The following is a 144179-nucleotide window of genomic DNA, read 5'->3' on the forward strand; positions in this document are numbered from 1 at the left end:
CTTCATCCATATCTTACACTCTATTCAATCATAGGAGTTCGTCCTTGGTCTTCCACTCTTATTACCTGGTCTTCGCTCTTTTACATGTTGTATATTTCGCGTCCCACCTCTCTTCTCCTCACAATTTTTAACGTCTTGTATCAATTGACTTGGTCGAACACTTCTTCCAGGTCGAAAAATCCTATGAATGTGTCTTGATTTTTCTTTAGTTTCGCTTCCATTATCAACCTCAACATCAGAATTATCTCTCTGACGCCTTTACTTTTCCTAATGAAAAACTTATCGTCATCTAACACATCCTCTTTTTTTTTCATTTCATTCTTCTATATATCATTCTTCTCAGCAACTTTTGATGCATCAGCTGTTACGCTTATTGTGCGATAGTTCTCGCATTTGTCAGCTTCAGCAATCTTCGGAATTAGATGGATGATATTATTCCGAAAGTCAGGTGGTACATCGCCAGACGCATACAATCTACACAGCAACGTCAGCTGTCGTTTTGTAGCCATTTCCTGCAATAATTTTAGAAATTCTGATGGACTGTGATCTGTCCCTTGTCTTAAATGACCTGAAGTCTTCCAAAGTTCTTTTAAATTCTGATTCTAGTATTGGATCACCAGTATCTTCTATATCGACTCTTGTTTCTTCTTCTATTACATCAGACATGTCTTCCTCCTCACACAGTCCTTTAAAATGTACTCTGTCGCGCCGGGTAGCTGCGTGATCTTAGGGGCCTTGTCACGGTCCACGCGGCTCCCCCCCCCCTCCCAACCCCTGTAACATGGCATGGGTGTGTGTTGTTCTTATCGTTAAGTTAGATTAAGTAGTGAGTAAGCTTAGGGACCGATGACCTCAGCAGTTTGGTCCCATAAGACCCTACCATAGATATCCAAAATTTCAATGTACTCTTTCCACCTATCCGCTCTCCCCTCTGCATTTAATGATGGAATGCCCATTGAAACCTTAATGTTAACACCCTTGCTTTTCATTTCATCGAAGGCAGTTTTCCCTTTTCTATATGATGAGCCATTCCGACGTCCAATCCTTTTTTGGTTTCTGCAAAATTTTCCTGTCCGCCGTTCCTGGTCTCGCGGGAGCGTTCTCACTTCCCGAGCACGGGGCCCCGGATTCGATTCCCTGTGGGGTCAAGGATATTTACCTGCCCCAAAGATTGGGTGTTGCTGTGTCATCATTCATTCCCATTACGGTCGGAGGAAGGCAACGGCAAACCACCTCCATTAGGATCTTGCCTAGTATATCGGTGCAGGTCTCCCGCATCGTTCACCTACGCTCTGTAAAGAAACATCGGACTTGATTATTATTATTATAATTTTCCTTCAGCCATTTCGCCTTAGCTTCACTACATTTTGTCTTTGTTTCTTTGTGTTCCTGAATTTCCTTGAAAATTGTTCTACTTCCTTCTTTCATCGATCGACTGAAGAATTTCTTCTGTTATTCATGGTTTCTTCGCAGTTATCCTCTTTGCACCTCTGTTTTACTTTCCGACTTCTATGATCGTCCTTTCCAGAGATGTCCATTCTTCTTCAACAACTGCCTACTGAGCTGTTCCTTATCGCAATATCTATAGCCTTAGATATCTCCATCCTTCTCTCTCCAAGCTGTAGTACTTATTGTGCATCGATTCTTGCTAACTCTTAGACAGCCTACGCTTCGTCATTACAAAATTGTGATCTGACTTCCTATCTGCCACTGAGTACACCTCACAATCCAGAACCTGATTTCAGAATATCTGCCTGACCATGATGTAATCTAACTGGAATTTTTCTGTACCTCCCACCCTTTTCCAAGTATACCTCAGTCTCTTCTGATTTTGAACAGAGCATTCGCTATTACTGGCTGAAATTTATTATTGAACCCATCTAGTCTTTGCCCAAAGTCCATGTTCTCCCACCATTTCTTCTACTCCTTCCTCTAAAATTGCACTCCTGTCCCCCGTGACTATCAGAGTTTCCTCTTGCTTTACGTACAGAATTACTTGTTCAATTTCCTAATATTCTTTCTCTATCTCTTCATCGTCAGTCAGTGACGTCGGCATGTATACCTGAACTAGCGTTGTCGGTGTTAGTTTGCTTTCGATTCCGACGAGAACAATCCTATCACTGAACTGTTGTTCACCGTGATGCACTCTCTGCCCCACCTTCCCATACATAACGAATCGTAGGCCGTTATACCATTTTTGCTTCTGGTGATATTACCCTACACTTAACTGTCTTTATTTCATTTTTCTGTTTCATTTCACTGACCCCACTGTATCTAATTGAGCCTCTCTGTTTTCCTTTTCAGATTTTCTAGCCTCCCTACCTTGAAACTTCTGACATCCAATCCCAACTCCTTTGGCAGTCCCCTAGGGGACTATTCCGGAATCTCTTGCCAGTGAAGAGATCATCATCACACCATTTCTATTGCAGGCCACAACCCCTGTGGATACACATTATGTGTTTTTGATGCATTGGTTTCCATTTCCTCCTGCATTCTCATGCCGTTGATCATTCCTCGTCCTCTGTCCATTCCTCCACCCTTACGGCACAATATGGGCTTGGTGCTATGAATAAGAGGGAGTTTTGCTATAAATTTCAGACAGTAACAGCGAATACTCTCTGTTCATGAAACATGTGAGCAGGGGGTATAATTGCAAACGCCGGGAGATACAGGAAGACTCCGAAATCGGTTACTAGATTGGAAGGCGTGCCCAGGAGCAGGTGCAGACCGAGATCGCAGTTTAGAAGTGATGAAGAGTAGGTGGAAGTTTAGGAGACAAGACAGGAAAAATCAGTCGGAACGAAGTGGGATACGGAAATTCTAAGGCATGAAGAGACACGCGTGAAGTTCTCTGAGGCTATAGATACGGTTTCAAGGAATAGCGCAGTAGGCATATCAGGTGAAGAGGAATGGACATCTCTGATAAGGGCCGTCACAAAAGTTGGAAAGAAAGACGTAGATAGAAAGAAGGTAACTCCGAATAAACCATGGGTAAGATAAGAAATATTTCAGTTGATCGATGAAACAAGGACCTAGAACACAAATCGGCGAATTTCAGGAATACAGACATACAAGTCACTTAGGAATAAAATAAATAGGAAGTGCCTAAATAGAAAAAGAAATGACCGCCGCAAGGACTGACTCAGTGTATAGAAAATACAAAACAGCCTTCGGTGAAATTAAAATCAAGCATAGTAACATTAAGAGTGGAATATAAATTCCACTGTTAAATGCAGAGGAGAGAGCGGATAGGTGGAAAGAGTACGTTAAAGGCCTCTGTGTGGGCGAGCACTTTCTGATGACGTGATGAAGAAGAAACAGAAGTCGATACAGAAGAGACCGGAAATCCCGTTTTAGAACCAGAATTTAAAAGAGGTTTTGAAGACTTAAGATCGAATACGGAAGAAGGTATAGATAAGATTCCATCAGAACTTTCAAAATCATCGATGGAAACGGCAACAAAACGAATATTCACGTTGGTGTATAGAATGTATGAGTCTAGCGGTATACCATTCATCCATTTAATGCCGTGGATTTCGAGAGCTGACAAATGCGATAAATATCACGCAATCAGCTTTACAGATAATTCAAGCAAGTTGTTGACAACAATAATAATACAAAGAAGTATGGAAATGAAAATTAAGGATGTGTTATACGACGATCAATTTAGCTTTAGATAAGGTAAGGCACCAGAGAGGCATTTCTGACGTTGCAGTTGATAATGGAAGCAAGACATGTTTATAGGATTTGCTGACCTGGAAGAAGTGTTCGAAAACGTAAAGTTGTGCATGATGTTTTAAGAGAAGAATTTTTGTAACTTCGCACATCGCTAATTTATATTTTTATGGTTCGTGCAGGTATGATTATGTTTCAAGTATGTCAATTGCTTCTTTCCTGAAAACTGATGTTTGAAATTTTACGACATATTACGTGAGTGAAGTACTTTCGGTACTGGAGCTTTGCTGTTGCTCTCTCCCACCTGTCAGACAAGCATGCGTCGGTTTGCAGTGCTCTGCACTTGTTGTACGTACACCACGATGCCTGGGACTTCAAATTCACATTGATTGAACTCACCATAATTATAGCTGAAGTTTCTTTAGTAATGTTCACGGCCAATATCGTGTTCTAGTTCCGTTTCTTCATTGTTTATTTTCCCGTGTCTGATTATCTTCTCACGTTATGGACACCTCCAACACTAATAATATCCTAACTACTCCGAGCATTTTTATTTACATTTCGTTTGTTAAACACGCGTCTTGTATCTAAAACGGGAACCTGAAAATCGTTACGTATTCCAGCGCGAGACACTATTTCTCCCAGATATTTGTACGATATGAATAAACCCCGAAGTTACGCATATTTAAGTGTATGGTTAAAATGTGATCGTCACTACAGTCATTTTTAAACAATTGCAACGTCCTAATGCAGTGTATGTTGTTGTCTTAACCTCCAGTCTGATATGATACAGTGCTCCGTGTTAATGTATCTCAATCAAGTCTTCTCATCTCTGGATGAACTACTGGAAACAACATCCATGCTAAGCTGCTTACGGTATAAGTGCGGCAAAGCAGTACTGACAGATTAATTATGTTCTGGGGGGAGGGAGGGGCGGGAGGTAAACAGTGTGGAGGGAGTGGGCCTGAAGGGTAGAAGCACGAGGGGAAAGGTATCAGCGGATTCTTGTATTTCACTTCCCTCATTCGTAGGTCTACAAATTGCAGAGCGATCAGCTGAGTCCCCACCCTCCCTATTCCACTACAATAAGCTACTACGGGTTGTTTCACAAAGTTATACCAATCCTCTGCAGCGATCTTTGTGAATTACTGGTGACTCAGTATGTAGATGTACCCAGTGGTCTTCATTTTCAACAAAGTGCATTAACACTACATGGACTACACATATGGGTTACTAACGAAACGAAGGCAAGAATTGCATATGGATACTATCACACAAATCTCTGCACGCTGATGTACTCAGCTTCAGGGAAAATTGATTCTTAATCGTCCTGATCGGCAGCTGAAGCTTTTCCCACCATGATCTTCTCTCCTTTCATTCTGCACTGAGACTATACCTTTCCTGTATTTCCTCATTTCCTGTCAAGTTCCTTTATGTGAGTACGCATATAGTTCACTGAGCTCGTGTTTATATAATCCAGTTGTCTCCAGTTTACTAACTGAATACTTATTCGCTTGTTAAGTGAGCTTTCGTGTAGAATACCTTCCCATAAACTGTGGATATTGCGGGTGTTAGTGGAGGCGAGATAGGAGCCCAGTAGGATAACAAAGAAAGGCAACTGCAAATGTAACAAATTCTTTATTTACGCGTCTGCGCTGCTTGATACACAAGGTCAGTGATCAGTAGGCGGCTGAATTCTGATTGAATGGCTGTCAGCACACCCCACAATGCTAGCATGCTTACTCCAGTGCTGCTGTACTCGTTATGTAATATGGCCCACACCAGCGGCGTGTATTCGACGATGGCGTACCATCTACGACATCTACTGCCCTGGGCAATGAGCGGCTGCTTCACAGCAGTGGATGCACACTGTGCTGTGAGGCCCACCCGGCGCTAGTGAACGATGGCTGGTGTGTGCAAGGTGCAACCCTGTGCGCCCTGGGAAATAGTCGACCAAGCTGCTGTAGATGACCTGAGATGGCCAGTTGCACATGGCTCTAAACTCAGGGAGGGACTTAGAGAGAGGCCTTCAACTGATAACTTCTACTAACAGGTCCACTTCTACTAACAGGTCTGACTGTGGCCCCATCACTCTGAGAGGACTGTGAGAATAAGGGTAATTTCGTTAAGGAATGTCCAGTAGTAATAGTCTTGTCATTCATATGTGGAACTACCAGTCATGTATCCTAAAACGCCACTGCCACTGTCAGTGTGGAAATCTCCCTTGCCCTTTGCTGCACGAGTCTTTTCACTTGTGTTGAGGTCACTGTTTCAACAAGCTAAACTGCCTCACAATATTATGTTGGCATTTTTGAATCAATACACTAACAATGTCCTGCTCTAGCCTGCTCTCAGCGCTGCTGCAGTGTATCGTTTAAGCTCAAACTAATATACCCATATACATGGTGTTACAAAAAGGTACGGCCAAACTTTCAGGAAACATTCCTCACACACAAAGAAAGAAAATATGTTATGTGGACATGTGTCCGGAAACGCTTACTTTCCATGTTAGAGCTCATTTTATTACTTCTCTTCAAATCACATTAATCATGGAATGGAAACCAACAGCAACAGAACGTACCAGCGTGACTTCAAACACTTTGTTACACGAAATGTTCAAAATGTCCTCCGTTAGTGAGGATACATGCATCCACCCTCCGTCGCATGGAATCCCTGATGCGCTGATGCAGCCCTGCAGAATGGCGTATTGTATTACAGCCGTCCACAATACGAGCACGAAGAGTCTCTACATTTGGTACCGGGATTGCGTAGACAAGAGCTTTCAAATGCCCCCATAAATGAAAGTCAAAAGGGTTGAGGTCAGGAGAGCGTGGAGGCCATGGAATTGGTCCGCCTCTACCAATCCATCGGTCACCGAATCTGTTGCTGAGAAGCGTACGAACACTTCGACTGAAATGTGCAGGAGCTCCATCGTGCATGAACCACATGTTGTGTCGTACTTGTAAAGGCACATGTTCTAGCAGCACAGGTAGAGTATCCCGTATGAAATCATGATAACGTGCTCCGTTGAGCGTAGGTGGAAGAAACTAAAATGAGCTCTAGCATGAAAATTAAGCGTTTCCGGGCACATGTCCACATTACATCTTTTCTTTATTTGTGTGTGAGGAATGTTTCCTGAAAGTTTGGCCGTACCTTTTTGTAACACCCTGTATAGTCGGTATACTACAAAACAGTAGCTAAGAAGTGTATACATTGAAAATATGATGTTATCAGCGATAGTAACAGTGAGACAAGTAATAGGAACTGTAAATTTAGTATCTTGCAGTTTTCTATCATTGATAGCATGCTGTAAAGCCATGCGATTGTGGTTGATTTTTGTTGGTGCAGTATTGAATGGCCAGAAAGTTACTGCACTCCTTGCCCCATTAACTGTGTTGATACTAGACATCATGAGTCTCTTCCATTCAGGAATTTCAGGTACTTGTAGAGTGGGCTGTTTCGAGCGGATCCACATTCCACACATCTAGATAACATCCGAACGAATAGGACCTTCTTTATAGAAAACTGAAAGCAGTTTCATTGTGTGCTGGGAAACATTTCTTTTAGACACCGGGGTTTTAGTGTTATTTAAGAGACACATAAGCATGTGGCCTTTAGATGTCCACAACCCCGCATACATAAGCTACCTGTGGAGGTTTATAGTATGTTGTTCATCACACTTCCTCCTACCATTGAACAAAAGTTTGTTTTTTTGCACTAAAGTTTGTTTTTTTACACTATTCGAACTGTTTTGATCTTCGTTGACACAGCTATTAGTCTCCCTCTGCTACTTTAACCTCATTCGGCTACCACCCCATAACCCCATACACTCACCTCTTTCCAACTTGATTGCAAGATGCTTTAGGATATCTCCTATCAGAAGTAACTTTCATTTAGTCAAGTTCTAAACATGCATATTAAACGGTTCTTTCAGTGTCTCAACAGTCTCAATAGTGTCACTTTTAATAAGTCATGAGTGGGTCGTTGCAAACATTTTGAAAAAGAAGGTAGTTTGACTAGTATTGACATGCAATGTAGGTTTTTTGATTTGTGTCTCTTTGAGGCAGTGCTCCGGCAGAGCTGGAGTGCACACTCAGCCAACAAGAGCAATAGCAGTTACCTATGTCATGCTTGTGCGTAATTCGGAAGACTTTTGGTACTTGCTTTCTGTAGTTGCATGCTAGATAGATACGGATCTGCGGTGACAGCAGCGGTTAGCAGTTTTCTTAAGAACGTTCAATTTATTCTATGTGATTACTAATAGACAAAGTCATCAGTTTTGTTGAAAAATTTACGCGTGTACCACTCGTATTGCATGGTTATGTCTCACTGATTTCGCGTGGGACACATGAGATGATTTGTGAGAGCAGACCTTCGTTACGGGCGAGGCGTTAACAAAAGTTCAGAACGTTTGTGTTACTCGTAAGCTTGAAGCTGGTTACAGGATAGTGTCTGGATTATTCAGTCTGAAGCTTTAACCATTAAATTATCTCCTGCAATTTAGGTTGTTCTATAATTTGGCAGCTGCCTAGGACTTATATTTCTATTCTTATGATTGCTGATTTTCGTGACATTTCCATTCATATATCGAGGGCAAGTGGCTCATATCCTGTGCCTGCTTACTTTAAGACAATGCAGATCGTTGAACAATATGTGGTGTTACTTATGTCAGTGCTCCTAAATTATTAATTGTGCGTACAAATAAACATTTGTCTGACGCCATCTTGCGGACACGTGTCACTGAACATTCACCCGTTTTTCTCTATTAAAAACGTGGAAGCATATCAGATGATGGAATAATGTCAATGTCACATTGCTGTAACCCCATTCATAGTGACAAATATACTGTTCTTAGTAAGTAGGATCTTTAGTTGTAAAGACAAGCTCCTTCTCGCCAGGAGATAAGTGCAGAATTACTATGGCAGTCATTCTACAGTTTGTCTGTGTTTATGTGTGTGTGTGTGTGTGTGTGTGTGTGTGTGTGTGTGCGCACATGTGTGTGTGTGTGTGTGTGTGTGTGTGTGTGTGAGAGAGAGAGAGAGAGAGAGAGAGAGAGAGAGAGAGAGAAGAGAGAGAGAGAGAGAGAGAGAGAGAGAGAGAGTATTCGTTTGTGTATGTGCGCGCGCTGGTGTTCAACTTCGGATGGACCGCTTTTACACTTTGTAATTTTGGACAGGATCTTACGGTCGTAGTCACAGTTTTGAATGTTCAATTCAAACAGAGTTATATTCGTTCCTGGTGAGTCAATTAATAAGATGATAATGCATAGTTGCTTGAGATTTGCACGATTTAATCAAAAGTTTTCTCAAATCTCATAAGTCATGCCACTTGTTAAGCAACGTGAAGTCAATCCAAAAAGCCTTGACTTGATGAAAACCTTGTCAGAACGTCAAATAGCTGATGGCTTCTCATCTGCATCGTTGTACACTATTATTCCTTCAAGATTGAAAGAACTTGCTGCTATAGATTTGTTCAGTACTGTACTGAGAACTACTCGAAGTTTATCTTACATTTTTGTCGCTGTAGAATTTATGTACAATTTATCTGGCTCATGCCTTTGAGAAGAACTACTAGTACGTATGTTGAGGGTGCATTACGTAACAGTTTCCTGTCTCCAATAGTTCTTACTGAAAAGGTCATTTTGGGCATTTCCTGTCTCCAATAGTTCTTACTGAAAACGTCATTTTGGGCATTGGTGAATAACTCAGATCAGTAGTTTGGAAAAGTGTAATGAATCCAAGGGTAATTAATACAATTAATGTTTCGTCGTACCATAAGCAAAAGATATTAAGGCGTTTGTAAAATAATGCAGACTTAATTGCTACTTCTGTTGTAGTATATCAGACTCCTATTTTCATGGGTTTGACGAAATTGTTAACAACATTCTAAGCGTTTCAGTCCCTTTACCACTATATCTGGTTCTAAAAAAATCATCTCTGAGCAGATAAAATTCGAGAAAATGTACCTGTTCCAGCTTAATCTATGTTGACACATGGTGACACAGGTGACATAGTTTAGCTCTGAATGGTGAAAAGAAGGCTATCAAGAACCACCTAAGAAGTTGTAATGGAATACATAGCATTTAGCGGAAACAGAACACTCACCCAAATACCAACATCTGGCACTCCAAATTCAATGTACTTCCCTCACCATTGACAATAAGCAAACATTTAGGAAAATGACACTTTCTGGAAGTACTATCCTCCACATTTCGAAAGAGAATCCAACATATTTGTTACAACTGACAAAACTAATAACACTAGATTCAAATTCCCCAAGTTTAAAAGCAATAAAATATAGGTATACTAAAGTTACACTAAATTTTCTGAAATTCCTGCTCCACAAGTACTTTGCAGAATGTATTCTTCAGACTGTGCATTTCATTAATATAAAGCTTATATGAAGCTAAAAAATTATTCCACTACTGGCAGACAGTATTGAATAGGGTCGTTCATTATGTTTTTACTAACGATTCCATATCGATAACACTGGAGATTTATCAAGCTATTCAGATATAATTATCAATAAATGCTTTGCTGTCTCTGTTGCAAAGGCAATTTTCATTTATTTAATTTGTGACGTGTTTCCCTCTCAGAGGTGCATCATCAGACGTTGGGTAAAAACACTCAAGGACCCCTGGCAAGTGTGCAGAAAGTCCTGCAGTCACCAAAAGCGGCGTGTCATACAACAAAATTTACAGGACAAACCCACCCTTTAAAACACTCGAGGACTACTGGCAAGAGTACAGAACTTTTGCCATTAGTTCTGTAGTTCTGCTATAACAAATGTATACAAAATTATCATACTTGATGTACAGTTATGCAAAGTAGCATGTAAAACTCATTACTCATGCTATCTTCCACTTTTATTGAATTTCACTTCAACTAACCATTCCACTCGTCTTCCAACTTTCCGTTTCTCGAATCCGCTGTTGCTTCATTTTGTTTCGATAGACTGGTCCTTCATGGATCGTTCAGTATCTCCTAACTAACTCTCTCACGTGTCACCTCATGCCACAAACGGCGAAAACGACTCACCTTGGAGCGTCTTACGAACTTATTCCTGAATTCCACATCCCAGTTTATTTTCACAGGGTCTCTTGGTCTTGACTACTTGTGTAAATACCATACTGAACTGGCTCCTCTCTGTACAGTCAGCAAGACATCACCTCCAAGCAAATTTTACGCATCAATTAAGTCACTTGAAAAGATAAATTTCATAAATTAGTTTTATAACTTCATGAAACAAACAAAGTTTCCAGTTCTATGCGAAGTAAATACTGACAAAAAGTAGACATGATGAAAATTACATTTATCTTTGCTTGGAGAATGTTTTAATTTTCAACTTTCTAGACTCATTACGGTAAATGCAAACATTAACTGTGTGAAGAAATTAACTTACCGACGATTGACATGAAAAGTAAATTCTATAATTTGCACAAAGTAGTAGTAACAGTAATACACACATTCAGACAGTTATACCCATAGTTACTTTGTCTCAAGAAGATGTATCCTAACCAAACATACTTCAATAATCTTCAAAATCTTTAGTCCATGGCTTACAACCGCTAGCAAAGACAGATTAATTGTTCAGCACTTAAAGTCTACAAGAGCATCCTGAATATATTTTAACATTCATCAAATTGTTGTCATACATAATGTAATGCAGAAAAATTACAGAATATTAAAATCTGAAATAAATTTATAAATTACTTTCCGACACCTTTTCTGCTATTAAATAATGTACGGTACACTCAAAAATTCAAGATTTTTTATAGTCAGGAAATCTAATCTTTTAGTGGCTGTCTTTTATAGTTAAACATTTGTGTTAATTTTCACTGTCTCAGCAACACGTTTTACTTTACATAATTATTATTTGGAACTCACATATACTTGCTTTAATGATCAGACCCACTGTCTAAAAAAACACAAATATATTTCACTCCTTGCTGTAAATACATACCACATGACATAAATATCAGTGACAAGAAATCTGAAACAAGAACCTGTAATATTATTGGTATTTCCGTCCTATGAAAGCTTTGAATACCCTTTGAAAGACATTTGTTTTGTATAATTTACATAACTGTTAAGATGCGCATCTAGCGCGGACGCTAATACATCGATTGCGCAGTCAAAGAAACATTTTAACAGAAGCTGAACTGTCGTTCCGCTTCGATCTAAATAAAAGATGACAGTAAAAAACGTTTGTAGATCTTCAGATTTTAATGTGCTTCTGCTTGTTATGTGAAAACGTAAAGGAGGTCGACTTTAAGTTAAAAAAAGAGGTGTTGAACAGTGCAAGAATTGTCTTCAACGAAAGGAGAAAAGTAGTGACTATAATTTGTGACAAAAAAAAAAAACGTGAACCAAGGAGACAGCACAGGACAGGCTGAAATCTGATCGCACCATACTGTTAGAAAAGTAATTATGTAAGTTGTATTGTTTATAAATAAGCCCTAACTTTGCTAGTGAGAATTGTTTGAATATATTTAGTGTTTACCAGACTTCTTATTCTGTTCTTTTCCTTTATACTTTTTTATCCTCCATGCCATATTATTTTTATAAATGTCAAACAGCCTTTACTGCAGCAGAGAATATTGCGGCATCCTGGTCGTAGACAGAAGGCCGCTCCTTGTCTTCTATACAATTCATAGCTGCCCCATTTATTAATGATTTCATTTGCAAATGCATTTTTTTTACTGTTCATTGTGAAAGGTCCCTTAGGTAATTATAAAATTCATACTAATTACGTAAAGAAATCCGGGTTGTTCTTTTCCAAATAATAGAAGTCTTTGCGTAATCAAAACCTAGCCTCCTTCTGACAACGATCAGGAGCCGACCAGAAGACGGACGTCTTCGACCGCTTTCGTGTCTCCTGTGGCAAAGCTGTGCCAGACTGGAAACACGACATTCTAGTATGAAATACAGATTTAAATTGATAGAATTGAAATATATTTAACGTAAGAAAAATAATATTTTTTTTATCATACTAGATATGGCGCCCGAACAGGGACCTGATAAAAAATTCTAATCTGTTCTGTTATTGTTTCATGACATCATCCGGTGGACATCGGGAAGCCGTAAAGGAAGTACTGAACGAAACCGGGGAAGTATTAAATAAAAAAAAAATTCGAGAAATAACAGCAGTGCGCAAAACGACTGATGTAAGTACGGTTTTCATTACGCATAGAATCTCGCGTCTTGTATAAAAAAAACTGATTTTCGGAATTTCTTTCCTTACTGCTTCATTTTATCCTATCGCTGTTATTTCCTTGCAGAGTTGCTTATTTACGTAGTTAGAATTCGTTTCTGATCATCTCTTCATGCAAAGTTTATTTGTTAGCATTATTAGCATCTTCATTGTTGCTACGGTTAAGAACACAAGATGGATGCCATAATAGTTGGATTAAGTGTCTAGTAGGTGTTTGTCACTTATTTTCAAAGTTAGGTGCCATCTTGTCTTCCACCCGGTATAGCTCTGCAATTGTCAACTACCGCGGTGTGACGTTTGACTATCAGCGCGCGCATCTGAGAGTTGACGATCGGCGTACCGCGAAATATTTCTTTGAGCAGTTACGTCACAAACTTGAAAATAAACATGGCAGATGACAAAGGAAAGCCGACAAACAGTCTGGATGACGGTGATGACACAGTTGTCAAGTCATATCCACTACGTTCGCGAACGGGAACAGGCAGACCCGATTCGCGAATGGAGAGAACCGTAGACGATGATGGTGTGCGTGACGTATCGTCACAGCAATCATCGTCACAGCAGGCGGGAGAAAATTTGATGGTTGAAATGATGAGAATTTTTTTTTCAAGAAAGAGAACAGGAGAAACTGGAAAAGGAAGCTTATAAATTACAAAAACAACGTGATACAGAACAGGAGAAACGGGAAAGGGAAGCTTATAAATTACAAAAACAACGAGATAGACAAGAACGGGAACAAAAAGAAAGGGAAAAGGAACGGGAGACAGAGCGAAAATGGTTTGACCTGAATACCATGATTGGTACAATGAAAAATAGGTTAGATAATATTGATGCCAACTTAGAGGCAAGAATAAGGTCAGTCACGGTGGAATATATCTCGGAATTAAGTACTAAAGTTAATGAAAGGATAGAAGGTATTCTGCAGAAGGTAGATGCATGTAAGAGCACAGTAGGTAACGTGCACAAAGACATCAAAGTACAAATCGAAAGTTGCCAGGCAGTTACAACAGAAGTTTCAAAAAAGTCCGCTGAGGTCGGAGCTAAAGTAAACAAGCTTGCAGACAATGTCGTCACTCTGCAAGGCCAGGTCAATGACCTGACACAGGCGCTATCCGAAATAAACATTGAAAAGAGGGTGAATGATGCTGCAGCCAACGTACGTTCCACGATAGGAAAAAAATTTGTAGAATGGGTCGAGACTAAGGAACAGTACATAGAAAACAAGGTTCAACACTACTTAAAAGAAGCCGTTAAGTCAGCCACAGTTGAAGTTTTAGCTGCTCCAGGTACATCAGGAGATACGATTCTCACTGAATTAGGAGAGATTCGTAGAGTTTTTCACCGAGATCTTCCCGAGTGGAAACGACACCTCACTGAGGAAATAGAGCAGTTGAAACGACAAGTCAATGATTTTCCTAATGACAATAGAAGTGAGCATTCACACTTGCTTTCTTCAGAATATGAATACAATAATACTCCCGTGTCTCGTGTAGAATTCTCTCCACTTGTACATGGACACAGCAGTAAGAATCCGTTAGTACGCAACCAGAATGATCAAGTAACTCTTGTCGAGCTCATGAAAGAAGAAAGCGTTCTCAAGCATCGCGTATTCCAGCTTTTTCTGCCAGAGAAACGCAACATCCACCCAACGGTTTTTCTGAAGTCATTTAATGGTGTTTTTCCTGAGAGCTGGGATGACAAGCAACGTATGCGCTTTATAGTAGGTTACATTCAAGGAGAGGGTTCTGTCTGGGGAACAGAAGTAATTGACAGATGTAATAATTACGCTGACTTCGAAAAGCAATTTCTGAACAAATTCTGGAGTTCAGGCATACAACAACGCCTTAGAAAGGAGGTATATAATGCTGAACCGTTTAATACGAGAAGTGCTGGTCTCCGTAATTACTTCGAGAAATACCTGCGAAAAATACAATATTGGGACACGCCCATTTCCCCGAAGTACGTAATTATGATCCTTAAGTGAAAGCTACCGGTATCAATCAGGGAGAAGTTAGTAAATGTCAGTGACGACGACACGGAGGCTTTTCTGTCAGTACTTGACAACCTTGACATGATTCAAGAAGACGTGCGTGCTAGTGCGCGGAGTAATTGTGATCTTGGCCCGCACACTACACAGCCGCACGGTGTAAGCGCAGACTCAGGTATGTCATACCAACCCAACAACAGTAAAGGGCACGACGTTCCGTGTGATAATAACAACTACTATCGCCGTAACGGGAAGCAGAAACATAAATTCCAGGATCAAAACAGGTACCACCCCATATACCAGACAACACCACAGCAATACGGTAATTCACCAGTTAATTACAATGATCGCTATCACTACAATAACGATCGCCAAAATAATAATAATTTCAATGGAAAAGGACGTTGGATTAACACCAACAGTCAACAGCAGTATGGTAACCAGCCTAGATTCCAGCACTGTTCTCAAGGGAGAAATCCTCCTGATCCTTCCAAGCAATACAAACAATAGTATGCTCCAAACTTTAGGAATAGTCCTCCACCTTTTACCAACTATCAAAGTCAAAATCATGACCCTCAAAATTCTCGCATCTATTATGCCCGAGCAAACCCGCCAACACACACCATCTCGACTGATATTCCGGCAAATAGCTCGCAACTTAGGTGGAATACGGAAGCAAACTTCGTACCGAGCGTACCGCCCGGTACTTCAAAAGTAATTGTGAGCGAAATTCAATCCAATGAACATGCGGAAAACTAAAAGCAGCTTCTTTTTCTTGCCTCCTTGGGGAAGCTGCGGAACATGTTGGGGGCGATTTCATTAGAGGGCAAATCAACCTTATACGATATGACAATGACTGTGACTTACGAGATGACTTGCTGAAGGAGAATGGCGTTTTGAATGGTGAGGATTTATGGGAAAACCAGGTTCAGGCATCCACTATGATTCATATTCACGATGTACCACTTGTCGCTATAATAGATACTGGTGCCAATATCAATGTTTTGTCTTTATGTGTATATAAGAAAGGTGTTCTGTAGCAAAAGTTCTGTCATTGCCAGTACAAGGGTGTACCGTCTCCGGAGCTGTAGGCTCTCTAGTTCAAAAGGTGACGCTACAAATTCATGTACCAGTGAGATTTGCATCAGACACCGTACCATGTATTTTTCTAGTTGTTAAAAATCTGTCAGTACCTTGCCTCCTAGGAATGGAGTTTCTACGTAAGAATCGTGTCATCATACACTCCTGGAAATGGAAAAAAGAACACATTGACACCGGTGTGTCAGACCCACCATACTTGCTCCAGACACTGCGAGAGGGCTGTACAAGCAATGATCACACCCACGGCACAGCGGACACACCAGGAACCGCGGTGTTGGCCGTCGAATGGCGCTAGCTGCGCAGCATTTGTGCACCGCCGCCGTCAGTGTCAGCCAGTTTGCCGTGGCATACGGAGCTCCATCGCAGTCTTTAACACTGGTAGCATGCCACGACAGCGTGGACGTGAACCGTATGTGCAGTTAACGGACTTTGAGCGAGGGCGTATAGTGGGCATGCGGGAGGCCGGGTGGACATACCGCCGAATTGCTCAACACGTGGGGCGTGAGGTCTCCACAGTACATCGATGTTGTCGCCAGTGGTCGGTGGAAGGTGCACGTGCCCGTCGACCTGGGACCGGACCGCAGCGACGCACGGATGCACGCCAAGACCGTAGGATCCTACGCAGTGCCGTAGGGGACCGCACCGCCACTTCCCAGCAAATTAGGGACACTGTTGCTCCTGGGGTATCGGCGAGGACCATTCGCAACCGTCTCTATGAAGCTGGGCTACGGTCCCGCACACCGTTAGGCCGTCTTCCGCTCACGCCCCAGCATCGTGCAGCCCTCCTCCAGTGGTGTCGCGACAGGCGTGAATGGAGGGACGAATGGAGACGTGTCGTCTTCAGCGATGAGAGTCGCTTCTGCCTTGGTGCCAATGATGTTCGTATGCGTGTTTGGCGCCGTGCAGGTGAGCGCCACAATCAGGAGTGCATACGACCGAGGCACACAGGGCCAACACCCGGCATCATGGTGTGGGGAGCGATCTCCTACACTGGCCGTACACCACTGGTGATCGTCGAGGGGACACTGAATAGTGCACGGTACATCCAAACCGTCATCGAACCCATCGTTCTACCATTCCTAGACCGGCAAGGGAACTTGCTGTTCCAACAGGACAATGCACGTCCGCATGTATCCCGTGCCACCCAACGTGCTCTAGAAGGTGTAAGTCAACTACCCTGGCCAGCAAGATCCCCGGATCTCTACCCCATTGAGCATGTTTGGGACTGGATGAAGCGTCGTCTCACGCGGTCTGCACGTCCAGCACGAGCGCTGGTCCAACTGAGACGCCAGGTGGAAATGGCATGGCAAGCCGTTCCACAGGACTACATCCAGCATCTCTACGATCGTCTCCATGGGAGAATAGCAGCCTGCATTGCTGCGAAAGGTGGATATACACTGTACTAGTGCCGACATTGTGCATGCTCTGTTGCCTGTGTCTATGTGCCTGTGGTTCTGTCAGTGTGATCATGTGATGTATCTGACCCCAGGAATGTGTCAATAAAGTTTCCCCTTCCTGGGACAATGAATTCACGGTGTTCTTATTTCAATTTCCAGGAGTGTATATTTGTATGAAGGTACATGTACTCTCAGATGCAGTGATAAGAGTATAGTGATTCGACTTATGAGGACCAAAGTTAAGTTGTCCAGCCAAGAACATAAAGTAAAGCTCCACAAGCTCACATCTCGGCAACAATATTTCAATTATTTAGACGAGTCAATAGATTCAGACGAAGACTTTGACTTATTACCGACACATGAAGTATTACTGACGAAGGCAAATGAATCTGACGGTTTAGGTGACCGACAAAGAAAGGAACTATACGACCTGTTGACACAATTTACCAATGTGTTTTCTAAGAAACCGGGAATCATAGCCAACTATGTATTCGACATGAAGGTTAAGCCCCACAGCACCTACTGTAAAACCACCTATGCAGTTCCGCATTCCCGCAAGGAAGCAGTACGACAGGAAATCCGCAGAATGTTAAACTGGAAAATAATTGAGCCCTCTGACTCTCCATATTCGAGCCCATTATTGTCTATATTTAAACAGGACGGAAGTGTTAGGCTTGTTCTAGACGCTAGGAACATCAACAAAATTATCGTTCCTGTGTGTACCCGACCGGAAGCATTGGAGGAGCAACTGCAAAGGTTTTATGGTATCAAATTTCTAACCTCCATCGACCTTCGAAGTAGCTATTGGCAGGTGAAGTTGTCGCCTTCTTCAAGGAAGTACACGGCCTTTATCTTTGCGGGTCGGTCATATCAATTTCGTGTCGTACCCTTTTGCTTGAATATTAGTTCAGGTGTCTTTATTGCCGCACTTGACCATGTCTTAGGTCACGAGTTACTGGACAAATTAACTGTCTATGTCGATGATATCTTAGTAGCTTCGACTTCATGGGAGGAACATCTTGACTTGATTCGGAAAATCTTCGTGAGGTTTGCTAACTTTGGCGTTACTGCCAATTTACAGAAATCAAAGTTTGTAAAAAAGGAAGTAAAATTCCTTGGTCATGTTATCTCTTCTGAGGGAATCTCTCCCGATCCTAACAAACTGTCTGCAATAAGGAACTTCCCTGTGCCCTGCACCAAAAGACAATTAAAAGGGTTTCTAGGGTTAACGTCTTTCTTTCGTCGCTTTATACCAAATCAATCCATGAACAGTCCAGTGTTGCACAATCTATTAAAGAAAAACGTTCATTGGGTATGGACCTCTGAATGTCAGCAAGCCTTTGACAAAAGCAAACAAGCTCTTCTGAATAGCAATATCCTCAGTCATCCTGATATGAACTCCGAATTCTGCATTTCTTGTGACGCCTCATATCAAGGCTTGGGCACTTGTTTTTTCCAGCTAAAGAAAACTAGAGATAAGGAAGAGATTAGGATAGTTAGTTTCGCCAGTCGTGTGCTGACGGAGTGCGAGAGATCGTACTCTGTTACAGAGTTAGAAGGATTGGCAGTTGTATGGGCGTTCCGCCGTTTGAATTATTACATTTATGGTCATCCGATCAAAGTGTATTCCGACCATCAAGCTCTTAGCTTTCTCCTTTCGTGTAAGCTCTATCATCCGAGGCTTACTCGCTGGTGCCTATTTCTACAGGAGTACAATTTCGAAATTGTTTACGTGAAAGGCAAGAACAACATCGTTGCAGATGCACTGTCACGCATGCCGGAAGGTATGCCGGAGCCTACGGAACTTGTAGAACAGATTTCCAATCACAAGATACTCCTTATGAAAGATCCCTTGAATCGTAGTTATTTTCTACGTCTTTGCCGACAGATGGGTACTCTGCAAGAAAGTGACCGAAAATGGAAAAGGGTCAAACAGCTTCTACAAGACAACCCCAATCATCGTTTGTCGAAATTTTATAAATCACACAATGGTGTTTTATTTCATCGTACATCTATGTTGACGGAGCAATGGTGTGTTTGTATTCCTGAGGAGTACGTTGAATATCTCATATGGTACACTCACCTATCTTGGGGACATTATGGCCCCGAGAAGTGTAAAAGAAAGATTTCTGCCTATTGCTACGTACCCAATCTGCATAAGAGAATTCATAAACTGCTAAGCACTTGTTTAATCTGTCAGAAGGCAAAGCCCTTCAATCTTTCGAATGTCATACCTTTGAATCCTATCTACACTGAGCGTCCTAACCAAATAGTCAGTCTCGACTATGCAGGTCCACTTCCTAGAGGAAGAGGAGGTGCTAAGTACCTTGCTGTTTTGCTAGACCTCTTCACTAAGCACGTGCGTTTATCCGCGATGAAGTCTTCCAGTGCAAAATCTTTAATAAGACGAATAGAAAAGGATTATTTTCCTCGTTTTGGTAAGCCGGAAACCATGTTGTCTGATAATGCTTCAAACTTCATTGGAAAAGAGTGGAGACAGTTTCTTGCCAATAATGGTATTAGACAGATTCTAATCTCAAGATTTAGACCGCAAAGTAACCCGACAGAACGAGTCTTCAAAGAATTTAATCGTTTTATTCGCACCTATGTACCGAACCAGCAAACACGGTGGGTCGATTTCGTTACTCCATTTGAAGAGATTGTAAATAATCTTCCGCACACTTCGACCGGTTTCACACCTTCAGAACTAATCTCCAGGCAAAGGGAAAGCAATGAATGGACTGATCCTATCCCCAAGATAGAAGTTCCAGAAGTCAACCTAGACAATAAGTTAAGACACGCCCTGATCTCTCTCACAACTCATGCCAATTTAAGAAAAAAGGCATTTGACAAGCATGTCAATAAAGTTCTGTCGTATCGCCTGAACGAGCGTGTTCTTCTGAGAACACACTTCAAACCATCTCTCATCTTACGTAAAAATCGTAAGTGGCAACACCTATACGAAGGACCGATTGTTATAGTCAGGAAGCCACATATTGGTTGTTACGTGTTGGCAGATCCAGTTAGTGGACGAATAAAAGGACTTTACCACCATGTAGACCTAAAGAAGTACCATGAAAAACATTAAAAAAAATATCATTTATTGTGATCTGTTTAGAAAGTATGTGAATCAACAGCATGTACATGTATTCTGCAGGTGACGTAATCATTTGAGTGAGGTGAACACAAAGTAATTATGGAGCTTGAAAGATATGAAGTGATTGAAGAAGGTACTCTACGGATTTGGAAAATAAGATTTGCTTTAGTTTTAAGTTTCTTGAGCACGAGAAGACTGCAGTCGTTGAATTAAGGGATGTGCCAAAGTGCCACCTGCTGCTTTAGTTTTAAGTTATGGCAAATCTCCTTTTTACCAAGTAGTAAAGGTTTTCTTTAAATCCCTCATTCAGACCAGAATGTCCGTATATGTGAAGGATTAATCTAAGTTAAGCTTTCAAAGGATTGATATTTTAAGTCGCTAGAATCATGTATGATGCAAAACTGATACATTGTAATCTGTAGATTACACCGAGTATAAGCAGCAACATATAGTTAATGTACAAAGAAATTAATAATGGTAACCGCAACTGGAGAGCAACTTTAATTTATTTATTACTATGAGTCAACCAGTTAATAAATTTGCATTTATAATAAGAATTAGGTCCTATATTGGAGAAACTTAGAGAGACTATTCCTATGTCACGAGTATTATACAGAAACCTTCGATATTAAGACACCTAGTTGAGGACTGAGATAGTCTGCTTATATTCTTCTGCTATGTCCGCATGCCGTGATTTTGAGATATATTTGAAGATGCTTTGGAAGCGGATTTGTGCTACATTTTAATACTGAAGTCAAGTTATGCCGCGTGGATGACACTAAGAACGGTAGACCAGAAGAATGAATTTGCTCAACTGATTATTTCACCTATTATTTATCTTCGTATCTTTCATTTCCTTGCACTATCCTATTGCAGTTTTCTTCTTTAGCATTCTTACCTTTCTACCCTACCCGGTAGGGGAAGAAATTTGGAAATTGGTTCAAAGGACTTGACGTGTATATTGTGTGTATCGACGATCGTGGCTCGTTGGTTAATGCGTATCTGCAGTTACTTATCTAAACGTGATGTAAATCTGATTTGCTGTGAGCAAAAGCACCCTAGTAAATAGGAATAATTTTCCTGATTTCTGTTAGATGAAGTTTTGAACGTGAACTGTTCGGCACGCCAAAGTGGGTATATTTTACTGATTATTGATGTAACCGAATAAATGAACAAGGAAAAAAAAGGCTGTTATAGAAAAATAAGAAAAGGAAAAGAATCAGATTTAAAATACATGTAAAATCTAACGTGCATCAGAAGCACCATTCAGAATAGCAAACACGTTTTTCGTTAGGTCTTGGACAGTAATAAAAAAAAAACTATGTATATTTTGTAAATGATCCTTTCATGATAAATAATTTTAGCATTACCTGTGCTACTCTGTGGTATAGAGACACCTATATGGACACGTATGGATTGCTGCGTGTGACTCAGTGTCAAAATAATGGACACGTGTGTAAAATCGTAATTTGACACATGTATGGACACGAAAAACTAGTTATCTCTAGTGTGAATCAAAACTGTAATAAACTTATGGACACGTGTGATGTTCCGCGTGTGAAGTAGCATTACAAGTATTCTCACGTTGTAACGACGATACAGTGACTATCAGTCAAAGGATAGACAAGCTATTGTACTTACTGCAATAGGTGACAGTAGTCAGTTTCATCGATGACTGTTCTTCGTTGCTGGTGCAGTCAATTTACCGTCCAGGTTGACCATGTCGCCTTGACGAGCTGCTCCAGTACCCACGATTCAACAGAATGCACAAGTTAAAAAAAAAAAAAGGGGTTGGTAGCCACTGAACTACCTGCCTCGTGCAGGACGCGGACTGCCAACGCTGTCAAACCGCCAGTTCGTTACCACGTGTCTGTGAAGCACTCTGGCAACATTCAATGACTGCTCGCCGGCCCGCACTCAACAATAAGCATTCCTCTCCGTAACGGGCGCGAGCGTGCTCCAGATTTGAGATGAAAATGAACATAAAAATAATAAAACGTTGATAAACTACGCACGATTTTACTATATTTACATTAAAAGGACACTAATGATGACTTTCCCTTAACTATGAAAATTGCTACGGCAATATTGCTAAATATATTTCTTAAGAAAGACCTGTACAAGACGAAACGTGTTTTGCTAATATTTGCTAACGAAAGAATATAAAACCTAGACACAAAATATGAATAATATACAATGTATATGTACATAGTCTATGTAGTAATTTTTATTGTCTTAAATTCTTACTCTATATTCCCTTAGATTAAGATGTAGTTAACGAGCAAGTCCTAATACATATTTTTTTTCTATATTTTCATGTGCTGAAACATGAATTGGAATGAGATTAAGACAGCCACCAAACTGACTCATTCGTCATTGAACCAGTCATCAACTTTCCTGATTCCCGACATGACCCGATGAATCGTCGAGTCAAGAAATATCACTTCCCCCCTTCACATAGTGAAGTTCCCAGTGTTTTTCCATCAGAATGTGAAAAGGTGATCCCCAGTTTTAGTGCAGTGAAAAGTGACAGGTAATGAAAGAATTCCCCTCTGAAAATCACCCGAGTTCATGGGAAATACTTCCAACTACAAAGTGAAGAGTGACGTCGCTACGAGAAAGACTGATAAATTTTTATGTTCTGTTCAAAATTGGTGGAAATGCACCAATAATGTAATCGAATTTTTTCTTGTTGTCAATATTTATGTATATATGTATCTGTATGTGTATTTAATTTGTACTTGTATCTATGTTAGTATTTCAATGTTTCAATTGACTGAATGAGAGTAATTCTTGAGAACCTATGTTAAATCCTTGAACACTTATGATGGCATCATGCCACAACCAAGTTTGTTAATGATCAAGCAACTGTGAGTAGCTTTGACGACTTAGTATGAAACGTATATAATTCTATGTGCCTTATGTTATGTTTGTTTTGCTCCCTACAAGGAGAGATCCTTAAATACTTCATTCACTAAGTACGTGAATCCAATAATTTTACGACTGAGCGTGAGTCGTAACGATCTTTCAGACTCATTACTCCTCACGCTGGAAGCGATGTAATATTATTGGTATTTTCGTCCTATGAAAGCTTTGAGTACCCTTTGAAAGACATTTGTTTTGTATAATTTACATAACTGCAAAGATGCGCATCTAGCGCGGACTCTAATACATCGATTGCGCAGTCAAAGAAACATTTTAACAGAAGCTGAACTGTCGTTCCGCTTCGATCTAAATAAAAGATGACAGTAAAAAACGTTTGTAGATCTTCAGATTTTAATGTGCTTCTGCTTGTTATGTGAAAACGTAAAGGAGGTCGACTTTAAGTTAAAAAAAGAGGTGTTGAACAGTGCAAGAATTGTCTTCAACGAAAGGAGAAAAGTAGTGACTATAATTTGTGACAAAAAAAAAAAAAAACGTGAACCAAGGAGACAGCACAGGACAGGCTGAAATCTGATCGCACCATACTGTTAGAAAAGTAATTATGTAAGTTGTATTGTTTATAAATAAGCCCTAATTTTGCTAGTGAGAATTGTTTGAATATATTTAGTGTTTACCAGACTTCTTATTCTGTTCTTTTCCTTTATACTTTTTTATCCTCCATGCCATATTATTTTTATAAATGTCAAACAGCCTTTACTGCAGCAGAGAATATTGCGGCATCCTGGTCGTAGACAGAAGGCCGCTCCTTGTCTTCTATACAATTCATAGCTGCCCCATTTATTAATGATTTCATTTGCAAATGCATTTTTTTTACTGTTCATTGTGAAAGGTCCCTTAGGTAATTATAAAATTCATACTAATTACGTAAAGAAATCCGGGTTGTTCTTTTCCAAATAATAGAAGTCTTTGCGTAATCAAAACCTAGCCTCCTTCTGACAACGATCAGGAGCCGACCAGAAGACGGACGTCTTCGACCGCTTTCGTGTCTCCTGTGGCAAAGCTGTGCCAGACTGGAAACACGACATTCTAGTATGAAATACAGATTTAAATTGATAGAATTGAAATATATTTAACGTAAGACAAATAATATTTTTTTTATCATACTAGAAACCCAAACAGTGACATCATTATCAAAAATATAATTTTCACCGTTATTAATGTGACTTATACACAAACTTAAATTTTACTTTTAAAAAGGCAGTGGAACATAATAAAGTCTCAGTTACACTGAAAATTTATTGTTTCCGCTACGTACAGGCCGTGTTAGACACGACCATTCATCAAGATGATATTGGTTATTTCACATCGATAAAACAAGAAATTTATCACAATATTAAAAGAAAAATATTATATGGAAAATTCTAATTGATACAGGACACTTTCTATGGCTTGTGTAATCACACTACATTCAGAACATTCAGAAGACTCAAACTTAGTATAGCTGTTTATTAACGGAATACCCTCTTATTACGTTTATGTGCAGACAGTTCGTTGTTGCTGTGGTCTGAAGCCAGGTTTCGTGCAGCTCTCCGTGTTAAGCAGTCCTGTCGCAGCCACTTCATCTCTGAATAACTACTGCAACCTACATCTTTTTCGAGCTGCTAACAGTATTATTCTCTGGCTCTCACACTACAATTTTGCCCCCTCCCCTCTCAGACTTCACTCTAATACTAAACTGGTGATCCCTTGATAGCTCGAGACGTGTCCTACCAAACTAAACCTTCCTTTAATCAAGTTGTGCCGTAAGTTTCTTTTCTCGCCTATCCTGTTTAGCACGACGTCATTGCGTATGTGAGATATCCTCTAATCTCCAGTACTGTTCTATGGTACCACCTTTCAAAAGCTTCTGTTCTGTTCTTTTCTAAATTGTTTATAGTTGAAGTTCTATTTTAGTACAAGGCTACACTCCAGGCCATACCTTCAGGAAGTTTTCCTAATACTTAAATATATATCCGATGTTAACACGTGTCTGTTCGTCATAAACTCTTTGGCCATCATTGTTTATTTTACGGACCAGATCGCAAAACTCGTCTACCGCTTGTAGTGTTTCGGTTCCTGATCCACGTCTCTTAGCATCATATGATTTCATTCGACTTCATTCCATTACAGTTGTTTTACTTTTTTTTATATTCATCTTATATCGTTTCAATATACTCTCCATTTCATTCAGCAGCTCTTACAAATCCCTTACTGTCTCTGATTCAATTAAAATGTCACCATCAAACCTCATAATTTTTATTTCTTCCCGCAAAACTTTAATTTTTCTTTGGTTTTATTTACCAGTTGATTACTGTAGAGGTCAGATAACCCTCTCTCACGCAATGCTCAAACCGCTAGTTCCTTTTCATACTCCAAGACACTTTTAACTGCAGCCTGATATCTGCACATATAGTAAATAATCTTTCACTCCCTGTAATTACCCCTGTTGCCTTCAGAATTTCAAAGAGTGTATGCAACACAACAACGTCTACAGATTTCTTTAAGTTTACAAATGCCATAATCGTAAGTTTGGCTTTCCTTAATCTATCTTCCAAGAGAAGTCGTAGGGTTAGTATTGCCCCGCGCGCTCCTGTGCTGCACTGGAATCCAAACTGATCTTAACTGAGGTTGGCTTCTACAAATTGTCCAACCTTTTATAAAGTATTCATGTTAGTATTTTGCAACCATGAGTTATTAAACATTTAGTTCGATAGTATTAACACCTGTCGGCACCTGCTTTCTCAGGAATCCGAATAATTACCTTCTTCTTGAAGTGTGAGAGTATTTCGCCAGTCTTATACATGTTGCCCAGCAGTTAGAATAGTATTGTCATGGCTGGCTCTTCCAGATGTATTAATAGTTCTGACAGGAATGTCATCTAGTCCAAGGGCTTTACTTAACTTTGTGTCTTTCACTACTCTGACAAATTCTTCTCTCAGTATCATTTCTCCTAATCTCACAAACATCTATGTCTTCTTCCATTTCTACAATATAGCTTCCAAGTACATTTCCTTTATATAATCCATTGATTACTCCTTCCACCTTTCAGCTTTGCCTTATTTGTTTAGTACTGGTTTTCGCCTGAGCTCTTGGTATTCATACAGCTGCCACTCTATTCTCAAAAAGCATAAACATCTACATCCTTCCATTATTCCTCTAGCCATTCCTCCTCAGTCATTCCACACTTCCTACGAATTTCATTTTTTAGACATTTGTAACCTCTTTTGCCTGCTTCATTTTCTGTAGTTCTATATTTTCTCCTTTAATCAATCAAATTCAGTACCTCTTGCGTTCTCCAAGGATTTCTGCAAGGGCTTTCCTTTTCACCTTTTTCTTCATATGCTACGTTCACGATTTCGTCTCTCAAACCTATCCATTCGTCTTTTGCTATAGTCCATTTCCTTTTTGCAATCAACAGTTGCCTAATGCTTGCTCTCCTACTGCCAACAACCTCTTGTGCTTTCAAATAAACAATGTTATATCTCTTTGTCAAGTTATAGCACAGATATCTCCAAAGTTAAATTGATTTCCGATCGACAGACTTGAAGAAACGTAAATAAAAATATCAGACTTTATGCGCAGTCATGTAACGTCAGACACATTATTCATACCGTTGCTGATTTTCATTTCCATTACGTTTCTCCACTCCATTCGACTCCCGACTGCACACTCCCGGACTTCAGTGTAGCTTCTTCTACAGTCTTCTCCGTCCCTGATCACTTGAAACCTCCTGGCTAGTAAAACTGTTCGTCACCCGGTGCTAGCCTCTAGTCAGAAAACTGATTTGATGCTACTCGCCTCGAATCTCTCTCCTGTGACAGCTTCGTCATCTCTGGGTAGCGGTTGCATCCTACCTCCTCGGTTATTTGTATTATAATCTCTGTATTCAGTTTTTATTCTCTGCAGCTCCCCCTATACCATGGAGGCTATTCCTTACTGTCTTAACAAATGTCTTAATATCCAGTCCCATACACTTGTCAGCGTTTTCCAAATGACTGTTTCTTCGCCGATTCTGCGGACAACCTCATCAATCTTTATCTTGTCAGTCTACCCAATTTTCAACAATCTTCAGTAGCACCCAGTCTCAGACACTTCGAATCTCTTTTGTTCCACTGTTACCACTGTCCGTGGTTGACTACCATACAATGTTAGGTTCCAAACGCACACTCACAGCAATTTTTCCCTGAAATAGAGTCCTATGATTGATACCAAGAGACTTCTCTTGAACAGAAATTCCCTCTTGCCTGTTCTGGTTTACTTTGATGTCCACTTTTCTGTATCCGTCGTCGGTTATTACATTATTTTTTCTAATTTGTGATTACCAACTTGTCGTTAAGTTTCTCGCCATTCTCATTACTGCTACAATACATTACTTTTGTCTTTCTGGGACTTGCTCTTATCGCCCGCATCTCGTGGTCGTGCGGTAGCGTTCTCGCTTCCCACGCCCGGGTTCCCGGGTTCGATTCCCGGCGGGGTCAGGGATTTTCTCTGCCTCGTGATGGCTGGGTGTTGTGTGCTGTCCTCAGGCTAGTTAGGTTTAAGTAGTTCTAAGTTCTAGGGGACTGATGACCGTAGCAGTTAAGTCCCATAGTGCTCAGAGCCATTTGAACTTGCTCTTATCCACATTCTGTACTTACTAGAACGTTTCTTGCAGTCTGCAGATCCTGTAATACTTCATAGATTTCACTAAGGATAACAAAATCAATAGCGAATCTTATAATCGACAGCCTTCCGCTTCGTTTTTTAATCTTTAATTCTTGAACTTTCTTTTGTTTCCGTCATTGCATATTGGGCGCACAGACTGAAGAGTATTCTCATTTTAGATCCATTTTAATGCGAGCACCTCGTTCTTGGTTGTCCATTCATATTGTTCAATATTTTTCCAAGCACGTCCCATCTCTCCCTGAGGCTTACTCTTTTCTTTAACATCGGACACCATCGAACACCGTGTGTAGGTCGACAAAGCCTATGAGTGTGCCTTTTCTCTTCAGTCTTCCTTCGAAACACAATGAAGCCAAACTGATCGTCATTTAACAGAGCATCGGCTTAATATTCTTGTCAGCAGCTTTGGATGGATGAGATGATAAGCTAATTGTAAGATTTTTTTAGCACTGCGTTCCCCCTGCTGTCTTTTGAATTGTGGGGACGATAATTTTCCAAATGTCTTATAGTACGTAGCCAGTCTCATAGATTCCATTCACGAACCTGAAGAGCAGTCTGGTTGACATTTCTGCCACTGATACCAGTACTTACCATGGAATGTTGTTAATCTGCTACCTTATTTGATCTCAAGTCTTCCATAACTCTTTTGACTTCAGACGATAATACTCGGTCCTCTATGTCTACCAAAGCTACTTCTGCTATGACGTTATCAGACAAGTCCTCCCCCTATAATGGGATTGAATGTGCTCTTTCTACCAACCCACTCTCTCCTCTGTGTTTATTAGTGGAATTACTACTTCATCTAATATTGCCACCCGTGCTTTTATATCCACAGAAGGCTATGTTGACTTTCTTGTATGCTGAGTCGCTCCTTCCGACTGTCATTCCTTCTTTGATTTCTTCACATCATTCCTGGAGCTGTTTCGCGTTGCCTGCCCTGTTCATACTATTTATTTCATTCTAAGATATCCGTGTTGCTGTTTTCCTGCCTTTCACTAACATTTTTGTACTTCCTTCTTTCGACAATCATCTTAAGAATTTCTTCTGTTACCGTAGGTTACTTTCCTGGTACCTATGTCAGTTTATACAGTTAGTTCATGTTATGTCAACATGTCCTGCACATGCCGAAAAGGGCCATTTCTTAGATTCCCTGACAACAGCACGTGTTGTGGCAAAATACACTAACGATATTGATATCCATATACAGCTGTTGTCATTTGTGTTATTTTATCCAGGAGCGCAGTGTTTAAATGCTGATGTATGGTATTTTTGTAATCTTTGTATATGTGTTGCCTTAAGATAAATAATAATAATTGTCTCTCCAATATCTGTTACTGCCCTTTTAGGGATGGCCACTCATCTTCAATTGAATTCCCTACTCTGGTATTCCTTATCGCTGTACCCCATGTGTGGGGAACTTTAAATGCGTCTCATCATTTCCCAGTCCTCCAGTATCCCACTTCCTCGAGCACTGATTTTCTGGACAATTCTCTTATGCAGTCTACTCTTCGTCATTACTAAACTGTGGTCTATTTATGTACTTTGGTACGCCATTCAATCCACTACATGTTTTCGGAATCTCTGTCTAACTATGATGTAATCCAGCTGGAATCTTCCTGTGTCTCTGGGACTCTCCAAGAAGAAACTCTCGTCTTTTATTTCAACAGAATATTCCCTATTTCCATCCTAAATTATAACTTTTCATTCATTATTTTTATTATTTATTATCCATAATCTCCATCCCATAACACTTTTTCTTATTCCTTCCCCTATGAACGCATTCCAGTCCCAATTACTTAGATTTTCATCTCTCTTTCCATTCTGATTTACCAGTTCAGTTTTCTCATAAACCTGCAGTACCTCGTCATCTTCTCCTTGAGCCTTTGACCTGTATAAATGAACTATCGTGGTCGTTACTTTGCTGTCGTATCTGATAAGAAGAATCCTGTCACTGAACGGTTCGTAATAGTCCACTCTCCGTCATACTGTCCTATGCATAAGGAATCCAACTCCCATTATTCCATTTTCTGCTACTGTTGACATTGTCATATATTCATCTGACCAGATTTGCTTATCCTTTGTCCATTCTAGCTCACTGAGCTCCCCCGCATTTAGACTGAGCCTTCCCTTTTTCGTTTTTACAGCTTTATTACTACATTCAAACTTCTGACAGTCTAAGTTAAGACGTACAGAGCGGTTTCCAGTTCTTGATTATTCTATTTTTGCCTTAAGTTCACCTCTTCCTTAGTTATCCAGCCATTGATTATTCTATCTATTTCTCAAGGTCACCTCTTCTTTAATACCCTTTACAAATTTTTCGCTCCTTCAAAGTCACAAACGTAAGAGATGAGTAAACTAATTCACGGCAGGACAGAAAGTGCTAATATAGTAGCACAAGCTATTAAGTTAATGGCATTTGTTGGTACCTAGATTCTTTCCCATCTGTGTGGGACCATATATAGTTAGGCCAACTGTTCTTCAAAACGCAACTGAAGCCAACACTCGAAAGTAAGAGATATAATTTACTTCGTCCCGTGAGTAACATAAAAATGATCTAGGGCTGACAAACGTAAATTGGATTCCATTTAAATGCCAGCCGCAGTGGACGTGCGTTTCTAGCCCTTCAGTTTGGAACCGGGCGACCGCTATGGTTGCAGGTTCGAATCCTGTCTCGGGAATGGATGCGTGTGATGCCCTTAGGTTAGTTAGGTTTAAGTAGTTCTAAGTTCTATGGGACAGATGACCTCAGACGTTAAGTCCCATAGTGCTCAGAGCCATTTGAACCATTTTCCATTTAAGTAAGACACATTCGCTATTATACTGACTTTGTTGGTAAGCAGTTTTGTAATGCGATTTATGCTTCGAGGTGGATCTATTTGTTGTGAATATTGTGCCACTCTGTGTCTTGTATGAGCGATGAGTGCATTGTGGAACGCAACATGGAAATGTGTAGGTTTCAATATTTGATGCAAGAAGTAGTTAATGATGCCTTGTGAGAAATTGGAAATGATGAGGAAGGCAAAGATTAACGTAATGAACTATTGTGGTGGTACTGTAATGATAACTAAGGAAAATGACGCAAGAAGAGAAAGAGAGAAAGTCTAATTTTACCTAATTTCATTTCATTGTATGTTTGTGATATTCTGGTCTGATTAATAATTTATTTTAAATACTTTGCACTTACAGGTAAAATTTTATGCTCCATTGTCTTTGTGAAGATTATGCAAGAGAAAGAAATGATTAAATATCTAATTTTTACACATTTGGACACTGAGGTAAGCTGAAGAGAGGGGAAATTACTTGATGTGTTTGTGTTAGCTGAAAGTTTTTTTTTATCTTACTCTCAAGTGGATCTTCTAGGGACAATATTTGTATTAATAATTTAAAGACATGTATGTCCCAATGCATACACTTCATATCTCATAAGTATATGGATACTGGTTCAGCGAGAACAAGAGGCACCACCGCAAATAAAGCATATGGATGAAAAGTAGTATTGACTGTAGTAGAAATTATCAGAATAAAATTTCTCTTAAAAGGGAGAAGATTGTCTTATTCAGAGTTATATGGGTGAAACGTTATTCCATGTATTGTATAGTTTTGTGCTCATAATCAAAGTGTATCCACACAATATTCCATTATTATTGCAAAGAATTCTTTCTTTGTTGTAATATGACATATTACCTGCATTTTTTAGTTTAATTATAAATGTTTCTATTTTTATTTATTTTATTCCTAATAATTTGAAATTGTCGGTTGAAAATAGTTCAAATGGCTCTGAGCACTATGCAACTTAACTTCTGAGGTCATCAGTCGCCTAGAACTTAGAACTAATTAGACCTAACTAACCTAAGTACATCACACACATCCATGCCCAAGGCAGGATTCGAACCTGCGACCATAGCAGTCACTCAGTTCCAGACTGTAGCGCCTAGAACCACACGTCCACTCTGGCTGGCGAAATTGTCAGTCATTCATTGTGTTATTCTAATTATAAATACATTTAAATTTATTATCACATGAAGAAGTTATAAGTCAAAGAGATTATTTACTACCAGCATTTGTGTGTACAGTCATAGATGTAGAACAAATTTTTTGTCACATTTAATGTATCCTACAAGAAATGGAGGAAACAGTGGGGTTTGAAATACCGATGCAGGGGGCACAGGCTAACCAGTCAGAACAGCACTAGACACCATGAGAGGATGAACGTGTCTGGTAAGAGACACAAAGATATCAATGATACTACGATCACTATGGTACTCATCCATTATCAGTGCTTGGACCACTTATCAGTGCAGCACAAGTGTTTGCTGAATTTTGGTGTATAGGTAAATAACATCGTGTCATTGGGTGAACCCATACACTTATATTGTTTGGGACATGTTAGTGAGATTGGAAACGTAGCTCTGATACATAAAAGTAATGACATTGTCAAAACGTAATGATATTTCCAAAACATAGTGTACCTTCTCTTGCATCATAATGCAAAACAAGAAAACAAGCTAGTGCACCACTGTGTGTTTTTCACGGCTTAAACATACAAAACTGTGACATGTTAATGTCTTATAATGCAGCCTCTCTACCCTCAGGAGAATGCTAAATGTATTATGTGAAAGGTCATCACAAGGATTAATCTACAAAAAATTGTATTCATTGCTACCTTTTTTAAATTAAGTTTAGCAACTTATCAGAGAAAGTAAGAAATGTGACTTAGTCTTGGTGCAAACTTAGTACCTGATGAGCTTTGCTGATAACTTTCATTTATTGTGACATTAAAGGATTGGTTAATTCATCATTAATAACAATCTTAGTATGTTGTTAGTATTTTAGAAGGATCTTGTATTACATCTGCTATTCATTGGATGAACTGCGTGATCTCCTTCTATTCTGTCGAGGAGTTCCATGAAAAATTAAGCTGATTTCTAGGTTATATTGTTGATTGCGCTTACTTAAGCTTATGGATTGAATTTTTTTGTTCATAAACATTATACTTTATCTGTTATTACTTTATGTTGTAATTTAATGTACTGACACGTTCTGTGAACTTGGAGTTTGCTCCTATAGAACTAGACGTGTAAATAAAAATAAATAAATCTGACATATTTAACAATATCTTTGATGCCTACTCTCTATGAAGGCTCATGGTCTGTCATCAACATTAATAATTTTTCTTAAAACCCAGTTGAGATAGACAGTCTGTGATGATTTACTCTTTCTTATTTATTTGTATGTTAATTGCTTTTTTGTTTTCTGTAGTGCTAAATATGAAAATATAGATATGTATGAAACTCTTACTTTGTTATTGTAACGAATCCTCATATTAATCGTCATCCAAACTTTTTATATCCTTTGACTTATATTGACATATATTGAAGCATTCTGCATCAACTGTGAGAAGGTTTATTCACGTCATTATAGTTCTAATTATGTGTTCTGTTGTTAGTCATTTATTAATAAAAATCGTTAATATTCACTATGTAACTTCAATTTTTATTATTCATTGTGGTGTTATTACTTACTATCATTTCCTTAACCAAAGTTATATTAATAATTATTGAGACTTTTGGGTACTGCATGTGTCAAGTCATTATTGCTGAATCCTAAAGGATGTAATCATGTTTCAGTGTTGTTTAATATTAAACGTGTAATATTAATCATGTAAATGGCAAGATGGTTTTACCATTGACTGAAATCATTCTAAGATAATCATTTTAAATTGAAGTTTTTTTTTAAAAATAGGTATGATGTTTTTGAAACCAGTATGTAACTTCCTCTACTAGTTCTCTGCTGAACACATTACAATCGGTTTCTTTCAAGAAGGAGAGGGTGATGAAATTCGTTTATGAAATAGCCCTTGCTCTTCCTCGAAAGTTTAACTTTCAATAACTCGTAAGTGTTCGGTCTGTTAGATCTGTTTCCTAATGACCTACGACACGAGTTTATTGATAATAAGACGTAGGTTCATGAAATAATGCTATTTATTTGCATTAACAGTCCAGTTTTGTATCATAAATTATTTTCTCCCCAATTCGACTCTGTGATTCGTCGTTATTTACTCGTTCTGCACACCTAATTTTCAGCATTCTTCAGTAGCGCCGCAATTCGTCGCTTTTATCCTCTTATTGTCTGTACTGTTGCTTGTCCACATTTCAGTTTCATTTAACGTTACACGTACGAGAAACATTTTCAGAAATGACTTGCTAATACGAAATTTATATTCTATGTTAACATATATCACATTTACAGAATGTCTTTTATTCTTGTTGCCTATCTGCATCCTTACTTCTGATGTTGTTTTAGCTCTTTCAATCATAATAGAAAAACATGTTAACTACTTTACAACTACTTCATTTCCATATCTAACTGCCCCAATATCTCCTGACTTAAACACACTCCATAGTGCTCACTTAACTTTCAATGAATTTCACATTATAACCTCTTTTCAAGACACTGTCCATTCCTTTTCCTTCAGTTGATCTTCCAAATCCTTTCCATTCTCTGATAGCGTTATGGCACGGGCCAGAATTTATTGTTTGATCTTCCTGACTTCAGATTTCTATACTAAATTTCATCTTGCTTGTCATGTATACAAATGAAATGATTCCTCTCTCAGCCACTGCTTGCTTTATTATGTCCTTTGAAATTTGTTACTCCAGCCCGATTCCTGTACAAGAAGTAGATAAATTTTCGACCTTTGTATTTTGTCCCTGACATTTTCAGAATTCCAAAGTGTTTATAGTAGTCAAACGCAATGTATATGTTGACGATTGCATTATGTTTACCTTTGAATGTCACGCTACACCTTTCCAACACCAAGAAATTATTGGAAGTACCAGTCAATATAACAGAATCAGAATACTTGTGCACATCCGCATTGCATAACTGAACGATAGCTCTGGGCCAATATTTCAAGAATATTCTTGAATTTAATCTTACGTTTAGTGAAGAACACAACTATGTATTTCTCTTAATTCATTATTAGTTAAGATATAATTTGTATCAGAACTTGACTGGAAATTGCAACAACGTATTTGCAGTAGCAGTTCTTCATAGCCGTCATCCTTCGTATCCAAAAGAAACGTTGGAGGTATATAGCTTCGCATTGCACTAATCATAGTTTATACTATAGACAAGCTTAACAGTGCTTACCCATATATGTGCGAAAGAAATTATCCACTTTATTTGACGTACCTGAGAATTTTCTGATGTGTTTCAATGCAAAGGCACAAATTTTCGTACATTTTATCACAGGTATTTGTCGGCATGCCTTTCACATATTTCGTTCCATCTTCTGACTTTACTTCGCAGTTCTCCGTTTTCAGACGGCAGATACGCAATGTGAGAATCTGTAGCTGCGCGCTCACGAGAAGCCTGATGGACACGAACAGCAGGTCAACACTGAAACTCAGCTGGGTGTTGCGCGCTGATGCTGCGCACTGCATCACGTACGAGAGCGCGTAGTGGTGGGTGTTGTTGTCCCAGTAGTGCTGCCCGAACGGCAGGCGCCGTTTCTCTGGATGCGCTATGAGCGGCATAGGGAACCACACTGGGTACTGCGAGAACATTAAGAGCAGCATTCCCAGGGTAAGACGGTAGCCGCGCTTCTGAGCGCTCTGCTGGATTTCGGCCAATGCAGGGTCCGCGGAGCAGAATTCGCTCTGCAGGGACGCCAGCACATCAACGCGTCTAGCCAGCACGTAGTACTGCCTTTGGTTGCTCAGGAAGAAGACCATCTTGACGGTGCCGCAGCCTATGGTGAAAGTACTTGTAAGCAACAGCGTCGTCTCCTCCATGTCTCCCCAGCAGGAGTAGAGCGCCAGCGAACTCTCTATCGCGTTCCAGAAGCCTAATACTAGGCCCAAAACGCCGTACGCATCGTATATCCAGGAGCCAGGCAATGGCCACACGCCACACAACCATAGATGACGGATGTTCAGTTTGAGGATCGACTTCCCGCTATCCACCCAGGACAGAGGCTGCTCCATATCCTCTTGTTCTTCGCTCGCCATTTAGTTTCAATATCACTGTTGAGCTGCGGACAAAAACTCTGTGACCGGTGACTTTGCCCTCCTAATAGGGCTAATGTAATACTAATGCGTCAGAACATATGAAGAGGCGATAGGTACCATGGCCCATTCACCATCTGGCAGCCACTGGCACTGCGGGAGCTTCGTATTATATAAATGAGCGTGCTTGATAATGGATTTTAAATAATCGTTCAGTGCTGCTGCATTTTGTAGATGATTCATTGATATTCTACTGCATATACTCAAGTCTGGGTTATATAACTTAAACAAACGTAGCACTGCAACAGAAATAAAATATGATAGCGGACCGTTGGAACAGCTCGAGGCACCGAAACTGATCGATGAGCGTCTTCTGTCTAAAGAAGCATGTAGTTCTCGCAATGTAGTTCACAAGAATAGCGAGCTTTCTTGTGAAATCCGTTTGCTGCTACGCAGTAAATTACACTACTACTGCATGAATAATCTAAATGTAATCATTCAGGTTTCCGATTTCGCGATAAAACTATTTATGTGCGATTAAAGCCCAGGTGTTGCGGAGATAACAACAGGTGTTCTATGAAAAGATCGTTTGTTAAACTGAACCGAAATGATATAAATGGCCTCAAACAAATTCCAAATTGACGCTCTTTAGCTGAGTCCTTTGCGGCAAAACTGGAGACAGCGTATTCGACACTTTCACTAGTGTTTCATGCCTGTATTATGGAAATTCACATTGTCATAAGCAATGTATTCTGCATAAACACCCTACTAAATTTCATGCTCAGTAAGAAAGATAAAAGTAATGCTGAAGACGATTTAAGCGCCAGAAAAATAAGTGTGTCAATGTCTGTGCAAACGCAGAATCTACACACATCAAACAAAGTTTTGCATTACCCCGGTTCCCAGAACTCCTGAAGATAGACATTGACCGTGGATGTTGTATCACAGACACAGTCCCTTGGACTGTTCACAAATATCGCTAAACCCGCCCAAAGATGTAAACAACCATGCGTGAGCAGTGCCTATTAGGGGAGGTCCGCCCCTGGAAGATGAGTGGACAGCCCAACGGAATGTATTACCTAACGGCCCGGGTTCGATTCCCGACTAGGTCGGAAATTTTCTCCGCTCAGGGACTGCGTGTTGTGTTGTACTTATGATCATCCTTTCATCCCCATCGACACGCAAGTCACCATAGTGGCGTCAACTCGAAAGACTTGCACTAGACGGGAGGCCCTAGCCACACGGCATTTCCATTTCAATTAGACGGAGGAGGTCTGACAGCCAATCAGTTCCAGCCATTCCACCAGGAAGGAGGTACACGGTTCGTATTGTCTGTAGTTCAACCATTCCTAGACGATCAATACCGCGGTTTGATCGCGTCCGCAGTTACTTTCTGTCAGGAAGGGCTCTCAACAAAGGAAGTATCCAAGAGTCTCAGAGGGAACCAAAGCGAAGTTGTTCGGACACGGAGGGGATACAGAGAGACAGGAACTGTCGATGACGTGCCTCGCTCTGGCCACCCAAGGTCTACTGCTGCAGTGGATGACCGCTGCCTACGGATTATGGCTCGGAGGAACCCTGACAGCAACGTCAACAATGCTTTTGGTGCAGCCACAGCATGTCGTGTTACGACTCAAACTGTGCGCAGTAGGCTGCATGATGCGGCAAATTCACCCTGACGTCCATGGCGAGGTCCATCTTAGCAACCACGACGCTATGCAGCGTGGTACAGATGGGCCTAACAACATGCCGAATAGACCGCTCAGGACTGGCATCAAGTTATCTTCAACGATGAGTGTCGCATATGCCTTCAAGAGACAATTCTCGGAGACGTGTTTGGAGGTAACCTGGTCAGGCTGAACGTCTTACACACACTGTCCAGCGAGTGCAGCAAGATGGAGGTTTTGGGGTGGCATTATGTGGGGCCGACGTATGCCGCTGGTGGTCATGGAAGGCGCAGTAACGGCTGTACTATACGTGACTTCCATCCTCCGACCGATAGTGCAACCATATCGGCAGCATATTGGCAAGGGATCCGTCTTCATGGACGACGATTCGCGCCACCATCGTGTACATATTGTGAATGACTTCCTACAGGATAACATCTCTCGACTAGAGTGGCCAGCATATTCTCCAGATATGAACCCTATGAAACATGTCTAGGGTACATTGGCTCTGAGCACTATGGGACTTAACTTCTGAAGTCATCAGTCCCCTAAAACTCAGAACTACTTAAACCTAAAGACATCACACACATCCATGCCCGAGGTAGGATTCGAATCTGCGACTGTAGCTGTCGCGCGGTTCCAGGCTGTAGCGCCTAATACCGCTCGGCCACTCCGGCCGGCGGGGTAGATTGAAAAGGACTGTCTATAGACGACGTGACCCACCAACCAATCTGAGGAATCTACGGAGAATGACCGTTGAGGGGTGGGACAACCTGGACCAACAATGCCTTGACGAACTTTTAGATAGTACGCCACGACGAATAGAGGCGTGCATTAATGCAAGAGGACGTGCAACTGTGTATTAGAGGTACCTATGTGTACAGCAATCTGTACCACAATCTCTGTAGGTCTCGCTGTATGGTGATACATCATGCAATGAGTTATTTTCATGAGCAGTAAAAAGGGCGGAAATGATGTCTACGTTGGTCTCTGTTTCAGTTTTCTGTATATGTTCCGGAACTCTAGGAACCGAGGTGAAGCAAAACTTTTTTGATGTGTGTATTATGTGGTTCGGATTGTATGAACACTCAAAGAGCGAGAAAGATCCTCCGTTCACTATTCAGTTTGAAAAGATCTTACCGATCATAATAGTCGAATGTATTATTCGTCTACAAGACATGATGTTTCACATGTCATCTATATACAAACAGATAAACATTTACAAAATTTCATTTTCCATACATACAAACATATTATTACCCACAAGATTTGGTGACTTACGATTTACCTGTAAAGACAAGCCCCGTCTCATCTGAGTGGCAAACGTCTCTGAATGCCCTGCGAGGAACTAAAGTTCAGTTCTCGCTTTTATCAGTGATTTTTTCTTTGTGGGAGAGCTGGAACGTGTGCACTTAGCTTCGTGATTCCATTTGAGGAAGTATGTGACTGAGAAGCGGCGGAGCCGGTAGACGAATAGTCAATAATATCTGAAAAAAATTACGCTGTGCTATTAATTTATACACCTGCTTCACAATTCACTTCTTACTGTACGTTATACGTACAAACACACACACACACACACACACACACACACACACACACACACAACAAACGACATAAAGACATTACACGCACTGTGCACGCATATACACACAAGTTTGACCCGCATCAGGACCATGAATATTCTTCAGTATTTATAGCATGCTCTCCCTGTTTTCCTCTCCAAAACACTAATGAATCCCATTCCTCCACAAAACAACAAGATCTTCAGTTCGACACAGCGGAAGTTCGTTAGTATACTATCCATCACAGATCTTCAGCGTAAGATTTAAGGGTTAGATGCACTATATTTTGTCTATACCAGAACTTCCGTAATTCAGTTATGATAATTTTTCCAACCCCCATTCTTTGTTCTCTAAATAATTCTTACCTGGATGTTATCACTATTATAAATTTTTGCTGTAGGTCTCTCTTTAATTTCTCTGGGAAATTTCTTGTTCAATTTTATTAACAGATACAGAATATTTCTAATGTTTTCTGTTAACTTCTCTGCAGTGGAAGTTAACTCTAGCACTTTTTGCGTGATAATAAGTTCTTCTGCTCGTGTAGTAACTCCTGGTCTACTTCTTATTCTGCGTAAGAGCCTGGTCTGCACCCATGTGTTGCTTTTAGAGCTCCAACTTCTTTCACACATTTTCCCAGTATAATTATGAATTATGGTTATCATTTGATAGTCCTTTTCTATAATTTAAGAACTGTAGCCTCATAAACTGGTGAGGCCTAACTGATTTGCTAAAACTACAACCGGTAGTTTGGCTGTGGAACTTTGGTGTTGGTATTGGGGTACAATCCCTCACAATGAGGAACAGCCAATTAGTATACTTCGGTGAATTAAGGAAATTTTCAGATCTCTTCCCTGGTAACACCAGAGGCTGAACAGCATTGGCCATTAGTCAGGTAGAATGCTAGGGAGGAAGGACTGCTGATGGATCAACAGTAAACAAGGAATCTGTTGCAACACCGTGCATCAGCGAAGCATCTGATCCAGTAATGTGCCATAAAATAACTCATGGGGACTGAGAGATAACGTGACAAAGGTGGCTTCAGAAATTATCGCAAGAAAACTTATGTTGAATGAAAGACTAACTATTCGGTTTACTGACACCAGAAGAGACTTTCTAAAAGGTGAAGTTTTGACATTCTAAATCTATCAAGAGAGCTGACAAAATGGGAAAACCAGTATCAACTACATTGCCACCTCATCTCAGACCACACAAACTCGCCCTGTATGAGTGCTAATTAGGGCGCACTTCTATTAATTTTGCAGGTGTCGAGACCAGAGGCCTATTATAATCCACTCTCTGCTCGTCTGATCGCCTTTGATCTTCTCTACGAATCAACATATCCTCTCTGTATGCCAGCTACCGAGTTAAGACTGGTGGGGAGCTGTGGTCGTCACCGTCACCATCCAAAAGGCATTCTGAAGTGGTGTCCAGCAGCACCTTGGAGCTGATTGTCATTTGTTATCATGCTGTTGTGAAACTGCCGCCGCTCTCCACTGTTGCTTCGAGGGTGCTATTCTCTGTCCCCCCCGCATTAGGTAACAATAGTTCTCTGCATAACTTCCTGTATTCCGAGCAGAGCTGACAGACACCTTGTCTGTGTGCATTCCAGGACTGGACCATGAGTGTCCTGGCGGTCACCTTCTGGAGGCCAGGTGAAGTCTCATTTGGTACAGACGTGTCTGATTGCTAATGCAGATGAAGTGACCTGCCACATAACTTTGCTGCTGCCGATCCGATAGGCCACTGAAGTTTGCTGGGGCCAGCTCTGTCCACACTGGCTTCCCGAACGCTGAAGCGTCAAGTGTTCGCTTTTATGAACAATAAATGTTTAAAATTGTAATTCTGTTTCGATATAACTTTCAGGCATGAGACAGGCATGTACCTTGCGAGTTGGTGTACACACATATCTTGGCTTGTCAACCATCGTTCTCTTCCTGACCTCGACCTGAGCTCGATACACGATCTGCCGTAGCGCCCTAACCCCAGGATGCTACAACATGAAGAGCACGCCATATGACACCGGATGAAAAGCATCCCTATCTTTGTACACAATACAGAAATACTATCTGCATTACCTCACAGCCTGATGGGTTTGGTGACAGCAAAACACTTAGTGCTGTACTCATCAGCACCTCGTGAATGGCACTACAATTGCCTTAGATTCATTGTGTCACAGGACCAAATCATTATACACTTCTAAACACTGTGACGTAAATGAGTGTGTGTAAATTTAATATTTTACCGTGTTTGGTGCAGCGGCTCTCTGGCTAATTCGGTAAAAATCTGACTTCTGGGTGAAAGATATCGAAGTGGGTCCACAGATATTTTCTGTCACTTACCAGTTCTTTTACATTTGGTAAAGATTTATTTTTGTGAAAAATTCAGAGTAACAAAGTGTTTGAGGGAACAGATTGCTACGAGGGGCAGTTAAATGAAAACCGGACGGCCGCCACGGCAAGACCATGGAATGCTTCCATCCAAAAGTAGTCACCACATGAGCTACGATATTTATCCCACAGGAAGACGAGATGATCTGCCGGTATTTTGCAGAACGCGGTCGGCTTTCGACACATCCACACCCACACCCACACCCACTCTTGCACTTCCTCGTACGACTGAAACAGGCGTCCACGCATGTCTTCCTTCAGGTCTGCAAAGATGTGAAAATCATGTGGTGAAACGTCCAGGCTGTACGAATGATGTTGCATTCTTTCCCAGTCAAATCGCTGAAGTGTAGCCATCATACAATTGGCGCTGTGGGGCAGGCGTTATCCTGCCAAAGGATGATTCCAGCATACCTGGGCGTTTTCAGTTTACGGCACGTGGCAGTTTCTGCAAGGAGTCTTCATGGCTCTGCTCTTTGACTGTAGTTCCACGTTCTAGGAACTGACGAGCAGACGGCCCTGCAGTCGAAGAAGATCATCATGATCTGATGTGGCGCCGCCATTTCGAGCGCGAGGGAGACGACAAAGCCAACAGTGGAAGTATGTCTCGTCTCCCTGTGTACAAAATCCAAAGTTGTTCATAAAAGTTCCGATATGTTGCCCGATAATGCCAGGTGCCACAGTCTACCTTGCACATCTACATCTACACTTATACTCCGCAAGCCACCCAACGGTGTGTGGCGGAGGGCACTTTTTTGTACCTTTACTACACGCGTTAACATTTAAAAATATTTCTCAACGTTAATCGCTTATTATTCAGCATTTACCAATAAACCGCGCTGTAGATCAATAGAACTAATGGCTGCGCTTCTTTGTAGCAGATCAGAAAACGTTACATTTATGTGTGACGAGAATGATAATGAAATAAAATTCCAAACAAAGAAGATTCATTTCAGTGACAGAGAAACTCTATTTTCCACATACTAACTAACAAGATAATACAGTTTTGTAGACATCTGTGTTACGAGAGATCAATCACATCCGATCAGTATAATAGTCCGATCAAGAAGAAGGATGATTCTAGAAGAATCATAGATAACAAAAAAATGGAGACTTTCATTATCTTTTTCCGTGGCTATTGTCTGAGATATAATTTCTTACAGAATACCAAATTATGTCATTGACAATAATTATTTATTATTTTACTATCGCATTCCAGTCACAACGCTGTCGCAAATATAATTCTGAATAAAATATAGTCGTGGATGTTAGATATTGCATGCTGTGGCGACTCGACGGCTCATTTCATCTGGCGTAGTTGGGGTTTCAAGATGGAGTGTATCTTGCAGTGCTCCCCATAGAAAGAAAACCAGAGAAGTCAAATCAGGGGATCTGACCGCTTCATTATGTGCAATCCAACGAAACTTTTTATCCAATATTTGTGTTGCGTTAACCGGTCATCCGCGGTGTTGGAACCACATACACTGTCGTTTATACAGTGGTACCTATTCTAGAAGAACAAGTTGTATTTTTCTAAAACAGTGTCCACACGTATTTCCGTTTAACAACCCTGTAATGACATAAGGTCCCACAATGGAATTTCCATTGATACCGCATCATAAGTTTATCCTTTACGACCAGTGGTGTTGTACATGACGAAGAAAGTGAGGATTTTCAGTTGACCAGTGGTGTATGTTACGTAAATTTACATTACCGTGGTTTGTAAAGGTTGCTTCGTCGTTATAGGGAACACGATGGAACATCACAGTGCAGTGTTCCAGGAGCTACACAGCAAACTGCCAAAATTCTACAAGACATCATGTCCTCTGAGTGCCTGAATTAGTGATAGATGATAAGGGTGGAAACTATGTCGATGCAATGAGCTAAGACATTCGTCTGACTGATCTCACATTCCTTGGAAATACGACTCATGTCATCATGCGAATTGATAAGCGTCGTAGGCCGAACAGCTTCTTCATGTTATCTGTAAGTTACAGTATTCGTCTTTGTCTTCCATTTTGTGTCGAAGCTGCCCTTTCGCACTAGTGACCCAAAATTCTTGCTAGTACCTTGGGCGACGGACAGCGACGATCAGCACAGACGTTTCGCCAGAATTTCATATTCGCTGTGTAAAAGCATCATGTTTAACTTATCTTCGTTGGTGTATATGTCTGCATGCGAGGAATGTTGAAGTGGAAATGATCTGCCGATAGACAACACAGTTTCTAATAGTTTTGCAAAGCAGACAAGTTATGAATCGAAATGCTTGATACAGTGACGTAGCCCGACATCAGTGTGTTTACAACACAACAGCCGGCGCCGGTCGACTTGCCTTTCAATTTTAGAATATTTGTCAGATTCTTTTACGAAGAGTTTCAAGCTAAAAACTAAAAATAGTTATATTATTGTATTCTTCTATTCAAGCGCTTCCAGCTGCCGTTAAAAAGTATGTCATTGTATTAAAAATATATATAACCATAGTTGTTTCAGTATCTCGATCGATACAAGAATTAACTACGCAGGAGAGCAATTCGTGCTAGGCCGCATCAAACCAATCAAAAGACTGATGACTCAAACAAAAAAAGAAAGAAAAGTAATGAAAATACGCACCGTAGTGTGTGCCCCTTAGCATACTGTCATTTGCCGAAAACCTAGTTTCGATATCTGCAGCCGTTCACGTACAAAAAGGTATAGTATGTCCTACGTGATTAACCACCGTATATGTAGATTGTGAAGGGTGCACTTCGCGTACTGTATGTTCATTGTGTGAATGAATATTGAAGATATTGAAGGTAAACGAATATTGAAAATAAAGAAGCACGGTTATGTAAAAATCGTAATAAGTCTTCAAACTGACGTTTCCGTTGTTGTAAGTTAAGGAAATAGATTTGTTAAAGTGTTCACTAGTTGTGTAACGGTAAAACTTGTTCCTTTGTATGTGTATATATTGGTCATTAAGATATTTCGTGTGTGATCAATGGTTGGTTGACCGGGGGGATAGTAAAACTCATTAAGATAGAATAAGCTGTCAAGTAGAGCACAAAATGTAAATATATATGACAATATTAACGGTTTGGTGTAGCAGTATAATTGTTTAATGGTTAGTATTTACAAAACAAAAGTTCGTGAGCCTCAATGAGGAAATTATCTAATTCATTGACTATGAATAGATAAACAGATGTAGCTGAATGATGGGTTAATATTTTAGTGTTGAACCTGTAAGGACAGTAAGATGTGATACTTCCATGACTGAGCGAGACCTTTGCGTCTATTTTTGCACATGCACACGATAATTATTCTGCTCTGAGCAGATGAGCCACGTTGAGAGTATAAGTAACGATTTGTTGTCAAGACTTTAAGTAGCGAAGAGTTCATATAATGGTAAATCTATAATAGAGAATCAGCTCAATGTAATCAGTACCTCATCGGAAAGATGAGTACCTTATACAATGTAAATACTTTTATAAATAACGACAAGAAAATGTAATGATAGACGTGCAACTAATTTGCTTCATGTAGGCTAAGGCGATCCGAAGTAACTCATGTGAAGTGCATATGTGTAATTTAAATGATAAGACTCTAAAGTGAAAACCAGTGTCGGAACTGTTGTGAAATCAGTCCGCCTATTTACAACAACAGTGAAATACTTTTGAATGAAATAAGGATGTTAACGCGGCGGCAACCCGGGGAGTGAAATCTAATAAATGGCGTGTGTTGTGTAGTAGAATCAAACCGTTTCGCTGACACCTTTGCTATAAAGTGATGAATACTTAACGTACCTGGGTTCAGATCAGTGAGTTACTCGTTGCCGGTGGTTTAGTGTGCAGAAGGAAGATGTCCTTGGGTTGTCTGACAATGAATCCTACACAACGCACAAGTAGACGGGAGCCAACTCACTGAATCGCCAACTAACTGCGAGCGTTAGTTGCACAAGCACCCATTGACAACTCAACCCCGAAGAGGAATTTATCTGTTGGCGTTGTGTCGCACACTTGGAACTATTAAAACATGTTCAAGCAGCAAGATCAGATTTATATGAAAGTATTTTTAATGAGAACGTACATACTCTCTATTATGAACCTTAATGCACGTTGTGGTGCATACCAAACAATGAACCAACGAATTCATCTAGTACATAAAATGAATGGATTTTTATAGAAAATAAACTCTAAACTAATGTCCCCTAGCAGAAACAAAAAACATGTTGCTCTCGTAATTTCATTCTTACGTAACATATGTATGACTTGTGAGGAAGAACATGTTTTGTGTAATGATATATTTTATTTTAGCACAACCGTTACCAGTCATGCAGAAGCATTTCTAAGTCCACTTTCCGCTGTACGATTGGCCCATGGAACCTGGTCCGTGGTGGACAAATGATGCCAGGTTGTTGGCCTGCCGGAGTGGCCGAGCGGTTCTAGGCGCTACAGTCTGGAACCGCGCGGCCGCTACGGTCGCAGGTTCGAATCCTGCCTCGGGCATGGATGTGTGTGATGTCCTTAGGTTAGTTAGGTTTAAGTAGTTCCAAGTTCTAGGGGACTGATGACCTCAGAAGTTAAGTCCCATAGTGCTCAGAGCCTTTGACCCATTTGATGCCAGGTTGGTTCGTGAAGTCACACAGCCTTGTAACACGTCGCCTAGGTCGACTCCTCACTGGTAACAAGCGATAGCCACGGACGTCACCTGCCCCCTGTCACCTGCCCATATGCTCATGATGAAGGGTGTTGAAAATTTACAAAGTAGATTGTTTTAGACTCTTTGTAGGTCCTTAGTGACATTAATTCTCAGCCTTCTTAAAATGACAGTCGGAACGTTATTTACGTGTGTCTGCTACCTAAACATAATATTCGTCGTAAAAAGAGAAATCATGAAATTTATGGACGATGGAAAGAAAAAGTCTTCTATCTGTGGCCATACGCGTATATGTATAAAATGTAACGTATATTGAACGACACTGTATACGACCACAGACGAACTGTGATGGTGATAGACCACGTAAAGTAATGATATTATCTAGTGTATGTGTTGAATTGCGATTAATTGAATGGTGCCGTCAAGTCAACTACAACAAACTGTACCAACATCATTCAAGGGTGCTAAATAATAATACATTAAAATTGTGAGAAAAATAAATCCAGAACCTCACAAAGTATCAGAGTCTATGGACATTAAGATATGATATTGTCTGTAATTTTTTCGTTACATTTTTGTCTTAAGGCATTTGATACTCCTGACTTCTATTACTTGTCTTTGACCCCTTTTCTCTCTGCATAGGTAGCAGAATGTGATGGTGTTGTGCTATTTGGGATAAATATATTTGATTTAAACATGATGCGACGTGGTGTAATGTTATTAATGTTTCCTGTCGTAACTTTGTTTTTGAAAGTATTTTCCAGAGCTGGTGTTACTAATACTGTTATGCTACTGATCGGCAGCGATTGCTGCAGTCATAAATGCATACTGCTGGATGAATGAAAGAACCTGTCTCTTTTCCAGAATTTGTTTTCCGAAATAGGATCCATTTACTGAAATACACTAGAACTACCTGCAGCGTGAAATGTATACATTGCTCCCCACGGTCGTGCATCACTTTATTAGTAGCGAAGCAGCAACTGGATACTGTGCTGATACAAAAAAGGCTTTGCTGTCATTAAGAAAATTCCTCCCTCACTCCTTTCTTGCTAATTATATGGAACAACTAACTTTGAATCATTTATCTAAGTGGGAGGATGAACTCACAATCAGAAACCACTTTTATCGCTGCTTTACTGCGCCACAGAGCTGTTGAAAACTACTCAGGCTGCAACGTTACTCAATGTCTACTGTTTACTCTCTACTGTGCAACTGGTAGCCCTCTGACACAATACGTGGTAAATATAGTGTGACGGTGTGTTGTTGTAAGTTGTGGGCAAGAGGCTCTCTGCTGGAGTTGTGTGGAGGAATGGGTCATTAATGCAACAAATCAGTTGACAGAACACTTTATGGGAAATTTCGATCATAAATAATTAGCATATCTGAGACAGACAGACATCAGATGATGGAAGATGAACCTCGGACCCGAGCGCGATCTTACGGATACACCAGAGCAAGCGTTCCTTGATAGGGTTAGTGGACAGTTCTGCTACCACTGAATGGCGGCAGACGGCGGTGGGAAGAGGGCGGACAGAAGTGTTGCAGCTAGGCTGGGCTGCGCTCTCTGGCAGTGGTCATTCGTGGAGGCAGCGTCATAGATGCAACAACGGATAGCATTGGTTGTGTGTCACTGAACACAGTGCCGAATGATGAGGGACTGAACCTGGAGGTTTATATCCAGCTTCTGTGTGCTGACAGTTACAGAAATGTCTGGAGTGGGGGCGAAGTCCGACACGCGGCCTGATCAGCAGTTCAGTCGGTCACGTTGCTACAGCCACGTGACATCCCCACATACTGGCGTGCGTGACCATCGACTGCGGAAATGGCACTTCCGATGACGTTGTTAGGTTATTGGGGGTGATGCCTGGTGGTCAGCTTCTGACAGTGTGACACGGGGGCTGATCATACAGTTCAGTGATCAGCGTCTGCTGTCTGTCTGTGGCCTCGTTGCTGTTCTGTTATAACTTTATGCTATTGCAGTCCCTACATACCACAATTAAAAAAAAAAGAAAATGTCGTCCCAGGGATTTGGCTCAAACAATGTCTCCAGTTTATTTGTAGTTACTTACGTCTCAGATTTCCACTTTTAATACCAATGTCATTTTATATTCAGCAGAGCTTACACTTATTTTTCTTACTGATTCACGCCAGAGTTCCTGGGTACCTAGTTATTTTTTTCCACTAACTGAATCTAGGTCTCTGATGCTGACAAGAGTACCAATGACCTCAAGTAAAGGAATGTAATCCTGGTTTTTGGGCAGCTCTAGAGCTGAGCTGGCAGTGCAGGATACTTATTACTATCAGCATGAGGCAAGCAGGTGATGGTCTGATCCTCACTGTTATGAGTTTGTGGCGTCCTTCGGCCCACTGGAGCCTCTCATGATCAAGTAGATGCTCGATCGTCACCCAACCACTTTGTACTGCTATCATCTGCTCCATGACACCCAGAATGGTTGTGTGTACTGAGGTGTTTAGGTAACATGGTTTACCTTGGGCAAAATATTGACGAGTCTGTCCAGTAGGCACATTAACGAGTCTGCAGTCTGGAACCGCGCGACCGCTGCGGTCGCAGGTTCGAATCCTGCCTCGGGCATGGATGTGTGTGATGTCCATGGGTTAGTTAAGTTTAAGTAGTTCTAAGTTCTAGGGGACTGATGACCACAGCTGTTAAGTCCCATAGTGCTCAGAGCCATTTGAACCACATTAACGAGTATTTGGTATTTAGGGTTGTGGTTCGAGTAACGGTGGCGCACGACCTCAAAATGGGGCCGCAAATGTCGCACTATATATCATTTAACAGCACTCCCTGCCACTGTAGCTCTTTGTTGGGGGTGACGCCGAAATGTCTGTCGTAGCAGATGGCAATGACCACTTTAGGTTTAGGTATTGAGTGTAGCTAGAGTGTCCCTAATTTCGGGAAATTTCTTTTTCACTTGTAGTGATATCTCTAGGCTGCTCGGTTGCTAGTTTCTCAGGCCGAAACAGAATGTACTCACACAGTTCATGAACAGTGTGTATTCGCTTTATGGGCAAACAGTGACTGTGCCCAGCTCAGCAATACAGTAATTACACAGTGGACAGCGGTACTCCCTCAAACCCTTCATCACCTTAAATGATTGTTTTAACCTAGAAAACATTAGTTATAAAGAATCGATACAGTTAAAGTGAAACGTCAAAGTGTCTCATATATACAAACGCAGACTTTCATTTACTGTCAATATTCCTCCTGTCAGCATATCTCCTTCTACACAAACTACACACATAACAAACAAAAACCATACTGAATCATGTAGCATTGGTATCTTCCTTCTAAATTAGACACATCAACTTTCTGCTAATATTGTAAACAAAATTTGATCTGGAACTTCTTCTAACCTATTGGCTAAACACAAATACTTCCTGTCAGCCTATCTTATAAAAGCAACACAGGCATAATCAGATCACATAACTACGAATGTCCCTAGTAATTAATGAGTAAATAGAAGATACAACTCTCAAGGTTAAGTTATGGCCTTAAGAAATAAGTGCTTGTTGGAATAATTGTAGGTACAGCCAGAGTTACTGGAGCAGTTCTGCATGCCTCCTTGGGAAAGAGTCTCCTACAATTCAGACTTCCACTACCTGATAAATGTCTTGGAACTACAGAATGGACATCTGTTGGAAATTGCAGGCTAGATACCATTATCCACTGCCCAACACTGTATATATGAAATTTGGCTTTGTTATTGTGGAAGCAGTACTGCCGTTGGTAGAACCTTCATATTAATTTTTCTCCTTTGATGTCAGAAACTTTTTAAACTTTATGTAATGTCCAGAACAGATGACGTATCCTCATTCATAGTAGGCTAACATGATATGAAAGTCTCTATCTGACCGAAAACAATCTCGTAGGCCAATGTGCCTGTATTTTCGTTGATTTTCGAATTGTACCCACCCACTCCGAATTTCAGGATGGTATCCCATCTTTCATGACTGGTACTTGTGTAATAATTTTGAAATTTGCGTAATGTCCTATGAACTCTCTTTGTTGCGTCATCTGCTTGTGGGTCAGGGACTCACATTCGTAGCTACATTCTTTGTAATAGTTGTGATAACTGAGTCAATAACGCGGGTACAAATGTCGTGTCTTGGTCAGTTACTATAGGATCTGCCGTGCCGAATATCATTATCCGTCGTTTACCAAAACGTGAGCCTGTGTTTGGTATGGCGATAACGGGCAAGTAAAATGAGGAATGATCAGTTATGATTAGTGCATATGCATTCCCTGCTGGTGTTTGGGCAAGTGGCATTCCAATCATTTAAAATGGCTTCTCTGGCTCAGGTAGTCTTTGCGGTGGAATTCACTGACACCTCAACTCTGCTTTTTGAGTGCAAGGGATGCAATTTCATGCATAAGCTGAATGTATTGCTTTCTCTGTGACCACCAGTAATTTCTTGCGGTGTGGCGGTTTATGACTTATCGTCCACCATACCCAGCTAAGACGGAATCATGGGCTTGCCGCAGTGTTTCGTCCGGAAAACAGGGTGGTACAAAGGTGCGGCGAGTGGAGCGTGTTTGCCTGTAAAGCAATCCGTCATCAGAGCTGTATTGTGCTCGTTTCACCAACTGCTGGATGTCGGGATCAACGACCTCCAGTCTTCCACGCTTACTCCAGCACAGTGTACAGTGTGCACTTTTTGCCTTAACCCATCCACATTGCTAACGGATTTTCCTGGGTAACGCACTACCTCAGAATTAAATTCGCTTACTTGCAGGGTCCAGTGCGTTAAATAGCTGGTTGGACCTTTTAATTCCAGAAGCCACACTAGCGCTGAAGGATTGTTTACGACTTAGAATTCTTCCTACACAGGCAGCAACGAACATAGGTGATGCCACAAGTTAGGTTGAGCCTTACTTTTCACTAGTTAATAGTTTCTTTTTGTTTCATTCAATTCTCCAGAAGCGTGGGCTACAGGATGTTCTATCCCATCTGGCTCTTGGCATAGGATATAGCCTATGTTGGGATTCCTTGAGTTACACTAAAAGATTAACTGTTTTACATAGTCAGGAAAAATGAGAGCAGAGCCAGTGGTAAATTATTTCTTTAACAGTTTAAATGCTTCCTAAAATCTGAAGTCTAATGACATTTTACTGTTCTTTTAAGAGTTGCATAAACGATCTTGCTACTGCTGAAAATTTTTGAATGTATCTTCTATAGAAATTAGCGAACGTGACATATGACTAAACAGTTTTACTGTACTATGTGTTGGAAAACTGAGCCCAAAGTTGTCTTTAACTGAAGCTAATACTGAACGGTTTTTCGGAGGTAAACGGAAATGCTGTTAGCCGTAACTTACCGGTTTTTATCTGCACGGTTAGCCTCACAGTAGCTTCTCCATCGAAGAGCCTGAAAAGTTGGTGATGTGAACAACCTACTACCAATACTGTAGTCCACACTAAAATTCACATTTCACATACAATAACTGCACTTGGATTTGAAAGGAATCATTGTTTATGGTCAGGTCAAGTCTCATTTATTTATGCACAAATATATGAGCAATTACATACTGCAGGCTGTTAATGTCCGTTAAATTGTGCAGATGCATTAACGTAACTATAATGTAATTATTCAAAGTTGTTCACATGAGACAATTAAATAATTAACACAGTCACTGAACGTAACAAGTACGTCACTGTGCTTAGGAATTAACAGCTTTATCAATACGAAAACGATGTGCGCTATATGTAACTATTGGGAGTAACACAGTACAGAGACTGTGGTTGTTGTCACAGTTTGCACTAGCTATTATTCAAGTTGAACTCTTTCGATGATAATAATTGTAAGTTCTCAGCCAATCATTAAAAACAGCTACTGAATCACTGAGTGAACTCCCAGGCGCTAAATTTAGGTAGCATGTGCTACACTTCCCGACTTATAACCTATTCTAAATAGTCTGCGGTACATTATCCCGTATTTGTGGACGTAGATATCTTCCTAATTACAATACTCACTGCAGACTGACTTTTTTATGACTGCCAACATGCCTTTTTTAGAAGATTACAATAGTTAAAACTGAGGTTGCCTACTGCTTTTTACCAAATTTTCACGAATTTTGATTAAAGATTTACATTCCTGAATAAATAAATAGAGGATGCAGCTTTTTTTGCACGTGAACTTTCAGATAGAGAAACGATTTGTGTGCAATTTTACTCGTTTCTTTCCATAATTATGCGCTTGTGTTTCAGTAATAATATTTTAGCTAAGGATGTTAATTACTTCGAAAATAAGCGAGTGTAGATGCTGTCATGTGTACAGCTCTGCCTGTGTGAATACTCACCTTATTTCTGCAGTGCTTTTATCTAATTTTCAAGAAGTCAAAGGACATGCATGTTTACATAAGACCAATGATAGATAGTTCGTAAGTAGTACACTTTTTGCCAGACTGATTATAGTAATGGGTTCACAATAATTAGGTAACGGTAATAGATCACATAAAGTTAAGCTGAACTAGCCCTGGGACTGTATTTGAGATTTCTAGCCATTGTTCACATATTCCATAAATGACAATGTAGAAAATATCACAAAATTTCCACTAAAATATTAATTATAAATTTGGGAGAAGAAAAATATAAAAGATGGAAATAATACACCTGCTTTGTCACATTACCCACTCACTGGGTCATCCAGACAGATATTGCCAAATAGCAGCATATACAGGGTGTTCATAATCAGCCTGAAAAATTTGTAAAGGTGTTCAGGGTAGGTTGCGCTTAGGAATAATTCTTAACAAAAAAATCAGTACGTTGCTCCTTTTCTGAGTTTATTAACACTGAAGTTAGGCAATTAGACTGTTTTGCCCGCCAGATACTAATAGTGTCGGTTGTTATCACTGAGTAGATGACAGCGCACTAGACAGCTCGGCCTTAGCCTCTGGTTCGATCCTTACTACCGTCCTATGTCCGACTTTTGCATCGGTCTCTTCTTTGGTTTAAAGAAACGAAACGAAGTACACGTTTGGCCGCAACTTATCTGGCCAGTCGCTTGAATCTGTGCACACAACCAGCTGATTGCACAATTAATTCGGAAACAGTGTGACCTATCGAATTTATTTTTGAACAGTTGTTTCTCAGTACAACCTACCGTGCACCACCCTTTTCTGAGTAATTATGACCACCATGTATAATCCACTGTCGAAACAAATAGCTACAGAGTTTTCACATCGCACATTCAGATTCAAAATTATTTTGGTTACCGCAGCTAGCCATAAACCTAAAATACAAAGAAATACAATCTGATTAAAATATGTTTAAATGCAAAATCGTTAACCATAAAAGAAAACTATATATCATTACTAAATGTTTCTTCTAATTCAGGTACTTCGTGTTCTGTTAGCCCTTAAAAGCAGAAAACCCACAGCAAGAGAAAAAATCAGCAAGACAACAGATTTTTTACTCTTTGTTGTATATAACAGTAAAGTAAGAAAATTCCCGTCTTCCATGCACTTTGTTGCTTATTTTCAGAAAGGAGAAATTCCGATATAGAGGCAAAGAAGGAATTCATTCCCAACAAATGGAAATCTGTAGTAAGGCCGAGATTCTAACCCAGGATTCCTGCTAAGCAGGCAGATATGCTAACGATCTACGCCTCCTTGACACAGTGGATTGATATAGTTTCAGAGACTACCTAAGCGTGCCTCCCTCCTCACTCCAAATTCCCATTTGCCGCACACTACTAAAGTAGTGTCCCCTAGCCCTTTTCCCTCTTTTTGCTAGTCGCATCACGCGAAGTCCTGCGCAAGATTGGATGAAGAGTGCTCTGCGCTCAATGATCATACTAGCTTTCACAGCGCATGCACATCTGTATTAGTGTTTGTTCTTTCAGACATGTCTGAAAGAAGAGACTCCATTTCTAGTACGATCATTCAGTGTAGAGCAATCTTCGTTTGACTTCATGCAGGACTTCGCATGACGTGACGAGAAAAAATAATAAAAAATGGCTAGGGGCGCTACTTTGGTATCGTGCGGCAAATAAGATTTTGGATTGAGGAGAGAGGCGTGCACTTGTGCGTATACACTATTCTGACGTGGCGTAAATGCTTAACCCTTGTGGTTGCTCAGCAGAGGAGTGCGGTTCGAATACCGCCCTTACTACACACTTTCATTTGTCTCCAACGAATTCTTTCCTTGCCCGAATTTGGAAGAGATAGGAATTTCTCCTTTCTGAACATATTTTATGTCTGGCAACGGGATCAAATTCGGAAATGGTGTCTGCTCTTTTGCTCTTTCGGATATGACCGAAAGAACATACACCACTCATATAGATGTACTTCGCTACTTATTTATCACAGATACACTTTTACTGTTACACGCAGCATCAAATAGATGCACGCCTTTCGCAGGCCCAAATGGTTGTGCGATGTTCTTTTATTTTATCATACCCCTTGGAGGCTGTTACGCTCCGTCATTGTACATGGAAGAAAGCAAAAACAAAAACTTTAGTACACTAGTTATCATCGTAACTAAATCTATAAGAAAAAAAAATTAACTTTAAAGTAAACATTCATTATACAACATTATAAATCCGCGTAGATATTCACTTTTCCGACTGACGTGACTAATCAGCTGACGCGGTGTAAAGAGAATGAAATGTTTACTCATTGCAGTAAGCTACTCGTTGACAAGACCTTCTTCCTTTAATGATCATCCTCCTTACTGTAAACCCTAACTGGCAACTGCCAACACCAAGAAAATTAGATAACCAACAAATCATTATTAGTATGTAGTCGAAATACCACCCTATTATTCAGTTTTTCATTGCCAGTGCCATGCATTACATACAGAATAACTACAATTTGCCAACTTATAAAATACATTCCGTTACTCAAAAACGCTGACAACAAGTTATACACGTACTTACTTATGGTTGTAATTCCCATCATATACTTTTCTTAACAACTCTGTTAACTAGAACAGTGTATTCACTAAAATTACCTTACTTCAAAGTCAGGCTCCATAACCGTTACCATCTGACCTCTTTAGTGTGCCCATCCATGAGTTTCTCTCCTTTGCCAACCTCTTCATCTCAGAGTGCACTTGTAACCTACGTCCACAATTATTTTCTGTGTGTATTTCATTCTCTGTCTTCCATTATAGTTTTTATCCCCTACAGATTTTTCTAGTGCCATTGAAATCATTCCCAGATGTCTTAACATACATGCTTACTTCCTGTCCCTTCCTTACCTTATCAGTCCACCTAATTTTCAGTATTCTTCTGTAGCACCACATCTCAAATACTGCGATTCGCTTCTGTCCGGTTCTCCCACAGCCCATATTTCACTACCAGACAATGCTCTACAATACTTAAGGTATTATTACATTTCTGGGTCATTTACAACTTATACATCATTATTCTTATACTCCAAATATTTCATTACGTACCTTCGTCATTACCTATTCGTTATACTTCACCATTTTAGGAAGCAGGAAGTAATCGCCAGGTATGCTTACCACAAAATAACTCTCCAGAATAACACTCCATAGTAACACACCATAATCATATAAGCAAACTATGGTCGCTATTTCGTACGGTCATTTAATCTTAAACTGAGGTCTGAACGGCAATACAGGAATAAAAAAAAAAACATGCTTTACTACTTCATTTAATACTGTAGGCAACTGGATTTCATCTCCACTTCTTTTCATTCACGCCTGAAAAGTTGGAGTATGACCTATTTTTTCACAGATCTACTTTATCATACGCAACTGCGTTGAGCACCAAAACTATTATTCTACATGTTTTCTGTTTCTATTATTGTATATTCTGGCGTATTTTATGCTTAACTTAACCTGTGGTTGGAAGGTATAAGGTATTTATTATTACTGCTGAAACGACTGTACTAGAAAAAAAGAACACTTGATAAATTTTAGCAAAACTTCCCTATACTGTATATATTCCAAATGATTTCATACTCTTACATTTCTCACTGACATGCTGAGCCGGTGTAGTAGCGATAGTCAAAGACGCCAAGGGCCGTCTCCTGGCAACGCCTTCAAGCTTTGAGTACCAGTGTTTTCAGCATGAAGCCACCGTTTTATTATTTTTTTAAAGTCCCAGTGATATTCGCATGATATCAACAATGCTGTTGGAGGACAGAGATATCTAGTGTTGCTAATACAGCAACACTAGCAGACATTTACAGCGTTTATTGCAACGGTCGGTGCCGAAATAGTGCTATATGAATGTGGTTTTCTATAGTGATCATATTGAGGATATCAATGAATGTGAAAGTAAATATATCTAAAGTTATTGTAACGTAAATATATGTCTGTACTATTCCCCTTGTACGTGGTTTTGAAATGATACTACTGGACCGGTATATATACATGTGATAGAAATTTATTAAAATTTAGATCCGATTTTGCCTATTATTTAGGACTATAATTTATTGTAGGTAATTTATCTGTATTTCTCCCTACTACTTAAGCATTTTTATCGTGGCAAAAGTACGCCACGATAGCTGAGTGGTCAGCGTGACGGATTGCCGTCCTACGGGCCCGGGTTCGATTCCGGACTGGGTAGGTGATTTTCTCCGCTCAGAGACTGACTGTTGGTGCGTTGATCATCATTTCATTCCCATCCGGTGCGCAGGTCACCCAATGTGGTGTCGAATGTAAAAAGACCTGCACCAAGGCGGCCGGACCTGCCCCGCAAGGGGCCTTCCGTCCAATGACGCCAAACGCTCATTTCCATTCCATTTCCATCGTGGCAAAAGAAGGGGAGCGCAAAGAAATTAATGGTGGGCTTTACAGTCTGATACGCATACCAGTAGTCAACTTTGGTGTTAATTTGCGAACCGATTAACCTAGTTAAATAGTCTGACGGTGTCTGAGAACCTGTGCACAAGTTTATATTGTGAGTGGTACGCTGAGTGGTCAGACGTTTACCCGATCTTCCAGTATTTGTTTTGGCTGAGTGCCATTAAGTATTATGTCCCCATGGTGATGCTTCCTAGGGCAGCTTTATTTTTTAACAAAATTATATATGACCAGGCACCTTTAGTCGTGCAAATTTTTTAAAAAATATTTTAAAACCAAATATACCTCTGAGGCTCTGCTTTTGATTACGACTGGGGATCTGTTTTCCTTAGAAAGAGAGATTTCGGCTAACCTCTGATTCATGTAGCGTAGGTGCTCCTGAAATCATATTGTACCAAAATTATTTTAATCTCTTAATGCTTAATATTTTTTCCAAGTATCGGTGAAACCGTGTTATTTAAGTTAAGAGCAGAATTTTATTCAAGGAAGCGCCTGATTTTAGATCTGTTTTGGCTACGTCACTTCGTTTGCACATCACATTGCCCAAGAAAGTGTTCCTCCTTCCTTTAGAGTGTAGAGGATATAGCTGTTTATTTCGTTTTAAGAAATGTGTTATAATTGTTTCTTACGCGTTTTAAATCACTGAATAGTGGGATCCCCTCTGTATCATAATTAAGGTATTTGAGAAGGGAACATTTTGGAATGCCGTACCCTGCTTTTGTTTTGAAACTGTTGTGAGAAGTTGTACTCCACAAATGGATAAATTTTAAGCTATACATGTCTTAATAAAATACTGTTGTTCCCTTTTAGGGGTTTTATTTTTCATCAAAATTTTTAAGCTGGCTGCTTTCAATAGAACTATTTGACCAAAAAATTTAAAAAAGTACATGTTTATTTCTCGGTATGTGCATTTGGTTCCTTCCACTACTATACAAAGTGCACTATCTTGAGGTCGTTTTGAGATAGCTTAATGGTCGCAAATCTGATCGTGGCGGGTGGGCCAACCCTCGAACCCGCATGTATTAACACTTATTTTGTTTTGAATATTGTTTGTCTCTTTCTTCGTTTTAGGATGACATCTCGACCATGTGCCCCACTGGTTGGGCCTTACTTCAAAAAGTCCTGTTTTATGTACGGTCGTGGAGCGCCACTAGACTGGATGGTAGCTGAACCTCTACTATGGCTGCGGGGCCTCTTAGACCGGTCAGCTTGAGAGGCGGGTACCACAAGTACTCCTCGCGCTGAGCTGTTAGATAGTGCGCAAGGGGGTGCTGAATTTTTGGAACAAGCAGTGCCTTTGATATCACAGCTTTTGCTTATTCAGGCGTATATTAACCATTCGTATAACAGGATTTCGGATACGAATGCTCTGAATCCAGGGTGATTTATTTTCATTACAGAAATATTTTTTAATTAGCAAGCGGAAATGAGACTGATATTACGCAGTTAAATCAAGGCGCAGAGAGTGATAGCTAGAAAATCAAATTTGGCAAAGTTATTCTAAACTACCGAAACGTTTACTATCAATAATTGGCAATTATTAAAATCTTTCTTTAGGCAATAGTGGAGAAATTAGGTCTGCTCTGTTGGCGCGTCAGAAGAGCAGGCTGTCGTTATACAGCTGTCACCTAATTTCGTGTCACAAATTGTATACCCATTAACTGTTGGAGTTTTGAATAAATTAGTGACTGAAACTGTTAAAAATACTAGGCCTATATTTTATTTTCGAAAGAATAGTTTTCAGGAAAAGGTGGGGATCCGTATGAGGAAAGACATGATCAGTGATTACTTATTTAGGGTACAAGGTTCTGAAAAGTATTTAGACAAACACGCAGAAAGGATTCTGGTCGCTTCACAAACATTAAGTGCCATATTACCAGAGACTGAAACAGTACTTAATATTCTTGAAGGAATGTGTCCACAGGATCAGTCACATATTGTCCTTTGCGATAGATCGACGTCTCACACTGCTTTATGTAAGGTTATATTTGCAACACAAAATACTACGTTTCTGGATCAGGAATGTGACTCACGGTTAGGAGAGGAGCCACAAGAAATTTGGGGAAATAGGTGTCTCCCGTATCTGTGCGAAAACGGCTTGATGATATTATGTTTTCATGACCGTAAATACGGTCATGTGGCTAGAAACTGTCCACATCCACGGCGGCGTGGCGTCTGACTCAAACCAAACCGTCGGTTCGCTGTCAGATAATTCGAGCGTTGCATGATATTTCGTTACCTTTTGTGTGTTCAGTTTTGAATTCCGAACCAGTCTGTGCCTTGGTTGTTTCCAGCAGTTCGCTTTCGTTGTTAGTCAGTGGGTATCATCTTTGGTATTGAGGAATGGGAGGATATGGGCCTTCACTTCATGTTAAGAAAAGATACTTTCTGTCGAATGGTAGTATGTCATCAGGCAGTGTCGGCTGAAATAAAGTCAGGAGCTTTTCATCCCCCTCCTTTTCCTAATTGTTAAAGGGGTAACTACCCGAGTAATTGTGGACAGTGTATTTTTAATCAAAACAGCGTACCTGTTCAATTATTCTTATGAGAATTACTTCGATAAAATGAAAGAGGACGTTAAGATTCCTCTCTGTCAACGTAAGACTCGGCAAATGTTTTGTGCAGTTAATAGTGTGGGAATAATTTGACTCAAAATCGTTCAGGGAACAACAATCTGAATGGTTACCTCTAATTACAGACAAGTTTCCGTACGTTTTAATAGACAAACCTGGAGTAACGAATAAAATTCAGTATTGCATTCCATTAATAGATCATATTAATACTACGTAAACCCCTTCTCGTTTGTCGTCTCCCAAGATAGACGTGCTACAGGTGACAGTCGACCAGAAGTCAGTTGACCACCTTCTGGTGGGTGGTGTGATTAGGCCTTCGATATTTACTTATGAGTCACTCCTTTCTTAGGTCCTGCATCATCTTGGGCTGATTATCACCTAGTGGTGGACAGTCGCGTCTCAATTCAGAAAATCTTTTGGAATCAGTACCGTTCTCCGAGATCCTTGGTTTTGTGCGGTTCGATATTTTAATGTCGTCAGTTTAAACCAAGCTTATTATCAGATTACGTTGGCAGAAGAGTGTGAACGTGCTATGGCAATCTGTACGGACTATTATGACTTTTAATTTAATCTTTTTCCGTTTGGGTTCGCCACTGGAGCCGCTGTGTTGTCTACGTTGTAAATGTAGTTTTGGGGGATTTGAAGCTGTGCTGCCCTTGCGGCTACCTTGATGATCTATTCATACATAGCAAAACCGTTGATGGACGTCTTGAGCACATGGTTTTTACGCCAACTTACGGAAGCGGGCTTGGCTGTCACGCTTTGCAAGTTCAGTTCAGTTCATAACAAAGTTTCCTCTCTTGGTCCCATTGTTTCCAGCACCGAAGTGGAAAGAAAGGTACCTAGGACCATCTAAGGATAAAAACTGTGTGGTATGGTATATCGGGATGGCCACTTTTTGTCATAAGTTCTTCCCGAACGTTGCTCAGGTTGCCGCAGCCCTCATCAACCGGTGCCGAAAGGGTGAAGATTTCTGTGGGACTCTCGTTCATTAAGCAGCCGTCGGTTCCCTAGACAGAGTCTTAGCTTGTGCTTCTTTTTTACCCATTACAAACTTACTCAGGATTTTTTGGTGTAGACACACGCATCTACTAGTGGCCTTGCCGCCGTGTTACTTCAAGAAAAGGAAGGCAGACGCAAGCCGTTTGCGTATGTTTTACGATACGTATCGGAATCTGAACACTCGGTCTGCTAGCTGCAGGCCTTAGCTATTCTCTTTGCGCTCGAAGAGCTTGGGTTTACAACGAACACAATACCTCTGATCTTAAAATGGATAACCGGACACTGGGCTGGGTTCTTGCTAGGTCTAGGAAAGCCACTCGCATTGCCGAATGCGGGGTACGCATATCGGTTTTTAGCTTGAGGGTTAAGCATACTCGCGGATCCTGATATTGGATATGCTGGGTAGTAGGTTTCAGTAAGAGCCACCTATCCCACATGACCATTACACCGAGGAGCTATGAGCAGGTGTGACTGCGGTCTTAATAGAGATTGCTATATTATTTAGCAATCTGAAGCATGACTAGGAACGTGACCCAACTGATACCAGTTGTTTACAGTCATTTCCATCAGTCTTTGTGTGACGGCCATTCAGGTTTCACTAAGACGGTCAAGGAAATTAAAGAACGCCTTACTTGAAAGGGCTGTACAAAGACGTTAGGAAACTAGTCTTTCAGTACTCGTTGTGTAACGAAGCTAAGCCCAGTCGTAACATGCGTCGGGGTCTATTGTGGTCTTCCATGGAACATAGCATAATGGATAAGATATTCAGTAATTACATAGAACCTACATATATGTTGCTATGGATGGATTTAGTGGGTGTATTCGGATCACTCATAGTAAGCCAGCTACTGCGAATGATACCGTAACATGTCTTATTACCACTTTCTCTAGATTTGGGCTGCTCAATGTTAACATGGCCACCTTTCTTTCACGTTCTTTCTAGGAAAGTTTACTCTAATCGTGCCGTCATTCATGTTACGCTACACACTACACCCTTCTTTTGTGTAGCCGATGAACCAGGGCTGGAAGTTAGCTTTGATCATTTATCATGCCCATAATCAACCACGATGTGACAGTTCAGTCAGTTGGTTGGCTTTCTCATTTATCTCTATAGTATAAGAAACACATGAGACCACTCTGGTTCAGCTTATGTTAGGCTACACAGCTACTAAAGGGGTTAAAATTTCGACATACTTTATCCATCACCATCTGTAAAGAATAAGCCTCCGCAGCTACAACACGAAAAGAAACGATCTCCAGTGGTATATATATGTAAGCTTAAAATGAGTAAACGACCGGTGCTGCTGCTCGCTCTGTGACTACAGTTGCCTGAGACTGCAGTCGTGTGTGTTAGTTGCATTTGCTTGTGTGTGTGTGTGTGTGTGTGTGTGTGTGTGTGTGTGTGTGTGTGTGTGTAGTCTATTTTTGACATAGGACTTACTGGCAGAAGGCTTTACTTGTGACACTCTTTTTCTTCTGCCTATCAGCGACTCAGTATCTCCCCTATGTAGTGATGTAGTTAGTAGTAAATTTTCTTTTCATTATATTGTTACTTTAAATGAATGAGATAGTTGTTGAATGTATGGCCACAAGCAGTATTCTCATAAGCCTAACAACCAAAAATGTCTGACGGGAAGTAAGTAATTTGAAATCTAAACTGACACATCTCTTGTTCTTATGTCTTGTTAACTAATTTTTAATTGGAAACTAGTAGCATACAAACTGAAAAACAAATTTTTATGAATTTTTATTGTTAAACTTACGTGTGTTAATTAATTTGGCGAGTGATGCAAAAAACTGTTTCTATAATTAAGTTTGAATCAGTATGTTCCATAGGAATTTGTAAATGTTCAGCAAATGGATTTGTCCATGGCAGCATACCATTCATCTAAGTAACAGGGCACTCTTGAAATAATTAACTGCCGACTGTAAATATAAACGTAGATCATAACTAAAAGATTGTATGTCATTTAGTGGACTATACTAAACGGCGCAATTAAATGTTGTGGGGTTACTAAATATTTATGAAAAAAGAACATCACAAATTATTATGCTGATAGTAAAAATTAAAATCCAGTGTTCCACTCAACAGGATCACTTCACGAGAATAATCATACTATTTTGTTCTTAAAATAAATGCAAATAAGTTAGTTTAATACACCAACCAAAAATTCAAAGATTTTTTTTATTTTCACAGCCCAGCTCATTTCATTTGCAAGATTACAAAAGCGAGTGCAAAGTAACACTTTTATTGCCAATAAGTGCATGGTACTTACTCTCCTGTTTTAACAGTTGATGAATATTACATGAATATATGTCAATCAAAGTAAGATAATCTAATTTCGTTTCATATTGTAATTACAGTGAGCAAATAAAATCACTTGTGCAAGCGCTGCAACCCTATGTTTTGCTGTAAAAGATTTGCAGGCGATTAATCAAGTGTCCAAAATACTCGTATTTGCAAATGTAAATCACTTGTAACCAGAATTATATTTATACTTATGTTAAATTATAGCAGTAAATGAGGTTAGTAATACATAGTACTACAGAAAAATAAAAAACTATCACTTTACAAATGTGTACAAAATATTCTCAACGACTGATAAGAAATTTGCAGTTCTTTTTCAGTAATAATTGATCTATTAAAACAAATAATATTGCTCAAAAAGTGGAATTCTGTATATTACATACAGTGGTGGAAAGAACATTTCAGTATTAGAGAGCTCTCCATCTTAATATGACAGCATTTGGAGTACAGATTTCATTTCTATAAAAAGAATAAACATTTACTATCAGATATAAGTAAAATGATTAAATCTCTGGCACTAGATCTTGACAGGGTACATAATTTTACAGCTTCATCTCTCTGGTGCAAAGGTTTTCTTTTTCTTGTTTCAACAAAATATTCGATAGGATTGTCTTTGTGTGTAATCATCATGAATTATTTTAGTACATAGAAACAGGAACTTCTTCTTCAAGAGAAAAAATTAACATTTCCATTGCAAAAATTGTGCCTAGAAAAAATAAGTTATCAATCCAGCAATTTTATAAATTTCTTTTCTATGTGAATAATTCTCTGTAGATTTCTATTACAAATAGAAAAAATAGTGTGATGTTAGCAATGTTTTTACAAAACGCTCTATTACACTCTGCAATTTACATAGTTCACCTAAGAACATAAGTGGATTTCCTCTCAAGTCATTAATGACTTTTTAATTAATGTTGCATTAACAGTTAATAAGACCAGTTCATAAGACCAGGAAATTTAATCTAAGCCTGACATTTGTGTACGAAATTTTGGAAATACGGTGCGATTTTATTGAAAGCTGTAGAAATCAGTATTCATCGACGAGTCAGCTGCAAAGAGTTTGTGTCTAGCGTTTACTCATTTGACCCAACAATGCGTAGTACGAATAGGATGCATTCACCAGCTGTAAGATAAATATGTATTATGAGACGACAAGAAGTGTTATGCTGTTAGTATAAATCTATGAGCACACAGATTAAAACTTTGTGCCGGACCAAGACTCTCGAACTCGGGACCTTTGCCTTTCCCGGGCAAGTGCTCTACCAACTGAGCTACCCAAACACGACTCACACCCCGTCCTCACAGCTTTACTTCTGCCAGTACTGTGTGGACGGGGTTCGAGTCGTGCTTGAGTAGCTCAGTTGGTAGAGCACTAGCCTGCGAAAGGCAAAGGTCCCGAGTTCGAGAGTCTTGGTCCGGCACACAGTTTTAATCTGCCAGGAAGTTTCATATCAGCGCACACTCCGCTGCAGAGTGAAAATCTCATTCATTATGAGCACACACTCTGCAACCATTTGGATTACAGCTCTACTGGTCACAGACTGTGCAACAAAATATTTTCTATACGAAACCAATAACTATTTAGAACAAATATAGAAAAATAAATAATCGAAAATAGTAAGAAAAGCACGTACACGTGTATCTATACACATTGGAAGACTTTTCAGTAGTAAATATGGGCTATTCTGTTGAGAGTACGAAACTCATTTTGAGTGCTTACATTATTTCATTAAATACGTCAGCAGAACAGCCAATCATTTATTGTGTTGTAAAGCACTGATTCTCTTTGTCTAACTACGTCTTCCTCTATCGTCGAGCATATTGAGCTTCATCTGGACATTTCAGATATCTGATTTTCCTGACCAATTACTTTTAATTGTGGAGCAGCTGTGTCGTCCACAAAGTCAGAACTGAGGCTCCTTCCGTTTAGCGACCTTTCTCGCATTCATATGGATGTTGTGATTCTGAGGCTTCTTTGGCTTGAAGCTTTGAATAATGGATAAAACTTCAACTACAGTCTTCAAAAGGGATGCGGACGTTTCTAAGCAATTCGACAAAGTACAGCACACGAAAACCACTTACATAGTAATTTCGAGCAAACGAGAAACTCAGTGCCAGAGAAGGTCTCAAGCTTGAGTACTGGCATTTCGCATCAGTCACCTACGGAATATTTTATCACTGAATCATTGCAGTAGAGCTGTATATCCTCAGGAAATATAACAGCTGTAATTTCCCTTTGCTTTCAACTGTTCCCAGTACCAACAGAGCAAGGCCATGTTGGCTAATGTTGTAAGGCCATGTCAATAAATCATCGACACTGTTGCCCATGCAACAAGCGAATAGGTTGCTGCCTTTCTTAATTAAACATATATCAGTTCGCCTCTCCACAGTTAAACTCCCTGTGCCGATGCGGCATTCTTTTTTCTCACTCCATGATTCGTAGACTAGGTTTCATTTTCATGTATTTTACATGAACATTCCAATGAAGTCATATCTCCTAATATACAAATCCTGATAATCAGTAAGTAAAGGTTTTTTTATTTAGTATTAATTTAATTATCAAAGTAAATTTATAGAGAAACTGATTGCATTACTTAACTTCCAAAGTTAATACTTTCTACCTGGTATTTAATTTCAATTTAAAATAAAATCTCAAGGGTTAACAAATTTTATCAGACCTTTGAAACAGGTTCTCAAAACTGCACTGATATTTTATATGTACTTTTGTTCAGTGACAACGCTTGTTCTTATGTTCCAGTGTCGTACCAGTGTTTTGAATATTATGTGTTACTTACAAACTCAGAATAATATTAGTGAGTACAGTGTTAAGGAATTATGTATACGCTACCATGAGGATGTAGTAGACGATGTTTTCCAGAGGAAGCTCAGATCAGACATTTCGAAACATTTCATCGATTTATATCATTTTTCGTTTGACTAGCTGCGGCGTTTGTGCTTAATAGAAAATAAAAATTAAATGCTAGCGAAATATTTCTGCCATTTAAGTAACTTTGTTGCTGTTGTGGTCTTCAGCCCAGAGACTGGTTTGATGCAGCTCTCCATGCTACTCTATCCTGTGCAACCTTCTTCGTCTCCCAGTACCTACTGCAACCTACATCCTTCTGAATCTGCTTAGTGTGTTCATGTCGTGGACCCCCTCTACGATTTATACCCTCCACGCTGCCCTCCAATGCTAAATTTGTGATCCCTTGATGCCTCAGAAATTGTCCTACCAACCGGTCCCTTCTTCTTGTCAAGTTCTGCCACAAACTCCTCTTCACCCTAATTCCATTCAATACCTCCTCATTAGTTATGTGATCTACCCATCCAATCTTCAGCATTCTTCTGTAGCACCACATTTCGAAAGCATGTATTCTCTTCTTGTCCAAACTATTTATCGTCCATGTTTCACTTCCATACATGGCTACACTCCATAGAAATACTTTCAGAAACGACTTCCTGACACTTAAATCTATACTCGATGTTGACAAATTTCTCCTTTTCAGAAACACTTTCCTTTCCATAGTCGGTCTTCATTTTATGTCATCTCTACTTCGAGCATCAGCAGTTGTTTTGCTCCCCAAATACCAAAAAACATCTACTACTTTAAATGTCTCATTTCCTAATCTAATTCCCTCAGCATCACCCGATTTACTTCGTCTACATTCCATTATCCTCGTTTTTCTTTTGTTGATGTTCATCATATATCCTCCTTTCAAGACACTGTCCATTCCGTTCAACTGCTCTTCCAGGTCCTTTGGTGTCTCTGATAGAATTACAATGTCATCGGCGAACCTCAAAGTTCTTGTTTCTTCTCCATGGATTTTAATTCCTGCCCTGAGTTTTTCTATTGTTTCCTTTACTGCTTGGTCAATATACAGATTGAATAATATAGGGGATAGGCTACAACCCTGTCTCACTCCCTTCCCACCCACTGCTTCCCTTCCATGCCCTTCGACTCTTATAAGTGCCATCTGGATTGTGTACAAACTGTAAATAGCCTTTCGCTCCCTGTATTTTACCCCCGCCACTTTCAGAATTTGAAAGAAAGTATTCCAGTCAACATTGTCAAAAACTTTCTCTAAGTCTACAAATGGTAGAAACTTCGGTTAGCCTTTCCTTTATCTATCTTCTAAGATAAGTCATAGGGTCAGTACAGCCTCAAGTGTTCCAACATTTCTACAGAATCCAAACTGATCTGAGCCGAGGTAGGCTTCTACCAGTTTTTCCATTCGTCTGTAAAGAATTCGCGTTAGTATTTTGCAGCTGTGACTTATTAAACTGATAGTTCGGTAATTTCACATCTGTCAACCCTGCTTTCTTTGGGACTGGAATTTTTATATTCTTCTGGAAGTCTGAGAGTATTTCGCCTGTCTCATACATCTTGCTCCTAGATGGTAGAGTTTTGTCAGGACTGGCTCTCCCAAGGCTGTCAGTAGTTCTAATTGAATGTTGTCTACTCCCGGGGTCTTGTTTCGTCTTAGGCCTTTCAGTGCTCTGGAAAACTCTTCACGCAGTATCAAGTCTCCCATTTCATCTTCATCTACATCCTCTTCCATTTCCATAATACTGTCCTCAATTTTATCGCCCTTGTACAGACCCTCTATATACTCCGTCATCCTTTCTGCTTTCCCTTCTTTGCTTGGAAGTGGTTTTCCATCTGAGCACTTGATATTCATGCAAGTGGCTCTCTTTTCTCCAAAGGCCTCTCTAATTTTCCTGTAGGCAGTATCTATATTACCCCTAGTGAGATATGCCTCTACATCCATACATTTATCCTTTAGTCGTCACTATTTAGCCATTTTTCACTTCCTATCTATCTCAATTTTGAGACGTTTGTATTCCTTTTTGCCTGCTTCATTTACTGCGTTTTCATATGTTCTCCTTTCATCAGTTAAATTAAATGTATCTTCAGTTACCCAAGGATTTCTACTAGCCCTCGTCTTTTTATCTACTTGATCCTCTGGTGCTTTCACTATTTCGTCTCTCAGAGCTACACATTCTTCTTCCACTGCATTTCTTTCCTCCGATCTTATCAATCGTTACCTAAGTGTCTCTCTGAAATTCTCTGCAACTTCTGGTTCTTTCAGTTTGTCCAGGTCCCATCTCCTTAAAATGCCACCTCTTTGCAGTTTCTTCAGGTGTCGTAATGGCTCTGAGCACTATGGGACTTAACTTCTGAGGTCAGCAGTCCCCTAGAACTTAGAGCTACTTAAACCTAACTAACCTAAAGACATCACACATTTCCATGCTCGAGGCACGATTCAAACCTGCGACCATAGCTGTCGTGCGGTTCCAGACTGTATCGTCTAGAACTGCTCGGCCATTTCGGCCAGCTCTTCAAGTTTAATCTACAGTTCGTAACCAACAGATTGTGGTCAGAGTCCACATCTGCCTCTGGAAATGTTTTACAATTTAAAACCTGGTTCCTAAATCTCTGTATTACCATTACATAATCTATCTTAAACCATCCAGTATCTCCAGGCCTCCTCCATGTATACAACCTTCTTTCATTATTCTTGAACCAAGTGTTAGCTATGATTAAGTTATGCTCTATGCAAAATTCTACCAGACGGCTTCCTGTTTCATTTCTTACACTCTATCCGTATTCACCTACTATGTTTCCTTCTCTCCCTTTTCCTGCTCTCGAATTCCAGTCACTCATGACTACTTAATTTTCATCTCCCTTCACTACCTGAATAATTTCTTTTATCTCATCGTACATTTCATCAATTTCTTCACCATTTGCAGAGCTAGTTGGCATACAAACTTGTACTACTGTAGTAGGCGTTGGCTTCGTGTCTATCTTGGCCACAATAATGCGTTCACTATGCTGTCTGTAGTAGCTTACCCACACTCCTATTTTTTATTCTTTATTAAAGCTACTCCTGCGTTACCCCTATTTGATTTTGTATTTATAACCCTGTATTCACCTGACCACGAGTCTTGTTCCTCCTGCCACCGAACTTCACTAATTCCTACTATATCTAACATTAACCTATCCATTTCCTATTTAAATTTTCTAACGTGCCTGTCCGATTAAGGGATCTAACATTCCACACTCCGATCCGTAGAACGCCAGTTTTCTTTCTCCTGATAACGACGTCCTCCTGAGTAGTCAACGCCCGGGGATCCGAATTGGGGACTATTTTACCTCAGGAATTTTACACAAAAGGGCGCCATCATCATTTAATTTTACAGCAATGCTGGATGCCCTCGGGAAAAATTACGGCAGTAGTTCCCCTTGCTTTCAAATGGTTCAAAAGGCTCTGAGCACTATGGGACTTAACACCTGAGGTCATCATTCCCCTAGAACTTAGAACTACTTAAACTTAACTAACGTAAGGATATCATACACATCCATGCCCGAGGCGGGATTCGAACCTGCTAACATAGCGGTCGCGCAGTTCCAGACAGTTCCAGAACCGATCGGCCACAGTGTCCGTCCCCTTGCTTTCAGCCGTTCGCAGTATCAGCACAGCAAGGCCGTTTTGGTTAGTGTTACTAGATCAGTCAATCTTCCAGACTGTTGCCTATGCAACTACTAAAATGGTTACTGCCCCATTCCGGAAACTACTCGTTTGTCTGGCCTCTCAACAGATACCCCTCCGTTGTGGTTGCGCGTACGGTACGGCTATCTGTATCGCTGAGGCACGCAAGACTCCTCACCAACGGCAAGGTCCATGGTTCGTGGGGGTTAAATAACTTAAGTCACGAAATACCGAGTAGTAACATGTGTCTAACTTGAATTGACGACTGTTATTATATACATAACAAAATATGGGTAACCAGGGCTGAATCACACTTGTCACTCTCTTGATTTTGTGCATAACTGTATTACACCTTAGAACTAATACCTTACACTCCTGCTACGGAGTGACCTTGTGCAAGAATATGTACTGAGATCGGGAAAGCAATGAGTCAGTATGTTTTATTTAGACGTTAACCTCATGGCAAGTTAAATTTAGAAAAATACCGTAGCACTATCTCCAGTTTATTATGTTGCATGAAGTAGTGACGTCTAAGCTAGCATGATAAGTCTCTCTGCACTGACCGAGACGAAGGCTTCCCTGTCAATGGGGTAGATGTGCCCAGCTGTCATGACCAGCGGCTTCTGGGCGCGGCTGATGATGATCCTCAGCGACTGCTTGATGCGTCTGGCCGTCCCCACCCAGGAGCAGCTGTATGCTGCCAGCGACACCGCCTCCGCCTACGGACAGAAAAACGCCTTAAGGTAGTTTCTCCGTCCTGACATGTTAAGGAATCATCACTTGTGCTGAAGTAAAAAGATAATATTTATGTTTCCTCGATTGTGACAACAGGTTTCCTGCTAACATCCACAGTTTATCTATTTTCTCAACTCGTTTCTTAGATTTATTCTTCCATCTCCATCAACAGTGGCCTAATCAGTATAATAGGAAATGTCTGGACTGTTTGACTCATTATCGCCCGTCATCAACGGCAAACTATAGAAACTAGAATTTGGAAGAGTTTGTTGATATCATGGAGTATGCAATATGCAGGAAGGTAGATTTCGAAATTACACCTCTATCAGAGGGTGAAATAGAGGACGAAAAGTTTTTTTGAAAATATGTCTCTATTAAGGCCATTATGAAACGAGAATTACGAACATTGGTATTTGGCCTGTCGGTCAGAAACAAAAATATATATATATGTTGAAGCATTTTGTGAGATTTAACTCATGAAGGAGCTAAACAGTAGATGCAAAATTGTATTTCAATAAATCATTCTTAAACAACTACTAAACAATTTTTAAAGCCACATCTATCAAAATTAATATTTCGCCTCTTGGTTAGAAATTTAAAAAAGATTATGGGTTTCTGTGTTTTCAGGAATATAACCCCTAAGGGGATGAAACAAGGGAAGAAACGTTTAACGAAATACCTAATTATGAAAGCAATTTTAAAGCTAAATCTATAAAAACTTGTAATTGACTTTTCCGTTGGAATAAAAAATACGAGTTTTAGTATTTCTGGAAACTCAACCCCTAAGTGAGTGAAATCGAGTATGAAAATTTTTACGAAAATATTCCCTTACCTTAAAACATTTTAAGAGTATATTTGGAAAGGGATTTTTTTTAAATGTGGCCATTAGAGCAATTTTAATGCTAGAACTACGAAAATTGGTATTTGGTTTCTCAGTTAGAAATAAAACCATACGTGTTTCAGCATTTTTAGAAATTCAGCCACTAAGAAAGTGAAAAAGTGGTTAGATTTTTATAATAAATCGTTATTAAGGATCTAGTAAACTATTTTAAAGCTATATCTATCAGATATGGTATTCGACTTCTCGGTTAGAAATTAAAAATATGTGTTCCAGTGTTTTTTCCAAATTCATCCCGTAAAGGACTGAAATAGATTATGAAGTTTTTTATGGAAGTATTTCAACATGGAAATAGCTTTAGAGCTAAATGTGTGAAAATTTGTATTTAGCTTTTCGGTTAGAAATACAGCATATATAACGAAAATAATTAAACTCTCAATAACACCCGACAAAGTGGAAAAGGCAGCCAATGTGTGACTTAACATTCATAAATACTCTAAAAATTTAGGTCATTACCCAATCTATTGACGCTAAGCGCGTAAGACATTCTGTGTGCACGTTAATCATTACCAGCACGTCATTTTTAAGCCTTTTAGACTCAGAAACCCGAACTAAAGGCGACGACATAATTTGAGGTAAAGAATCCAGAGTTATCTTGAATAGCTTAACACACCCTGCGTGAATAATGGAGGTTCTCGTCGGTATCTAAATGTTAACATTGACAGGTGAAGTCATTTCCATAACTTGGTATGGTCCCTGCAACCGAATTAGCAGTTTTTTCGTTACCTCCTAATGTGTGTATGGCTTTGTTACCAAACCAAATGGCCAACCCTATAATGCGGCAAACTCCCCACACGTTGCTCCGTCCTTTCTTGACTTTCAGATCTTTATATTTGCTCGTCTCACTTTCTGCTAAACGTCTCGCGACCATTTGCAATTTCTTTTTCCGGATTCTCCGTCGGTTCCAAAGTTTCGTTTTATCAACTTGGAAGTCAAAGGCTTTTCCTGCCGTATACCACCTAATGCAGTTGAAGACCGGTAGCTGTATGCGCTTTAGAATTGAACGACGCGCTCATATATGAATTGTAGCGAGACCACAGTTTAAGTTAGGGAAGTTAGATTTGGTGCAATATTTCGGAGCGCACAAATTACAGCCAGGTGCAGGCCGGATTGCAGTAAGTTACGCTGACCAGCGGTTGCGAAGTGGAATGGAGGCCACAGGCGGCATCGAACCGCTGAAAAGCATAAACGCAGCGGTTTGCATGTCGCATGTTAAAGGAAGAAGGGGCCCACTGGCGCAACCAGGGTGTAGGGCATACGTGACTCAGAGCGATGCGTTAGGGAAACAGAGGCGCACAGCCGAGTATACATATGTGCCGTACTCTAACGAGACTCATTGAAGTGTGGCAGCTCTCCTGGACGGCGGCAAGTGTAACACCGCCAGGCTACACGCGGCAACACATGGAGCGACAGCGTCCCAGTCCATGGCGGGTCGCTTGTTAGACCCTCTGAGGCCGACGCGGGGTCCGCAGCCAGCCAGCGGCGGGCCACTCTTCGGCTCGCCACCGCTGGCAGTAGTCTCGCCTCCTGACACACGCCGGAGACTTCCCGAGGCACGGGCCGCATATTCGGACGCTAGATAGCGGGGGGCTGTCGTTGCCGCCGCGTTCCCAGCTACGCCAGCCGAGGAAGAAGCAGCAGCGGGGCCGGCCTACGGCTCCCGGCGGAGCAGCGCGGAGTCAACGGGCACGGTGGCCGCGAAGTCGGCTGTTGGCGCAGCCGTCCTGATGAATCGGAACTCTACACCTGGCGAACAAGGCCGGCACGACACAGCATTGCGTTGCTCAGGTCGCTGGGCACTGGTCTCCGCATTGCGGGGCCTGTGGCACGGACCGAGGTCAACGAAGCACTCTAGTGGAAACGGATAAACCATTTGAAAAGCTCGGCCGAGTTTTATTTAACACGGGACCTCCTGGCACCCACCCACTACAGAATCCACACGTTCCACTTGTCATGATTACCGTTCATATAACAGATTAACATCTTAGAATTCGAGCGATGAACACTCTCCGTCCTCCCGTTTGCTGAAGGGTGCGTAGGACTTGTTCGGGGTTTGTGAAAGTGAAGCAGTTGGCACAGATGTTTCATCATATCCGACATAAATCTGTGCCCCGATTAAATTAGAGAATCGGGGATGTGTGCAACCAATTATTCACCATTTTTTGTACTACCGTATTGGCATGCTTCGTAGGAAATGCAGTCTCCGCTATGAACCTTGTATATTAGCAGTTGATTATGGAAAAGGAAGGAAACACAATCTGTATAAATTTCAGAGCCCCTTGCTCATATACTTCCGATCCCGCTTACAAAATATCACAGTCTTTCTCGAAAGATCTTTTGTGTGCCCCCAGTGGAGTATAGCTTCACATAGGCGTACACTGAAAGTAATAATTTAAAAAAGCTATATTAGGCAGTCAGTCACATCGATTATATTATTCTAGTGTAGATCATGATGCGTTACCTTCCACACCTTCAATAGCGCTCGGTGAGGTGAAGCCTTACTGAAAAGCTTTGTAAGGTGTCTGGCAAATCCAACACCATCCATGAAAACCCTGACATGATAGCAAATCCGACAGTATGTCACATAGCTCCGAATAAATCCGGACATTAAATTAACCAAAGTAATACGACCAATGAGTGAGCAAATGGAATTACACAGACTAACACAAGAACGCCTAAATGCATGTCATACCTTCCCACCGTGAAACTAACGCAGTTCCGAGAAGAGAAACGAGAAGTCGAGAGCAGAGTCGTGTAGGCTAGGAGGCCCTACGATAAGGGACGGACACCCAAGTGACCAACCGACCGCCAAGACCACCCCCCAGGCCATGTTAAAAGGTAGAGCCCTCCTGAAGAACAGTATAGATCTTACGATAACACTAAAAGGGACACACCAGCTGTAAGTTTTAGCGTGAGACTATACGTGTCTCTGTTACGTTGCAAACATTATTAGTATTAAGATTCTTTTACAGGGAGTGCAGTGGAGCTGACGCTGAAATCATTAAGTATTTGATTATATCATTGCTAGTCTCACTGAACTCTTCTGAACTCTACATGTCATGTGCGGTCTGGCGTCTCCTTACCTGCAACAGGTCCCAGGATCAAACTAGTCAATTCCCTAAAAAACACGCTCAGAGCGTCGTTGCGCGAAAGTGATAGGGAGACAAACAGACATCACGCTGAATGTTAGAGCTTCTATACACATGAAAAAACGTTTTGCATCACCTCGGTTCCGAGAGTTCCAGAACCTGTAAAGAAAATTAGAATAGAGGTCAACGTAACCATCATTCTCGTCCTTTTTATTGCTCATGAAAACCACACAATGCACGTTCTACCACCGTAAAGCGAGACCTTCAGAGGTGGTGATCAAGATTGCTGTACAGTGGTACCGCTAATACCCAGTAGCACGTCATCTTGTATTGATGCTTGCCTGTATTCGTCGTGTCATACTATTCACAAATTCATCAATGCACTGTTGGTCCAGTATGTCCCACTTCTCAACGACGATTCGGCGTAGATCCCTCAGAGTGGTTGTTAGGTCATGTAGTCCATAAACAGCCCTTTTCAATCTATCCCAGGCATCTTCGATAGGGTTCTGGAGAACGTGCTGGCCGCTCTAGTCGAGCGATGTCGTTATCCCGTAGCACGTCATTCACAAGATGTGCACGATAGAGGCGCGAATTGTCGTCCATGAAGACGAACGCCTCGCCAATATGTTGTCGATATCGTTGCGCTATCGGTCGGAGGATGGCATTAACGTATCGTACAGCCGTTACGCCTCGCCATGGACGTCGTAACACAACGTCTGGTGGCTTCACGAAAAGCATTATTCAACATGATGGCGTTGCTGTCATGGTTTCTCCGAGCCACAGTCCGTACGGAACGGTCATCCACTGCAGTATTAGCCCTTGGGTGGCCTGAGTGAGGCTTGTCATCTTTGGTTCACTCCGAGACGCCTTGGACACTTCCCTTGTTGAGAGCCCTTCCTAGCACAAAGTAACAATGCGGACGCGATCGAACCGCGGTATTCACCGTCTAGGCATCATTGAACTACAGACAACACGAGCCGTGTACCTCATTCCTGGTGCAATGACTGGAACTGATCGGCTGTCGGACCCCCTCCGTTTAATAGGCGCTGCTCATGCATGGTTGTTTACATCTTTGGGCGGGTGTAGTGACATCTCTGAACAGTCAAAGGGAGTGTGTCTGTGATACAGCATCCACAGTTAACGTCTATCTTCAGGAGTTCTGGGAATCGAGGTGATGCAAAACTTTTGGTGAGAAGACGGTAGGTAGATTTTTGTATCACTCCTAAAATAACCTTAATAGACCTAAAATCGAAGTGTCAACATCTTTACAAATTTTGAAAAATATTAGACAATTTGGTCGTGAAAATAAAATTGTGACACTAACATAAGAGACTAGCCATGTTTGAAACGTTACGTATGACTTACACATTAATAACACTCTTCCAGTAACACTGCTTGCCCGCTTAACGTAGCATTTTAGCCAACGCGTTTTTTGTGCAGTTATAGGCCTGGTTATGTTTCTTAAGCCTAAAATGGAGAAGTGTCCATAGACTGCTTATTATAATTTTAGTCACAATTATTTAGTAGTGTTATAGAAAAATTTTGACCTGAGGCACTTAATTTCAGAGTCGACAGCCATTTTTCAGGCATCAGTATGACTGATATTTTACAGGTAGAACTAAGATTGAGATGCTAGACAATAATATTATGTTTGTGTGGGCGCGCACTTTTCATAAATAATTCAGACCATTTGGATGCTGAAGCATTTAATTTGGGACTCTTTGGAGCCATACACCAACTGTGGTTCAGAGATCGAACAAAGTTCGTTGACAAGTGCTGCTCAACTTATAAGTTAGATCACTCGCACCAAGTTACACCAGTATTGTTATCATGTTTAAGCATTTACGATAAATTATCGAAATTATTGAACTTGGCACCAATTTATGGTAAATTCAGGTAAAGCATACATAGTTTTGATAAATTATTGCTGCCTTATTGTCAATAACTTTAAGTATTTTTCATAAGTAATCGAATACTTGTGAACACGGAGCAAAATTCAGATTCTCCACGTAATTTTGCTTCCGCAATTTTGAATATTTGAATTTTCCAGTCTTGTCATCTTTGCTTTTTTATTTCCTATCTTGAATTCCGTGACTGCAGCGCCGACTAGCGGTGCATGCTCCAACTTTGGAGCAGGTTCCCCATACTCATTCTGTCGAGTAATGATGTGAAGTTAGATGACCATCTTGGCACTATTAAAAATGTTCTAAAGGAGAAATCATTTTGCTCACACAAGCTTTCATCGTCTTCCCTATCTCTGATATTCATGAATAATATAAATCTAACACTAAAGCTGAACGTAACACTCATACATAGCGAAGCAAAGGCTTAGTTACGTGCGAGGAACGAAAACTTGCTATCGATGAGCGAACAACTTTTCAGGGTCTCGCATTCAGCAAGGCCGTCTTTTTCCTTGATGCTTTACGCATGAAAAACTGTATAACAACTAGCTGCATAGTTGCAGGGCATTCACGACTGGGGTGTATCCATACTTTTCTTGGCCACATGGTGACAGTAAACGCAGGATGGGCAAGGCCAGATCATGGTTGCCCGACTAATAATACACTTTATATCCTCAGGCACACAGGCACCGAACTTTTGACATAGCACATTGTCAAACGTGCAGTGTGAATAGGTGATCATGTTACAAACTATCAGGAATGATGGAGTCCTTTGATCACATTTACATGTTGCACCTCCTTCCTTATTGTGGTTAGTGCAATTAACATCGTCAGTATTGTAATTTTATTTTATTTTTTATTTAGATGTTATACTTTGAAGTGATGTGAAACCAACAGCAAAATTAGAGTCCTGTACATCATTTTCTCACATCTACTAAAATAGTTGTTTTACGAGACTTGTACGATATTAAGGAGAAAAGCAGCATCATACTGTAGTATCCTATTTTCATAGCAACATTAGGTTTTGTTCACCACGATATAATGCTTTGCAGACTTTTCAAGTCTCGATTTCCGTATCTAATTTGCTTGTTTTGTTAACTCACACGAACAAGTTTTTAGTACTTAACTGTCACAGATATGTCAACTGGTGGAGACACGTTTGACAGAGATTATTGAGACCTTGTTGCTTTTCATCGTTTTTGTCCATTACAACACCCATCCACTTTAAACGTGCAGCTCTGTTACAGATACGTCTGTACGTAATGATTTTTCAGGTGTCATCAGTATTATGAAGGGTCTGATGTGGACCGCGACGACTCCTCTCCTATGCTGTTTTTTTTTCATCTTTTCAACTACGATTCTCGAATATATATTGGATACATTCCAAACTCCGTCTTCCCCTATACTTTTACCCTGTACCCTACAGCTAAAGTATCATGAACGTTAAATCTTGATGTCTTAAAACACGTTCTGTCAGTGTGCCCCTCCTTCTTCTATGAGGTGCATTCAAGTTCTAAGGCCTCCGATTTTTTTTCTCCGGACTGGAAAGAGATAGAAACGTGCGCATTGTTTTAAAATGAGGCCGCGTTCATTGTCAATACGTCCCAGAGATGGCAGCACCGTACGGCAGATGGAATTTTACCGCCAGCGGCGAGAATGAGAACTGTTTTAAATACTTAAAATGGCGACGTTTTCCTTACTTGAACAGCGTGCAATCATTCCTTTTCTGAATTTGCGTGGTGTGAAACCAATTGAAATTCATCGACAGTTGAAGGAAACATGTGGTGATGGAGTTATGGATGTGTCGAAACTGCGTTCGTGGGTGCGACAGTTTAATGAAGGCAGAACTTCGTGTGACAACAAACCGAAACAACCTCGGGCTTGCACAAGCTGGTGTGACGACATGATCGAGAAAGTGGAGAGAATTGTTTTGGGGGATCGCCGAATGACTGTTGAACAGATCGCCTCCAGAGTTGGCATTTCTGTTGGTTCTGTGCACACAATCCTGCATGACGACCTGAAAATGCGAAAAGTGTCATCCAGGTGGGTGCCACGATTGCTGACGGACGACCACATGGCTGCCTGTGTGGCATGTTGCCAAGCAATGTTGACGCGCAACGACAGCATGAATGGGACTTTCATTTCGTCGGTTGTGGCAATGGATGAGACGTGGATGCCATTTTTCAATCCAGAAACAAAACGCCAGTCAGCTCAATGGAAGCACACAGATTCACCGCCACCAAAAGAATTACGAGGAACCGCCGGTGCTGAAAAAATGAGGGTGTCCATGTTCTGGGACAGCGAGGGCGTAATCCTTACCCATTGCGTTCCAAAGGGCACTACAGTAACAGGTGCATCCTACGAAAATGTTTTGAAGAACAAATTCCTTCCTGCACTGCAACAAAAACGTCCGTGAAGGGCTGCGCGTGTGCTGTTTCACCAAATCAACGCACCCGCACATCGAGCTAACGTTACGCAACAGTTTCTTCGTGATAACAACTTTGAAGTGATTCCTCATGCTCCCTACTCACCTGACCTGGCTCCTAGTGATTTTTGGCTTTTTCCAACAATGAAAGACACTCTCCATGGCCGCACATTCACAAGCCGTGCTGCTGTTGCCTCAGCGATTTTCCAGTGGTCAGAACAGACTCCTAAAGAAGCCTTCGCCGCTGCCATGGAGTCATGGCGTCAGCGTTGTGAAAAATGTGTACCTCTGCAGGGCAATTACGTCGAGAAGTAACGCCAGTTTCATCGATTTCGGGTGAGTAGTTAATTAGAAAAAAAATCGGAGGCCTTAGAACTTGAATGCGCCTCGTATATGTCTTGCAGATACTCCTCAGCGATTCGGCAGAAAGACTCCTCATTTTCTGTGTTATATGTCCACCCAATTTTCAACGTCCTTTTATAGCACCACATGTAAATTGCTTGGATTATCCTCCTTTCCGGTTTTGCCACAGTCGATTATTAACTTCGACACACAATGGCCTCCTAACGGCCTTTCTCGGAAATTTCTTTCTCGGAATAAGGCCGATGTCTCATAACAGTGGACTGCTTTTGACCAACAGCCTGTCTAGTCTGCTTTTCATGTCGTTTCTCCGTCTGTGGTGTGTTACTTTCCCTCTAAGATAACAGAGTACCTTCACCTCGTTTACTTTGTGGTCCAAATTTTGACGTTAACTTTATTGCCAGTCTCACTGCTGCTACGCCTTATTACAGCCAGACAGAACTCTCCGTTGGGGTGATAATTGTCTCGACTGCTATATGAAGCGGGACTGTTGTATATATCGTTGCTACATTCTCTAGTTTACAATTGCGACTCGCGTAAGGAGGTGGTAAGGTCACGTGAAAGATACCACAGTACTGACCTACCAGCAACAATGTTTCTCAAAGCTATTATTTTTGCCATGAATTCGACCTGAATAGTCTTTGAGTCGACTAATTGACACCATAGTTGTATTATTCGAAAGTTCTCCGTCACACGTGTCGTCCGAGAAAGGCTTTCTTTTTCTGTTAGAATACTATCTATGCTTTTCTCAAGAATGGTCCATTCTCCATCCCACCGCCACCAGACTTTAAGACGCAATACGCCTGAACTGACAGTCACTGTATGAGATTAGGTGCCAGCTAAAGGATGGGAATAGTTAAATATAAATAATCTCATTCACTGGATACTTGTCTGGATGTGGCAGGTCCTAGCACGCAATAACAGATTTCACTGCTCCTAACATCACTAACAGTTTGTCGCCATAGCTTAAATTTTATTATGTTGCTATTTCTACACAAGCTGTATTTCTAAAACATCTCACAAATGTTTTGTCACATCTCACAAATGTTTTGTCAGACCTTCTACCATGACAGTACATCAACCAGAAACAGAAAAATACGCTGGTGTGCGAAACCTAAGGATGAAAGTAGCATTCGCATGATGTGTTACTGCTAAGTAACAAAGATACATAGATAGATATCCAGCAATCACTGGTCGTTCAGATCACACGATGCTTCCACAAATTGCCCCCATTCCGAGGCAAGTCTGTGTCTCGTAACAAAGAGTTTTTTCACGATTGGATTGTTCGCCTAGTGTGCAACCCTCCTCCTTTATCCGGGCTTGGGACCGGCAGCGGCTGTTGTAAGGCAACTGACCCCAGCTCGATGAAACTTATTCCATACATAAAAAGTACTGTTACAGTACAAAACAGATTGTAACTGAAAGAAATACGCAGTGGCACGAATGTAAATGATAATAATTCCACTGAAGTCAACGCGGTTCCTTATGGTCCCATGGACACAGAAAAGGAGGGGCATGGTTTTTAATACTGTGTGCTACTGCCACAGTCAGCAATGCATGATTTGCAAAGTGTTCGTATGCTGACCACAACGTTGGTAATGAGTTCGTATGGTCGGTCATTCCATTCCTCCACTAGCGTGGCTGACCCCAGCTATATAGGTGTCGTGCATGTGAAAGTGCTTCAGTACGTCTCCACAACGCGTAATATACATGTTCTAAAGGATTCAATTCAGGAGTACGGACGGACACGTCAGTCCATGCGCCGAATGTCCTAACGTTCCATGAGACGTACACTTTCGCTGTTCGATGCGTACATGCATTGTCATCCACAGAAATTAAGTCACGGCCGAATGCATCCCTGGAAAAACGAGCTTGGTGAAGGGATACATTGTCACGATATCTCTTACCGATGAGTGTATCTTGTCAAAGATTTTGGATCAGTACAACCATGCAACATACTGGCTTCCCCCACCATAAGATCTGAACCATCAGCACTGTCATGTTCAACAATGCTCGGCGTAACTGCTGTGGCGAGTGGTGGAAACACGTAATGCACCCAGAAACATTGTCTAACATGACAGGTTTTGTGGTTCTGGAGTTCTGTTGTGGGATGGCATCAGGTCCATGCGTTGTACTGACCTCCAACTTCCTGAACGCGGGGCACTCACCTGACAACACTGTACTCTTTCGCCCTGTGTGTCTTTTCGGGGGTGCATTCGGCTCTCACTGCATTTTTATGGAACCCAACCCACGACAGCATCGGACATCGCTGGTGGGGGAGCTCTTGGAACGAGAAGACATTAGGCAAATGGACTGCCCTGCCCGTTTCCCCGGTTCTAATGTCTTCGATATTATGTAGGACTGAAGCACGTACACATGCACCAACTACCATCCAGCAGTTGTCATCCCAGCTGGTGGAGGAATGGAGCACCCTTCCACAAGATCTCTGTATCATGGCTCTAAGCACTATGGTATTTAACATCTGAGGTCATCAGTCCCCTAGTCTTAGAACTACTTAAACCTAACTAACGTGAGGACATCACACACTTCCATGCCTGAGGCAGGATTCGAACCTGCGACCGTAGCAGCAGTTCGGATCCGGACGAAAGCGCCTAGAACCGCTCGGTCGCAGCGGCCGACAACTCCTCACCAACCTTGTGGTCAGCGTAAGAGCACATTGCACAGGACGCATTGCCGTCCGTTGTATTCCGCCTTTAATGTTGTCAAGGGACCATCATGAACTGCCTTGACTTCAATGTAATTACGATCTTTAAATTAAAGTATCATTTATATTTATCTCATTGAAGATTTCCTTCAGTTACCTTCCGTGCAATACTGCACCAGTTCCTTGTACATACCGTGTAAGAGTTATAGAGTTTTGTTATTTGGCAGTGACACAACACGTGAAATTTAAATTTTGCGCACCAGTGAAGTTCACAATGAGGTCCAGTGCTGAACACGCGGTCTAACTGTACACAGCGATGGTCTCTTCGCTGATCCGTCCGATCTACGTAGTACTATCAGCAAACAGCCTGTGGATACATAATATGTTGCACATAAATAGGCGGGAACAGCCAGTATATTCGATTATATTTCCGAAACTTAATCACTGGAATCAGTAACAAACGCAAAAGGTCCACAGCTAAACAGTCTAAAGCCGTGAGGGATTAGCCAAGCGGTCTAGGGCACTGCAGTCATGGACTGTGCGGCTGGTCCCGGCGGAGGTTCGAGTCCTCCCTCGGGCATGCGTGTGTGTGTATCTACTTCAGGTAATTTAGGTTAAGTAGTGTGTAAGCTTAGGGACTGATGACCTTAGTAGTTAAGTCCCATAAGATTTTACACACATTTGAACAAATAGTCTAAAATGCCTTAAAGTGGAAAGACTACATAAAATTATTTCTAGAGAAAACGGATATCCGTCTGTGCTTCAGCCGGCCACGGTGGTCTCGCGGTTCTAGGCGCTCAGTCCGGAGCCGCGCGACTGCTACGGTCGCAGGTTCGAATCCTGCCTCGGGCATGGATGTATGTGATGTCCTTAGATTAGTTAGGTTTAAGTAGTTCTAAGTTCTAGGGGACTGATGACCACAGATGTTAAGTCCCATAGTGCTCAGAGCCATTTGAACCATCTGTGCGTCATCCGATGAATTCTCAGGGAATTTAATTTATGAACAAAAGACGTGTCCTTCAAAACACTCGTTCGACCGATTCTCGAGGAACATCGTCTTCTTGAGACCTTTAGCGGGTAGGATTAATAAAGGACAAACTGAAGATCCTGAGAAGACTGGTACGTCTCCTCGACATTTCGTTAAATAAATACGAGTGCTTTACGGGGATACTCATCAAACTCTAATGTCAGACGCTACAATAGTAGCGTTGCGAATCACCTAAAGATCTCTGTACCATTCCGAGAGCCTTCGTTCCAAGTACAGTCTGACATGATATTGCAGCCGCCCACATACGTGGCACGAACTGATCCTCACAGGAGATTTAATGAAACGGGAGCAGTTACGGAAACTTACCGACAATCGTCCTGCCGTCGTACCGCTCTCGAAAAGAGTAGGAATAGGAGGAAATTGTATAGGTATCGGAAGAAAATTTCGCCACACGTTTTAAGTTCACTTGCGGAGTATAGCTGTATAGCGAATTTCATCTGACCAATAAAGAATTTTCACCAGAACGTGTGCTAGAAGAGTTTGTAATCAGCACCAAGAACATAAAGCTCTGCCGTCACGGTCAACGTGAACAGCTTATAATTCTTTCTTGCGCACCACACTATCAGACCTGCTCGGCACACTACGAACTGCTGTCCGTAGCAACAATTTCTTGGAGCTCGATGTAGTTCAAGAATATTTCAGTGCTAGTGGTGAGTGTATCTAACTTTTGACGTGGGAAATGTTGGATTGGTTCAGAAGGGCCTGTTGTGCAGAGAGTGTGTTATATCACTTCAACTTTTTTAAAATATTTTGTTGGGTGGTGGCGAAGGAGGAGGGGGGTGGGTTTCTTAGAAACTGAATAGCATCATGTTTGACGTAATCGGGCGGTTCTTACTGTGAAGGTAACAAGAATGTAATGAGACACAGGGCGGTGTGTTAGAACACCTCATGTAAATACAATTAGACATGGCTGTAATAAAACTTACGAATTTCTTACAAATACTATTTGTATAATGAGGAGCTAAAATGAATACGTTTCTTAAGAAAATATTGATATTGATGGTTTTATGTTGTCGTTGTCATACCTCCGAAACGTACTCACCTGCTCAGTTACACTGTGTGCGGCCCAGCAGTATAGGAACACTTGGCTACCGGGCATTGGAAGGTAGAGCGCGCACCTAAGCACTGCAGTCGAGTCTGTACTCTGTAAAAACAATGTCCCAAATGCATCATAGTAGAAAATCTAAAGATAGGAACCCAAAAAGTATCGTAAATTTGTTGTGACATGCAAAACAGTGTCAATATAAATATGTTCTCATTAGTAGTTAATAATAACTTCCGTATGTAATAACATAAGTGGCATAGTTAGGCTTATACTTACAAAATTGTTCTCTTTCTTTTCATTAGGCTTCTGAATTATTTTATATAGTTCATCACAATTTCCTCTCTTGTGCGAACGTAACCAATTATATGTTGTATACAAGGTGAATCACCTTAAACTTGAACTGCAAATATTTCGGGAATGGAGACTGCTATTATGTGCGACTTTCACAGGATGGATTGCTAGTTAGGGGCTCATTTTGTCAGTCAATAATCAGATTCTAATAATGCATAGAAAATGTATTTTTTGTGCAGACATACAATTGTCTAATGGAATAATGCCTATTAACAAAACTAAAAGTAGGTAAATTAGAATGCCAGTGGTGGTTGTTGGAGGATTCTAGTGCAAGTCATTTTACGGGATAACGTATTCTGCAATGTTTCCAGACCGACACTTGTTCTTGCCATTCAGCCTGCGTAGTTACTAGGTACGATGTTGTTACGGTTGCTTGCAGTATGCTAAAATGCTCCTTAACTGCATTGAAACTTGCTAGTCAGTTAGTGTGTGACAATCCGAGAATAAGGTCGTGAGTGGGGGATGAGTTTTACCAATGCAGAAGGAGCCGAAACGCTCATGATGTATGGAGAGTTCCTTCTTGAACTATGTATGCGTCAAGATTTCTCAATAGATGTCAACCATCTTGACAGTTATCAACCTCTTCAACGAGTTACGTGAAAGTGAGTTGTAACACTTAGACATCGTAACAGAAGGTAACAAGTCACTACAGAAGAGGGGGAAATTATTGTTCTTGCTGCTGTTGCAGATCATCCTCACGTTAACTCCCGCGCAGTGGCAGGATGAAGTGGAATGAGTCAGCCAAGTGTCCGAAGTACTCTCTATCCCTACCACACCTCTCTCTACTAGGAGTTGCGTGGAAATGGATATCAGAATCGTGTTAATTCTCTACGTGGGAATTAAAACAGGATACTCAAGATGTATCAAGTATCTTGTTTAACGATGAAGCCACATTTATCAATCATGCCCAGCTAAACCACGGAAACATGCACTACTAGTTTCGTCGGGTGGTACGTCAACATCCGTATAGAGTAAACGTGTGGTGTGGGGTACTGAACCACCAGGTCGTAGGCCCGTTTTTCAAAGCCGGAACAGTTAAAGCTCAAATTTATCGCAGCCTCCTAACAGAGCACCTTCCACGGAAGCTAGAAGACATTCCCCTATAGACCAGGAGGAACCTGTGGTCCCAAAATGACGGCTGTTCAGCCCATAGTGCACGACGTAATGTAGCATGTCTTCACAAATCCAGATCGTTGGCTCTGACACAGAAGACCTGTTGCTTGGCCGGCCAGTTAGCCGGATTTGACTTTTTTCTGTGGGGAATGCTGAAGGAAGGTGTCTACAAGGACGTACCAACCACAGCCGATGATATATAAAGATGTATTAGTGCAGTCTGTTCTTCGGACATCTACGTTCAAATGGCAGCATGTGTGCAGCAGTCGTTCCACACCAGACTGGAAGCGTGTATTGCCGATGCCCATGGTAATTTTGAAAACAACCTGCGACGGTCAGTTGTCTCGTTACTGGTCAGAATCCACATAAGTAGTGTATGCAATTTCGTTGTTCATTACTTATGACAAGAGTATCGGTGTGAGATTTTTTCAAAATGCGATATTTTGTAAATGACTCGCACTAGAATCTTGCAACTAACGCCACTGTCATTCTAGTTCACCCTACTTTTAGTTTGTTAATGTCAATAGGCATTTCTTTACTTAAAACGTGAATGTTTGCACAAATAATACGCTTTTTAAGTGTTAGTATTATCTCTTGATTGGCGTAGAGTTCAGCGCATCGTTCTAGTGAGCAGAAGATCTGCCTTCGAACCCCGATCTTGGTACAAGTTATTATTCACAGCTCCACTTTTTATTGTGACTCTACATTATGCTTAACAGGCAAAGCGCACTGACTACGAATGCGTCGGCGTCCGTATACATGATACTTACTAGACGTGTGAAGACGTACGCAACTACGGCCTTGGGTTACGCAGCTCGAACACGTTTGCGCCGTCCTCAAAGCATACAGTATATGGTGTTGTGAGTCGTAAGTAATGCCCTAAGACACACACAAACCGCGGATTTACCTAACGAATTCCATCTCGATAATTTTGTTGAGGTACTCTAACAACTCGCCTCACGACAATACAAGATCTCGAGACACTCGAACAACTACTTTACGCCTAATCTCGAGAGCTACGATCACAACCATAGGTGTATACATTATTAGTTTAAAAATTTTACTGATGTTATTGATTTACTGTAATGTTTTAAGAAATAAAAGTTAACACAAGAGAATTTCCTTAGCAACAACTAACCACCAATAGAAAGCTTAAATTTAGATAACAAACAACGTTATATCGGCGAACCTCTATATTACAAGAAGCCTGACTGGCAACTCCAGCTGCACTCATAAAGCCAACAAGTCGAATTAAGCAGGGAATCCGAACAAACAAGACAAAATCCAACCCCACACGACTCCACGTAACCAGCGGCCAAGTCTATAGTCATACAGACCAGTCATATGACGACCTGGTATGTTACAGGAACGGTGACGCTGCAGCCGGACAGCCGGACACAACCTACAGCGGCTATACCTCTCCACTAACATCTCCTAACACCTAAGCACGAGGGACAAACGTTTTCCATACAGCACTTTCCGTAGCACTTTCTTCCCTCTGTCCTTAAAACCGCTACCCTTCTGCCAACTATCTCCTCGATGGGGTGGACATCACAGACCCATACACTGTGACTCGTATGATATGAATACTAACCCCGTTGGAGAGGTGACATGACTTTTTGTATTGATCAGCAAGCTAGTGGAGGGAGGGGGGGCTCCGCTATATTTTAAGAAACCGTAAATTTTCATGTGAAGATAATGCAGGAAATTGAACTTACCAAGCGCGTACCGCACAGCAGAGGGAAAAGGTTGGGTGAAACAGGTCAGCTGCTAAACGTTATGAATACATTTCTTACCACCTTGAAGAAAGTAGCTCAAAAATTCATGATGTAGACAAAGAGACAGCTGTGTGAATAAAGTTGCCGAAGAAAACATCATGATGATGATGCAGGAACAGTCATGTGTTTGTAGTGAAATATCTATATGTTCAAATGTATTTGTAAAAGCACAACAACTGCACACCACTGGTTATACTATTTCTCCACTTAATACTAGTGCACAGTACACAAAGTCTACACAAGAGGTAAGTAAAGACAATATCATTGGTGTCCCAGAGCCAATTAAAGCTAGTTTAGTCATTTACGTTAGGTGGATCCCTTTTGGGGTCTGTCGCTATGTTGGTGTACGTCTCACTTTCACAACTTTTGTACACTCTCTCAGTGACAAATATGGCAACATTCCATAAATTTACATTATTGTCTTAAGATACTTTTTCTCGGCAGGCAGTCATTTATTACTCAACTATATTAAATTCCTCCCTCTATTTCTCCTTCTCCCCGCCCCCTCTCTCTCTCTCTCACACACACCCACCCACCCACCCACACACACACACACACACACACACACACACACACACACAGATTATATTACCCTACTTGAAGAAATTCTTTTATAGAGTAGAAGGTATTAACAAAGAGATATGACCTCAGTTAACGTTAATATGTCTTAAGGCTTTAAAATCACTGGGAAAGAGGCCAAGGATTTCTATGGCAAAATACTTCACACTTCTCTATGCCAATCTGGCGGATTGAGGAATAGTAATATACATACATATTTATTAATAGTGTCATCCTTTTAAATTGTGTGTTACTGCTGCCGAAAACAAGTGAGAAATGCTGCAGGGCGTTTGTCAGTATGCACAATTGTATATAGTCATTTCAAAAGAAATTCTGGAGTGGACAGATCATGTTATCCTTATTACATCCTTCTGTACAAGAAACACTTTCTTCCTCAGTGACGAGTTACTTGAAAATCTGATAGAATAAAACCTTAATGAATGAAAGTAGCTAAAAGTAGTGCGAGATAGAGAAAGCATAAGGCACAGAGTGAGAACGAGGCAGGCCAGACCATCTGTTACCTGACAACTCAGACGACACAACTACGAACACTGGACAAGCGTCCCTTTTCCAAAATATCGCCACTCTAAAAACTTCCAGCCTGCTGGAGTAATTGTAGGGGAGCAACCTGTTTTAATCAATGCAACGGAAAAACTGCCTAAATTGTAAGTTTCCGTTTTATTTACTTGTTGACTAGTTTCTGGTCTGCATCTATTTTCAAATCATCCAGATAGTCAAAACGGCATTTCCGAAAATATAAGAACCATGTGAAGATAACAAACATAAATATATAGCAAAGCGACGACGAACAGTTACTGAACATAAAAACTGTCTCTCTGTAACTTGCTGCCGGCCGCTGTGAGCAAGTGGTTTTAGGCTCTTCAGTCCAAACCGCGCTGCTGCTCGCAGGTTCGAATCCTGCCTCGGGCATGATTATGTGTGATGTCGTTACGTTAGCCAGCTTTAAGTAGTTCTAAGTCTAGGGGACTGATGACCTCAGATGTTAAGTCCCATATTGCTTAGAGCCATTTGAACCATTTTGTAACTCGGTGTTTTTCTTTTGTATTGACCACCATTTTTCCTTGTCAGCCTAAGTATAAGAGAACCAACAGTGAAAAACCTCACGTCTAATATGGTCAACAAACGACGGCAGAATATTAACAGGTTCGCGACCCACCTGAAGAAACTGATATTCCAAACAACAGCAAGATCCCTGAGCTTGTTTTTGTAAGTGTTGTTTTAAACCTTCTTTATGAAGGCATCAGACCCTATTACAGGGCGAACTATAGGAACCAGGCCAAAGGTAGAGCAACAGAGTTTACCAGTGACGCTTAGCGCCTCTATCCCTATCTGTTGGCTGCAGATCTCTAAGAATCAAGCAGCCTGTCGTATTTGTGCTGAGGTGGAGTCATATGCGAACATTTGAAGACATTATTCAGAATTGGGCAGAGTACCCAGCCATGGTTACCTCTACTCCCAGCCAGGAAGCAACATCCCGCCGCTACCGTGCGAGATAAGACAGGAGTGGGCTGGACCTCAGATTCAAGACTTTTGCTTTTGGAAACTGGGATTTGCACCCTCTGATGTTCTTACGTTCGTGTACCGTGAATCGGCACATCGCTGGCATCAAATAATCTGCGCTGGACACTAGCGTCACAACAAGCTGGAGGCGAGAAGTGCGGTAGCTAGCAGGTGGGGCAGTCAGCGTCACTGAACAGTTTGAGACGGACGGAAGGACTTCTGGCAAAGTAGTTGGCAGTTGGTTGTCGGACGGACCTGGATACGGCAACCGAGTGGAACTTAATGATACTGCTTCCTGTGTTTTGGAATGGAAAGCTGCCAAGATTCTGCTTGATGGTGACATTATTGAAGATGTATTCTTGTGTAGCTGCATGAAGGACTGAACCTTCTCAAATTAATGATGCAGTCGGGTGCCATATGGAAATGATGGCTAAGCTCTGTTAAATAGATTTCACGGCAGGAGAGCGAGCCTTCGATTAAGTTTTCTGTTTTATGCAGAGTAATCCACCCTGTGTTATGATATGTATAGGAGTATTTCACCAAGGCAGCTTCAATTACTATGTCTTGTGCTATGTTGCTACGATAAGTGGGTGTCATCACTGTGGTGATTAGGGCCATGCTACTGTTGGGCTGTGGAGAACATTATTTGTGTTTCCTTTCTGTATTTTGCATGCCTCCTGCTGTTGTACCAAGTTAATCGAGTTCATTCAATATTTCAGTTTGTAGTCTGAGAGAGGTTGTCAGCCACAGCTGTCTCTCTCTCCCTCCTCTCTCCTCCCTCTCACGATATAAGCGTCAAACGAAAAAACTACAAAGAACGAAACTTGTCTAGCTTGAAGGGGGAACCAGATGGCGCTATGGTTGGCCCGCTAGATGGCGCTGACATAGGTCAAACGGATATCAACAGCGTTTCTTAAAAATAGGAACCCCCATTAATTTATTACACATTCGTGTAGTACATAAATAAATATGAATGTACTTTCTTCGCTTTGTGATAGATGGCGCTGTAATAGTCACAAACATATGGCTCACAATGTTAGACGAACAATTGATAACAGGTAGGTTTTTTAAATTAAAATACAGAACGTAGGTACGTTTGAACATTTTATTTCGGTTGTTCCAGTGTGATACATGTACCTTTGTGAACTTATCATTTCTGAGAACGCATGCTGTTATAGGGTGATTACCTGTAAATACCACATTAATGCAATAAATGCTCAAAATGATGTCTGTCAACCTCAATGCATTCGGCAATACGTGTAACGATATTCCTCTCAACAGCGAGTAGTTCGCCTTCCGTAATGTTCGCACATGCATTGACAATGCGCTGACGCATGTTGTCAGGCGTTGTCGGTGGATCACGATAGCAAATATCCTTCTACTTTCCCCACATAAAGAAACCCAGGGACGTCAGATCCGGTGAACGAGCGAGCCACGGTATGGTGCTTCGACAACGAATCCACCTGTTATGAAATATGCTATTCAATAACGCTTCAACCGCACGCGAGCTATGTGCCGGACATCCATCTTGTTGGAAGTACATCGCCATTCTGTCATGCAGTGATACATCTTGTAGTAACATCGGTAGAACATTACGTAGGAAATCAGCATACACTGCACCATTTAGCTTTCCATCAATAAAATGGAGGCCAATTATCCTTCCTCCCATAATGCAGCACCATACATTAACCCGCCAAGGTCGCTAATGTTCCACTTGTCTCAGCAATGGTGGATTTTCCGTTGCCCAGTAGTGCATATTATGCCGATATGCGTTACCGCTGTTAGTGAATGACGCTTCGTCGCTAAATAGAACGCGTGCAAAAAATTTGTCATCGTCCCGTAATTTCTCTTGTACCCAGTGGCAGAACTGTAAACGACGTTCAGAGTCGTCGCCATGCAATTCCTGGTGGATAGAAATACGGTACGGGTGCAATCGATGCTTATGTAGCATTCTCAACACCGACGTTTTTGAGATTCCCGATTCTCGCGCAATTTGTCTGCTACTGATGTGCGGATTAGCCGCGACAGCAGCTAAAACACCTACTTGAGCATCATCATTTGTTGCAGGTCGTGGTTGACGTTTCACATGTGGCTGAACACTTCCTGTTTCCTTAAATAACGTAACTATCCGGCGAATGGTACGGACACTTGGATGATGTCGTCCAGCATACACAGCACACGCCCGTTGGGCATTTTGATCACAATAGCCATACATCCATACGATATCGACCTTTTCTGCAATTGATGGACAGTCCATTTTAACACGGGTAATGTATCACGAAGAAAATACCGTCCGCACTGGCAGAATGTTACGTGATACCACGTACTTATACGTTTGTGACTATTACAGCGCCATCTGTCACAAAACGAAAAAAGTGGCCCAACTGAAACATTCATATTTCCTTACGTACTAGACGAATATGTAATAAAAAATGGGGGTTCCTATTTTAAGAAACGCAGTTGATATCCGTTTGACCTACGGCAGCGCCGTCTAGCGGGCCAACCATAGCGCCATCTGGTTTCCCCCTTCAAGCTAGACGAGTTTTGTTCTTTGTAGTTTTTTCGTTTGATACTTATTTCGTGAGATATTTGGCCCGCTCAATACCAATGGACCATTCTGTATACAGGGTGAAGCGAAATCCGTGCACTCGGGCTTCGCAGCGCGACTCCTCACATGCCAGCGATAAAAAAATTTCTGTCACAAAATTTAGTCTGGCGAGTACATCCGACAGAAAAAACAACGTTAAAGAGTGGCAATCTGTCAACACTGTAACCCCAGGTATGATAACTAACTCTATTAGCACAGTTGGTGCAGTAGCTATAGCTTTGGGTTTTCATGCAGAAGGTCGATGGTTCTATTCCAGGTTTAGGCGTATGTTTTTTATTTGGTAAATGTAGTCCAGGTGGTACGGAATCTGGCATCTTAATCGTCAACAGCGATTGAAGCGGGTCCTTTAGAAAATATTTGCACTTACATACTACAATCATAGAAATGGAAGATTGGTCAGCCGTTTCCACGACGTAGTCATGAATTTATTCGCACCACTTCATCTACTAGATGCGGAATCTGTTTTCTTTTTACCCTCCTCTAATGGTCCCATAGGTTAGTACCACCTATTAATCTTGCCTCGTTCAGGTTCATTACATTTCCTTAGGGCCTACGTTAACAGTAGAGCTATCAACGTGCTTTGCGAATAATGTCTAAAGTCGATTACTATTTGTATGTGTTACTACTAATTATGCGTTTCAACACTGAGTTTGGTAACCGCATGCTGTTTAGTACGTATCTCAATGCATTAATATTATTATTGTTATTACTAGTCTATCGATGGTATTGTGGAAACCTCATGCCTATTAGCGTTAGGGAAAGAGTGTAATTCGGAATCCAACATTTCACAATTAACGGTATTGTGATGAATCATGCAGAACAATATCTGTCAGAGGGATAAGGCGCGTTAAGTGGAACACCTCGCAGGACTGACGGCTTGCGCTGTCCACCAGACAGAGGCTGGTTGCTAGACTGGTTGCTAGCGAAGTAATGCGCCTGTGACAGACTCCTATGTACATGCTTGAACGTATCAAATTCTCTATGGCATACACAAAAGATGAATATGTGGATATACTCCTGGTCTTTAGTGCATCTGACAACCGGGCTGGTGTTGCCGCTCGTGAATATGCTGCTAGAAATCCTCGTCGACTCCATCCAGATCAAAATGTGGTTCGTCGTCTGGAGCTGCGCCTTCGGGAATCAGGTTCTCTCCTTCCACCACTGCGTGACTGAGGTCATCCATGGACTCGCCGTACTCCAAACCTATTCTGGAGGTCATACACAAAGAACTTCAGCGAAGCACGGCAGCTGTGTGTCTTGTGACGCACAGACATTAACATGCTGCACGACATGGGCTGCACCCCTATCATTACGGTTTCACGCAACACCTGCATCCCGCAGATCGCCAGCAGCGGATGCAATTCTATGAATAGTTCAAACAACATCATGAAGCCAATTATGAATTCCTGAACACCGTAATATGATCGGATGAAGCAGCACTCGTGAGGGTATCTTTAATTTGCATAATACCCACGTATGAGGTAAAGCCGCACGTCACCCGCAACCTTGGATATCAAGTTCGTTTTGGTATCAACGTCTAGGCCGGAATACTGGGAAAGGACCATATGGTTAAAATATTTTTTATTATATTGATTAATATTAATTAATTTACTATTGTTCTTTTTCTGCTCTTTTAATAAGGTTAGGTTTAAATGAGAAAAAGTTTATTTGATTAAATAGGATTAGGGTAGCTGAAAATATAATGAATTGAGACAGGGGTCTGGGCCCCTACATGTTGCCTAACCGGTAGGCTGAACGAAGGTATCATACAGTCCTCTTAAACTATCTGCCTGATGTGCTGGAAGGTGTTCCACTATATGTCTAGCAGAGGATATGGTTCCAACGTGATGGTGCACCTAGACTCTCTGGAATTAACGTGCTACATTATTTGGACAGAACAGTTCCAGGGAAATGGCTGAGACGTGGAGATCCAGTTCTATGGCCACAGCGTTCACCCGACCTAAATCCTCTAGATTTCTTCCTGTGAGGACATCTCAAGGAGCATGTGTACTCTACTCCGCCGACGAATGAGGAAGAATTGGTAGCGCGTGCTCATGCTGCTCTTGTTACTGTGGACGAAGCTCTGCTGCAAAGGAACCAGAGCTGTATGAAATGGCGGGTTGCAAAATGTTTGGACGTGCACTGAGGTCGCTTTGTGTATCTGTTGTTATGAGGACAACGTATTCTGTTGTGAAGGTCAAGCAGTCTTCAGTATGGACATTATTATTGTCACTGGTTGCTTATGTGGGAGTCTGAGCGCTCATATTACATGTAATATAAATGACAAGTAGACGTTGTGTTACTGTACTGTGCTATCATCTTTAGAATATCGAAATTGATATTGATTTTGTAGTTATTCTGTCCTACGACAGGTCATTTGTTTCAACTGTCTATTTCTTATTAGTCCAACCACGCATTTAATCTGTTCAGCGTTACAAAATGTTGTAAATTAAGGATACAAGTGACCTAAGAAATGTTGTATATTGCAGTATGAAATGTCAGAATGAAATTAGGAAATGAAAAAATGCGTCCCAACCCAGAATCGAACCATCGACCTCTTGCATGCTAACCCAACACTTTATCCGCTGAACCAACGGTACAGCGTTTCTAACTCTGGTGACACAGGTAGCTACCGTACATTTGGTTACAGTGTTGCCAGACTGCCACTCTTGAATGTCTTTTTTCTGGCGTATGTACTCCACGTACGAAATGTTGTGACAAATATTTTTTTATCGCTGGCATATCGGCATATCAGGAGTCGCGCTGCGAGGCCCACTCGATTGCGCGAATTTCGCTTCACTCTACATATACAAATCTCGCTATATATATATATATATATATATATATATATATATATATATATATGTGTGTGTGTGTGTGTGTGTGTGTGTGTGTGTGTGTGTGTGTGTGTGTGTGCGTGCGTGCGTGGGTGTGGGTGGGTGGGTGTTCAGTGGATGTGAGTCAGTGAGTGAGCGTATGTGTGTGTGTGTGTGTGTGTGTGTGTGTGTGTGTGTGTGTGTGTGTGTGTATGGATGTGTGTGCTAGCCTAGCGTCAATCTAGTTTAGTGGGTGCACTGCCAAAGAATGTTACAAGCACTCCTGTGTCTAACAGGACACGCATTGTTAACTGTGGTTATTATCAAGTCGTTTTGAATCGTGTAAGCTTAGGATTTTATGCAATCTGCTTGCTTACATGGAACTGTGACTGGAGTTGGCGCTCATAATTATGATGACAGCAGTCATTAATAATTTGGAGAATTAGTTAAAGTGCTTTGGAATTCTGGTCATTTTGCTGTAGGTATAAGTTAGGCAAGTGCTGCTACTATAGTCTGTGGGGGAGGGGTCACTAATTATATGCTTAGACATTCTTTGCAGATGAGCCTACTGTGGGCTTCCACTTTAGTGATCACTACAGTGGCAGGTGTATTGGCTGACGGTACTTCAGGATGGAGTGCCTTTACCCTGCCTGGACATGGGCTGCACGTGCAGTGGTTAATGATATTCTATGACAACCTGCCAATAAAGAATCCCTAGTTATAATAGATCTTATTTTATTAAAATAATGGATCAGTAGTTAGAGAGAACGTTGTTGGCCTTCTGACACAGGTATCCACAAGCACACAATTGTACCAGTGACAACATTCTATCCACACAGCAGTGTATGTGGGAAGCCACAGTTGATGACATCTGCAGAACTGGGAAAGCCAGACGCAAGCACAGTACAGTCGGCATGGGATGACTGAGGAAAACCTAGGGGCTCGACTGCTCTGTGGCCGCATCAACAACACAACTAGAAGGATGGTGTTTAAGCCATGATGCCCAGCCTGACCAAAGATGGTAGTATGCACCTATCAAAGGCAATGATTAGCAACAATGAGGGCCTATGTGGGCTGAAGAACTGCATTAGTGTAATTGGGCATTGAGCTGGCCCAGGCTCGAACTTAATACCCACCAGAAGTCGACAACTAGTAGTCACCCAGCAGATGGCCATATGGAGTGATGGTGCCAATCTTAGTGCATACAGACCTCAGCTCAGGCAGGAGTCTGCAGCTACTGGTGGCACAGCAAAAGAAAAGTGTGAATAAAGCCGACCAGTTGCCTAACTTTATGAATACACTTGTTACTACCTTGAATGAAGTGACATAAAAATGATGAGGGTCTATTGCTGCAACATTTTGTGCTGCAAGAGATCTCCATCTTGTAGTCAGAAGCTGTTGTAAAGTGAGTCACAAGGTGTACACTACACACCTTCATCTGCTGGATGTAACATCTGAGAGTGAGGTAAAGACTTGGTATAGAGGGGTATTAATAATAGCTGGTTGGCCAATGTGTCTGAAACAGCAGCAAGCCTACCCGAAAATTCACAACAGCCTGGAACAGCGGGTATTACAGTTGGATAGCGATGACTTCTTTTGTTGTGCTTTTCTTGTTTAGTCAGTCCCGCAGAAACGTTGCAGGAACTGTAAAGATTCATAACTTAGATTTTCGGAGGTATTGGATGGCATGTTCCCCTACATCAGCAACTGCAATGACTGTTCCCGTACCCTGAATAAGCCTTGCTGCTCAGTAGTGCCTAGCCTTCACGCTGATATCCGTTTCCTCTTCTACAATGTCATTCAGCTGAGTGGTGTGGGAACAATTCATCTCTCACAGTGAGACAGTGATGCAGAACTACACAGACATTATTTAATAGAAAAAAATTTCTCATACAGAAATATCGTCGACGCACAATAACGTGCACAGAGCCATCGAAGGGGTTTTTATCGTCATATACCCATAGTTTTTTGAGTTTCCTACCGTCATGGGTTTTTTATATGTACACCGTAGATGAGATTCTGTCGCAGAAGGATTGGCAAGGGAAAGGATTCACACAATTTAATTATTATTTTATTCTCTTTGCTGTCGCTATGGATGGAACGATGTCCACAATAAAGAGTCTTACATATTGTTCCTATTTGCAGACAGTTATGTCCTTTCTGTACTTCTTCCGATCTTATAAAGGCAGCTTATTAGCTATAAGCATTCTGCCTTTTTTTTAATCCACTCACTTTAAATATCTTTTAAAGATTCATTTAAGTTCGTGGCACATCTGCGGACTCTAATCAATACTATTTACAGCTCTATTGGGCCTCAAAGAAGGAAACTACAATGAGCTGGATATACACTCTGAAACAAAACTACAACGAGGCACCACGAAGTAATTATCCGAATGTGGCGAAAATCGGTAGATGTGATGTACATGTACAGACAATCAAATATGCAATATCCGAAAAGTTGGATGATTGAGTCATAAAGACGGCTTATCAGTTATAAGCATTCTTACTTCTTTTTAATCTATCCATTTTACATATATTTTAAAGCTTCATCCTAGTTCGTGGTTCATCCATAGATTCTAATCAATACTATTTACAGCTCTGTTGGACATGAAAGAAGGGAATCAAAAATAACTGACTATACACTCTGAAACGAAACAAGAACGAAGCATCACGAAGGAATTGTCCGAATGAGGCGGGATTCGGTAAATGTGAAGTACATGAACAGAGAAACAAATTATTGTAATTTCAGAAAAAGCAGATGGTTTGTTCAAGAGAAAGAGCTTAACAAATTGAGCAAGTCAGTAACACTTTGGTCCACTTCTGGCCCTTATGGAATGAGTTAAAAGCCTTCCCATTGATTGATAAAGTTATTGGATATCCTTATGAAGGATATCGTGCTAAATTCTGTCGAACTGGCACGTTACATCGTCAGAATAACAAGTGGATTGAACGGCTTGGACGGCCCTGCCCATAATGCTCTAAAGTTTCTCAACTGAGGAGAGATCCGTTGATCTTGCTGACCAAGACAGGGTTTGGCAGGCATGAAGACAAGCAGTATAAACTCTCACCGTGTGCGAATATGCCTGCTCTGAAGACGTCTTCGGCCTGGAATCCCACTGACTGGAATAAAATTGATTTTTTTTTTTTTTACAATTTGTTTCAGTTTTAGGTCTTGGGGACAGACACTGCCTATTTGTGTCAGTTTTATGAAGCTTTGTATATCCCAGCTAGACATTTGGTACAGAAATTGTATAGATCATCAAGAACTACATAACTCAAGACAACTGACGCTATCACTATGAGGGAGTCGAAGTGGCCAACTCAGAGAGCTGGAGAGCCAACACTTGCTACGCAGAGGCAGAGTCACGTGTTGCCTCTGGCACATAGATTTCTCGCTGTTGTTGAATAGCCAAACCATACGAGGAGTTTAACCCATATATAATTTAATTTCACAACTCATCCGTGAGAAGTTTTTTTATCTGTGAACAGAGTAAATTACAACCTAGTGAATGTGTGGTGCAATAACAGCACTAAAGCAGATTAGGATAGTAAAGAGGTGTAGAATTATTCCAGAGGGATAGAGTAACGCTCCTCAATATTTAACCCAATATATCAAGAAACTTGTAATGAGGACCGCACTTGCTTTACAGTACTCACACACTGGGATAAGCACGGTGACCCTTCGTTTTAGTTTAATTGCATCACCTTACTCATATTACCCCCATACGCATATCACTCGTCCATGTGGAACGGAAATTTCTGTTAGTAGGTAAATATTCGTTCTGATTAGCCGATGTTCACTAAATTATTGTTGTTTGTTTTGGTGTAAATTCTTTTCCTCATTTGTTGATCTTCCTCGTTCATATAGATATGATTAGTTTATGAGCATATTTTGCTATGTAAATTTGTTTCAAGGTGTTCCCACTGCGAACGTTTGTTCAGTGTAATAGCTTATTGCAAATTAATTTACATATTGTGCCTAGTTAGGTTGAAATACAATCTGTGTTTTAAGCGAAACAGGAAGACGAGAACTGCTGGGATTGAAGATGTGAGTTGGAAACGGAAGTACGCTTAAGTTCATGGTTGTTATGAGATTGCGTATATCAAGCCATCGACTGCGAGTTCCATCTGTCGTTCCCCAAGGAGGTGTTATTACAGATCCTCTCCTGTTCCTAATGCATACAACCGTTTTAGGAAACCACTGAGCACCCTCTTAGATTGTTTGCATATGCTGTTGTATAACGTCTAGTGAAGTTATTAGATAACAAAAACGAATTTCAGAATAGTTTAGACAAGATATCTGTGAGCACTAAACATAAAACTATTTCGTTTAGGTTATAGAATAAACGGCCAATATTTGAAGGTTGTCGATTTAACTAAATAACTAGGGATTATAATTGTGGAGAACTTTAAATTTTTACCATGCTTTGGGGATGCCGAAGCGATGTCCGCGTTTTATTGACATAACACTTTGGACATATAATTAATATCCCAAAAAGGCTGCCCTCTTCTCGCGTACTGTTATGTTTCATTGGATCCTTACCAGATAGAATTGATGGAAGACTGAAAAAGTTCAGAGAAAGGCAGTTCGTTTTCCATTACCGTGAAAAAGAGGAGAAAGCGGTTGAATATGATATACACTGACACAATCCAAGACAGAAACTCAGTACTGTATCCAAGGCGTGAGAGAAAGCCAGGCAGCATTGCAATTCCAGGTACCAGCTGCGTATTCAATAGATAAACCCCCAGGAAGTCTCGACAACACTACACTATACAAAAGTACTTGTCTTCTGTAATTATAAAAATTTGATATGGCAATGTATACATTCCCGGGCTAGCCGAGCAAATCTTCAGCACTGCAAGCGTAAGCGCTGACGTCCACTGTGTGATGATCTCCGCATTTGGGTTGACGATCTATTCCTGATAAAGCTATCGTCATTCCAGCTGGGCTGCGAAACAACGACTTCTGGCTGTGCTGTAGTCATAGGGTCGCCTTCACCCTGCCACCATCTCCACAACACCAACTGCTGGGGATATCAGCACCTCATGGTCCGAGGTACGAACTGAAGGCCACCCAAATCACTAGCACGATGACCCACTGACACCAACAACCTCCCCCTGGCCATCAGTTCAAGGTCCAGCACCCTGGGCAACACTGCCTTCTTCTACTGCGTACACCACCAATCTGACTCACTCTGGTCATGCAACATTGGATTGCAGTGACACCATCCTGACTAAGCAACAGCTGCTACATTGAATGCGCGAGTCACGGTAACTATCCGCCAGCTGCCTCCTAAACAAACGCTTGCTGTCACGCTTCCACACTGGTTTTACAGGCTCTAAGGTTCAACGACTGTCACACACTGACTGCTTCCTGCAGGTACCCTACAACACATCTGTTTACGCAATCAATAAAGAACTTTGATAACATTTAGCTGTCTTCACCACCTACGGCTCCACTTGACTGCAGCAGAAAATCACTCACCTACTTCATTCACCCCAACATCTAATACACGTATATTAGAACTGGCGTAGAAATCATTAAACGAAAGTCGTTTTTCGCTGTAGCGAAGTCTTTCCACACAGTTTCTGTCACCAACATTTCCCTGCAAATGCATGTACATCTTATTGACTCGTACGTACCTAACGGTAAGGCGTGAGAATGTTCTCTGCAGCATCGGTGAAGAAAGACAATTATGGAAAACACTGACAAGAAGAGAGACGGGACAGTAGCGTACGTGTTTAAGGGGCTCTGTACCAGCTGAAACCTAGAAATTTTCGATTTTTGTTTTTCATTTATCTTAATCTGTGGAATTTCGCCTTTCCAGGGGTTTGTTCATTCATTTAAACGAAACACAGTGCAGGCACGAACATATTCCAAGCATCTGAACAGCTGAAGAAGGTAAGATTCGTCATTTGTTTTGGACATGGGATTTCAAAACCTTCAGAGCACTTGAAGAGGAGAAGTCGTAATGAGAAAATGTAACTATAAATAAACTGGAGTGCACATGTCCTGTGCAAAAGCAAATATGTATGACTCTATAACGAGTGAAAACTGAATACAAGGGAAAGAAATAGGAAAATGGCATAGGACTAGATGATAAGAATAGACTCACAGAATCTATGATCGATAAAATCCAAAATTAAATGACATAGACATCAAGCGAGATGTTAGTAGCGTAGAAGACATGAGAAAAGCTGTACGGGAAGTTTTGTTTCACCTCTCTTCAACTGTCAATAATAACATTCGTGGCCGATGCCCTACATGAAGTGATTCATGGTGCAAATACAATAGGGCACAGCGAAATAGTGGGAAATTAACTCACACACCAGCCACACCTGTCGTTGTAGTGAAGGTCTGAAGAAAAGTTTCAGAGATCTATCAGTTGGAAGACTATGGAAGAAATAACTTCATGGCCACGTCCAGAATCCTAAAGAGACCATCACCAGCGTAATCTGGGCCAGAATTCCGAATAAAGTATTTGTGTCATCAACTACACTGCATTTTGGTGTCTTTGTTTCAGTGACAACGTTCAATGAATTAAATGTTGCAAGGTGAGAAGTACTGAAAAGGCTGCTACGAAGTATTGGCCGTTCCATAGGTAACAAATGTTAATTTTCGATAAAGAGGGAGTTGTCAGTTATTATTAGGAGAGCTTTTGAACACCCCGAAACAAGGGTAAAACTACGCAGGCGAGTAGGAAAATGGACATTCCAAGATGAGATGGAACAGAATGCGGACAACCCATCTTATGGAGTTGGAATGAATTGACAACTTTAATCGCTGTTTCCCGGAAGTTGTATCTTTTAGGAATAAAATGTACTTTCTTCAGCTTCTGCTCGTCAGAATTTCTCCAAACTTACAGGATACACCAATGTGAGTATTTTGTGTATTTAAACACAGCGGTTTTCCTATTTTGTAATCTCTAAGAGGTAGCCTCACGTACACAGAAAAACATAGTTTTTTATTTTGTTGTCTGCTTCTTACAAAAACAATTGCTATCTTAAAACTAACTAATATTTTAGAAATTCATCTGTTAAAACTAGTAGAAGCGTGTAACCTACAAGCCATAATTTTTACAAATTTTTATTCGTTATAGTTTCTGATATAAGGTACGTATCAAATGAGTAAATTTTACTGTATATAAAACAGTAATTACCAACCTGTCCAGACCCTCGTGAAGCAGCAGCGAATAACGTCCGCGCTACTATAGGGAAGTATAGAGGGTAAAAACTGTAGAGGAAGACTGAGATTAGAATACATTTGGCAAATAATTTAGAACGAACAGTACTACTGTGAAATCAAAAAGTTGACGTAGGAGAGGAGTACGTTTCGGGCTGCATCAGGCCTGTCAGAAGACTGTTGAGGGGAAAAAAGTCAGATATATCAGTGCTCACACAGAACGACTTAGGTGTTCATTTTTCCCGTGTGCTATTCAGCAATGGAATGGTCGATAAACCGTGTGAAAGAGTTTCTATCAACCATGTTCTAAGCATTGTGAATTGTTTAACAGTCTATACAGAGTGGGTGTAGTTGCAGATGTGGATGGCTTTGCTAGTCAGGGCAACACAATAGCGAGTGATCTGATAGTCTTTTCTTCGAGCTCATTAAAATTTTAAAAAGTCCAAAAAATTTTAACACGTAGACCGGGGTTTACATTACACAGTTAAAATATGATGACTAGTCACTGTTGAATATAACAACCATTTTCATACCGAAATTGCAGCTACATATTCATTGAACGATATCAACAGTGAGCATCATGCAAAAAAACATGCATTCTTATTAAAAAAACAACCAGAGTAAGATAATATGATATTAAGCCATTAAGGGTGAACCAGTTCGTAACTCAAAATCTTGCGAGAAGCAGGTAAAAAAGGGGGTAAAGTTGCATAAGTAAAATTCCATCACTTGTCCTTATATAAAACAGGTGACACACCGAGAAACGTTTACCCAACGGCAACAAGAACTGAAAAATGCCACACTCTAGGTGGCAAGAGAGTAGTCCATCATAACATATAACATAGCCATTGTTCCATATATGTACTCGTTGTTGACGAAAATAAAATTACTAATTTAGAATATAATGTAACAATGGTTATTTTATACGTTGTGATGGATTACTCTCTTTTCAACCATGGTGTAGTGCAGTTTACAGTTCTTGTTGCCGTTACATTATGCTTTCGCAACCATTCTATCACCTGCTTTACATATATTGGATGACTGATGTAGTTTTACTTATGCAGGTAGCTGCACCTCCCTCCTCCCCCCCCCCCTACCGTCCCAGTGAAAACATTTTTTATCTGTCTCGCAAGATAAGTGTTACGACTTGGTTCGCCCTTAATGTTTTAACTTCAGTATTGTCTTGCTCTTTCTTTTTTTTTTAGCAACAATGCAGGTCTTTGAATGATGTTCCCTACTGATACTGTTCACTGCATATGCAACTGCGTCTTCAATTTCTGCGATCAAGATTGTTGTTCGACATAAAAGTTTTGTGGGTATGGTGCCGCGTCATATTGCATAAAACTACTACTGGAGAAAATGTACAATATGACGCGGTACCATACCCAGGAAACTATTATGTCGACTGACTCTGGCCGCGGAAGCCTACGCATTTAAGATTGTTGCTATACACAATCGAAACTAGTCGTCACGTTCTAATTTTCTAATGTAAATTAAGGTCCAGGAAATACAAGATTATTTTAATTTTTTTTATTTTACTGAATTACGTTAAGATCGCTGACAGGCTTCAAAAATTTTCTCCAAGTTTTGACTTCTCTTACCATTTCACATGCTACTTGCCTTGACTGCTTAATTCCGAATGCTCCATTGCTCTCGAGCAGATCGTATGCACTACCGGTCTCCTGTCATATTCAATGGTGGTCTCGATTCATTCCTAGATGGATATGCACACTATGTCCGTCTACAGTAGAGTCACTTAAGTCACTCTGTTCGTTCCCACGACCGATAGGGCTAGTGCTCTGTTCTTTTATTTCTGGTGGACACTCAATACAGTTGAACACAACTGACAGCGTTCGGACTGAGAGGCCAGTTTTCATAAATGCCTAAAAGTTCTCAAACACACCAACAGTCATAAAAACTGGATCGTAGCTGATGTATTGCCCGGCTATGACGATAAATTGTGGAAACAAGCTTATTGTTCCAAGAAAACCAATTTGTTATCCTTTAAGTGAGTGTTTCAAAGCGAATTTTTATTTGTATGTGCATTTAATTTCCACTGATATCCAAGAACAGGAGTGCCACCTGAAGCTCGAGGATCTTATCGCTTCCCTCACGCAACAGTGATTTTTTGAAATGGTAATTAAAAAATTATAAACAACCTGAAATGGAGATGAGAAGCATGTGCACGTATTTACCCTCATGCAATTAACCAGTGAGCCAAGATCTGTGAGGTAATATGTTCCTGAACATATAAGGCTTCTCGTGTGAAGCTGTGAATTTAATTCCCGAAATCTGTTGTGAGATAATAAATGAAATTTGAACACATTCATTTAACTGTGACTTATTTTATTAACTACAATGCCTGTTTGAATCTTTTTCATAATGTGTAAACGACAAGTGCAGTGTGGTGCCTATGAGTTGGGATGATTACACCTTACTTCCCTGCATCATACCGCAACAACTCTTAATAACTGTAAATCGACTATTAATGTACTCCATGATGATTTATTACAAGCGCAACAATGTAAGGTTTTTTCACTAATCTGTGTATTAATATAGACAGTATTGGGCTTTCTGACATTCATCTAATTTATTTCATCTGTAACATTTTTCATTCATTTCTAAAGACTTCAGATTTTATTCCATCCTCTTGACAGAATATCTGTGGTATTCCTATAATATAGCGATTGAAATTCACTTTGAAAAGTAAACTGAATAGATGATTTCATGGTTTCTAAGTCCATTCCACCATGTGACTTTGACGACAGACTGCTCACCATATCCACTTACTACTGACCTTATCCAAGTACTATTCTCTGTTACATAAACATTTTACATACTGATAATAATATAACATTTCGTTTGTAACATTTAAAAATTGAAAAATTCTTACATATGTCGCTTGAAATAGTGCCACACACACGAGGAGGACGCTAACGCAGAATTGAATCATTACGACGGAACTCATAGTGTCATCCAAGTATCTGATAAAGCTGAAACAAGAAGAAAGTAGCTTTAGTCCCATTACACATGTGCTAAGGCCACAGTACTTTCATTTTGAAACACAAATGTAGAATTTTCAAATTCAACAATCTAAAAATTTCACTCTATTGCAGCTATAGATAATTTTATATTTGTAACCAAATTAAGTGCTTTTATTCTTACAACCACAGTTAATGGTTTTCTGTTATAATTATGATCAGTTTTCATTACGATAAAATCATCAACGTTTTGAGCTTAAGTCCCTGTAAAAATATAACTTGTTAGAAAGAGCCGGCCGAGGTGGCCGTACGCTTCTAGGCGCTACAGTCTGGAATCGCGCGACCGCTACGGCCGCAGGTTCCAATCCTGCCTCTGGCATGGATGTGTGTGATGTCCTTAGGTTAGTTAGGTTTAAGTAGTTCTAAGTTCTAGTGGACTGATGACCTTAGTCCTATAGTGCTCAGAGCCATTTGAACCATTTTTTGTTAGAAAGATTAAAATGTGTTTAGTCATTCATTAGCAATGTCAATTAATGCGTGTCGCAAACAATTTGTTACGAAAAGAACATATGACACTATATTTAGTTATGAATGTAATACAATATGAAGATATGGATTGTAAGTACCGATAAAGATATATACTCAACTGAAAGATATACGTCAAACTGAAAAAGAGACCTTCACTGTAACAGTGTTGTTCATAATCTATTTCTGAGGTATGGTGTGGTGATATTCCTAGTTGCATAAGCAGTTTCCTCATTTCTGTAGAGTAGCTTCTGCACGTAGTTGCATGTTGGATTCCTCTCAATCGCCACAAAGAATAAACATTCAATTTCTTTGTGCTGAAGGGAAGCGTGCATCACAAATTTATCAAAAAATTAAAGAGTGTACAGAGAGCAGTATCTTACATGATACATAAGATTCTGGTAGTGTGAGAGTTATGTGAGTAAGAAAACCATTGAGCTCCTTCAAAAATTTCGATAGGGGTTTGCTTGGGCATCCTTCTCACATCTCCGATGTCTCCCCTATGTGACTCGCACGTATTCAGTCCATTTAAATGGTCTCTAAAAGGTCAGAGGTTAACCTGTGACAAAGACATGCAAGATGCTATGGGAAACAGGTATGTCATCAACCCAGGAATTTCTACACAGAAATCATCCACTCGCTTCCTGTGCTCTGGGACCAAGGTATCAATATCAATGACAATTAAGTATAGTAGTACTTTTTCACATGAAGTGTAATTGCAGTATTGTCATGAAAGTTTATTTACGTGTAAATGAAGTCTCCTTTTTATTTGGGCGAACATTATATAATGTTCTCACGGGTTTACTGCCGGATGGTAATTCATCTTCGCGCCCTTACAGGCACAAGCACCAAGGAAACTGCTCTTCATTTCATTCAAACATAGTTGCGCCTCCTTGGTTCTTTCTGCAATCGTAGTTTAACTATTCCATTTCCATTCACGAGCATCTGTCGGAACTTCTTACTTTATCCATCAACTTGTTTACACTCATCAACCAAATTATAGTGAGCATTTCGTTAGACCATGCTGAACCAATTGCTGTGTCATGGATTCAATTGAAAGCAGAATTCAAAATTACTTGACATAAGAAGTGTCAGGGAGGCAGGAAAGAGGAAGGATATCGATGCCTTTTTTGGCAAGAACGCCCAGAGCTGATACAGCAACTGCTTCCACCGAGACCATGCCATATGCAACGCTACCACACATCTGTGTTTGAGCGCCACTAGCGTGGCTGAGCTCCACTGACACAGCAGAAGTACCAAGCCTGGCTGGATAACACTGACTGTGGTCACCACGTGACCCAGTTTGTCATCAAGCTTGACCATGTTCTATGTGACAAGGGATGCTAGTCTGTCTAGATATTTATGTTTCAAACCTCCATAAGTACTGAGCATTTACTCAAGCATGATAAATCCCTACAGGTACATAAGGAATTCTATGGAAGTCATTATCCTGAAATGGGTCATCTAGCTGCTGCTGATGTGTGCTGGCTTCACTGACGTAGCAGATTGCATGCTGCATTTAAGCCCAAACACCTCTGAGAGTCGAAGTGACGGCTCTCAGCTGGTGGGTCACCAACCAACTGCCGATCTCGTTCTTGGGGACTGAGGTCACCTTCTAATGTACTCTACTAGTCCGCTGCAGACCAGAGTACAACACATTTCTTTCTAGTTGCGTAGGGTGATGAAAGTAGCTTATTAAACGGAGCTTAGAATTCCTCGATAATCTTGATTTCAGTAACTTGCAAACTATTCATTGCTAACATTTCTAAAAGATCTATCGATTTTCTGTCTAGGATCTTTGGTCTGTGCCTCTTTGAGACCATATTGCAGTAGCGTGTGTTGCCTTTTCTGGCGTCCACTCGCTCTAGCGGTTAGCGATGCCTTGCTTGGGCATCGCTTGAAAAACACTTGGCGTCTGGAGTCGTGCGCGAGATACATTCAGGCCTGTGGAGACAAGACGATCGGCAGTTTTGGTGAATACGTTCATTCTATTCGAAGTGATTTCTATTAGGCAAGGTCATCAGTTTACTGAAAATGAGGTACAGTTCCATTCAATCAGAGCTTAATGGTACTACTTGCGTCAGTACTGCAGCTCCTAAAGCATTAGTCCTATTACAAGTTGTACCATAATTTTCTTTTCTCCTCAGTTCGATTCCGTAACTTCTAAGTACTTATCTGATCTACCCAGCTAGTGTTCAGCATTCTCCTGTAGAGATGCTTATTGTCTGCACCGTTCTTCATAATGTCACATTTTTCAGAACCGACCTGGTGGCACAAGTTTCATATTCGATATTAGCGTGTTTCTCTTTTTCGTAATTTCTTTTATTTTATTATTACCATCCCACATTTTACTTCGGCTTTGATGGTGACGTTGTTAGCTAATCCAGCAGATGTAGCAAAACTGGTCTATTCAACACCTTACCTCATAAACTGATTGCCTCAGCATCATCATAGTCAAATTCATTACACTCCATAGCTCTCATGTTTTTGGTGTATTGGTCCTATAACCTCTTATCAAGTTGCAATCTACTTTTTTCCTTTCAACTGACCTTCCAAATCAAATCCTGTCTCTGACAGGATTGTTACTGTCATCGACTTACACTAACGTTTTTAGTGCTTCTCTCTAAATTTTGATTTGTTTTCTCAGTTTCTCTTTGTTCGCTGCGTACAAACATTGAATAACTCCTTTCTCAGTCAGTGCCTCTCATTTACACTCTTCCACAATTACCTCTGCGGCTTATTGTCTGTACAGAGTTAAGATAACTTTCCGCCCCTTGTGTTTTATTCGTCATATCTTTAGGCTTCCAAAGAGCCAAAATACACTGCATATATGGACATTGGCATTATGTTTACTTCCGAATGACTTGTCACACCTTTCAAACATAAAAAAGACTTTTGGTTTGTATCAGTCAAGGTTACTGAGTCAAATAGTACTGTCATGGACACTATCTCTAAACAGTTTACGGAAGCTGCGGACAAGTAGTTTTGGGAAAAGAAGCTAGTGAATTCGTAAGTTTAGCTAAGTTTATATCATCCATTTCTGTTTCTAGTGTTCATAACTAAAATTCCAGTTCCAAAACGCTGTAGAAAGGGAACCACAGCTCAAAATGACATCAAGTTGAACAGTATATTATCGACGCAGGGAAAAACGTCACGGAACGAAACAAAAAATCATATAAATTTGACCACTAGTTGGCACTCTGAAGATCAGATTATGAACATCAACAGATGTGTGACATGTGGCTGTTCCTCACTTTGCTTCCCGGATGCCCAACATCACTGTCTCCATGATGGGTCACGCGCTACTGGTAAAGCTCTTTTTATAAGAACGATGCCACTAGCCTCGCGAAAGTTCCGCGCGCTCAAGAGTATGAAAAAAGGCATTTGTCCGATGTCTGCTTAGGGTTTGGAGAAAATAATTACAAAATTCGAAAATACAGGTTCCTTTTAAGTGCAGTATGGCAGAGGGAGGAACGCAGTTAATCTGACATCTGCCGAAGATGTGGCCACAGCATTGCAGTAGGGGTGGAGCAGTGGTGTGCTATCATGCAGTACACGGGGAATTACAAGAGCAATGAACGTGCCTACAAACACAGTGCATACAATCTTATGAAGCATCCTGGATTCCTCTCCATACAAAATCACCCACGTTCAGGAGTTGCTTCCTGTTGACATGCCAGCAAGTTAAACTCGCTTGGAAGTGAACAATGTATGGGCATGGAAGTTTCTGTGGACAGACGAAGACGATTTCCACCCCCAAGGACATATTAATAGGCGGAGTTGCAGAATTTGAGCAACGGAACATCCGCACGCACATCAGCCGGTACCACTTCATTCAGCAAAAGTGACTGTGTGGTGCGCTTGACGGCATCTTTTATCGTAGGGCCGTATTCTTTCGAGGAGATGAGTCCTGCTGGTCATGTTACCCGTATCGTCACTGGTAAACGCTATGAGAGTCTTTTGCGCACCAACGCCATTCCAACCCTTCAACAGCGTGGATGAGTGGGTAGGATCAGTTTTATACAGGATGGCGCTCCTCCGCACACAGCACAGTCAGTGAAACAGCGGCTGCAGGGGCATTTCGGAAATGCTGGAATCATCAGCTGTCATTCCCCTACAACCTGTCCGCCCATATCACCTACTCTTAATCGGTGTGACTTCTAGCTGTGGGGTTATCTGAAAGTTGCTTCTTCTGACTTCGAACTACGAACGCAGCTGAACTGAAATGTGTGGAACGCGCTGTTTGCCGCGCGGTCTCAGGCGCCTTGTCACGTATCGCACGGCTGCCCACCCGTCGGAGATTCGAGTCCTCTCTCGGGCATGGGTGTTTGTGTTGTCCTTACCGTAAGTTAGTTTAAGTTAGATTAACTCTCTCCGTCCAAACAGGCCCAATGGTACCAACCAGACGCCGTGTCATCCTCAGCTCAGATTAAGTAGTATATAAGCCTAGGGACCGATGACCTCAGCAGTTTTGTCCCACTGTAATTTACCACAAAACACATTGTTTCTGGAGTTCAACCTTTGGCAGAAAATGGTGGACGACATATCGAATCTGCTTTGCGCCAGTTTCAAGACAGTTAGAAAACCGAGCGAGGTGTCGCAGTGGTTAGCACATTAGACTCGGATTCGGGAGGACGATGGTTCATTCCCGCGTCCGGCTATCCTGATTCAGGTTTTCCGTAATTTCCCTAAATCGCTCCAGGCGAACGCCGGGATGGTTCCTTTGAAAGGGCACGGCCGACTTCCTTCCCCGTCCTTCCCTAATCTGGTGAGATCGATGACCTCGCTGTCTGGTCTCCTTCCCCAAACAACCCAATCCAACAGTTAGAAACCGATGCCAATTTGCCTCTTATGTGATTTTATCCCATCCTATGTCCTACGACTCTTTCGTGGTGAAACGGCTTACCTAACACAGTGCAACAACTGTTGGCTACAGAAGTTCTGTAGTCAAGCACGTTGAACAGTATTGATGTTCCTATGTGCAACTTAAATCATCGTCATATTGAGATGCAGCTGTCATACGTAGCCGACCACATTTCTGATTAGACAGTTACAGTATCGTCTATCGGTATATATATGAACATGTCCGAAAGAACAGATACCATCTTTATATAAAGTCTCACCGGCCATTTGACCATCTTCTTCTTCTGTGCTGATGCACAAACAGGGCCTGAACTTTTACGGGTATCGGCAGTAAAGTCGCGAGTTATGAGTATAATGGGCAAGGGCACTATGAATGTAGTGCGGGACAATAAGTTGAGAATCTGGGTCTCACGGGAAGTGTGCCAGGGATAAGTCCCTGCAGTCGCAGTAGCCTCTGTGCCCCCGGTGGCTCAGATGGGTGCCAGCACGGGAGCTCAACGTGTTCGGTCAGAGAGCTGGTTGGCCTCTGTAATAAAAAAAACTGAGTGGAAGGATCGACAAACGAACTTCAACGGCTGTCATGCGGCGTCGGCTACGACCAAACACAACGATCAGTACCGAACAAAACGCAAAAAAAAAAAAAAATAAATAAATAAATAAATAATGAAAGAAATGGATAGAGCGTCTGCCATGTAAGCAGGAGATCCCGGGTTCGAGTCCCGGTCGCAGTACACATTTTCATCTGTCCCCGTTGACGTATATCAGCGCCTGTATGCAGCTAAGGCTATTCATTTCAGTGTAATTTCATCTATCGGTAACTTTTTAGTTCTTAGTTTTTTTATTTTATTTTTTTCATGACGTTTCTCCCTGCTTTAATAATATGCTGTTCAAATTTGACTTCATTCTGAGCAGTAGTTCTCTTTCTACCACGTTACGAAACTGGAACTTTAGTTATGGACAACCACTAGTTCTGCGTAAGAGTCGCTGCACCACGACAATGTGCTATGACTGAACATTACAACAATGTATTTGTCGTAACAGTTTCTCATATGTAGTCGTTTTTAACACTCAAAGCAAATATTGGTAAAACAGTGTTATACAATGCACTAATAATCGTTCATTCTTCACAAAAGCTTAGCAGTGCTTAACCAGATATGTGCGAAACAAGATACCCAGTTTATATAACATACCTGAGAAGTTTCTGATGAGTTTCAATGCAAAGACGCAAATTTTCGTACATGTTATCGTAAATGTTTGCCGCCATGCCTTTCCCGCTCTTCTCCCCGACTGCTGCTGCCTTTCCTTCGTGGCTCTCCTCCTTCAGGCTGGTAATTCGCCGCGTGAGGATCTCCAGTTGTGCGGCCACGAGAAGCATGACGGACACGAACAGCAGGTCGAGGCTCCAACTCAGCTGGGTGCCGCGCGCCGACGCTGCACACTGCAGAAAGTACGACAGCGCGTACTGGTTGGTGTTGTTGTCCCAGGCGTGCTGTGCGAACGGCAGGCGCCGCTCTCCCGGGTGCGCGTAGAACGGCATCGGGTACCACACGAAGTACTGCGAGAACATCAAGAGTGTCCAGAAGAGGGTGAGACGGTAGCCGCGTTTGTGGGCTACCTGCTGAATTTCATCCAAGGCGGGGTCCTCGGAGGTGTACTCGTTCTGCATAGACATCATCATCTCTACGCGTCTGGCCATCGCGAAGTACTGCCGATGGTTTCGCATGAAGACAGCCATCTTGACGGTGCCGCAGCCATTGCTGACGCTACTGGTAAGCAGCAGCGTGGTCTCCTCCATGTCTCCCCAGTAGAAGTAGAGCGACACCGCACTCTCCACCGCGTTCACGGCACCTACTATTAGGCCCATAATGGCGTACGCATCGTATAGCCAGCAACCGGGTAAAGGCCACACGCCACATAACCACAGATGGCGGATGTTCAGCTTGAGGATCGACTGCCCGCTCTCTGCCCAAGTCAGAGGCCGATCGATATCCTCTGCTACTCCCTTCGCCATCTAGTTTCGATGCTAGTCCCGGTGACTACGTTTTCGCTTCCTACGACGACTTGCGGACAAATACGCAGTGGACCATATACTCTGAGCTCTTAACGAGACTACCGCACCACGACAGATCAGCAAGTGAAGGCTACTCTTGGACGTTCACCCTCTTACAGTCATTAGATTGAAGAAGACTTGTATTATATACATAGACGCAAGTGGTACAATTACAAACCTGATAATGGGTTTTAAATAATCGAGCAATGCTGCAAAATTCTGCAGCTGATTCATTTATAGTCTTCTACATTTACTGATGTCTGGGTTATATAACATAAACAAACGGAACACGGCAAGGCGAATAAAATATGAAAGTCCTCCGTTGGAGCAGCTCGGAGTAACTGAACCTAATCGATGATGCTAATTAAAAGTAATGACACTCTCCCTTCCGTCTACAGGGGAATATGGTTCTCATAATGTAGTTCAAAAGAACAACGACCTTTCTAATGAAATTTATGTGTAACTGCATTTAAATTGGAATATTACTCTATCAAAAATCCAGTAGTATACAGGCAATCTTCTGAAGTCATTACAAAACTATTTACTTGAGGTAAGTGTTGGATGTTGACGAGATAACAACGATGAATGACAGTCAAAATTTCGTGTGTTCAACTGAATTGGAACCAAACATCTCTGTAAGGAGCTTCCAAACCAACTTGCTTACCTTTCTTACAATTTCTTCACGCTACTCCCTCTGCATTATCAGGATTTAGTAGCAAATGATGTATTCCGCTAAGCCAGCCTCTATTTTCATAAGTACGCCACCACTATTGCAACGCTTATGACGAAGTATTCGACATATTTCTACGCTCTCGTTCATATTTTGCGGAAATGGACGGTATTATCATAAGCAATGCATACAAGGTAAGATGCGTACTTTATTCCAGACTCTGTATGAAAAGCAAATATACTGTTTAACATCATTCAGGCCCCCGAAAGCGGTGTGAAGGGGAGACCGTGGCGGTACCGGTATCTTAAGGAAATTTTCGTTTTGCTTTTGAATCTTTCATTTCCATGGAAAAATTCTTGGGACCCTGCGTGACCTAGGAATGTTAGACGTACAGCTGTAGCAGAAAAATCGAGGAATGTTAAATACCGCCGGAGATACAGAAACATTTTCGCAATCTGTCAGTATAGCCCAGAGTAACTCTTAATATAGATGCTCTTACAGGACAATACCAACTCCTCTGACACTCTGTTGATGGATTCAGAGTCCATTTAGTCCTTGTTTTCTTGTGATCACCCTCTTAAATTAGATATGGGACACTACTTACAGTGTAAAGAACGTTTTCCTGAAGTTTAGAGCACGTCAAAATATCGACATCCTGTCGACATTTCCCCTTGGTAGACTGTAGATATTACTCCACACAGACATCGTTTGGGGACCAGTTTTTAATGATTTCGTCACGCTCGATACGTTACATATGAAGAGAAAAAACTCCTCTTCTAAAAATGTTACACATTAAATTATCTTAGCGCGTGTCAAAATACATACACAGCATATTTTTCGAAAGTTGTATTCAGGTTGGATAAAAAAGAATGAACTTCAGCTTTACTTAATAATAAATCTCTGTTGATATTCGTTGCTGACAATTCTCTTAAAGCTGTCTCAGAATTTCTCCTTTTAAAATTAAAAACTTATTCTTCTGCAATTATTTCGGTAGTTTTATTGAAATTTGTCTGGTTTTCGAAAAAGTCACAGGCCATTCGCCTCAAGTCAACCAGGAAAATGTCGTAGAATAATCTTGTCATTGCAGTCACATGGTTGACTAATTCTTACTCTTGTTCAGGAGCAAAAAACAGATCTTGTCCACGAACGTCACTTAGCTGAATTTGATTTTAATCGTCCAGAAACGTAATTTTTACTAATCTCAGTTCCTCTGATACGCTGTTTATGGTTTCTTCAGTCCATTTAAACCTTGTTTTCTTTTGTTCACCCTCTGAAATTAGATATGAGACATTACTTAGAGTGTAAAGCACATGATAACATTTTCCTGAAGTTTAGAGCATGTGGAAATATCGACATCCTATCGACATTGCACCACGGCAGTCTGTCGATATAACTCCACGCAGACACCATGTGGGGGATCAGTTTTTAATGACTTCGTCAATGCTCTAAATGATACAAAACCCATGATAAAAGGTGCACTGGAAAACATACTGTCGAAGAACATTGAAAATTAAATTTTGAAATGCTTACCTCAATTTAAGCATAAATTAAAAGTAACTTCAAAATTCAATGAAACATAACTTTAAACACCACAAGTGACTGTAGTTTACAACTAATCGCCCCTGAAGCCTACTTCTGACATCATCTGCAATGCTGCAGCACTGTCTCCCAATAACTACACAGCTACACAACTGACAAAAATGTGGCGTCAATATGGCCTGGTCTGGCGGTCTCCACCTATCACACTCCGTACAGATGTACTATATCGTAAGTGGGCCGAATAGTGTGAATTTAGATGCACGGTGAGAGACAAAAATATTCAGCCTGGCATTCTGTTTGTAAAGATCTTGATAGTCAACATAGTTAAACAGTTTATTCGTCTACATATCATTATATTTCACATGCCATCTTAAAACAGAGAGATTGAAAGTCTTCCATTACATTAAACCTTATCCTGCTAGCTTACGAAAGCCTGCGACTACGTTTTTAATTCTCTGAAACATAGTCCCGGTGTATGATATCTGACTCATACATAAATAAATTGCAATCTGAATGACATTGTCTTTAGTTTCGTAGTGGTAGTAACTTTCTTATAGTGCAACGAAATGATTGAAGTGGAATTTAACTGAAGTCAAACTAAAGCAAGACTGAAACCATAATCCTTACAACTGACGTCAAACAACTGCAGTATTCACTACATGTGTCTTCGAAGGGCAACTTGTAGAAGTAATTTGCGCTATGCATATGTGCTTGGACTCTTTACCCCACAACGCCTGATATACGATGGAGACCTGAGATACGGTGACAGCACAATTCAGCCCACAGCATTTCTTCGTTGAATACACCGGTGCTCGTCAGTTTACCAGAATTAAGCAACGTCGATGGTGGAAAGTATTTGGATGGGTGACTGCTTGCATACGCTGCATGCTGTTGGTTACTGCTCGTTTGCCTTTACGGAAAATTGGAGGAGGGATAGCGGCACAAACTCGCTGATATCGAGTGTTCGTGCTAATCTCCTGAATTAAATCCTCAACTTCTCTGCACTGTCTCATCAAACGAGGGCAAGTGGCACTGTTGATGGTGATCCCTGTGGTGAAAGGTGGCGTTAAACCTGGTGTACACCCCCCCCCCCCCCATTTGTTAGTTTATTAGCATCTAGTATTTACACACATGAAAAAAACACAATAAAAATACAGATCTAAAATAAGCCAAATAACAACAAAAACACAGCAATAAACTAATGTTCCCTAGCAGTAAAATTGTTTTCTAATATAAATTTCTTCTTGTAAAATATATTGGTCTCTTTCCTGTCATGCTTCTATCCGCCAATGGACTATCCTAGTCCAAGTTTGTCAAATGTTATTTGAAGCATGTTACCAAATATCCTTCTTGTGTTATCGACACTTTTGCTTCACCAGTAAGCTTTGTCCCAGTAGTTACTTCCGTAAAGTTGTCATTCCCTTCGGTGTTAATTGTGTAACTGAGAGTAATGTCCTAGTAACCACATTACAGTGTCATTTCTTCTGATAGGATGCAGTTAGGATGCAGGATGTATGTCATGTGGTTGGTTTCGGAGCTTCTTGTCGGCAGGTCAAGTCTATTCCTGATCCATCTCTGGCCACGCAAGTGACCACAAGAAGTTGAAATGGTGAAGATGAGAATTAATAATCCACATTAGAGGTACTTATTCGTTTCATTAAGCTATATTCCGTGGAGATTTCGTTTTTGGCAGTGGTAATGTTAAGAACTCTTTACTGTCTAGGTATAACGCCAGGTGCACATATTTTGAAGGTTATATTTGTCCTAGTTGCGGTCTGTTGCTTGTATTCTATGTTCTTCGGCTCATCCTCCTGCTTCCGTTCGCGTTCGAAATCTTGTGTCAGGTGGTTCCTATTAAAGCGACGAGCGTCTGCATAACTGGCTTGGAGGTAGAATACTTTTCGTTTCGGTTTGTAGTAATTTTGCTTCTGTCTTTTGGGGATGTATACCTTCTGGAACCACAGGCTGGAGATGCTTTGTTGTGACAGTACTTAGACTTCCATTTAGCAGTGTTAGTATTCTCTTGAGGAAAAACGCCTTTGTTTTCCTGTTGATGTGAGCTATATCAAGCCTACCAGACTATTTCGACTCCGTTAGCGTCTCATATGACAGTTTGGATATGCTTACCCTCCATATGTATTTGACAGTTAGAAATGTGTCCCAATTGTTCACTTAAACTATAATAACGCTTCTTTCTTGACTACAGTCACTATTGACTTCGTTACGCCTTATGCGTTTCGGCGTTATGTAGTTTTCAGAGGAGCAAAGAGATGACACGCAATGTGTGATGGATCAACAAATAACCAAAAATAATTAAAAAATAAAGCCATCCATCATATAGAAACACAGTATTTCGTCAGAAAGTGCGAAGATTGCACTTACGGCCTACATGTCACGGCAGTAAGATTTAGGAAATACTGTCCCTCAATATATGTTGCACAGATTCAGTGTTACTATTTGTTGGTTCCTAAGACATTGTTTGATATATATTTCATACTTTGAAAATGGCATAAGGCAGAAAAGTCAATAAAAACTGTGGTCACGACAAAAGTGTTATTACCTGTTAGTTACTTGTCTTATCCTGTTTCCTTTCATTTTTGGATTGGAGAGAATTGCGCAACGTAGTATACTTCGGAGAAAGCAGAAGTGTTGACGATTCTACTTGCTTTCAGTTAGGTTCATGGTGCCCCAGTTATTTTCCACTGTTACCCCTTACGCTTTGTTTGTGACACATCGCCAATTATTGCTGCTGTCTTCAGAGCACCCCTATCTAAGATGACTCCTAATGTTTTGTGTCTATTCTCAATTCGCGACCATGCTAGATTAAAGTTGCCAAATCCCGTGAGATTTACGATTTTAAATTTCCCAAGTGGTTCCTCCGATGCATACGGCATTTGATCAGACATTGAAATACGTGATAAGGAGTACCTATAATGGCAACTTCAGCGACAGCCTGAAGAACAACACAGAGATCGGACTCTCATGTTGGATACCCCGCTGAATGTTAAAACATTTTGTTAACTGCCTTTCACTTGTACCCCAGCGGATACGCTAGTGGTCACATTTTGAATGACTAGCATTACCTTCTCTTTCAGACCCACTTCTCTGTTATTCTCATTATTTACGGAGGCCGACAAAATCGTTGGCTTTAGGGAAATCGACGAAAGAAAGGGGTCATACAGTCGCCTGAACATTGGAAATGGTATGCCACAGTTTGTTTTTAAAACTCCGAGTATTCATTAGCTTAAGTCGCCCTCTAGTACGAAGTTACATAGACTTAATGAAGGACAGATAACCGTAGTTGTAACATAATAAGAAACCATAAATCGCCTTTCGTACATATTTGGAATACTACCAGTTCAGTCCATATTGACGACTATGTACACGGAAGAGCCAAAGAAACTGGTACAGTTGCCTGATATCGTGTAGGGCCCCCGCGAGCAAGTAGACTAATGTCCGAAGTTGAGCTAGAGGCAACTGACAGTATGAATCCTGCAGCGCTGTATATAAATCCGTAAGAGTACGGGGGAGGGGGGGGGGGGGTGGAAATCTCTTCTGAACCGCACGTTGCGCGGCATCTCAGATATGCTGAATGATGTTGGTGTGTGGTCTCGCACTGTCCTACTGGCGTCCATTACTGTTTTAAGGTGTTGTTTGGAACTTTTGTCGTTAGGTGCTTTGTATGCTGAGAACAAATTCAGATGGAAGTCCTTGATGCACAGGTTGATACCCGTCATTTTCAGTGTATTATCCTGAGTGCCAGTACTGACAACAGAAAAGTGGTTTATGTTGCTTTACCAACAATACTGTCTTCAGGGACAAAGGAGCCCGAGGGTAAGAACGGTTCGTTCGGTTTTAACCGAGTTTCAGTGATGGCTCGAATTTCTACGTTAGTTCCGAGCAGAAAATGTGGAAGGCTGTCCTTGTTTGCCATGAGCGTTCTTCATTTCCATTGGGTGGTGTTATGCTGATTTTAGGGAGTGAGGAGTGTAGTCAATATATTTCTAATTAACAATTGGATTCAGTTTGTAGTACTGTCGTGCGCCATCAGCGTCCTACCGGTACTGTGTATCATTCATCACAGCCATAATTATACTTACAATGTTGTTGACGAGTGTTTCCCAACATCACTCTGTTGCGGAGTCTATAATGTTGCGGTGGGTAGGGATTGGGACCAATTTGAGCTAGAGGAAGACAAAGTTCTGGATGGTACATTTGGTCTGAGGGCCTCCACTTTGTTATATTTATGTTCAACAGAATTTAGGTGTTGCCGGTGGTGTAGAGAGGCATGTTGTGCTATAGGAGCGGGCGGTGATTCCTGTGGCGAATACACAGAAGACACGGTTGCTGACGTCTGAGGCAGTGTCATGGGTTGCTTGCAGCTGGCCGTAGGTTGTGGTGCTGATAACTGCAGTGAGCCACGGTTGAGTGGGCTGGGGCGGAAATTCTATACCCTGTCTCGGAATGTTTGAGGTAGAAGTTACTGCATTCGCATGAGGTCTGTGTTCAAACACAGCCGCTGCTTTTCGAAAGGTAATAAGGTAATATTATTCAGAGACGTGATTTTGTTTTTTTGTTTTTCGTTTTTTTTTATTTTTTATTTTTTCCCCCTTGTGTCTGACATACATTGGACCGGTTCGGGTAGGGCAATGCGAGATTCGGCACAGTAATATGGTTTGGTTGATTGGCCATCTGTGCCGGCCTGCACACAACATATATCTTGTGTTTCTGCACTGTTTGGTGCTATAACCCAAAAGCAACCGATATAACGTTATCAGAGGCTGTTCAGGTTCACAATTTTACTGAACCTCCTGATGGCAAATATTTCGCAGCAATACGTCATTTCCGTTAGCAACCCTTTCTACGTAAGAGAGGTTTCAAAATTATTGACAATACCATGTTTAGTAGTAAAAAAGCATGGTCTGCCCCCGGTAGCTGAGTGTTCAGCGCGACAGAATGTCAATCCCAAAGGCCCGGGTTCGTTTCCCGGCTGGGTCGGAAATTTTCTCCGCTCAGGGACTGGGTGTTGTGTTGTCCTAATCATCATTATTTCATCCCCATCGACGCATAAGTCGCCGAAGTAGCGTCATATCTAAAGGCTTCCAACCGGCGAACGGCCTACCCGATGGGAGGCGCTAGTAACACGACATTTACATTTTTTAGTGAAAAATATCGGAATATAAACCTCCAAATTTGCTTTGTCTAAGAAAGAATGTAAAACTAAAGCATTTGTAAAATGGTTAAAATGGCTCTGAGCACTATGGGCTTAACTTCTGAGATCATCAGTCCCCTAGAACTAAGAACTACTTAAACCGAAATAACCTAAGGACATGACACACATCCATGCCCGAGGCAGGATTCGAACCTGCGATCGTAGCGGCCGCGCGGTTCCAGACTGTAGCACCTAGAACCGCTCGGCCAGCCTGGCCGGCAAGCATTTGTAGTTAATCCTAACACAACCTAAATCCTTGCCGCCATAGTATTGGTTATTTACTTGAATAATGACCCACATTCCCGTCTATTGCGTTTGCCTAGTGTCATAGGGTGAAGTCTGCCTGTATTTCTATTTCTTCTTTCAACGAATAAGATGAAATACCCTTTGTCTTCAGTAGTGTCTAGGTTATCAGTGTAACTTACACGTTGGTGGATGATAGTTCCTTCTTCGATGGTTGTCGTGACCTTTCTTCTCCGTGCACTCCCGTTGACGTTCTCGTGAGGGCTACAGGTCCCTTGTTGCAGGTTCATCGATAGCTGGAACATGTTGGTGTGTTTCTGCGTTATGAGGTGAGATGATTGCATGTGTAATCACTTCACTGATGGGTGCATGAAGTGTATCAGTACTCACTGCAGTATTATGCCTCTGGTCCAGCGAAGTTTGTGTACCAGAGCCGGTCGCAGTCTTTACGATCAATGGTGGTGATCGCAACGTAGCAAAATTTTAAACGCTTTGGCGGGTCCTATGGGAATATATCAAACACCAGTACGAACTGTCGGTGCTTGCAATGCGTGAGCACTAGCCGGGTAGAAAGTGTTTATACTGTGGTAGCTCGCCGATGTTTTCTCTTCCGTGTCTCACAGTGAACGTTGAGAGTGCGAAGTTCACGACTGTTGGGAACCAAGGCAGATCTAAGGTTATTTGTGTCACTTCTTGTAACAGGGTAATATCGGTGTTAGACTCATATACGGATTACTGCAGTGCAGTTCTTTTTAAATCAGGCGTGAGTCTGTTCGGGGTAGTAATTGTGTATGCCTACGACATTACTTAATTAGCGTGTTTTGCATTCAGTACGATTACTTTAAGTCTTCGGATCATTCAATTTCTGTATCTTTTGCAGTGTCGGATTCGTGACTTTCATTATCATTTGCTATGGGTGTATTATTCTACTTCTTTCTTTTGGTGAGGTTTACGTTGCGTGGTATAATTTTCTGCTCTGATGCTGCTTCGCCCTGCAGATGAAGGTGGCTGGCAAGTCATATTGACCACGTATCGTCTGTGTTTCCGACCATGTAAATTGGGTGGCTTTCCATTCAGCTAGTCTGCATTTACTTCTTGGCTGTCACTTTCTTCCTCTTTGTGTACATATGTTGTCAGTCTCGGAATGTAGTTGCTAGTAGACTGGTAGGAGAATGTTTGTGTATTGTCACTTCATGTAAGAGGGCAGTATCGGAGTCAGACTCATGTATGCATTACAGCAGTGTAGTGGTTTTCTTACTTGCGTGACCTGATTCTGTTCACTGGTGTACAATGTGGTCGAAAAAACTTATGGAAGATGAGGCTACGATTTCATATAGTCGTTCCAATAACTGATTCAACTATTGTGCCATTGAGTCACTGGTAACTTTATTATCTAGCGTTGCCCTGGTGTGTATTTATTCCAATTCTATTAGCCCATCTCCTCATTCACCCTCACTTTATCCCTCTCCTCCACCCTCCTCTCCGTCCATCTCCTTCTCACTCACTTTCTGTGCGCCATTTACACCTCCCCCCCCCCCTCACTTTCTCTCTCTCCTCCTGTTCCTCGCTCTGTCGATCTGCTACTGGCCCTCCCTCTGCACATGTGCTTCTCGCCACTACTCTCTCTGTGCATCTGCTCCTCCCCCTCAGTCATCCGGCCCTTCCTTCTCTCTCCATCGCCTCCTCACCTTCTGAGTCCATACCTCCTGCCCATTTGCCTTCTTCCCTCTCTATTTATCATCTCTCTCTCCTCTATCCATCTCGTCCTCCCCTCTCTCTGTCCATCTCATCCTCTACTATTTCTCTGGCCATCACCTCTTCCCTTTGTCTGTTTTTTTCCTCCTCTACCCCTCTCTCTCTGCTCATTCCCCCCCCCTCTTTTATTCCTTTGTCGATCTCCTCTTTCACCCTTTCTCAGTCCATCTTCTTTCCCCTTTCTCTGTCCATTTCCATCCCCCCCTAATGCCCATTCTCTTCCCCCCCCCCCCATCTGTGTCCATGTCTTTCTGCCTCTTTCTGCTTGACCATCTCTTCCTTCTACTTCTGTCTCCCATTTACGACGCCCACCCAGTACGAGGGTGCTGCGTCTTACCCCCACAGTATTTCTTTGCACACAGTAAGTAACTTGTATACCAAGTATTGTGGAAATCGATCCAGGAATTTAGGAGGAGCTTTTTACCCATGGCCTAACCAAAGTACCCACATTTCACATATGTCTCACATAATTTTAACGAATGTCACACATATTTGTATACGTAATGCATCAGTATCTGTCGCTAATATTGCCCTCCAATTTAGTTTACCCACATCTCGATCTCTATGTCATACCTCCAGAACTACATGTCGCACAATAATATAATTTTGCTACTGTGTACACACTCTGCGAAATGTGTTGTGAATAGAGTTAGTAACAGAGAAGTAATAAATTTTAAGGACACGTGTGATGCGTAAGTTTCACTGTATGAACAGCGAAAATATTGTAGGCGATAATCTTATTTCCTTTCATCATTTAATAGTGGATGTCAGCGAGCAGAAGTTTCGCAAAGGCTTGAAATTATGTGAAAATTTTGTTGGGAGTCACCCACTCTCAAAAACTGATCATAAATACTGGAAATTCGCTCGTTGTGGGTACTCTCCTTTTCCCCTTCCCTCTCCGCCTCTTCAATACGTACATCGTTCTTATCCTCCTAGAGATTCTTTCCAGGCAGGAAGTGATATTTGTACCACGTTTGGTCAAAATCGGACCACTGACTTAGTAGCAGATGGGAAGATGGGTAAATACCTTTTATAAAAAGTATGGATAGTGTAAAAGACGCACGTACGTGAGTGACCTTTTTAGGCGACTGCCCGGTCCGGTAATGCCGCCATCGACACTTTTTCCATCGCATTTTCGTCGTCTCTTAGTGGCTGTCATTGAAGTAACGGTTTTGGTATTGAACGTTCGACGTCGGGACCGCTTTCCATTGGTGGAATGTCTTTGATACGTAATGAGTCTGAGTTCTGCTCGGTTCCGGATGGACTGGAATGAACTTCGTCAAATGAGAAATTTTCATCAGCTAAGGTTAAGGCTAATTTCTTACATTGTCACAAAGAGCTTTGCAAAACGAAATCCCGTTTAGGAGAGTTTTCATGAAGGTCACCGTTTTATTTGACCTAAAGCACGTGAAAGTTCGGGCTGAGAATCAAACCTGCGTCCTGTATGCTGCAACCATGATACGTGATGGAATATTGATCGCACTTATACGTGCCTGTCACTGAAAAGTTGCAACCTATGTAGACCGAAGAAGCGTTAATTTCTGATGTTATAAACATCACTATACTTGGTTAGCACTTGTTTCTGATAGCAATTTTCTACTTGATGCACTTGATCAAAGACAAGAACAGCTTTATAATAAACATCTGCACAGGTAAAATGAACAGTACTTGAGAGTTCTGTCGTGGTGATGGAATTCAATTCCACCTAAATGTTCATTAATAGCCGTTCCAGTAACACAGGATTTAGCCGTTTTATGAAAAGGTTGTACTGTTCCAAGACATAACAAGCTGTGTGAACATAATCTCTTGTGATTCCTACTGTATAGAATATCTAATCATGTACCTCCAGTGAACTTCATTGCACAGTATGTGTAGAGTTGTCGAATTCAAGCTCCAGGGTATTCCTCTTTGGAACATTGCAGAGATTTTGCTACTTAAACCGAGAGGTTCATAGCGAAGGAACACTCAGCAACATGTTAGACATAATAAGACAGCCACACAAACACACACACACACACACAGACACTCACACACACACACACACACACACACAGAGAGAGAGATGATGATGATGTTTGGTTTGTGGGGCACTCAACTGCGTGGTTATCAGCGCCCGTACAATTTCCCAACCTTTGCTCAGTCCAATTTCGTCACTTTCTTGGATGATGATGAAATGATGAGGACAACACAAACACCCAGTCATCTCGAGGCAGGTGAAAATCCCTGACCCCTCCGGGAATCGAACCCCGGACCCCGGGCTCGGGAAGCGAGAACGCTACCACGAGCGGTGGACAGAGAGAGAGAGAGAGAGAGAGAGAGAGAGAGAGAGAGAGATATGAAACACAAACTCAGAAAACGCAAAACCTCTCAAAGATGCCTGACGTTGGAGCTCACGACACGTCCTCACAGTACTGCATCTCAAGTGGGACTGACCAGACAGTGCTATTCGAGAGGAGAACTATGTGCCAGCACCTGGTTGCACCCTCTCTGTTCTTTCGTCAAACACACACTGAGATCACACTACACACACACACACACACACACACACACACACATACACACACACACACACACACAAACAAACAAACACACACACACACACACAAACACACATACACCACCTACACTTACCAGACACACTTAAATACATAACTTTGCACTTCACACAGAAAAACTTCCAGTGAACATAAAGGTGCCACTTAGGTGGCTCAACCTGACCTTTGGGGTCTCTGAGCCAATCATGTAATATGATTTTCCTTTTACAGGTGAAATTTATCTCAAAGTTTCCGTCTCAGCAGCCACTTCAACTGAAACACGAACATACCTGGATAGCTGAAAATTTTATTAAAAGTTATATTTGGTACCAAAATCGTGTTTACAGTGTAACATGTTACGACAAAGAGTCACTGGAACGTTTTACATGCCAGCGTTACGGTCATACTGCTAGGCGGTGTACTAAGTCGGTGCGACTAGTAACTAGACATAAGGTATAAGCTAGTATTCCATAACTGGGCTTGAGTATTGTCCTTGTGTTGTTGTTTTACTCTACGTGGTTGAGTATTGTGGGTAAATATACTGCAATGCCAGAGTTTGGAGGAGCAGGGTGTTATTGGGAGTGAAGCTTTTCAGTCGTTAATAAATCAGGTCAGATAAAGCAGAGATGCCAATGATTGATGTGAGAGACTGTGGGGCATCATCCAGTTTATCTGCTCCCATGGAGAATTCAGCTGCCGCTAATTTGATTATTCCCTTTTTTGGCAACCATTTGGGGATATATTGTCCTCCCTGGATAATATGAAGGTGGCAGCAAATGTTGGCTTTCGGATAGATAGTCAGGTGCTACAAATGGCTAAGTTACGATTGATCGGAGGAGGGAGTGGGAGGGGGAAGGGACGTTCAAGCAACGCTATACGATATAGAATAGCGCCAAGTTTTTTTCAGGAGTAATTGACAGGGACATCACAGAAACACAGTAAGTGAGTCAAAACTATCGCTGATAGAGTAAGAATAGCTAATGGGTATGCTCAGAAACCAATGGGAAGTGATGAAGCAGGCTTTAGACGCTTTCCTGACAAGCCTCCCAACTGGTACGTCTACGAGGTTTCGGGTTGGTACCGCGACCTCAACGCTACCATTAGATTACCTACAGGACAGAAGGATGACGAACATGCTTAATAGGTGACGTATTCTATCAGCTGAAATGAGACGTTACAGGTGTGTGCATCCCGGGCCACATCCAAAGGCAGTGCCGTAAGCTACAGGGTGAGATGTTTAGTGTGGTTGGGCTCCACAGGCAGGGTTGTGGAAGCAACGACTGGAATGAAAAGGGACAGAATGCTCGGGAATTAAACGCAAACAAGGACCCCAAGCTCATCGAGTGGCATTTCCATTGAATAGGAATGCTGCAGAACCGTATACTGACGTCGAATGTGACGTACTAGGATTCGCAAGAGGAAGAAGCATACATATTTGTTGGACACAGGAATGAAAGTGTCAATGGCAAGTCTATACCTCGTAGGTAGAAAACTGTTAAACCCATCATGCTATAGCTTCCGCGGGGTGGGAGATAATGACGTGAGGTCACTGGTTTCAGCAGTGTTATGTTTTCGGTTTGGAGCGAAACGAGTTCCGGAATGCATTGAAGTGGTGTCTCATATAAGTGAAGGTAACAGCGTTGTCCTGGAGCTAGACTTTCTATTCAAATATCACGCCAAACTCAAGGGGACATTATTCCAAGTTGGCTAAACTGTCACTTGGTACATATTAAACCCTATCGGTAGGTTCGTATGCCTGAAGGAACAAAGCAGATAAACTGCAGACAAAAACACTAAGGCTTAATTCGCATGATATAGTGCCAGATCGCACTGGTAACATACTTTAGGCGAGTATAGACCCGCACTACCTATTACCTTGTGTGTGATGCAGCCAGTAGAAGACACTGGTGTCCGGGATGCCTCATCGTCTTCCATATGATGAAGTTTTGTACATGTGCAAATAATGGATGGTCAAAAAGCGGTACCTATCGTGGTAGATAACTTTGGCGCCGATCGCTTGAAGTTGACCAAAGGATTATTGGCAGTAAGATTAGACGATTTTGACTAAAATTTGATTACAACACATGTGGACCATAACCACATGCAAGCTGCCACGACAATTGTGTTATATGTAAAGCTATATCATCTGGGGCGAAATGGGAGTATTATTTCCGGAATTCGGGAATATATTTAATCCTCAGGGCCCAATGCACATAACGCCCTTAATGCAACACAGAATTCCAACAGGGAATGAAGCACCCATTTACAGTGAACTGTTTCCTGTGCCTGGATATTTACCGCCAATTATGGAAGAATTCGTAACCAGCAACTGAACAATGCATATCACATGAGAGAACAAGCCTCTGAGAGCGGCTGCCATCGTCATTCCCAAGAAGTCAGCAGGTGGGACGAAGAAGTATAATTATCGTTGTAGCTACCGACACATGAATAGTAGGGAAGTCCGCGTAATATTGACCAACGTGTAATTCGTACCAGTCCTTAATTCGGTGCAAGCACGATAGATGGCATCACTTTTCAGACACCTCTCTGATCGGCCGTGCAATACATGTGCCACCGCCATCTACCGTCACTTGAGTGCAAACAGCTGGACTAAGAGGTTGGTGTGTTCTTGCGGCACATGTTACTTATAAATTGTCACCAGTCGTCCGCCTGTTTAGCTGCGTGGTAACGTGCCCGCTTCCCATGCAAGCGGGCCCGAGTTCGATTCCCGGCTGGGATGGAAATTATCTCAGCTCGGGGACTAGGTGTTGTGTTGTCCTCATCATCATTTCGTTCTCATCACAGCCTCGCAAGTCGCCCAATGTGGCGTCGAATGAAATAAGACTTGCAAATGGCGGCCTAATTTCTCGAATAGCTGCCTCCCGGCCAATGATGCCATTCATTCATTTCTTTTCTTGTGACCAGTTGTAGCGTAATGTATTGTCCACTCTATTAGCTCAACCCACAAAACAACTGTAAGGGTTGGCCGCTGTGGCCTAGCGGTTCTAGGCGCTTCCTTCCAGAACCGCGCTGCTGCTACGGTCGCAGGTTCGAATCCTGCCTCGGGTATGGATGTGTGTGATGTCCTTAGGTTAGTTAGGTTTAAGTAGTTCTAAGTCTAGGGGACAGATGTTAAGTCCCATAGTGCTTAGAGCCATTTGAACCATTCTGAACTGTAAGGTAAGTCATTTCACTGGTATATTCAAAATATGTTATGATGGTGTAATGCTGCTTCGACATTCCTTGAGCTGTTCTCTCTCGTGTAATTTGGACCTTAGGGACGTGTGTAATTTGGTCCACTGGTCCAGATTACACACCAGTCTATCAACTCGTATAGTTGTCCAGATGACCACCAGGAAATCAAGAAAAGCAAAAGGAAAATATGCTAAATAGAAACATGATTTGGCATCGGCATTAACAGCAGTGGAAATGAGCGTACGGCATTGTGGGCCGGGAGTCCCCCATTCGGGGAAGTTCGGCCGCCGAAGGAAAGTACTTATCGCATTCGACGTCACATTGGGCGACTTACGCATCGGAGTTTGGGATGAAATGATGATGAGGACAACACAGCATCCAATACCTGATCGGAGAAAATCTCCTGCCCCAGCCGGGAATCGCAACCCGGTCCCTTGGTGTCGCATTCCGCAGCACTCAGCTAACGAGGGCGTACAGGTAACAACAGTGAACAACGGGGAAGATGCTGACGTGTTGACGGTGAATAACATTATTCCCAAAACGACTATCGAGAGATACATTTCCCACAAGAAGACCACAGCATCTGACGTTGTCATTGGCCGTCCAATGGATTTGCCTCCTTCAGCCGAAAATGACCTTGTTCAGCATCTGCTACACCCTAAAAGCATGTTTTATGGGTCTGTAATTTCAATTGTCTTACTAAATGTTGCGAAAATGTAGAACTAATAGAATTAAGTTAATTCAGAGCTTAATTAAACTTGCCACCATTAATATTCTTCAGTGAAATTGACGTCTTGTTTACCTATAAAGAGTAGTTTATCATTCTTTTCTGTGTGACCGGGAGGAGTTTGATGAAGCTAGCTTTCGAAATAGCAGAGGCCAATAAAATAAACACTCGCTTCAACAGGGACCAGAGATCGGCTGGTAAGAAATGGTATGAAGATTTTTTGAGGCGCCACCCTGAACTGAGCTTAAAACAGCCGGAATTGACATCCCAAGCTAGGGCCTCCGGTTTCAACAAGGCAGTACTCCATAATTTTTTTGTTTTTTCGGAGAAGATTATGGATGAACATAAATGCGCAGCCAGAACAATATTCAACATGGACGCAACTTCGCACACAGCCGTGCAACGTCCTGAAAAGGCGCTTGCTAAGAAAGGAAAACATCAAGGAGGAACTATCAGAAGTTGTGAACGAGCGCAAAATGTGACAGGGTTCTACGCTGTTAGTGCTTCAGGAGTCTATGTGACACCGCTGCTCGTCTGTCCTAGGAAGATAATGATGGAATCTCTTACATTTGGAGCACCTCCTGGGGCAATATTTTGTTGCCAAGAGAAGGGATGGATGAATGCGGAAGTTTTCTGTAGATAATTGGAGCACTTTGTGTCGACAACAAAAGTCAAGTCGCCATAGAAATTGCTCGAAAAGTGGGATAGTCATGTTATCGCTGCCATCCCATTGCAAACACCGCATGCAGCCTTTGGACGTGGCTTTCTTCAAACCGCTTAATACATAATTTGGGTCAGCAGTCGCAACAAAACTAAGGGAGAATCGTGGGAGACGACTGAAAACAGAGCACATAGTGACCTTAGTTGGAGGAGCTTTCCCTAGGGCAGCGGCTATGGAAATAGCGATCAGTGGTTTCCGAGCAAGTGGACTATGCCCAGTGGATAGACTTGCTTTTACCGAAGGTGACTTTACTCTCTCGTCTGCCACCGACCAGCCAGAACTTCAAAGGGATGAGAATGAAGCGTCCAGACCTTCTCATTAAACCACATACCCACTGCATACATCCTCAGACTCTCCAGACTCGTCGAATGCCTTTCATGACTATGTTCCAGCAAAGAAAATTTGTTCTTTTCCATGAACCAGTGTAGATGGTTCAAGAAGGAAGCGTTGTAAACTTGATACAGCATGTGTAATAATTCTAACTGGAACTCCTCATGAGACAACGCTGGTAATAACGCAGTCGACAAAACGTAGCACAGATAAGCGACGGCTGTTTACAGAAAAAAAATGATGATTGAAATTATAGGTTTTTCAGATGGCAATGAAAATTTCTGTCTTGTATGTGGAGCATATAATGGAGGAAACCGCATCTTCCACTGAGCGAGAGTAACTGTTCGTCACTTACAAGCGAAGCATTAGGAATCTACAGGTAGAACTTTATGGGTGAGCAAGTCATCGAATCTTATTCTTCTGCTTATATCCTCTAATCTATGTACAGACGTATACTAGGATTTGACTTATCATCCAAGAATAATTGTCTTGCAGTAACATCCCAACTTTTATCAACACTATAAAGAAATAAAAGACTAAGAAACCGCGCCATTTCAACAAGCGAAACGTTTGTCCATGTTTTATCATGTGAAGCATGATATTTCTATATTTGTACAGTTGATGATTTCATTTAGTATTTCCTAAGAGATGAAGCAGACCGAGGCAACCTTTCGTTTACGGGTTTTCCAGCTATGAGAAAGACCTGACACCTTGTTTGTGATATTGTCAACAGGTATGCGAGAGGTTTCAGAAGGATGTAAATTCCAAATAGTTTCATTCCGGTATCTCTGAACACACTTTCAGCAAGTTCGAAGTTTCTGTTTTCACTACATCTACAAGTATGTTCAGAAACAATTCCTTTTTCACATCATTTAGCTTCCTGAAACAACTGATGGTTAACACTTTCTAAACTAGCTGCAGTTGCACTTACAGGCTCTACTTTCTTTCTTGATGAAGCCGTAACAAAAAACATGTCAGTAGAGGAACAGCTGATGCAAAACTAACAAGTCATGATGTTAGCAATACCGCTATGTTGGCAACAAAAATACTACACCATCCACTCGGTGACAGAAGCAGCATAGAACAACAATAATGAGCAACAGCAAATCTTGTGACTGCAAGGTGCTCAAAGGTATACCGACATCTCTAATAAATGAAATTTCTATTATTTTTGCCCTTATACGGCTACAACATTGACTTCTAGTACCTTTGCTACTTCAACTACTACTACTATTAATCCTGCTGCTAATACCACCACCGCCTCTACCACAGTTAGAGGCGAATTAATAACTGGCTGTAAACAAATTTAGAACTTAATATGAAATAGAGTAAATGGATTATTGTAAGGGGGCTTTTGAAGCCCTGCATCTGCGTTAATAATGTTCCAGCAAACATTTTGAATTGTGTTACAAAGCCTGAAAAACAATTTAACTCAGACATGATAAGAAGGATGCCAACTGGATAAGCGAAAGAATTCTGTAAAGCAGTTTGAAATCAAGTTCAAGAATTACAGGTGCACTTAAGAGGTAATACCTTCAAGGCCTCTGTCTATGCACTGTAAGGCTAAAATTTTCTCTAAGTATGACACCTGTGTTAGCAATCCCCAACTCCAGACGGATGCCTATAACTGTGAATGGTAGCTGTGTTATGCAGGAATGTGATGACGAATTCTGTTTTTTGGATATGTAGAGTCTTATCAAGTGTAGAAGTTATTATTTTGTCTACTTCCGCCCCTGGTAGCCGAGTGGTCAGCGCGACGGAATGTCATACCCAACCGTCCGGGTTCGATTCCCGGCTGGCTCGGAGATTTTCTCCGCTCAGGGACTGAGTGTTGTGTTGTGCTTATCATCGTCACTTCATCCCCATCGATACGCAAGTCGCCGAAGTGGCGTCAACTAGAAAGACTTGCACCAGGCGAACGGTCTACCCTACGGGAGGCCCTAGCCACCCGGCATTTCCATTTCCATTCTGTTTACGAACTAGAGACTGTGGCAGTTCTTTACGAATTGAAAAAACTTCTGTTCCATTTGGAACATCGGCCTATCTTATTTGATACAAATAATCAGACTCCTTGATGGGTATTACATCTACATACATACTCCGCAATCCACCATACGGTGCGTGGCGGAGGGTACCTCGTACCGCAACTAGCGTCTTCTCTCCCTGTTCCACTCCCAAACAGAACGAGGGAAAAATGACTGCCTATATGCCTCTGTACGAGCCCTAATCTCTCTTATCTTATCTTTGTGGTATTTCCGCGAAATGTAAGTTGGTGGCAGTAAAATTGTACTGCAGTCAGCCTCAAATGCAGGCTCAGTTGTATGAAACCCCAGTTAGGCATATTCAGGATACCGCTAGTCAGCTGGCTGATTACCTTGGTAGAAAGTTTAATGGTAGTGAGAAGGACGCAGAATGTGTGCAGGATTTTGCTCACTGTAATTATATCTTAATGAGATTGACAATTTATTTGAGATTTGGCTGAAAAACTGGTTTAGGATCCCTAACTTAGTAGCATTTCCCAGCAGCTTACTCAGGGTAGAGGTTTCAGTAAATGGCTGATTAGTTATCACAATAGAGGAGATGTTAAGTTAGAGATATTTACATCAAATAAAGTAACTAGAAGTAAAAGTCAAGGGTCGGTGGGACACTATTGTCTTTTAGCTGCACAAGGCTTTTTTTCTTGTATGTCTATTTTTTATATTAAAGAAGTAGAGCTGTCAGGTTCTGACTGCTGGAGACAATGTTGGCAGAAGAAGAGCAGAAAGGCAGGTTAATCAAAGCATCCTTATTCTTACAATGGTGTCCTTGTAGGGCTATAGAAAGTAAATAAACAATAAAAAACGAAATTAACTATAAATGCAACGCAGTGGCCACCCTTACGGCGTAACTAACATTAGACACTGCATCCCCAGCTCCCATCGATCATCACGTCCATGATTCCTTCTAACCTGTCATTGGGGCCTGGCAAGTCTTCACGAATCAAAGGGTCCATATGGTCCTGTCACTTGTTCCAATTAGTTTCGTAATATCGACATGCACTTAAGATTAACTCCTCACATTTGGCACACCCCAACTGTTGAGATAGTCTAAGGAAATGGTATCAAAATAATTAGCAAAGTATAAGGGGTAGCGAGGTTGGTGTCGTAAACGAGTGAATCGTTCCAATAAGAAGGTCAAAAAATTCGACAAAGTGTTTGTCACCAGCCCAGTAAAGATACAAATCCTTGATCTATGTCACTGCATTCATCTCAGTTCATGAGTAAAATGTCATATCTGGAATAAAACTGGATGTCAGAGCCAGTGCTGTAATGGTTGTCCGCTGAATGAGTGCCAACATCACTCTCATCAACCTTCATAGCAGACCCACATTTGAGACGGTGTTCATCCATATCCTGTAGATGGATGGCATGGTGAACATAATTGAGAATCTGCCATACATATGGAATGGAGCCTCTGACAATTCATACATATGTGGTTGATCACCACTGGACAGGTGAGCGTTAACATTGTTGAAATTCACAAAAAACTCCTTAAGGTGAGATAAAAACAGTGAAATATGCCCCACTGCAATTGGTGGCTAATGATGGCGTCCTCTTGGGTAAAATATTCCGGAGGTAAAATAGTCCCCCATTCGGATCTCCGGGCGGGGACTACTCAAGAGGACATCGTTATCAGGAGAAAGAAAACTGGCGTTCTACGGATCGGAGCGTGGAATGTCAGATCACTTAATCGGGCAGGTAGGTTAGAAAATTTAAAAAGGGAGATGGATAGGTTAAAGTTAGATATAGTGGGAATTAGTGAAGTTCGGTGGCAGGAGGAACAAGACTTTTGGTCAGGTGATTACAGGGTTATAAATACAAAATCAAATAGGGGTAATGCAGGAGTAGGTTTAATAATGAATAAAAAAATAGGAGTGCGGGTTAGCTACTACAAACAGCATAGTGAACGCATTACTGTGGCCAAGATAGACACAAAGCCCATGCCTACTACAGTAGTACAAGTTTATATGCCAACTAGCTCTGCAGATGATGAAGAAATAGATGAAATGTATGACGAGATAAAAGAAATTATTCAGCTAGTGAAGGGAGACGAAAATTTAATAGTGATGGGTGACTGGAATTCGTCAGTAGGAAAAGGGAGAGAAGGAAACATAGTAGGTGAATATGGACTGGGGGGAAGGAATGAAAGAGGAAGCCGCCTTGTAGAATTTTGCACAGAGCATAACTTAATCATAGCTAACACTTGGTTCAAGAATCATGAAAGGAGGCTGTATACATGGAAGAAGCCTGGAGATACTGACAGGTTTCAGATAGATTATATAATGGTAAGACAGAGATTTAGGAACCAGGTTTTAAATTGTAAGACATTTCCTGGGGCAGATGTAGATTCTGACCACAATCTATTGGTTATGAACTGCAGATTGAAACTGAAGAAACTGCAAATAGGTGGGAATTTAAGGAGATGGGACCTGGATAAACTGACTAAACCGGAGGTTGTACAGAGATTCAGGGAGAGCATAAGGGAACAATTGACAGGAATGGGGGAAAGAAATACAATAGAAGAAGAATGGGTAGCTTTGAGGAATGAAATAGTGAAGGCAGCAGAGGATCAAGTAGGTAAAAAGACGAGGGCTAGTAGAAATCCTTGGGTAACAGAAGAGATACTGAATTGAATTGATGAAAGGAGAAAATACAAAAATGCAGTAAATGAAGCAGGCAAAAAGGAATACAAACGTCTCAAAAATGAAATCGACAGGAAGTGCAAAATGGCTAAGCAGGGATGGCTAGAGGACAAATGTAAGGATGCAGAGGCTTGTCTCACTAGGGGTAAGATAGATACTGCCTACAGGAAAATTAAAGAGACCTTTGGAGAGAAGAGAACCACTTGTATGAATATCAAGAGCTCAGATGGCAACACAGTTCTAAGCAAAGAAGGGAAAGCAGAAAGGTGGAAGGAGTATATAGAGGGTTTATACAAGGGCGATGTACTTGAGGACAATATTATGGAAATGGAAGAGGATGTAGATGAAGATGAAATGGGAGATAAGATACTGCGTGAAGAGTTTGACAGAGCACTGAAAGACCTGAGTCAAAACAAGGCCCCGGGAGTAGACAACATTCCATTAGAACTACTGATGGCATCAGGAGAGCCAGTCATGACAAAACTCTACCATCTGCTGAGCACGATGTATGAGACAGGCGAAATACCCTCAGACTTTAAGAAGAATATAATAATTCCAATCCCAAAGAAAGCAGGTGTTGACAGATGTGAAAATTACCGAACTATCAGTTTAATAAGTCACAGCTGCAAAATACTAACGCGAATTCTTTGCAGACGAATGGAAAAACTGGTAGAAGCCGACCTCGGGGAAGATCAGTTTGGATTCCGTAGAAATGTTGGAACACGTGAGGCAATACTGACCTTACGACTTATCTTGGAAGAAAGATTAAGAAAAGGCAAACCTACGTTTCTAGCATTTGTAGACTTAGAGAAAGCTTTTGACAATGTTGACTGGAATACTCTCTTTCAAATTCTGAAGGTGTCAGGGGTAAAATACAGGGAGCGAAAGGCTATTTACAATTTGTACAGAAACCAGATGGCAGTTATAAGAGTCGAGGGGCATGAAAGGGAAGCAGTGGTTGGGAAAGGAGTGAGACAGGGTTGTAGCCTCTCCCCGATGTTATTCAATCTGTATATTGAGCAAGCAGTAAAGGAAACAAAAGAAAAATTCGGAGTAGGTATTAAAATTCATGGAGAAGAAGTAAAAACTTTGAGGTTCGCCGATGACATTGTAATTCTGTCAGAGACAGCAAAGGACTTGGAAGAGCAGTTGAACGGAATGGACAGTGTCTTGAAAGCAGGATATAAGATGAACATCAACAAAAGCAAAACGAGGATAATGGAATGTAGTCAAATTAAGTCGGGTGATGCTGAGGGAATTAGACTAGGAAATGAGACACTTAAAGTAGTAAAGGAGTTTTGCTATTTAGGGAGTAAAATAACCGATGATGGTCGAAGTAGAGAGGATATAAAATGTAGACTGGCAATGGCAAGGAAAGCGTTTCTGAAGAAGAGAAATTTGTTAACATCGAATATAGATTTAGGTGTCAGGAAGTTGTTTCTGAAAGTATTTGTATGGAGTGTAGCCATGTATGGAAGTGAGACATGGACGATAACTAGTTTGGGCAAGAAGAGAATAGAAGCTTTCGAAATGTGGTGCTACAGAAGAATGCTGAAGATAAGGTGGGTAGATCACATAACTAATGAGGAGGTATTGAATAGGATTGGGGAGAAGAGAAGTTTGTGGCACAACTTGACTAGAAGAAGGGATCGGTTGGTAGGACATGTTCTGAGACATCGAGGGATCACAAATTTAGCATTGGAGGGCAGCGTGGAGGGTAAAAATCGTAGAGGGAGACCAAGAGATCAATACACTAAGCAGATTCAGAAGGATGTAGGGTGCAGTAGGTACTGGGAGATGAAGAGGCTTGCACAGGATAGAGTAGCATGGAGAGCTGCATCAAACCAGTCTCAGGACTGAAGACCACAACAACAACAACTACAACAACAACGTGAGGTGGGGCCAATTCTTCATTCAGAGTTCTAATGAAGTTGTGCTGCCGATGAGTCCACATCTTCACCATGATGGTGTTCTAACATACACAGACCGTTCCGAGACTGTCCTCTACGGTATGGAGAGTTAGCGTATCGTATTGCTCTTTGATGATCGTTCCCACACTGGTGGACTAAGCAAAATCCCTGTTAACTGCGTGTTATCGGCATTGGGAGGACCATTGCCAGACGGACTCCAGACAGATGCTGACAGCCACCCGTTGGACCATGTTCAAAGATCACAGTAAGTTGGTGTAGACATCCATAAGTATATCTTGTAGGAGAAGTGTACAGGTAAGGAGTGCCGTCCATCGACTGTCGCACATGTTGAGAACCCTCCAAACATTTCATCGTATCTCGCAGTGTATATAGGACCAAGCTCCATTCTGGGAGGCCGCTGCCAATGACCATCACCCCAAACTTTCTCAAGCTAAAGCAGCTTCTGGCTGTGGCACTCTATTGAGCAATCTATTCCAGTAACCTTTGGAGTTCATCTGGAGTATGCACTAAAAACACCAGATCATCCTCATATGCATGGCAGATAAAGGTATGTTCTGTCAACAGAAGACTCTGCAACCAGAGTCGTAGTGTAACAGGGGCTCGATGGAAATACCATACATAACAAATGACAGGCCTAAACTTACCTCACAGAACGGCGATAGTGATTTTGCCCACTATACGTTCGTTGATCGTCGCGCCACACAGAAGGCACCTGCCAGTGTTTAAGAAGTACTGGTTGAAGGACAGCTATCGAAGCACCTTCCCAATGTAGTCGTGACATACCCTATCGAAAGCTTGTCAAAGTTCACTGACACTAAGGCCCTGTGCACTCAGTGCAACTCCGCCAGTGCAACGACATCACCGCAATCACTGAGGCTGTCTGAATGTTGCTGTTACAGAATATACACTCCTGGACTGTAGAGACGACTTGGAGCAAGACACTCCAAAAGCAGGCAGCCAGAATACTCATAGGGATCTTGATATCGCTCTTGATCAGTATAAGAGATTGGTAATGGTCAACTCCCCTTTCAGCAAATGGCTGGGGGACGGATAAAAGATTGCCATAGGCAATGGCAGATGGCATCTGCACTTACTGCATCTAAACTCAATGGGGAATAATAATATCACGGAACATTTGATAAAACTCTATTGGAAGACCGTATGGGACCAGTGATTTGCTGGTTGCCCCTTTACGGAAGGTTTCGGCGACGTCCTCCACCGTTATGAAGTCCGTGAGAGTCACTGCCATGTCACCATCAACGGTCCAAGGCTGAAAGCGGAGAACTTAACCTGTGTCTACAGAATTGTGGTCTTCTGCAGAACAGAATCCCCAGCTTTGACGAGGACTTCAGACGGACGCCTCTAACTCGGAGTGGGAGCTGTGTTAGTGCATGGGTGTGATGGCCATCTTTGTACTTTTGCATATGCATCCAGGGCCATGTCAGGTCCGGAAGTTAGTAATTACGTCCAAGAGCTAGATGCTCTGGCAATGCTTTACTCTCTGTATAAACTTTCATACCATTTAAAACATCGACCTATCGAGCTTGAAACAGATAATCAGACCTCCTGATGGGTGCATAAGACTGCATAAGGCTGCATAAGACGTCGTACAGCGAGGTGGGCTGTCAGCGTTCCGTTTCATGGTTAGGCATATTCAGGATACCGCTAATCAGCTCTCTGACGCCCTTGATGGAATGTCAACGATAGTGAGGAGGACGCCGAATGTGTGTGGAATCATGATCACTATAATCTGTTCTTGGTGAAATTCCTGAATTATTTCAGATTTGGGTGAATCGTTTGCTAAGGATTCCTAACTAAGCAGCATTTGCCAACAGCTTACTTAGGCAATTGCCAGGTTCACTGATGTGTTATCACACTATGGGATGTGACAAGTTAAAAATACGTATATGGAATAGAGGAATGGAAAAGAAAAGTGAAGGTTGAGTGGAAAACTAGTAATTTCCAGTTCTACAAGGCTTTTTGGAAATGCTACGGTAAGCTGTAAATTTGTGTCTTACAACGATTTGGACTCCGTTCCATCGCTTCTTATGAGCTTTAACTGATTTGGCCATTCGAGCACATTCCCCGACTGACCTAATTTCCAACTTTACGCCCTCTGCAATGCAGTTTCCGTCGTCCATAAACGCCCTACTCGCAAATTTTTTGACACTCGTAGGAGTTCTGACGATGTTAGTGCAGCCACATTGAAACAAATGTCATGGAGCCGTCAGGGTATCGCAGATATTTATGTGCATACGATTAGTGTCTGTACTATCGGACATGCCTGACAGCAAGACACAACTTTATATGACGTGGCTGATACATAGATTATATATGAAAGAGAGGAATGGGAAGGATGGGGAAATGGTGGGTAGCAAACTAGAGTCGTATAGTATAATAGAGTTTTTAAGAGATGTGGAGGAGATTATGCCTGTGGTTTTCTAGGATGCAGGGTACAGTAGTCCGAAAGTTGTGGCTCATATCGGCACTAATAAAATCCTGTCACTTAGGTTCTGAGACCCTCCTCAGCTTCTATGGACTGGCGGAAGTAATGAAGATTGCTGGCTCCGCTCGTGTAGTGCAAGCAGAATTCACAGTTGATCAGAGTGCGTTGGTTGGGAGCTAAGTGGTGTGTCTCAACCAAATGCTCCGTCGAGTCCGTGGTGGTCAGGGCTGCAGATTTATGGACCTATGCCATTGGTTGGAGAGTTGTAGAACCCCCCTCGATGAGTCATGGGAGTACTATACAAAGAACGCAGCTGCTCGGGTAGCATAGCATTGGTAATGTGCACATGCGAGATTTTTAGGCTAGGTGGTAGTTTCACTTGCTCTTATAAACGCTTTCCAGTCGATACACAGATAGAAAAATCAGATCGCGGAGAAGATAAAGACTCTTCAACTGTCAAAACTTTAACGGCAAGTTGTCGGCGTATGCGTTACAAAGCCCCTCCACTTACTGCCCTCCAGGAAAGCTGAAACCCTCAAACTATTTTCGGAACCGAGAGTGGGCTTATATTCGAAGTAGAATGCTCCGAAGTATTTATCAAGGAAAGAAAAGTACTTAAGAATTACATATAAGACGCCATATGACGGGGAGTATTCATTGCTATGTGAAGCTCGAAGTCAAGCCTGACTGAATTTATCTGGACATAAGAGGCAGGACTGGGGCAACTCTAGATAATTTCGGATGTTTTCACCAGCCACCTGATTCCACCATAACATTCGTAGAATCATTCAAGGAAACTTTACGTTAAGTAGTACGCAAATACCCAAATCATGCAGTCTTAGTTGGAGACCACTTTAACCTACCGAATAAGCTGGGATGTCTACAGATTTGCTGTGGATGGTACGGACAGACAGTCTGGTGCAGTGCATTTGTGCAAGTTTTCCGAAAACTACATTGAAGAACTAGCTAGACAACCTCCACACAATGGCAATATTTTAAACCTTGTAGATACAAACAGATTTGCTGCGGATGGTACGGACAGACAGTCTGGTGCAGTGCATTTGTGCAAGTTTTCCGAAAACTACATTGAAGAACTAGCTAGACAACCTCCACACAATGGCAATATTTTAAACCTTGTAGATACAAACAGATTTGCTGCGGATGGTACGGACAGACAGTTTGGTGCAGTGCATTTGTGCAAGTTTTCCGAAAACTACATTGAAGAACTAGCTAGACAACCTCCACACAATGGCAATATTTTAAACCTTGTAGATACAAACAGGCCTACCTTTATCGACAGTGATTACTGTTCATGAGTCATCAACGCAACGATGGTTACTAACGTTGTTAATAAACCCATAACCAAGAATACATGAGTATTTTTGCTGGAAAAATAATATAAGCAGTTATTAGAATCTCACACAGAGAATGAATGTACATAATGTAGTACCATTACGACAGACATACGCTGGTGTCCAAAATGAAATTGTGCAAGGCTGTGTTCATTTTGGCACAAAACAGTAGAAACACGTGATACTAAAGTAGACACAATGTAAAGAACACAGAACTTAATCAACTCAACTGCAACGTACATAACGGTAGACAAAAATGTTCTTTGTTTTTTTCCAACTTAACGGATTTGCACACACATTCTGACAACTGGTTAATGTGCTCAATATAGGGTGTGACTACCTCTGGCACCAATACAGGCCTAACAACAAAGGGGCATGCTGTGAATGATGTCATAAATCCCATGTTGAGACAATAACCCCCATTCTTCCTGCAGAGCTGCTCGCAAGTCTTGGAGAGTTGTTAGTGGATGCTGACATGATTCAACCCATCTCACTAATGCATCCCAGACATACTCTATGGGATTCAAATCGGGAGAGCGAGCAGACCATGCCATGCGTGCAATATCTTCTGTTTCCAAAACAATATCAACCTCCCGTGCTCTATGAGGTCGGGCATTATCCTCCATTAGTACCAAGTCTGGGTCCACATCACCGTGCAACCACGGCGCCTGAAATCCCAAGACCTCCTCACAATACCTGACAACATCTACATCTTAGTGATTCACCCGTACAATAAAGAGGTGTTCGAGTGGTCAACATAATCCCTGTCTACACCATTAGGGATCCTACTCGATATTTATCTTATTCCACAATGTTTGGGTCCCGGAAACGCGTTCCAAGGGCCCTCCAGATGCGAATCTGTCGCGAATCACTCTCCAGACCAAATCGAGACGCATCTGTGAAAAGAACATTCGACCGTATAGGTGGCATGTTGACGGCTCCACTCTAGACGTTCCCTTCTGTGAACATACGTCAGAGGTAAGCAGACTCCAGGTCTCCAACAATAAAGGCCACTCTACTGAAGCCTTCTGTACACCGTCTGCCTCGATACAACAAGTCCAGCGGATGCTGCCTAGTCACACCCCAGTTGCAGTGCGGTACCTTCTTGCCCTTACAGTCAAATAACGGTCCTGTCTTTCTGATGTCACACATGGTCAGCCCTGTCCTATTCTCCGGGATGCATTTTCGATCTCTATAAACTGCCGCTTCATCCGAGAAACAACACAACGATTCACATTAAGCCTTCGGACCACATCAGTTAGTGACTCTCCTGCTTCCATTGCTCCTATGTCCCTCCACAATAGAGTCTGTACGCGTCTTATCTGTGCCATTATGCACCGCCTGTGACTGTGTGCACAGCGGTTGTGGATGTGGGACTACCCTGAAAACACTACTCCGCTTGATAGTTGCCCTGAAGTCATTGCTGGCGTGGTTGTCCGTTAACCGGAATGCCATCCTCCGTCCATAACACGATCCTAAGGACATCTGTTGAAGGTTTTTATGATTATGTTGTGAATTAGGATTGGGAAATAGCATTTTGTTGCTTTAATTTTGGACACCAGTGTACATGAATTATGGGTAATGTTCACAGTGATTTTACAATCGCGCTATGAATATGTTTGTGCCAAGTAAGTGGGTTAAAATTCTGAATACGGTGAGAAAATAGAAATGTTTGCTCTCTCGGTTCAAAAATCAATGCGGAGTTGTCAACAGGCAAAAGTTAGCAGCAATTCGTGGGTCCGTAAGAAGGTCAACGATCACAGTATTCAATAACTTCCACCGCCTTTTTTAAGCTAATGATATTTCTCAGCACCCCAGAAAATTCTAGTCTTAAAAAAAATCACTAAGACGATCAAAGGGTTCTACGCAGTAACTCGACGACCAGTCTGGGTTGTCAACACAACACAGCGGAAAGGAAGCTTTAAATTCCAACTTTAAGAAACAAATTCACGTAGGAGGATCGTACATACATACAGCTGATTGGCCGACGCATAGAGTCCCATATGGACAACATAGAAATACTTATCCCTGGCACTGGGGTTTGAGAAAATATATAGTAAGTCGCCAGGTCCAGATGGAATCCCAATCCGTTTTTACAGAGAGTCCCTGCGTCATTGGCCCCTTACTAGGCTTGAATTTACGGCGAATCTGTCGCCCTGAGCTAATTACTAACCGACTGAATAGAAGCGCAGGTGACTCCCGTTTTATGCCATTTTCAGGTATTTTATTTTATGTCTTTAACATATATTGCAGGACACTTAACATGTTGACAAGCTCGAAGTTGGCCATAAATTAAGAAAAATATTGACTCCCCAAGAAGTACCATTTGTAAAATCAGCATCTTCTAACAGATCAGCAAATAATCGTGGGAGCACGTCATATTTAGTTCAAACAGGCTTACTATAGTAAATAAAAGATGAACACATATCCTTGAAACGTGATGGTCAGTGAAAGATGATCTTGGTTTAAGAAGGCCTATAAGATTCCCTGTAGGTGCGGGATGTTATACATTGGACAAACTTGTCTCACCGTGAAGGATAAATGTGTCCAACATCGACGACACACACGTCTGGAACAGCCAGAGAAATCTGCAGTGACCGAGCATTGCCTCAGTACAGGACAATGTATGGAGTACAAAAACACCGGTATTATGTCGTCGACGTCTTCGTACTAGGACAGCATTATTAAAGAAGCCGTGTAAATTCGCATCGCGACTAATTTTCTTAACAGGGACACAGGATACCAAGTCAGCACGGTATGGGATCCAGCGGGCCATGTTAAAATCACAGCGAACCCAAAAAAAGAACTAAAGTTAAAATCTTCTGGGTTATTAGGCCGCGTCATGTTTCTTCTAAAATGTTCGACGTTTCGACTCCTCTGCTGGGATCTTCCTCAGGATCTTTTCGTGTCCACTGCTGGTAGAGTGTTCTAGCAGTAGTGGACACCAAATGATCCTGAGGAAGATCCCAACAGAGGGGTCGAAACGTCGAACATTTTAGAAGAAACATGACGCGGCCTAATAACCCAGAAGATTTTAACTTCAGTGACAACGGCCACGAAAGCCTGCAGACTTACATAAAAAAAAGAACTGTTGGTCGCACGAGAGATGACGACATAGGTATTTGAAGGATTGGTTGACAGATGCGTGGACGGGCAAACGCCAGCGCGGACACGTATTTCGGCTGGAGGCTCCCGACAGAGGGGGCTGGGGAGGCCGTCGGCAGCGCACAGTACGACTGACACGCTTCTGCCTGTTCGTTCATCGGCCGACAGGTGGTGTACTTGACTCTCTCGCTATCGATATGCATACCTGTGCTATTGGTGACCGACATTTGACGTATTCACGCCTGCGCAGTTTCTTCTCTGATTGTCACAAATAGGAGGCTTCGGTCACAGCCTGAACATACCTTTCCTTCCTCCGTACTCATGACCAGGACACATTCTTCCGCCACCGGCAGTTACAAAGACACTTTCGAAACATTCTGACAGCAACGAAACGACGAGGCTGGCGCCATACATGCACATGACTCAATGCCACCCTCCCTGTCAACTCCTCCAAGTACTGATCTGCTTTCAACCCCCTTACTAGTAGCCATCCTGTCCACGCAACGGTTCCTTCCCTGAGAACCTCAGAAAAGCTAAGGTTTTTGCTTCCCACCTCTCTGAAGTCTTCTCCATATCCGATGACTCTCTGTTCGATTACTCTCTCCTTCCCAATGTGCTTGACTGCACAGATACCACTGTCACACTGCTTGCTCCCAGCTTTCGGTACTTGGACCAGTTACCGCCATCGGAACTGAACACTTCTATTGCAGCACATGACATTAAACCAAACGCAACACCGCCCCTGGTCACGACTGCATTACCTACCGCCATCTCAAAGGAATGCCCGCTCTCCTTTCTTGCACACTTGCCACTTTGCACAACACAGTCCTCTCCAGTGGGCACCACCCCGACCTGTGGAAGACTTCCTGTATCCTGTTGTTCCTTAAACCTAACAAATCCTCTTCCAAACCTCCTCCTATTGGCCCATCTTCCTCACCTTCATGTTCAGTAAGACTGTTGAGTCCATCCTCTCCTACCGTATCCATCACCACCTAACTCAACACCACTTCCTCCCTTTTACCCAGTGTAGTTTCTGGCCCTCCATCTCCACTGACTACCACCTCCTTAACCTCACCTACCTCCTCTCCATCCCACTTAACACCTGACACTTGCTGTTTTTGTTTCCCTTGACCTCCAGAATGCCTATGACTGTGTGTGGCATTCCAGGCTCCTTTTCAATCTCCAGACCTATTCTCTTCCCGTTAACTTTATCTCACTACCTCCTTCCACTCCCACCGTCCTTCCTATTTCACCATTCATAATACCAATTCATATACTGTCTAACCTACTGCAGGTGTGTCCCAAGGCTCCATCCTTTCCCCTCTCCTATCTCCTGTACATGGCGGATGTGCTCAAGCCACACCCACCCATCCATCTCCATTAATATGCTGATGACACTTCCTTCCTTGCCTTCTTTCTTTCCCTTCAATGGTCCCAGCGCTTCCTCCAAATCGACATAAGCCAGTTTACTGTTGTTTTAACTAATGGCTTCTTTGAATATATCCTTCCAAAGCCCAGACAATCATTATAGGATGTACCACACCCTCCTTCCAGCTCCTTGATTTCTGCCTCAGTCTATGACCACCCTATCCAACTTACCCCGACCTGGAAATACCTTGGCCACACCCTTGACTGTCTCCTCACCTGGACTCCCCATCTCATTACCACTGAACGCAAATCCCACTGTAGACTCTCCCTCCTGAAACTCCTGTCCAGCCAGACATGGGGATTGCACCCTTCCACCA

At 41.6% G+C, this 144179-nt stretch overlaps 2 protein-coding genes across 2 annotated transcripts; both read right to left on the reverse strand.

Annotated features, from left to right (window-relative positions):
- Window positions 1–35235: 35235 nt before the first annotated feature.
- LOC126101343 (uncharacterized) lies at window positions 35236–36066 on the reverse strand. The gene has a single exon (XM_049912013.1). The coding sequence runs from the start codon at window positions 36064–36066 to the stop codon at window positions 35236–35238; it is 831 nt and encodes a 276-aa protein (XP_049767970.1).
- Window positions 36067–62852: 26786 nt separating this feature from the next.
- Window positions 62853–112088, reverse strand: LOC126100842 (odorant receptor Or2-like). Its single transcript, XM_049911495.1, has 5 exons — window positions 111134–112088; window positions 104468–104567; window positions 83644–83745; window positions 70044–70199; window positions 62853–64112 (listed from the first exon to the last, which is right to left on the reverse strand). The coding sequence occupies exons 1-5, from the start codon at window positions 111952–111954 to the stop codon at window positions 64056–64058; spliced, it is 1236 nt and encodes a 411-aa protein (XP_049767452.1). The 5' UTR covers window positions 111955–112088; the 3' UTR covers window positions 62853–64055.
- Between the last annotated feature and the right edge of the window lie 32091 nt (window positions 112089–144179).

Source organism: Schistocerca cancellata, chromosome 9, assembly GCF_023864275.1.
Source record: "Schistocerca cancellata isolate TAMUIC-IGC-003103 chromosome 9, iqSchCanc2.1, whole genome shotgun sequence".
NCBI lineage: Eukaryota > Metazoa > Arthropoda > Insecta > Orthoptera > Acrididae > Schistocerca > Schistocerca cancellata.

Excerpts from the sequence above, each read along its gene's own strand:
- LOC126101343 (XM_049912013.1), bottom strand. The coding sequence starts at position 36,066 with ATGGCGAGCGAAGAACAAGAGGATATGGAGCAGCCTCTGTCCTGGGTG.
- LOC126100842 (XM_049911495.1), bottom strand. The coding sequence starts at position 111,954 with ATGGCGAAGGGAGTAGCAGAGGATATCGATCGGCCTCTGACTTGGGCA. Across the intron at positions 83,746-104,467 it reads CACTATTTCAAGCGACATAT|AGTACAGACTCGACTGCAGT; the intron begins GTAAGAATTTTT and ends TTGTTTTTACAG. Across the intron at positions 64,113-70,043 it reads ACAGGGAAGCCTTCGTCTCG|CTGGTGAATGCATCCTATTC; the intron begins GTCAGTGCAGAG and ends TTTATCTTACAG.